Genomic DNA, 144179 nt, shown 5'->3' on the forward strand with positions numbered 1-144179 from the left:
ATCTCGATTTTATGTTTTTAACAGAAACTTGGATTGAACAAAATAACAGTGCAGCTGTTCTTATCGAATCAACCCCTCCCAACTTTAATTTTATGAGTCAGGAAAGAATGTATAAGAAAGGGGGTGGAGTTGCTATTCTGTTCAATGATTCCCTTCAATGCAGGAAGACATCTTATGGGAACTTTGATTCTTTTGAATATGTGGCCCTTCAGCTGAAATGCTCCTCTCGAGCTCTGTTCCTAAATATCTATAGACCACTGTGTACTGTGCAAGCTTTTTTGATGACTTTACTGAACTGCTGTCTATAGTGTGTATTGACTTTGACCGTCTAGTCATTGTTGGTGATTTTAACATCCATGTTGACAACCCCCAGGACAGAGGGGCTAAAGAACTGTTTTGTGTTCTTGATAGCTATGGACTGACTCAGCATGTGACGGAGCCCACGCACATTAAGGGGCACACTCTGGACTTAATTATCTCAAAGGGTCTGAATATCTCTAAGGTTGTGGTGACTGATGTTGCACTGTCTGACTATTCCTGTGTTTTCTTTGAGAGCTCTATTTCTGTTCACACAAATGTTCAAAAAGAGGTAACCACAAAGCGATATTTAACTGAAAATACTAGGGAAATGTTTACTCAGAATTTTTCTACCACACTTGCCCCTGCTAACACCTCAGTAAATGATCTAGTAGATCATTTTAATTCAAAAATTAAAAATGTTATAGATGCCATTGCTCCAATTAAGATAAAGGAAGTGACTGGGAAGAAAATATCTCCATGGAGAAAGGCCATGACCGTGAAAACAGAAAAAAGAGAATGTCGAAAAGCTGAATGCAGGTGGCGAAAAACAAATCTCCAGGTTCACTTTGACATTTATAAAGAGAGACTTGGCCTTTATAATTTGGAATTGAAAAACGCACGACAATCGTTCTTCTCTGACATCATTACCAAAAACAAAAACAACGCACGTGCCTTGTTTGCTACCGTCGACAGACTAACTAACCCCCCAGTGTCAGTAGCCTCTGAATTTCTATCCACCAGGGCGTGCAATGATTTTGCCTCCTTTTTCAATGACAAAATTCAGAAAATCAGACAAGCAGTCAGTGCCTCTGCATCAGGAACAGCAAATGTGTTGTCTCTGTGTCACTTAACATCACTTAACATCAATTCAAACACCATGACACAATTCCATCAGATTAATGATCAAAACCTATAGGACATTATGCAACTTCTGAAGTCCTCCTCCTGCTGCCTTGATATTATTCCAACAGGATTTTTCAAAGATGTTTTGCCTTGCATGGCCTCAGAACTACTTCATATAGTAAACAAATCTCTTCACTCAGGTATTTCTCCACAGGCCCTGAAAACTGCAGTCATTAAACCGCTCTTAAAAAAGAATAATCTAGATGCTTCAGTAATGAACAATTACAGGCCCATATCAAACCTCCCATTTCTAGGTAAAATCATTGAAAAAGTTGTTTTTCAACAGTTGAGTAATTTCTTGCATTTAAATAACTGTTTCGATGTGTTCCAGTCAGGCTTTCGTCCAAACCACAGCACTGAGACTGCTCTTGTAAAGGTCTTTAATGACATCCACTTAAACACAGACAGTGGCAGAACTTCAGTGTTAGTATTATTAGATCTCAGTGCTGCGTTTGACACTGTTGACCACAGCATATTACTAGACCGACTGGAAAACTGGGTGGGACTTTCGGAAACAGTTCTAAATTGGTTTTAATCCTACTTAAAGGACAGAAACAACTTTGTTTCTATAGGTAAATACACATCTGAGTTGACAAATATGACATGTGGGATTCCTCAAGCCTCCATCTTGGGGCCTCTTCTCTTTAACATCTACATGCTACCACTGGCTCAGATAATGAAGAACAACAAAATAAGTTACCATAGCTATGCAGATGACACACAAATCTACGTAACAATTTCACCAGGAGACTATGCTCCAATTCAAACACTGAGTAAGTGCATTGAACAAATCAATGACTGGATGTGTCAGAACTTTCTCCAATTAAACAAAGATAAAACTGAGGTAATGGTTTTTGGAACCAAGTCAGAACGTATAAAAGTTAGCGCTAAGCTTCAGTGTGCAATGTTCAAAACAACAGATAAAGCCAGAAATCTAGGTGTAGTCATGGACTCTGACCTGAGTTTCAACAGTCACATTAAAACAGTTACTAAATCAGCCTACTATCACCTAAAGAATATATCTAGGATTAAAAGACTAATGTCACAGCAGGATTTGGAAAAACTTGTCCATGCCTTTATCTTCAGTAGACTCGACTACTGCAATGGTGTCTTCACAGGTCTCACTAAAAAATCTATTAGAAAGCTGCAGCTGATTCAGAACGCCGCTGCTCGAGTCCTCACTAACACTAAGAAAGTGGATCACATCACTCCTGTTCTGAAGTCTTTACACTGGCTTCCTGTGTGTCAAAGAATATATTTCAAAATATTGCTGCTGGTTTATAAAGCACTGAATGCCCAAAATACATTACTGACCTCCTGCTAAATTATGAACCATCCAGATCTCTCAGGTCTTCAGGGACTGGTCAGCTTTCTGTCCCCAGAGTCAGAACTAAACATGGTAAAGCAACATTCAGTTATTATGCTCCAAATATCTGGAACAAACTCCCAGAAACCTGCAGGTCTGCTGCAACTCTTACTACTTTTAAATCCAGGCTGAAGACTTTTCTTTTTGTCGCTGCTTTTAATTGAACTATTCATATCTTAAACTGCACTGTAACTTTTATCCATGTATTTTTCCTTTTAATGTTTATTTTATTAGCTTTTCTTTTTTAATGCTTAATGTCTTTCATTTTTTGTAAAGCACTTTTAATTGCCTTGTGTTGAAAAGTGCTATATAAATAAACTTGCCTTGCCTTGCCTAATCAAATGTAGGATCACCGATAGTCGTTTTCTCTTCTCATTAAGAATTGTCCTCATTTTTCAGCATTGAAAATTGGATCATGAACTGGATTGTGATTGCAGCTCCTTTGATCAACAAGCCAACAGCTGACATCAGAAGACAGAAGGATGAAATAGTGAGCGCGACCAATATCCACACAGTGTACACATAAACAAAAACCCATACACACACCAACGCTTTGTCCAAGGATGTTGACATGTTGCTTATTTTCAGCTAACACCAAGGCCCTTTCTCATTTCATCAAATCCCCCTCCTCGACTCCTCGACTCCTCGGTCCTCCGGTAGTGACCGGAGAAATGAATTTTAGCGCGCCATGTTGAAGGACATCTCATTTCTCTAAATGCACTTCGAGGACCAAGGACCGAGCATCGAGGAGGCTCTCTGGAGGAGCTATAACCGAGGATACACTGATGGGTCCTCCACGGTCCTCCACGGCTCCTTCATGGATGCATTTCCAGGAACAGAGATGTTTCAAAGAGTCGTGACACACGGCCGGACTTATCTCAGCCAATGACAGCTCTGCATGCATCCCCTGGATATTATTTTATTAACTGCTTTCATCGCGACGCGATGTTTACAGTGAGAACAGCTGTGAGGTCAGTGCAGAAAGCAGAGCAGTGTGTATAATATATATCACTCAGTATAACAGGCCTACATTACTCTCTGTATTTGCTGTAGTTTAGTAGATATCTACAAACAAAGAGTCGATATTTTTCTAAAACCATTTAGTGCTTCACAATAGGAGCTGTATGTGCGTGTGTGGTGTAGGTGTGTGTGGTACAGTGTGTGCATAGATGCAGCGGACAGACAGGTCTCAGTTGGTTTGGTGTCCTCTGCTTACTTTTCATACTTGTAAATACAACTTTTGGCCCGTAATTTATTTTCCTCATTGTAGCGACCAAAGGGGAGAGGGGGGGATATATCCAGTCTCTGATAGTGTTACGTTATTATGAATGCTCTGTTTGATTCTGAAATTGTATATATTTATATAAATATATACATATATATGTGTGTGTGCGTGTCCGCATCTGTAGCCTGTTATTGTCTCATTATACCGCACTGTGAATGAATCAAAGTAAATATATAAGTCATCATGAACACATCTGTCCATCAGACAGAGGGCTGCTGTGCCTTCTGTCATCATTAATGGACGTCTCTTTAAAATGACCGCTCAGAGGAGAGGAGTTCTCATTTCTCTAACCGCCTGCTGCTTCCCCTCCTCTCTCCTCGGTTCCCCTCCTCGGCTCCTCCGCTCGCATCTCCTGTGGGCGGGACTAAGTATCGAGGATAGGAGTCGAGGAGAGGAGTCGAGGAGGGGAGTTCGAGAAATGAGAAAGGGCCCAAGACATCCATCTGTGATGACATGGCAATAACACATCATATGTCAGCTATTTTCCAGCGTGTGTCACATGTTCTGTAATAGTTTTCAGTCAAGGTAAAAAGAGGGCAAAAGGCCACGCCAGCTTGATTGAGTCCAGGCTCAGCTGACTTTCCACACATGGATCTTACATTCAAATTAAGCTACTTTTCAAACCGGCTGCTCAAAGCCAGAAAACTACTCCTTGCTTTAATGTAGTGATCAAGAGAAAGCTTAATTCCATACATTTGAATATACCATAACATTGATTAATTACAGCAACATTTAAATCTTATGAGAAAAATGCGTGGTTGAAAAAGAATGCAGGTTTCCACATGCTGAGTCTTTTTGAAAGAAGTGGGTCACATGCTGGAAAAAGTTAGACTTCATTCTAGAGAGCTGAAATCATCGCACACAGAATCAGTTGAAGGTTGAAGAGGGAAAAGTACAAGAGAGTGGAAAAAGGGTGAGAAGCAGACACTCAAAATTAAGAATTTAACAAGCAACGTCATGTTTTATTTCCGTTCTTTATGTGCAGAACTTAGATAAGCTTAAGTTTAGATAAGATAAGCTATGTGATGCTTAACAGATGGGGAAAGTGTTTTCTTTCTATTTATCTATTTTAACAATACTGTAATTCAAACCATGAGGGATAGTGCAAAACAATTAATTTCTTTGTCGTATTGGGAAAACGTTTTAGTTAAAAGAGTCCAATTTCTAGTCTGTTTTGTTTGAAATAAATCTGACTTTTTTTGGTTTAAGAAAATACTAATCGTGATAGACAAGAAGATCGTAAGGCCCCTAGATGATACAGTTTAATCTGTGTAATAATAGTTTAAACAATATTACATGTATTGGAAGAGAAATCATACCGGCAAGAGAGAGGATGTGCAGAGAGTCCAGGGGGAATATTGAGTATCGGTCACAATGACAGGAGCCATAAACAACAGAGACCGAAAACAGCTTGTCCCTCTGAACAAGCTTTTCATGAAAAAAAAAAAAAGTGGAATTAAATTAAATGGAAATTACAGATCTGGGATTTCCTAATTGCTCAGAGACATAATATTTACTGAACTCCCAAGATTACATAACAGGCCGGCTGCAGTGACAGAGACTCAGATCACCGGTTTCCTTTTTTTGGATGAAAGTCAGGGCTCTGTTTTGATCGCTACTCTGAGCTCATTGTAACAATCAGTAATGAACTCAGCCTCTGTAGCCTTGCAATTATATCATGCTTTAGGCATGCCCATAGGTCACGCATTAACCTAAGGAACTCTGCAGGGGGATTTAAAATGTGAGCATAGAGGAGTCAAAGACCTCACTGTATCATTTCCTATCGTGATATATTTCAGAGGTAATTACATTATATGGTGACAGGGAGTTTAGAGATATAGTTTCAAGTTGTTTTACATATATATATACAGTGAAGCAGTCGTTGGAAGTGAATTTCATAGATCCATCCAACAATGCTTTACAGTTTTTCTCGATTGCTAACACACGTTTTTTTTAAATTGCTCAGTTTCTCAGAACACTAAACACAATTCACAAAACTACACACCCAAAGTGCAAAACTCCTAATTTCTCCTGCTAAATGAAGAACTGCACTCAAAACTACATAAACATTTACCAAATGCAAACTTTAGCACCAAATATAACACACTTCATTCATAATACTAAATTGTTTGACCACCCAGCTACACACTGCTGAGCATAATCTAAAGCACGTTCATCTGTTATGGGCTGTGCTCTGTACATAGAGGTTTCTGCAGAGAAAGATTGCTTGAGTTTACAGAAATACAGTAAATGAAGAAATACAAATGAGTTGTTGAAAAAAATCACATTTTATTCAAAAATAAGATTGTGCAGCATGCATCTCAGCACATAGCTACACTTGTTTCGGATCTCTCTAAGTGTGATGCATTGTTTGTCAAAACCCAGTTTGTAACTGCTGCTTCCTGTGCCTCATTGGAAATCCTTGGCCTTCCACCTGCACCTCTTTGTTTCTCAGTCCTTCAGATAAACAACAAAGATATAGTGGTTGGTCAGTGTCTGTGTTGCATAAAAGAAAGTTTACCACAGTACATTGTGCAGGATTGTTGAACAGTTATAGTATGCAACATGCTAACAATTCAATTACAGTAGTGAAGTAAATACGTTTCACACAACAGATATAAGCACTGGTATATTATGAATTATGCAGAGCTACAAACTGGTAACTAACCTGTTTTCAAGTCTAAGTGTCCGGATTGCAGAGGCAACAGTAAATCGGCTTAGATTAGGCTGAACCCTCCGTCCAGCCTCTCTCATCGTCAAACCATGGTTGATAACAGAGTATTCTTCTTTGTCCAAGTCCTCTCCCTCCACCTCTACCTCTACCTCTCATTCTTCCTCCTCTCACTCTCACCCACCTCTTCCTCCTCCTCCTCCTCTCACTCTCAGCCCACCTCTTCCTCTGGCTCTTGCTTCCATGTTGGCTTCCATGTTGTTGCTGTAAGAAAGTACTCACCTGTGGTCTTTTCATAGTGCTAACATCCTGATTGATGAGCGTTTGTCAGGCGTTTGTTCAGGTGGAACGTGGTTCTTGATCATTGGCCCATGTGTGAGGCAATTTGAATATCAGTGTTTTAAACCTGCTAACACGTGACTTTATGTCAGATTCTTGTGTCTTACGAGAAACGTGTGCAGTGGTTTGCAAAAAGTGCCATGTTGATTTGCAAATTGTGTGAAAAGCTGAAAACGTGTTTAGAGTTTTGGAGATTTGAGCCGATGTTTTGCTCTTTGAGTGTCAGTTAAAATAATTGTGCTTTATGTATCATTTTAGTGTGTTAGCAATCGATAAAAACTGTAATACAGGCCTATGTGTAAAAAAGGAAAATAAAATAAGTAAAAGCTAATACATGAGATTATAAGACATAAAATAGAGAAAGTTAAAATATATGGCTGAAATAAAACAGAAACTAAATAGAAATTGAAGCAAGTAATATAAGTTTGTAGCAGATGGTACTTCAAGTGGAATACAAACAGGAATCTAGAAAGTGTAAAAGCATAATGAGAATACATGTGTACAATGAGAAAAACAGTAGGCCTATCTATTAAATACACATAAATGTCATTCATTTAAATTCAGCTCCTATTAACCAGGAAATGTTGCCAATATTCATTCAACTTTAAACAGTCATGTCGTATAATGTTTTCGTTGTTAGACCTAAATCTTAGACACTAATTTCATGGTAATCAGGTCAGGAAAAGTCCTGCGGCAGTTCTGTCATCAGCTAAATTAATTGAATGAACTGGATGTTAAAATGACTTCATGTGATGGAAACAAACCTGGAAAAACAGAGAGGATTTTCTCGGGGGGAGCAGGGTTTCACTTTCACTTAAGCATTGACGTTAATTGCTTCTGACCTTCCTCTGTGACTGTGTGTGGGGTCTGAGGTGCATTAACATGTCCCTGGTGTCATTATATGCATTGACACGTATGCACGCTGCTCATAAACTGCACTTGTGTCAATACATGTAGCACACTTCATGACACTTTAGTTTACTCGATTACAGGAGTAAATCTTTACTCAACCAGCAGCTTTTAGAGAATATTCTCTTTTATTGGCTCATAATCCACAAAGATAGGGAGATAGGATTATTGTTCCCATGGCTTTTGTTGGCTTAGCTAACTAAAACATTGTGTCCATACATGATTGGCTTAAATAGATCTGATACAAAGGCTGAGAAAGAGCTGTGGTGTTTTTAAAGTCTCTGTTTCACTCCTAATGAAGTCGATGTTAGACACTGTGATCGATTAATGAGGCTCCAAACCTCCTGACTGCCAGGATTTAGAGAGAGGCCCTAAAGATCTATTTAGTTTCTTCTGTCTTGGACTCTTTGGGAAGCCTCAGAAGAATGATGCCGTTTTACCACAGGATTTGTTCCCTTACTTTGAGCGGACGATGACAGAGTTAACGTCTTGTAAATAAATCTGTGAGCTGACGTATTGAGAAGCTGACTGAAAGGGAAACATTGTTTAGTCTTCAGGAGGCGAGTAATTAAAAGAAGGGATACAGAACTGAAGCTCTGAGAAATGGAAGTTTAACAGGCAGACTCTTTGTAAAGTAGAATATTAAGAGCTTGATGCCTTGAAAGTCCCGATGGCTGTCTTTCAACAAATTACGTCACATTCAATTAAAGACATTATAGCAGATATATTTCACTTTGATACAACTTATACTGTCTTGTTTTTGGAATCATGTCATCTCCTTAAAATGGAGTCCTGGGATCATGTCTTACAACGTGAGAAACACAAGCAGTCAGAAGTTCAGACAGTTTGAAACAAAGCCCCACATTAACCAAAATTATGCTGGAGAGAAAACACAGTTCACATTGTGCAATCTTTATCCAAACTATCTGTTGTAAACATCCATCACAGTTTACAGAAACACTTCCCTGGTACAAATTGGTCTTTATGTTCATAAAGCAGTTACTCTGTTATCACAGCGGATACAAATGAAAATAATAAGATCTATAGCCTATATTATGTGCTATATACTGTATATTGTACTAATCCAGAATTTAGTTTAATCAGAATTATCTGGAAAGGATAAGGAAATATGTGCAATCACTGATTTAAAAATGTTATCTTACATAGTATTTAACAATATGTCTTTTTTTAAATGTATATAATTGTTTTATACTTTTTCTGTCAGGCTTGGTTTTATGGATAATGAACTGAAGAATACTTTGCTCGGTTTTAAAAGAATTACATGAAAACAGTGACATTTTGGGGGATACGCAATACCCTTTTTTTGCCAAGCATTTATATTGATATCCCTCTTGATATCTGTCAAATATAAAGCTTAAATTACCTTGAAGATAAATAAATACTGGAAGAAGGGGAAAACAGCTAGCCTGACTGTCGAACCTGACCAGACCTTCTAAAGCTTATTGGATTAAAATAATTTAAATTGTATTTGTTTAACTGGTTCTACAAAATACAACTTACATCTAAAGTATAGTCTATATAAACCATTCCTTAAAAATGTGTATCATGCTTTTAAATGCTAAACAGCGGGGTTTAAAGTAAATTGTTACCCCTAAGGCTAAACATTTATTTAGTATGTTTTTTGATAAAAGCTAACTAACATTACAATATCCTGCTTTCTGATAATGAGCTCATCTCATGTTGTGTGAACTGCGGGCTTAGTTACACTTCACATTAAGGCTCACTAAATTACCTCCACTGCTCTTGTCAAATGCCAGGTTGCTCAAATGTTCTATTACTTCATTATTATCCTCCAACTCAGCGGCAGATATAAATACGTCATCTGAAAAGTCCATGCCAGTGGCGGCCAAGGCCAGGGGGCCGCTTTTCTTGATAATCAAAACACAACGTTGGCAGGGGTATCCACTTCAGACAGGTTTATTGTTATGGACGTCATTATTTCTCTATGTTATCTTTCCAATACGATAGCCCCTATTGTTGAGTTCAAAAATATGATTTCATCATCAGTGAGGGTAGTTTAATATTAACAATGCTCTAAATGGACTATAATCACCCCCAAACACTCACAAACATCCCATTAGGAGTGCGCCATATAGAGGCAAGTGCACATCTGGCACGGAAATTTGTTGTAGCTGAATTTAATTTGTTACTCATGTGTTTCTCATCTCACATTTACACTTTCACACCGCAGAGTCGTTCAACTTTAAAGAAATAGTTCAACTTTTTGGGGAAATATGCTCATTTGCTTTAAAGATTAGATTAGAAGATCGATACCACTATATCAAAATATATGATATAGTATTAGAGCCTGGAGAGGTCAGCGTAGCTTAATGTAACATAACGTTTAGTGAGCAGAGCAGAACTGTGACCGCCTAACTGTTAACATGCTTTTACACATCTGTTTTATACCAATTAAACAAACAATATCGAAGCTAAGCTAAGCGTTAAGCTAGTAGCATCCTGATGACTACAGCTCAATTTTCGTTTTATAAAATAAAATATTCCCAATCATCAAAAGCAATGAGAAGTTATTTATTGTTACTAAAGAGGAACCTGTTAGCGTTATGTGAAATGAATCTGAGGTCAATGGTGCAAACAGCCAGGTATGCTGTGTTGGTGTGTTGCCATCGTTACCTAATGAGAAGATAAAATATGAACCAGTACATTTAGTTTGAAAAGTGATCAAACTCAAGATACTGCATAGTGATCTATACTCCTGTGAAGCAAGATTTGGCTTTTCTGGAAAGTTATCAAGGCATAAATCATTTCTCCTCTGTCTGGAGACCAACACAGAGCTCTCATTGACTTAAATGAGGAGGTTGGCTTTTTTAAAGCAGCATTAATGACTCATGTCTAAGCCAAAGCCTGTAATACACTGTTAATTTGCTACTAAAACATTTATAACATTAGGTAATTTGATGGGATGTTACATCAAATATCGTGCATTCAGTAAAACAGCGTGAAGTAATCCGAAAAGTTTAAATTGTAAACACACAATAAAAGAAGGACAGGCTTGATGTGTAATGTAAAGCAGACATGTCTCTGCATGTGAGTATGGAAAGTGTTTTGGTTTATTATGCCTCTCTCTCCTTTTCCTTTATTGACCTGAGAAAAGCTGACAAGATGACTTATTCCTCTTCGCCATGTGTTGGAATTTACCTCCATATGTCTCCGGGCTATTGAATCAGTCTTCAAGCTGCTGTGGTCCCTCAAAGTCAATCAGCCTTGGCCTGACGTTTGAGTGGGGGGGGGGGGGGGAAATAATTATTAGCATTTGTTTAAACCTGTGAGAGCTCCACATACTTAAACCAGGATCACTGAGATGGTGTCGGCAGGTCGACAGCCAAAACGCGTGCTAAATCGATGTTTTCATGCCACATTGTATTGTCCTCCATGTCAAAACTCATCTGGTGCTCCACACAAGTTTCAACAAATGAGAAGAATTGTTTGCAAACACTGCTTGACCACCGCTAGCCTTAGGCTCTGTGACTGAAACATTTTTACTCTCATTTTTCTTTGAGGTTTGCCTCCTTTTCCATGAGTCTTTTGTACTCACTCCAGCCCTGTATGACTTTTCGGGGTCGTACATATTACACGCTTGTGCCAGTGGCTGAGGAGACAGAGAAACGGAGAGCACAACAACACAAAACATCTGGATTCACAGTCGGTAGCTTTTAAAGACGTAAGCAGTCTGGTCCTTGTGCTTATGATAGACGTTGTTACTTATAATTTTATTGTCATTTGAAAGCTCTTTCGGGACAAGATTTATTTATGCATAGAGGGAGAGTAACAGATGTGGAAACAAAAGAAACACAAGTACTTCCATGTGTGCAGGCATACGCTGCAAACAGATGCGACACAAACACAATTGACAAAAAAACAAAACACAAGCACATTCAATCATGATTGAAGTCGACTCAAGGAATGGAAATGATGCTTGGTGAAGACATCAGTCGCCTGATGTCTTTTTAAATATGTAACTGGGATTAAAGATATGAACTGCTTTGCTCCCTTCTTGTTTAAGGCGCCAAACACATGTCCCCTTTTCCCCCTGAAATCCAGCTAAGGTGACCCGACCTGACACCCAAATCTGACTGCGATAAACAGTGGCCAACGCATGTCATGTGACAAGGAACAGCCAATCAAAGTTGTTCGATATATTTCTTTCTTCTGTAAATATCAGTCTAATGGTGGAAAAGTTGATTTAGTGCAGGGATACCCAGAGCTTTACAAACAATGTTTTTATACAGAGTTAAAAAAAAAAACACCTTAAAGAAAATGTGCTCTAAACTTGCGTTTTATGGTAAGTAGGTTATAAAAGCATGGCCTCAATGATACGATTGGTTGGTTGTGGTTGCATTGCAACAGGCATTTGGCCCAATCTTGAAAATAAGGAGCTGGAAACCTAAAGTCACCCCTTGCATATTACAGGCGTTAAAAGACACAGCATGTGTCCCAGAACCAGATCATTTTACCACTAAATCTGTGGCTTTTTAAAATAAATAAATGACATCACATCTTGAAAAGGCATCTCATATGAGAGAGAAGTCATACATGGAAACTTTAGAGTGCAGTTTCCCAAAGAGCTTCCAAGGCAATATTTTTGACTTATTGTTAATCACTACACAAAAAAAAGGACTTCCTTGACAGTGGAGTCAGGAGATGTTGTGAACGAGCAGGCCCCGCTCTTCTCAGGCTGATTGGCTAAGTCCCACCACTCTGGATGGAAAAGTCGCATCACAACAGGAGCTGGCTGGCTGCAGACAGGAGACTCCAACAACAGAAGCTCATGGGAGGGACAAAAGTGGAACGACAGGACGCTTATGGAGGTTGTCGGTCTTACTGTATAGTGGCTAGGTTTTGTTCTGCATGTTTGAATGTATGTATTGTAACTGTCAGCCGGGAAACTAACAATGTGAGTGCTGATTAATAACAATCTGCACTTATCAATATTTTTAGTAGCAATGGCGCAATGTGTCACATGACAAGTGTTGCGTGTAGTTACAAACAAAGGGGGAATAATAAAACCAACTGCCCCAAGGTCTATCTTCTGCTTCTAGTTAGGAAAAGAAAAGCTGATGAAATGTTGAAAACAATTGAAAATCCACTGTCAATATGAAATGATTTACACGTGTGTGTGTGTGTGTGTGTGTGTGTGTGTGTGTGTGTGTGTGTGTGTGTGTGTGTGTGTGTGTGTGTGTGTGTGTGTGTGTGTGTGTGTGTGTGTGTGTGTGTGTGTGTGTGTGTGTGTGTGTGTGTGTGTGTGTGTGTGTGTGTGTGTGTGTGTGTGTGTGTGTGTGTGTGTGTGTGTGTGTGTGTGTGTTGCTTGCAGATTGATGCCACTGCTGTGTGAAACTAGGAACATTTAGTACTCTTCTCTCTGAATGGACTATTATGTGAACACATGTGTTAATTCATTAATCAAAAGTGTGTGTTTTCACGTGTTGACCATGACCCCTGCAGAGGGCTGGGGCTCTCCATGGTGCCCTGGTTGGTAAAACACTGCGGCAGATGTGTGAGGATGAGGTCACTCACGTGCCGCTTTAAAGACGTACACTGATGCTGAATCACCTCACATGGACAGAGAGAGGGAGGGAGGGAGGAAACGTTGGATCCAGACAGAACATTAGGAAAGAAGCAATAATGAATCACTTGCTAGGTAAATCTGTCCTGAATTAATGAAACAATGACATGAAAATTGAAGATTTCAGCTTACAGGAAACAAGTCTCTTAAGTACAGACATTAATCAGTGATGTTTGTTATGAAATGAGGAAGAAGAAGTTTAATCCAGAAATGAAAAAGTGAAGGGAGGAGAAACAGGGAGTTAAATATTGCTGTGGGAGTAAGATGAACAAGCAGAATCAGTGTATTTTAGGAGGCTGCATCAGAAGAAGAAACAGCAGTGAGAAAGAGAGAGTGTGAAATTAGCTGGGACAGAGGGAATATGGCTTTGAGGGAATATTTGTCTAAATCTACCGACGACTGGTCCGACTGCCAATAATGCATCTGTTTCTAAATACAGCAGTGACTACGGAAAATCCCCTGGCAGTGAGAATCTCCATCACACACACAGATACACACAAACAACAATATTAAACCTGCATTAATTTCACCTCTCCCACCCAAGGTTAGCAACTTCATGTCACTTGAGATCTCCTCTCCTGCCACATCCTCTCTGGCCTCACATGCTTTTCTTCTTCCATCCCCACGAGCAGCCAACACTTTATGCCACATTCAAGGGTTTAAAATTGAACCAAATTCAAAGGCTGGTTCTTGTTACAGAGCTGCATTTGAGACTTTCTCTCTTATTTTGGACAATAGTTTTCTTTGTTGTTAGTCGCCATTTTAAACATGATTCCAACCTGCACAGACCTATGGCGGGTGAAATAACACAAGGAGGAAATAAAATAAATAAGAAAACAATAACAGCAAATCCTTAGATTGAAAACGTCTTTAGATGTGGTCAAGGGAAACTTATCATTTTCTAATGTTTTTTTCTCAAAATCTGTCGGACAGGAGGTGAAAAATCTACCGTTGGGAAATTTGATGTGACTTTTAACCTCAAGTTTTATTTTTCATTCTCGTCTTTTCAAATTACCTTCTGTCATTTTTTCCATTCTGGTTTTTGCTCCTAGCTTTCCATGTGGAGATGTGTTTAGACGGACAATGAAATATAACAGGCCCCAATGATGAATGGATACTGATGGTTTCTTGCAAAAAAACAGACAGCCGCCTCAGCTGTGCAGCATGATGAGTATGGTAGACCGTACGTCAATGAGTTAACTCTTTTCTATGAAGATTTTGAGACATCCAGGACATTGGACATCCTGTTTGATCTGGTAGTGACATTTTTTTTAGCAACTTTCCAGGAAACTTCACATCAAATTACATCATCAAGTCGGTACTTAAAACTAATTAGTTTGTATGACGTGTCCTTACACTGTAAAAGGCAAAAGAGAGGCTAGACACGTTGAATTGTGCACATGGGAATAACAGTGCAATCTTGTGGGCAAACTATTCCTAGAGACTTTAATGGAGTAGCAATGAAAGTGGAAGCTTGCCAGTCAATGGCTATGTGAGGTGCATATTTATTGTCGGATTTTCACTTTAGGAAAGTTTAAAATGTCAAATTCAAATGTAAGAAAGGTGTATTATGCCTTTGAATGAGGAAATATTGAATAACATAATGAAAAAATTCCCGTGTACCATAAGGACAAAAACATGTGTGATTCTATTTTCAGTTTCGCTTATTTTAGTCTTATTTCTCCCGCGTGCACAATCTGCCAAAGGGCCTGTTCTCCAGCCAATGTGCTATAAGGAGATCCATCAGTTCACCTTCCCAGAAAACTGCTGCTGCTAGCAAAGCCAGCTTTCCACAGTGCATTGGTAAAGGTTAAGAGGGACATTTTGCAGACATAGCTCAATGCATTGGCAAATAAGGAACAGCTAATAGCACCTTGTTTGACTTCACATAATACTTGGATCAAATGCCATTGGTCGGGTTCATAGCTGAAATGTCGCGCTGTTTAATCTTAGCAGTTAGATTTCACATACATATATGTTACAAAATTGAAAAGAAATGTCCCGAATGAGCTAACAATTGACCCATTTTTTTTAATTTAGATTTTCTTATGCATCTTATTTATCAGCTCAAAGAAGATTATGTTTTTTATTTGGTTTGTCTGTTTTTAATGTTTTACAAAACGTTGTGGAAGGGTTTAGCATGGACAAAGGAAGAACCCATGCAATTTTGGAGCAGATCTGAATCCTTGGAGGGGAGACACACATTATTGTATAGGCTTTATGAAAAGCCTTTTCAGCTTGAATATATAACCTTTCTGCTAATACTCTTGGGTATACATTGCAGCCAGCACAGGATGTTGTGTGAGTGTATCATTGCAAATAACGCTCTTGGCTAGAACTAGTTTGCAGACTTCATAAACGTGTCTTTCTTTTATAGCTATATTTTGTGTGAATTAGGAGACATGTCACACGTTGGTTAGGCCCTGCTCAAAGGCTGGGGGGTCCTTTGTGATCTATGATCTGTCCTCTTTAGCACTGATGTCTGTTGAGTTGTTTAATTTTTTAGCGTAGGAATTCAGTTAAGTGACATTTCACGTCTCCAACACATTTAGGCTTATTTTCAATCAGATCAGTCTTCTATAATCTGGAGAGTCTTGTCCACACAAAGTCAAATCTGATACCCATCTGATAATCATTCCATACGGTCTTAAGTTCTTTCATCTTGCGGCTTTCTTGTGGGTATCAAAGATTTTATAAACATCAGATCATTTCTTAGTGTTCATTAATGTGCACTGTCCCTGTTAAATAAATGAATACATAAAATAAAGAGAGCTACATGTGCATCTAAGTGATATATATAAATGCTATTGGGGCCAAAACCATGTCTGGGAAGATCTTTACATAGTCCCAGAAACAGATGTACTATAAACACACACTGTACAGAGCCAAAGAGGAGGTACATGAACAAATAAACTCAATCAGGTCTTTAAATATACTCTTTGCTATAACCAACCAGGCCTGTGAACAGAAGTTCAGACATTTTATTTTCCAAACACTTGCTGCATCGTCCTAGAACAGATTGAAATGTACCTGCCATTTAAGAATAATCTCAAATTTGAAGGCACTACGAGCCAGATTTTCTTAAAAAACAATGCATAGACTGACTCACGCAATACTAATCCGTCACTCATCACTTAGGACTCACTGGGAGTGTGTGTATCTGCAGAGAACCTGCCCTCGGCCTGGATTTCTTCTGTTTCTGAGCGTCAATCTTTATAAACCATAGCAACTGCGTGCTAAACCATAAGCACAAATAAACAAGCGGACTGACAGTGGAAAAAATATCAATGAAAATATAGTGAGGCCAAAATCCAAGTGAACAGCGCTCGTTCCAAACCAGTAATATGGGGAACTAAATAAAGGGTTGGCTTCCACCTCGCAGTGAAAACTGAAACCCTTGTTGAGCCACAGAGGAGGAGCCAACTTTAGATGTTAAGTTAACAAGGCGCATCTGACTAATCCTACTCTTGGTGGCATAAATGTGGGTCCATGTTTTAGTAAATGCTTCAGGCACATGGTAATAAATGGCAAGTTTAGTCTAATGTTTTATGACATTCCTATATAAGAAACCAAAGCCCCTCTTGTTACAATCTGTCTGTCACCTTCTGCCACTTCAGTTGATACCTGGAAATAAAGGACAGAGGTTGTGTGTTTTATGCTTATTGAAGATGTTTCTGTCCTAAGATTCCACCTGTGTGATTTTGAATAAGACAACTTGTTTTTTCACGTCAATACGGTGAACACAACATGGAGCAGGGACTTCTCCAGTCTAGCCAGGAAGTCAATTGTGTGTCAATTGTGCCTTGAAAGTTCAAGGCACCTTATTGAATTATAATACTTTCTAGTATTTGGGTATCCTTCAGATTCTTTTTTCTCTCTGACATCCTGTGAGCCAAAGAGGATTTGCATCATGCTGACTCTCAGCAAAAGATGAGAAAAGATGGCCAAATTCTGAGAAAACGTATCTGCTTCCTTGATTGAATCCAACAGGATTTTTGAATTGGAATCCAACAGTATTTGCCAAGATGAATAATACAGAAATGGAGAAGGCAGCTTCAGACAGTATGGATATGGAAAGGGAAAGTATCGTCAAAGGAAAAACACTCAAACAACTGAAAACGTGTCTGGGTCTTTAAAGCTTCTCACTTCGAAGCTTTAAAGATTTAGCTCCAGTTTCACTGCTTTGGAAGTCTGTGAAAGGATCCACAAACTAGCGCAGAAATTAGGCTTATTGAGTATGAATGAGCAATTATTGTTCATTTTATGGATGCAAGGATCTTAGGGTAACAGTTTGTGTCCTTGTATGAGCTACATTTGGCAGTGAGGAGATTATTTAGAGAAAGTCAGTGATCTCCTCGTGGATTTTCCAACCTTGGATCAATCCCACATAAACCTGAATGACCTCGAGCTTGCAGTGATTTATCACACTCTGTTGCCTGCACGATGTCCTCAAGCCTTTCGACTCACTGATGCAAGAGACTGTTACATAACTGAGAAGAATTAACCAGACACAGTCCCGCCTTCTTGCCAAAACAATCCTTTCCTCTCCTTTCTTTACAGTAAGCTGATTTTCAGGTAGAAATGTCAACACTCGGATGAAAACAGAGACAGAAGTCATACAGAGTTGATGAAATGTCCTGTATCCACCTTTACTTTATTCTTGCCCTCGAGGATGCTTCTCTGTCTGTCTGGTGTTTTGAGCAGCCGTGATGAATCAATCACCCTGTCAGGCTGAGGTATCAAAAGCTTCCCACAAACCCCTGCTGCCTCTTCCCCAATGAAACATCTGGTTCCTGGCTCTCAGTGCCTGGTGCACAGCTCCCTCTCCAAAGCACTCAGACTCGGGCTCAGACCCAAACGGGTGCCCTGAATTTAGCTCCATCGCCCTCTCTGCCAGGAACAACGGACTCAAATACTGGAAAATGTTACCTCCTTAATGTTGACACTTCACTTTTTATAATGGCTTTCCAGTCCAAATGGGACAATGACAGCTTGTGTAGGCACACAGCACGAGGAGTTCACATCAGGGAACAATGAGGGACAGATTTGCAAGGCGGAGGATCGTCAGGAGCCTGGAAATGTGATGACAAAGCTGCAAGGGCTGGAGACTGAAGACTTCCCTTCAAGAAGTCATATGACAAGTATGCAGAGCTGGGATATCAGATTTGCTTTGAGGATAATTACAAGTAATCTTTCTCTGCAAGTTTGAATTCAGTATAGTACGTCATTCCAATCCTAACCCATCGCTTCACAGAAATGTTCATTTTGTTTTCAGTTTGGCCTGTTTGTTTGTTTGCAGGATAACGGAAAAACAACTGGCCCAATCTGCATGAAGTTTGGTGGAAGGGTGTGGCATGCGTTAAGGGAGAAACCATTACATTTTGGATAGGGAACACAAACAATTTCAAATGTTCCAAACAATGTGAAATAGGGCGTTTGCCTATTCAGCCTAACTCAGCTCATTGAGTGCCCTTCAGATTTAAATGGATTTAAACTCGATACTATTTAAAAAAAAAAAATGGTCATACAAAATTGGATTTGTGACCATAACCGTTCATCAAATTGAACGTTCAATATTTGTGTTGGTTTGGTTTCGCTTGCATTAATACTACTGCGACTTGACTGGACTTTTAAACCATTTATTGATTAGCTAGCTTACTATTTGAGCTGTGTATGCATTACTTTAAGTCATTTATTGGAATCTCTGTTAGTTTAAGCATATTTTTTATATTTCTCCACTCGCTTACATAACATTTCAAGCACTCAATCGCAACATAACATTTTTAGGTGTTATGAGTGACAGTAACTATCCGGGTTGATAATTTTTACAAGAGAATTGTTTGTTTTTTTCAAATAAATTGAAATATTCCATAATCCCTGTTCCTCTTGAAACTTCATATCTCCTGGCGTACTGACTGTTAATCTGCTGTAGATGTATTACATCTGTCCAGTCCATCACCTGAAGGCTTCCATCTGACCGTCAGAATATTAACATGGTTTCTCGGTACAAAAACCCAACAAATAGCTAGAGACATAGATATTTGAAACTAGTGTGAATAAACGATGTGAACGTTTCTTTATGTCTTTTGTAGGACAATATTAACTTGTAAAATAAAAGCCTCTGTGTGTTGTAATTCAGTTCATAAATGTTATCAGGAAAAATGCACACTATTCCTGTCAATAAAAGGAGGATGTGAAACAAGTCTCACTGTACGCTTCTGTGCGCCGACCGAGGAAACCGCACCAACAGCGGAGCTCTGGTTTCCCAAAGTGTGTGAAACTATGTTGGAAGAGAGCTAAACAAAACACTCTTCTTCTTTGCACATGAAAATCTTTCTAACGTTGATCAACAATGTTTTCCTTTCTTCCCTTCCAGAGGTTAAAGAAAAAGAGTGAGTTCCATCGCTTTTACGAGTTGTGGAAGAGGGAAATAATTGTTGGCACGCCCAAAGTCTTACAGAGCAAAAAGTAGGCCACATTTAAACAAACCGTCGTCTTAGAAAAGGGGAGACTTCTGTTTTTAAAGGCTGGCAACGTGTCCCAAATGAGAGTACTAGGGTATGTCTACTTCTATTTATGGCTCTGATCAATCTTTTTAGTCATGCTTCCCAAAGCAGTCTGAAGTCAGACAGGCTCTTCTGCGGCAGATGCTCTCTGCCACATCGGTACTATTTTGATATGGAAGTCCCAGAAAGGCCTTCTGTAGGTCAGATTTAGCAATCACTACCGTGTAACAAAGAGCCAAACTAGGCCAATATGTAACAATTCCTCGAGGCATTATAGTCTAAATAAGAACCGTTTAAATCGTATTCAGTTTGACAATCCTACGTAATTGACAACATAAAGGGAGTCCGATCACCATGTGTTCGTCCACTGATCACCAGTTCACCCTCACACCACAAGGGAGAATGTGAGGAATGTGAAACTGGTAAGTCTCAATCACTGACAGGAAGAGCTTCAATTCAGACGCTTCAATCACAGGAGATCAAGCAGCTAGAAACTATTTGTAGAGTAAAAGCAACATTTTAAAACATAAAACACTATGTAAAGCTAATCCATTTGAAATGTACTGTGCGCCGTATGGATAAAGAGGCGGTGATCTTTTTAAAGTGTGTCTGAATCAATACCATGAACATATCACTTTCATAATATAAATGCACTCAATATTAAAGCAGAATGTGTGTGCATTTAACTAACGATGGATGGATGGATGGATGGATGGATGGATGGATGGTCATAGCAGCTGTAACCTTGGGAAACACTGCCCTCTTTTGGTGACATTGCATAGAAGCAAAGTACATCAGAAGTAAACGGTCTACTGTGTGACCAGAACGTTTGTTTTGATTCTGATGGTTCATGAGTTTTTAATGATACTGGTCATAAATGATATGTCATTCAAAATAATGTAAACCCTGTAACTAGAAAGGACTTTGTCAGCAGGGCTGTGGTTTCTCAGCAAGCTGCTTTTCCAGACAAAATATTTGGATTGGAATGAAGCCAACTTGGGCTATGCTTTAAGGAAAACATAAAGTAGTGGGAAAAGAATGTGTTGATAGCCATTGTGTAGCACCTGATAGTCACAGCCAGGAAGCGCTCTTTGGAGTGGACTGGTCACTAATCATCCTGTATGCCTCACCAAATGTTGCGCAAGCCCCCAAGGACTATAGTGCTGTTTTTGTTTGGTTTTCCCTAACTTAAGCTCTACAACATTTGCTTTTTAGTGGATTATCTATCACAGAACATGACAAAAGAAGAGCGCAACACCAACCATCACTTTTGTACAATTGAAATATAACTTTATTATTATAATACATCAAAATCATGGATTGCAATAACGTTGTCTGATTAAGTTTGACTTATTCTGACAGAGCTCACTGAATATGCACTCCGGTTACCTGACGCCTAGTTTACATGTATATCAGCCAATATTTCAGCATGATTAACAATAGCCAGCTTTGATGAGAAAGAAGGCTAATTTGTGCACTTATGAAAAAGGTATGGAGGTTGGGAACAGACATAAATCATTTCTTTTAATTTGCTTCAGCCTGTATGCAAGCAGGGTGGTGTGTTTTCCAAGGAGGCAACATAATCTACACCAATTTAGGACATTTATTTTAAATAAACTTTGGTGCAGCTGATCATGTGAAAGTCAAAAATATAGTTAACCTGGATACCAAGAACGCCACTTTCTCATTGGTACTCAATGCACGGTCAAACTGAACAATGGTCAACACTTCTATATGACCCAGTCAAGGATTATTATTGAGGATATTTAAAGATTACGTTCTACTTTTTGGCATTCTGGAGACGCTCGCTCACATTTTCCCAGTTAATGACATTCCAGATAGCCTTAACATAATCCGGCCGCACATTTTTGTACTGAAGGTAGTAGGCATGCTCCCAAACATCGATACCCAGCAGGGGGATGAGACCTGAGGGTCAGAGAGAGGAAACAATTACTCTGAGGGCTCTCTGTCATACGGTCTTTAGTCTTACAAGGTATATTGATACTGAAAAGAGCCATCACACTACCCTGCCATTACACATATACATTTCAACATTCAAGTATTAGCAATAATTGAACAGTGCTCTAATAAAAAGCATATGTATGAGTTGTGGCAATGTGCAACAGCAGGGCAGTGTGTATGTGCAGCGCTCTACTCTCACTCCATGCAGGCATAATGGACATGTTTTTCTCTCATCTGCTCCTAGCTACTGTCCAAAGCTTGCCAACAAAGCCGGCCCACATAGCAAAATATGGTACTATAGTGCTGTATCCAAGCCAAGGATTATGAGTTATGAAGGCAATACAATAATATTACAGAGGCTCCAAAGTCTGAGCCAAGACGGCAAACTCTTTATTGCCCCCACATTTTCTACGGCAGCGCATTATAGCCTCTTTGTCCATTTCTACCTTTCAGAATAAAAGCCCTAGACATGAACATAGCATCACTGCTTATGAGAGAGAACTTATATTCACACAGAGCATTTTGCTGAGAGGCAACTCAACTACAAAAAAGCATTCAGTACTGATTGCAATTATCGCTGCAAGGATTTAACCCGTTATTAGCAGCCATGTGTGAAGGTGGAGAGATGTGAACATGTAAAGCACTACTGTTATTTTAAAGTGTTCTAGTCTTGGTTGGACATTAAACGCATGAACACACTATAGTACAATTATTAATTTCACATCCTCCACTGTCAAAATATTGTCTGATTTATATATATATTATAAGAAAACTAAGAATCTTAGGTTTCATCATCTGTCCTCTATTATTTCCTACATTTCTTGGATGATTTAGGTATCGTTTCATAATTTGTATTTCACTACCTCTACTTCAAAGCATTGTTTAACTGACCTGTAGTTCCATGCAGGGGATCCTGGTTAGCACAGGCAGCTATACGAAGGCTTCCACTCTCCTTGTCGAGGCCCAGCCAGCCCCAGCCTGACCCCTGCACGGCCACTGTCGCCGCAGACATCCTCTCCTTCATCTTCTGGAAGGAGCCAAAGTCCCGCTTAATGGCCTCCATCAGCTCCCCTACAACAAGGGACACAGACAGGTGCTATTTCAAAGCAATGCTTAACATTGGGATCATATAAATAATTTTCAATATACTTAATTTAACATAGTATATATTTTCTATATAATCCAAATTATTTTAGCACAAATCATATAATACTTTGCCTACTAATTAATGTCCCCATTTGACCCGTCTAAGTAGCATCTTTGACCAGTAGGGGGCAGAATGCCAAAGGAAAACAAAGTGAAGTGAGCCCAGCTTCACAGGTTGATCAGTCATGTTCCTGCCAACCTGATGAATGTATGTTAAGCCAATAGTCATTTAAATGTCAACTCTGGTTAAGTCTGCAGAATTCTCAAACACATCTTGGACTGGACATCTTTCACAAGCCACATATTTACTTTATTTATAAGTTTCTGCTGCTTTATTTTGGGACGATAGTGTATTTTAAAACTTGTATGCGCTAGTTCACTATTGAGTGCTTGAATGGGTGGTTAGACTAAAAAAAGACAGTCTTTGTAAAGGATTATCCAAAAACAATGAGCGTTAAGCTGCAAAGAACTGCAGAGTTGGCTGTTCCCTTGCAGCAGGTTTAGCAATAATTGCAACCCTTTAACTTTACAGATTCATGTGTTTATTAGTGCAGATATAGGTTAACTAGTAAGCAGTGTAAGGTAAATAGGAGAGCTGTTTAAGATATTGGATGAGTTTCTGCCTTACCCTGTGGCTCTCCTCCCCCATTAGGAGAGAGGTTTGTCCAGAAGATAGAGTGGTTAATGTGGCCGCCTCCATTAAACTTCAGAGCGGGCTGGAGGGCCACCTGTGCCGTCACATCTCCTAAAATACAAGCCAAACACATGCAGAAGGTGAATATGAGTAAACGTTTTGAATATATGAATTTATTTTAGGAAACGTGCAGATGTTTCAATCACAGTACACATTTAGATTACAGTTATCCTGCTATTTAATATACAGGAGTTTGTGTTTCTTTGTACCCTTTGCTAGTGCCTCCTGATATTTCTCCTCTGTAAAATTGAGGTTGTTCACATATGTGACATGGTGCTTGCTGTGGTGCAGCTGCATGATCTCTGCGTTGATGCTGGGCTCCAGGGCTCCATAGTCGTAGGTCAGGTCAGGGAGAGTGTGCTTCTGCCTCGATGCAGCCACCAGGTTTAAAGTTTGGCTGAGGCTGGCTGCACACCTGGAACAAAGCAGAGCAAAAACGTCCCAAACCATTAGCATTGGATTTAAAATACAGCGTTAAGTGTAGTGGAGTAGGCAACATGAATAGTACTAGCCCAAGAGAGCCTGACACAGGGAGGTTCAATCGTTTGATAACACTTTTGCAACAAGGTTGAAATGACCTAAATATATGCTGTTTATTGTGGAATAACGTTACAGTAAATTCATCAGGTGTTTAAATATAAACTGAATGAGCTGGTGACACCGAGTTAGCTAAGTATGAATATGTGTGTCTGAACATAAAAGCATTCAATTAACAATTCACAACGAAGGCAATGCGAGCAGGACGACGCTATAGTTTTACACAATTCTTCTTTACACAATTCTTCTTTATCTGCGCCACAAGCTAGCCTTGCAGTGCTGCTAAACTAAGTTAGCCTCCTGGCTAGCTGAATGTTAGCTCTGAACACAACAACTGTCCCAAGTTCATGAGCATTCAATGCTAGCAGGAGTTAGCTATCCTAACAGCCCCTTGGGCTCTTTGAGCATGGCAGTATTGGCACTAAAAGGTAAGTTGATATCTGTTTTACCTGCGTATCTGTCCAACTCTGCACAGCATGTTCACAGTGGTGCTCGCAGGATAAACAGGACCAAGTAGTCTCACTGGTTACCGGTAACTGTCCTTGAAGTGTGCGATTTCAACTTGACAGCAGCCGACTGTACCATTATCGCACTGTGGGGGTGTTGACGAGAGTGTACAGGAATGAAATAACCCTCAACTGAGATAATTTCATGCCACTTTTTAGATATATTATAGGTTATTCACTGTGTGATGACATGGGTCATGAAAACGTGGTACATCTAAATATCTGGTTAACATTTTAGAAAATGTACGTTATCCCCGTTATCCCTTCCTCTTTTTATAGATTGATCAACTCCCTGGTGCACTTTTTGTTATAAAAAAGAGCCAGCTCAAGTCTATTCAATATGTTTTGAAACATTATATGCCCTAGTAATTCAATTATACATAATACAATGAATAATAAACGTGGTAATTGTACCAGTAGGCTGAACAATTTAAAACTATCAGCAAACGTGAACGTTTCTTCTACCCACTTCTACAAATGGATCGATCAATATCCAAGATCGTCTATATTGAGGAAAATGATTTACTCAGAAATAAAAAATAATCGACACTTCAGTGTATGTGATTGTAAGGTACAACCATAAAGACGAATAAAGAGAGCTTACGCTTGCAATTCATCTGGACTACGTTATCAAATATAATAATAACAGAATAAGCATACTTTTCCATCATTCTCAATTGAGTGGCATGTGCCCAGGAAGAGCAACAGGGGGAACTGAGAAAACATCCCGATATACAATATTTTATAAAATCTAACGGGGTAGAAAGTTACATAGCATGGCACTGCCAACATATGTAACTTAGCTTCCCTTTGTATATTAACTTTACAACAGAGACATTCATTTTTTGTTTTAAGTTAATAAAATAACTGCAGTAGGAAATACCATATTCCAAATCTTAAAAATAACCAACGACAAGTACATGTGAATAACTTCAAATAGCACTCAAGTAATAAATGGCCGAGGAGCATATCCCTTAATATCTATGCGTCGCAGCCACGTTTTAGATTCCTGAAACCTCTGCGGAGTGAGAGGTCTGTCTCTATCCTTCTTTCTGGCTCACTCTGCAGCAGCAGCAGCAGAGCAGAGCCATTCTGTCCGACCGTCAGTGACGAAGATGATGGTGATTACGCCGAAGCGAGTCAACTACACATAAATCCACTGCCAATTTTAACGTAGTTGCAATCTTCCGTCTTGTTGAGAATCGGTGAAACCGTGAGGATCCAGAAACATCGAGATAAACTCGTCTGGTGAGTGTTTGGATGGCTGAAGGCCCGAAATCTGCAGCCAAGAGCCCGCTAGTTTCAGGAAAAGGAGCGCAAGGGAGGGAGTCATTTCCTTCACCGCCATTTTGTGATAACAAGGAGCCGAAAACAGCCAAGAATTTCATGCTGCCAGGCTGAACATAAATCAATTATTGTAGCTTCACACTGTAGTTTCATAACCAATGTTTAATTCACTAGCGGATGCTAAATGTTATTAGCACTCTGTAGTTAACCTTGTTAGCTTATTCTATTCCTTCTCATCGCTGCCCTGCCACACCAGCTAACATTAGGCTCGACAGCCCTTACTGACTGGTAATGTTCACTTGTATATGGTCGACCATGTGGTTAGCTTGCCCTTCACACACATAACGCATCCGTTTTTAGTCGGAAACCACAACACTTGTAGCAAATAGACAACTTGTCATTCATGACATATTTTTAGTGCGTGCACAGGCTCCGAGTTGCAGCTAAAGATGATGCAGCCATCAACACTCGACACGAGCTGTATTTAATGCTGATTTTTCTTCTATTTTCATTTCTAGATTTCAAAATGACCAACGAGGAGCCTCTCCCCAAGAAGGTGAGCGTGTTTTCTAGTTTATTTACCATGTGTCACGACTTCCTCCATGTCAAAATATGGGCTTTAATAATGGATAAGCTTCTTCATCTAACCAGTTCTTGTGTTTGCTCTCTACAGGTTCGCCTCAGCGAGTCTGACATGAAGACCCTGACCAGAGAGGAGCTGTGTACCAGGTAGGTTACAGCTCTACTATAGAAAATTAGTTATGCTGTGGGGAAACTTGATCTGTTTACGAGCTGCTGATGTTTACACATGTTCTGCTCCTCTCAGGTGGAAACAACATGAAGCATATGTCCAGGTCCTGGAGGCTAAATATACAGAGCTATGTTGTAAGTGAACCAGCTGCATCCACCACAACATGTGTCCTCTGACAGCTATAACCAATATATCTGGTTGCTTGTGAAGGGATGTTTCTCCTGATGCCTTTTCTCTTCTTCCTGTCTTCGCTGTCTTAGCCAATGATGTGCCAGGGCTGAAGGAGTCTGAGGAGAAGCTGAAGCAGCAGCAGCAGGAGTCAGCACGGAGGGAGAACATCTTGGTGATGCGGCTTGCTACGAAAGAGCAGGAAATGCAAGAGTGCACAGTACGTATATATATATTCCTCCACCTTACTAAAGCTGTTGTTTTGATTATGGGGAGCTTGCTTTTTAGCAAGATAGAACACTTGATGATCTCTTTAGATTGGCGACTAGCTGTAGTCCAATAAACATAATAACTGAGCTATATTTACTTAACTTAAATAAAAGTAGGTACTCTTAGGCTGCAGCTAACTTTTAATTATTGATTGATTATTCGATCTTCTAAAATAAAGTGTTGTTAGGTTGGCTAAACCTCTGCTATTGACTAATGCTCATTACAACTCACTTAGTCTTTTACTTGCTTGTTAAGTTTAATCATTAAGCATAAAGAACACTGTATAAGATTGCAAATATCAAGACAAACAAACTCCAGTCAGCAGCACATGTATTGTTCATTTTCACTTGAAAAACTGAACCTATAATATCTCAGCTAATCTATTAATGGACATCATTTCAGCACTACACTTTAAATTGTATTCAATGATTATTAACGCTATGTAGGCTAAAGTAAAATTGTGTGGAGGAGGGCTCCCCTGTTTCTTATCTGACTGACATCTCAGTAGATCACTGGGTGGCTTTGTGGCAACACATGCCATTCTTCCAGGGCAGCTGAGGTGAACACACACACACACACACACACACACACACACACACAGAGGTTATAAAGGTTTTAGACTTGGGACCTTGATGTTGCCTGCCTTTTTAACCGTTAGTTCAAGCTTTGGAGCATATTGGTTACACCCTTGCCTCATCTAAATATATGCAAATAATTTCCATGGAAGTTTGATGTGATGTTAGCTGTGAGTTTAGCAGGTGAGATTTTGTTTGTTTTGAACTTGGTTTGTCTGCCTGGAATGAAAATGATTTGCTGTATGTGACTAGGACAGCAACTCATATCTAACAATAGCTTTTGATATAGACTTCACATGGTGTTGATGTAATATGATATGATGAGGATTTATAATCCAACCACATTTTTGTTTGCCTTAATATAAATCTAGATGCTGTTCAGAGCTGAAAGATTATACTATTTTAAAAGTAACATGCAGAGTCCCCATCTTTAATAATCTGACCCAATTCTGCTCTTGAGGCTCTATTGATTTTAGAACCAGAATATTGATTTGATTTTGGGGGAACTTGCTGATGTAGCTTTATCGACTGAATAAAAAGTACATGCTACCCTTTACTGGTCAGTAACACCTGTTTGTTTTATCCTGCAGACCCAGATCCAGTACCTCAAGCAAGTCCAGCAGCCGAGTGCGGCCCAACTGCGGTCATCCATGGTGGACCCGGCCATCAACTTGTTTTTCCTCAAAATGAAGGCTGAACTAGAACAGACTAAAGACAAACTGGAGCAGGCCCAAAATGAACTGAGTGCCTGGAAATTTACACCTGATAGGTAAAGACAATCAAAATAACCCCACCCTCCCAAAAAACAGTCAAGACTTCCTCATGCCCCCCACCCTCACTCTCGCTGCAGGCATGCAGGATCAAAGGTGGGGGGGAAGGCTGACAAATGCTGTACTCACCACGAGACTCAGACTTTACAGAAAGCCAGTCACTGCAAAACAAAACTGTTTTTGTACTCTCGCACTGTGCCAGCTACATATCACATAACCTAAAGCGAAAAGACAGTATGGTCAGGTGACACTTGTGTTTCAGCTCTCTCCCCTCACCGTCCAAGGGCCTGAAGGAGTCCGGACTGTTCCTGAAGAGGTGGTCACTCACTCCCCGACACGGATAAGCCCTCCCCGGCCCCTCAGCTCAAAGCAGACAGTTCAAATATTAAATAGGGGGGTTATGGTGGAGGTGAGTCAGGCAGGGAACATCCCTAGCCTAAAACAGCAATTGAACCTTTTAAAGACAATTCCCCTACTTGGTTTAAAAAGACATTTAACTGTGGATTACACCACACATACCCTGTAGTCTGCCTGAGAAACGTAAAGACTTGTTGGACAGTCTAGATTCACTGCAGTAACATGAGGAAAGTTTCTAGGATTAAAAGTAAGACTGTGGGGGGAAGAGCCGCTAGCAATGATGTTAAGACTGAGCGGAGCCAGATCCTGGCCCACAGAGCGCTGAGGGTCCAGTCGCCTGTGTCTCTGAACATGGGCCCACTCACGGTAGAGTGTATTTACATGTTTTATTTTGTGACTTGTTTCTTTTAACTGCCATTTCATTTGATCTTTCTCTTGTTTCTCTGAAACAAACACTTACTGCAGTGTGTGTTAACCAAGACGCATGATTGGCTTTTGATTGTTTAAACTTGTGTTCATATTTGCACTTTTATGATGCATTGAGCCTAGCTTAATTCTTCAGGTTCAAACTGAAACACACTGCTGTGGGAGTCCTGTTTTCAAGTTGTGAATGCAAATGTCTTTAACAATTCATGTTATGAGTTGATAAGAATGTATTTATTGTATTTCTGTGTATTGTGATTGACCTTACAATCTTTCCCTCAGCCAGTTACTCTAATAGCTCATTGGATTATTTTCTCACATCTGTGGCACAGATCCTTAGCCACTGTTTCAGAATGGGAGGCACCAATCTTTTGTGTTGTTTTAAAAACTAATTTATACTCTGGTCTCTCACACTGATGTGAGATTACCAGCTGGTGGTGCATAAACAGCCTTTAAAAGCACATTTATTGACATTCCTTATGGTTAAAACTATCATTTCAGAGAAAATGCAGTTAAATTGCATCTCAAGTTAAAAAACAAACAAACATGTATTTAATTAGCTTTCTGAGCTGTTACCACTCTAATGCCTGCTGTGATCGGCTACAGATGCCACGACTGTTATGTTAACATTTCCCTTTCCTCTGGCAAGATGACTTCCATAGGCATAACATACATTATAGTAGAGAGATTAGTTATGGTTTGAACTGACGTGTAAACTTGTCATTTACTGCAAATTTGGCTTCTTGATTAGGGCTTATGTAAAACACAGCCACAAACTGCTTTTACTGTGTGTTTAAATTGATGACCATGCAAAACCAGTGCCTGGTTCTGCAAAGCATCTTTCCTTTTAATGCTGCTCATAGTTAAGGGTTGATATTTAAATGCAGGGTTTCTTGTAGTGTGTCATTCAAATGTTACTGTTACATTTTTCATTCTATTTTTTCTCACACTCTGAGCTACTGTTGTAGCGAGTTGTAGACTTTGAGAGTTTGGTGGCGACAGAATTGCTGCTGTGGTTTTTAAAGTGCTCGTTTCTTTAATATGCAGCATGGTTAAAGTGTACAAATGGTTCGATAGCAATGTGGGACCAGTAAGCTGCTTTTGGGTTTACTTATATAGTAAGTGTTTAAATGTCAGTTTGAACTTTGGGGCTTTTACAAGAAAATAATTAACTTTTTGGGTAGAACACAGATTTATATCAATAATTGTATCATTGATTTTAGTACAATGAAAATCCGTTTGTGGCTAGAGTAAATTAGGAATGGCTAGGTTGCAGCTTTAATGTTAAACTCTAGCTTGTTGGAACGGATCACCTGCACCTCGTTGCCTGTTGTGTTTGTCTCCTGGTTCACTGCGTGATGTGAGACTTGTTTCCCTTACAGCCAAACGGGGAAGAAACTGATGGCCAAGTGTAGAATGCTGATTCAGGAAAACCAGGAGTTGGGTAGACAGATGTCCCAGGGACGCATCGCCCAGCTGGAGGCGGAGCTGGCGCTGCAGAAGAAGTACAGCGAGGAGCTCAAGAGCAGCCAGGACGGTGAGAACACAACCAGCATCCACATCTCACAGCCAGTTTTACTTTATCATATGTACATCTTTTCTGTCCATGTTGTTTTTTGACTTTCTTTGTCTGTTCCTCTTCATATCTCTCCTAGAGTTGAATGACTTCATCATCCAGCTGGACGAGGAGGTGGAGGGAATGCAGAGCACCATCCTCGTGCTGCAGCAGCAGTTAAAGGACTCCCGTCAGCAGCTGTCTCAGAATCAGGGGCCGTTGGACGGAGCGGGCCCCAGCAGGACTTCACCTTCTGCGTCCTGCTCGTCCGCTGAGCCCTCCGCCCAGCCCGAGCCGCCCAGCGCATCCTCTGAACCGGCAGGCAAAGACTACGGGAGGGTCTCCAACGGACCGAGCAACGGCAACTCATCCCAGAGGAGCGAGACGGCCACGCCCAGCCTGTACCGGGAGGTCAGCAGCACTGAGGAAGACTTTCCCATGTCCCCCATGGTCTCCAGCCCCGGAGAGACCGAGACCAAACTGTCCAACCACTCGGAGGAGACGTCAGGGAGTCAGACGGCAGCGGGGAGGGTCGCAGGACCCTCAGGCTTCGGGAGCCAGCTGAGCGCAGGGTACGAAAGCGTGGACTCTCCAACAGGCAGCGAGACGTCATTGACTCAGCACTCGAATGACACAGACTCCATCACCGACCCCCATGAGGACAAGGCTGCCATGGTGACCAAGGGCACCAGGACTGCGGGGTCACGGCACGCTCAGAACGGCCTAGACTCTGGCAGTGCGGTTTTGTAATGTACTTTGACATGTACTTTCTTTTTTTATACAATATACAAGGCAACAAATGCATAGTCTGTAACACGGTGCAGCTGTCCAAGACATTTTGTTTTCACCCTGCTCTCCTTGCCTCTCGTGATGCCTCTGTCACATTTGTGTTGCTAAACAGGGATTTAACAGGTATGGGTTAATGTTAGATTTGAATTGAGTGGATGTATGATTAAAACTAGTACGTTTCATTCTGCTGTTTTCTTTGAGCATGTCTATGCTGTTCTGTTTGAGCTCTTGACACTGAAATCAGGCATCTGGTGTTGTAACTCATCGTCAAAGTCAGTAAAATCACTGAATTACCGTAGCTTCACAATATTCAAGGTCATTTTTTAGATGTTGGCCTGTGTTTTTTTTTTTTTAATGCAGTTTTAATTTTTCATGACAAATTCTGTTCAAAAGACTCTGTTGAATTGTGAGTAGTTTATATGCGATGTTCATATTATTCTGACTTCAGTCCTTTTCATGTACTGACCAAATACCAATAAAGATTTGTAATACTATAGAGTGAAACCCCATTATTACTCCCCATCAATGCAATGATAGGAAAACTCATCACTTTTATAGCACATTGAAAGCATACATATTTAATAAACCCTAAAGTATAAAACAGTTTTTTGAGTAGGTTTAAGAAAATGAAAGTATTTCAATGTTAAGATAATGAACTCATGGGAATGATCAAATGTTTTTCACCTTTCTCAATTAAATGTTACAAATTATACCAATAAAGCATTACGGTAGCACAATGAGGCTAAAAAAGGTTGACCTTTAGAGATAAGTAGAAAAATACATTATAGTAGGAGTATTGATTGAATGTGGGTCTGATTATGTCCTCCTCCCACACACGTGGTGGCGTTGTTTCTTTTCACCTCCATTTACACTTCCTACTCGGTGCAGCTCTGACAGACGGGCATTGTCAACAGAGCCCTGCACAGAGTAGACATTCAGGAATAACCACTCCAGCCAAGCAGCCGTCTATCAAAATGAACACCGAGTCTGTTGTCATCGTGTCTGCTGCAAGGACGCCCATTGGTGAGGTTTAATATCCCTTTAACTGCCATACAAATTCATTTTAAACACTTTTCTAACATTGCTACTTTGCTGTTGCTACATTCTGACTCGTTGCGATGGTCGAATAAGGTTTTTGGATTTATTTTGAATGAATCATGTTTTTCTACATTTACGTGTCACCATGACCTTCTTTAAAGCGTATATATTAGCGTAGTTTAATTAGGTAAAGTGGTTGATGTCGTTCAATAAAACACGCCGAGTCTTTGCGAAGCTGTGATTGGTTGGCTCATGTGTCCGGAGTGTTCTATGGCCTCTGATTGGTTGCTGGTCATAGTCCCACAGAGCACGAGCGCTCTCTCATTGGTTATCACTGCAATATGTCCACCGTGTCAGGTCAAGCTGGGCGTGTTCTCCTCCCCAAGATGTGAAACATTTAATTTGACAGCAAGGCCACTGTGTACTCAGAAAAGTCAACAAATTGATAGTATGATATCCCATAAAGAATCTGCCTCTAAGATATGCATGAGTAAAGTTTATGTTATTATGTAATGCACTATATAGCATTACAGGCACATTTGTTGGTCAGAGTTCAAAAGTTGTTAGAAAAAGATTAAAAGGTGAACATGTTGGTCTTGACCTTTTTTAAATTATGTTTCTGCTGCCACCAAAGCTTAAAATAATTCACATAATAAATGTTTTTAGACATTTTGGAATTGTAATAATTGTACCTCGTACACAGTTGGATTTTGGACCACATTTAATATTGTGGACACCTGTTTATCTACTTTTCTTTATTTAGCGAAGTTGAATAGATGTAAGGTATCTCCCTGATTATGTGCTCATTGTTCAATATTTGTCCCTCTTTTTAAAAAGGGTCCTTGAACGGTGCTCTGTCTACTGTGAAGCTGCCTGAGCTGTGTTCCCTGGTGATCAAGGACGTTCTGAAGCGGGCCGAGGTGAAGCCAGAGGAGGTCTCTGAAGTTATCATGGGACACGTTCTAACAGCAGGTGAAAGCTCAGGAAATCACTGTGATAAAGAGTGCCATAGGTTGCCGTATCTCATATAATGTGTGGTGTGCTAACAATGATTGGGTAACTGATTGATCCCCTATCTGTCTTGTGAAAAAACGTTGTTAATGGAGTATCCAGCAAGAGTCACATTGATGTTCACCTCTATTGTGTTGTATCCCTTTCTGCCTTATTAATAGACCGTGTGTGTTTCTGTCCGTCAGGTCAGGGGCAGAACCCGGCGCGGCAGGCCAGTGTAGCGGCAGGCATCCCGTACCCCGTCCCGGCCTGGAGCTGTCAGATGGTGTGTGGCTCTGGGCTGAAGGCTGTGTGTCTGGGAGCTCAGTCCATCCTGACCGGAGAGTCCACTGTGGTGGTGGCAGGGGGCATGGAGAGCATGAGCCAGGTAGGGTATGGGACAAGAAGCATCAGAGAGGAATAGGAAACTTTATTTGACCAGATGGAAATGAATAATGTGTGTGGGTCTCTTCTTTAAGAGCCTACTTACATGTATATTACTTGATTAAAGGGGACCTATCATGCAAAATGCACGTCTTTTATACATAAATATGTGTGTGTCAGGGAACTCACAAAGTGTCAGAAAACAAGACCCTCTCTCTTTTCCTCCGTACCCAAATCTCTAAAAAAGGGGTTACAATGGAGCTGCCACATGTTTTTATATATCTGAGACCCATAATATATGCCTAAAATTGCCTAATAGGAGACCTTTAAGCCAATTGGGGTATTTTTTACTTGCTTTGTCTGTGTGTAAAACATTTAATATTTGGAACTATAGGTCTTGAAGTAAACTGAAAAATTGCTTTGTAGGCACTTTTCAAATTATGGTGTAAAATATTTTCAAATTTCGGTATCTAAATGTTTTCTTGTATGTACATTTGGTCAGGATGTTAAGATGTTATAACCGTTGTTTTCTGGTTCCACCAAAGGCTCCTCACACTCTGAGAATGAGAGAAGGGGTGAAGATGGGCGATGCCTCCCTGCAGGACTCCATGGTGGCCGACGGCCTGACAGACGCCTTCCATGGCTACCACATGGGCCTCACAGGTGAGCATGGCTGAACATATACATTGTGTCACATCCTTATGTATATTTTCTGTTGTGATAAATTAAAATACTTTTTATCAGCGGAGAATGTGGCAGAGCAGTGGAAAGTCAGTCGAGAGGAGCAGGACCAGTTTGCTGTCCGGTCCCAGAACAAGACAGAGGCTGCGCAGAAAGCAGGACACTTCGATCAAGAGATTGTTCCAGTGACAGTGTCGTCCAGAAAAGGTGAGGAGCTGCTCTGTGATTTATGATCAGGAAATGTTCTCTTCTCTCTTTTACATGCACTGTAACATTTGTCTGTCATCTTCAGGCCCGGTGGAGGTGAAGGTGGATGAGTTTCCTCGCCACGGCAGCAGCACAGAGAGCATGGCTAAACTCAGACCCTGCTTCATTAAGGGCAGCGGCACCGTCACCGCTGGCAACTCCTCAGGTTGATGCTCCTTTCTTTTTTGAGACGATGTCATTGAGGTTTATCTCGTTAGAAGTTATGTAATCTAAATGCATGTTTTTCCTACTGTAGGTATTAATGATGGAGCAGCAGCAACCGTCCTAATGAGCCAATCAGAGGCTGCGAAACGTGGCCTTAAACCGATGGCCAGAATTGTAACGTGGGCTCAAGCTGGCCTTGACCCATCTATCATGGGAACGGGACCAATACCAGCCATCAGGAAGGCCGTGAGTAATCAAAAGCAACGAAATGTAACCATATCTGAAAAAATAAATCTTCTTTGGTTTTATTTCATTATTATTCTGTCGTTCTTGTCCTCTGGTAGGTTGAGAAAGCAGGCTGGCAGCTGGACCAGGTCGACTTGTTTGAGATCAATGAAGCCTTTTCTGCCCAGTCTGTTGCTGTGGTGAAAGAGCTTGGACTAAATGCAGACAAGGTAATGTTTCAGCCCAGCCTCACTGACAATACATCTTGTATTTTTGTCTGTCCATTAACCCACTTTCAATATGAATATCTTTTCATACTTAGGGTATCCTAGACCTAAAATATCAATACAATCATACTAGTGCAACCTCATGCTTACTCTAGTAAAACAATTACTCTTTAAGAGGAACATTACATTACAATCTTTTAGAAACTGTCTGTCAGCTTTAGGTGATGTTTTCAGTAGGGTTGCTCAATTAATCATTTTAATCGCAATTACGATTTTGGCTTGCAACGATTACGAAAACGTAATCGAAATAAAACGATTTTTTTTTTTAAAAAGTTGAATTATACTTAAAGTTCAGGGTAATCAACTGTTAAAAACATACTGTTCAAATGTCTTTTCAATAAATGGATAATCGTTTTTAATAATCGTGATTATGATTTGCCATAATCGAGCGCCCTAGTTTTTAGGCATTTCTCCTTTTTATACAGTTCACCACTTTATAGAAAAGCGTACATTTCCCTCTAGAATGGAACAGCATGGTAACCTGTGCTTTTCGCCTCTCCTCAGGTGAATGTGAGTGGGGGGGCCATCTCTCTGGGCCATCCCATTGGCATGTCTGGCTGCAGGGTGCTGGTCACCTTGCTGCACGCCCTTCAGAGGACTGGAGGCAGTAAGGGCGTGGCGTCGCTCTGCATCGGAGGAGGGATGGGCATCGCCATGTGCGTGGAGAGGGTTTGAGACGGAAACTTAATGCTGCCTCACAGATTGCACTCAATCTTAAATGATAAAGGGATAGTTGTTGTTTACACTGCAAGGAGTTTAGGCGGTTGAATCTTATCCAATATTAGCATGCCAGTCTCACTGTGAACATCAAACCCCTCCCTCAGGTTATAGCTGTGTAACATGCGACTTAAGGATTTAATACTAGATAATGTAATTGTAGTGTGTATCGACTATTAGACGACATATGCACCATACTGCAGTTAGTAGCTCTTAATAAATCAAAGTATTGGATGTCTTCTCCAAGATGACCTGCACTCCTGACAAGTGAAACAAACTGCAAATGCAAGGCTTTAATGCTTAATGTGTGCCCGGTACAGACAGGCTACCTTTTCTGTAGTTTTTTTACTTTGTGTAATTTAATGATTTCGTACTTAGTTTGCTGTACAAAGACATTCCACTTTCTCTAATCAATGTAGCAGACATGAGCCTTGAAATGCAAGTGCCATAAGGATAAGGTTACATACGCTAACCTTCTCTAACAGAGTACTTCCTGTACACAGCATGACGCAAATGTTTCCTGCAGCTCTTTTGCATATCAATAAAGAATCATCAGCCATCGAGTCAAAAACGTCTTCGAAACTCGTTTATGAAAGCTTGCACAATAACCACATCAATGAAAATCGGAATTAACTAATCAAGTCATGTACATGTACATTGGAGCTTTATTAAGTGTCCAAACAAAATATCACTTACAGTTCCTCTGGAGGCGAGGGAGTGAATGAACAGTAAACAGGCAAAGTGCACGGCCTATACTAGAGCATCAGCCATGAAGAGCTCCTTACGTATAAATACAGATGATGAACCCATCAGGACCAATCACAGCCTTTAACCCAGAGATCCAGACTGCACTGCATCCTGGTACGATGGCCCGCCCTCCTTCTGCTCTGGGAACAGTTTGATGAGGTCGTCGATACGAAGGATGGTGATCGCAGCCTCCGTGGCGAACTTGAGGCTCTTTGTCTTCACCATGGTGGGCTCGTACACGCCCGCCTGACGGTTGTCTCTAGGTTTGCCGTTGAGCAGGTCAAGACCAATCCTACCAGACAGAGAGAGTGGTCAAATACTGAATCTTCGACAGAACAGTTCCCAAAGCACTTTCCCTGAGCAGAATAGGAATTATGGCAATAGCTTATTTTACTCAACCAAAAAAAAAGATTTTAATATGATAGAACAAATCTGAAGCAAGATAAAAAATGCATCTGATCATTCCAGAGTGAACACCTAAACCTATCGTGCCACTTAACGTAAACTAGGGCTGCTCAATTAATCGTATTTTAAATCGCAATTACGATTATGAAAACATCTAAATAAAACGTTTTTTTTTAAAAAAATTGGTTTTTCAGTTGAATTATACTTAAAGTTCAGGGTAATCAACTGTTAAAAACATACTGTTCACATTTTTTCACAAGTAAATGGATAATCGTTTTTAATAATCGTGATATCAATTATTGACCCAAATCATCGAGATTATGATTTGCCATAATCGAGCAGCCCTAACGTAAACATATGACAGTGTTGTGACTGGTGCAGCAGTCAGGAGAGACTCACCATTTGAGGTTCTTGCGTTCAGGATTAACCTGAGCCTCATTGTGGAAGGCCCGAAGCTTTGCCACCAGATCTGTGGAGTCCTGAGCTGCGTTGACAGCCAGCGTCTTCGGGATGACGAGGAGAGAACGAGCAAACTCGGCAATAGCCAGCTGCTCCCGGGAACCCTAAAACAATGAATCATAGACGAGTAAATTCTCTGTATCGGGAAACCTGGGTAAAACACGACTCCAGATTCGCTACAGCTCAGATAGAAAGGTTTTCAGAGTGTGCTCACCATGCTTGTGGCATAATTCTCCAGGTAGATGGACAGAGCTGCCTCCACAGCGCCGCCTCCTGGCACCACAGACTTTGACTCCAGCACCCTCTTGACCACACAGAGAGCGTCATGCAGAGAGCGCTCCATCTCGTCACACATGAAGTCGTTGGCCCCGCGCAGAATGATGGATGCTGATGTGCGTGCTTTGGTACTGAGGAGATTCAAGGGAGGAGAAGTTAGAACCAATACAGCTTATTTATGTCAGACTGTTAGAACAGTATATGCAGGCAGACCTATGAGGGTTTTCTGGCCTCTACAGATCATACAAACTCTTTTTCAGAGTTAATCAAAACACGTTGCCAGAACTATAGACGATGCACTGAAATGTTCTGATCCTACAGTTGGTGCAGACATCCACGAAGTACCAACAATCTGATTTGCATTAGAAAACATTGATTTATATAGTTGCAGTTCTTACTTCTTGACCATGATGAGCTCGTCGTCACAGATGCGATCTTGCACAACCTCCTCAGCCTGGCCGAGCATAGTCGGCTCGAATGTCTCCTCTCCCTCCAGATTGGTCAAAGAAGGGCAGACGGTGGCTGAAATAGGACATATACAACCAGCGTCACCATGATTCAGTACTTTCAAACCACTAAATATAAGGGTTTGACTTTAAAACAAAAGTGTACACAGATGTTTAGACAAGCTGCAGCAAGAGGTACCTTAAATTCCACAAGATGTATACATAAGCACAAACTGACCAAGTCTTCTGATTCAAACTTAGAATACTTTGTTACAACTTTAATAAAATGTTTAAAAAAGATATCATGCATTTCATTTTGTACCATCATTTCATTAGAGGTGGCAGAAATGTGGCTGCTCAACCTCTTCAGACTTTGACGGAGTGTTTCTCTCTCCTGTTAGCATAGCCATACATCTGTATTAAAAGGCAGATCTGGTACTATAACAGGATTTTTTCCAACAGACTGGGGAAGTGCAGTTAGTAGTTAGCAGTATACGTATTCTATACAATCCACTTGTTTATGAACAGATGTTAAGAGCAGGAACACACAGACACCATCTTCAGTGAACTTCCACCCTACCTCCTGTTGACTTGGCAATGCGCTTGAGGTCCTTCTTGAGAACCCTCCTCACTGCCATGGCTCCGACATCCACAAAGTACTTCAGACACATGTCATCAATGCCACCGGTGGTCAGGATAACGTTTGCGCCTGAGGCCAGAATCTTTTGGATCCTCTCCTTGGTGATATCAGACTCCCTGTAGCAAGGAAATCAAAAGTTAATTTAGTTTCTCCAGTTTTATTTGGATGCAATATAAATGCAATACAAAAATTCTCCAGCCCACAATACTGGTACATCAGCTCAGAGAAACTGCTGCTTCATATCGGGGCCATTATATATTCTCCCCCGCGTATCACTGTGTAAACTATTGATTCACCATCACAGCAAATTGAAATGGGAATATTCTTAAGGATGAGTGCAGGGAGAAGAACCGTGTGTACCTTTGTCTGATCTGGTCCAGCTTCTCTGGGTCGCTGATCAGGACTTGGACTCCCATCTTCATCTTGGTCTTCTGCAGACTGAAGTCCAGGCAGGCAATCTTGGCGTTGAGGATACGCTTCACCATCACTTGAGAAAACAGAATGGCATGTTTAACATTGCTACTCCACATTACGAAGACAAACAAATGAAAAGACATTTGTTGTTATTACATTGTCTGGCTAAAAGGCTGTGACGCTGTTACTGAACGTTGTCTAAATAGCTTTCTAGAAAGTTTTATGTCTCCCACACAAATCACTGCTTACACCATGAGATGAGGTATGCAGCACATTTAAATTGGAGTTTAATCAGCTGTAGTTGTAATGTATGATGCATTACACAATGTTGTTCATTTTCATTTTGGAATATCGTGAAACAAACTTACTTTGTGACCCAACAGTGCAGTTCACTGCGTATCCATTAACCAAGAAGCTCTCCTTCTGGCTGCGGCCGTGAGCTTTCAGCACATTCACAGAGTTGATGGGATATTTGGCCACCCCCTTGACGTCCACAAACTTCACAGCAAGAGCAGCATCCACCACCATGTTAGCAAAGAAATCTGCATCACTGAGGGTTCCAGGTTAAGGCAGATAAGGGGTTTCATTGCATTAACAATAAGTCTGCAAAGTCCTGGCATACAAAGGCCAGCGATTAAGTGGGTTTGATCCACACGTGCACCGTGTAGGAAAAAGGATACCTTCCAATGATTTTGGAGGACATGGAGGTCTTGGCTGCATTGATTAAGCACTCTCTGCCCAGTTCCTCTGTTCCAATAGTGAGATTCTCATTAATGTAGCGAACTGCTTCCCTGGAAGATAAAAAGAAACGTTTGCATCAATAAACATCTCATTAGATCTGAAGCACCCAGGGATAGTCAGCGTCAGTGTAGAAAAACTTCTGAACAGTAAAGAGCAGTCCTCCATGTTAGCATCTTACTTGCAAGCCAGACGATATCCACTGATGACTGACGTGGGGTGAATCCTCTGCTTCACCAGCTCATCTGCACTTTTGAGCAATTCTGCAGCAAGAATTACCTGAAAGAATGTCACATTGAATAGATAAGTAAATTGCAAACTGAGAATAGCCTTGTTACACTTTCAGCAAAAGAGTATATGAGAAAGTACAAGTTTCATTTTGTACCGTCGTTTCATTAGAGGTGGCAGAAATATGGCTGCTCAACCTCTTCAGACTGTGACGGAGTGTTTCTCTGTCCTATTAGCATAGCCATACATCCATATTGAAAGGTAGATGTAGGTACTATAACAGGACTGTCATTGCAACCAATTTGTTCATTATTAAATAGTTTATAGAGCACAAAAGTGATAAAACAGCCCACTAATCTTTAAAAACATCGTAATAAAAATGCTTTTTTATAGAGAACGGGGATATTAACATGCATTCCCTTCATCTCATTTGTATTCACTAAAATGTAGACAAAAAAATGCATTTTATATTTCTTCATCCTAGTATCCAACACACACATTGTCTCTTTACCAGTAGACTCCTAAATGTGCCACCCTATTGGAGCAGCTGAGGACCACACTCACCACAGACGTGGTCCCGTCCCCGACCTCCTTATCCTGCAGGTCAGCCAGCTCACACAGGACCTTGGCCGCTGGGTGCTCCACCTCCAGCAGCTTCAGGATGGTCGCTCCATCGTTGGTGATAGTCACGTCCTGTCAATCAATAAAATAAGACAGATGAGCAAGGCATATCATTTAGTAAAAATCAGATAATAGGAAATAGATGATAACAGGGGCGTCACTTTGTTAGAAAAAGTGTGGGGGAGACTTTTTTCATATTAAAAAAACAAACACTACTGCTTTCCCCTACAAACAATAGATACGCTTAAAATACTTTTATGAAAGTTAGTGCAGTAATAGCTATGCTAAGCTGCTGCATGGCGGGTTCAACAATTGCCTCATTATTCTCGATAGAATTACAATTAATATTATTAACCGGGTCGCAGGTCCAAATTACACCACTTATGTTACCGAAGTGTGAACTATTTTCGAGATTGAACATGTTCTCTTGTACAAATAATCTCAAAGATTACAATCCTTTGTGCACTTTTTATTTTGCAAATTATCCTAATGCAAATTACGCCTGTGGATATTAATGATTGAGACACATACCCCAATTTCGTCCACCAACATCTTGTCCAGGCCAACAGGTCCCAGGGAGCTCTTGACGATGTTAGCGATGGCTGATGCGGCCATGACTGCAGACAAAAAGAAAGCTGCTCTTAGCAAAAATCCCTAAATAACATTTTCTTCCCATTTAAAAGTCAGCCGATTAATCATTTACTATATCTGCTTAAACGTATATTCATTTATCTGTGACTGATATATCCTGTCAAACTATTTGATGGGGTGCACAGTTAGCTAGCCACACCTTCAGACCATGACAGTGTTTTTCTATCCCATTAGCATAGCCGTCCATTCATGGTGATGCGAGTGGAAGGTACTGAAATGGGATTACAACATTATACTCTGTTTGCGTAAATAGCACAGCGTGTAAAATTGCATGAATGTTCTGTGCTATTCAGATTTTCACAGAAGAGGAAGCAGAGGCTTATAGTGACAAAAGTTAGCTAGCATTAGCATTAGCCACGTGTGGTGCACGCAGTAAATTCAATCTGTTCTCCCGTCTACCATTCGTAATGCACTTTAAATATATGAAGCTTCTTTAAAACACCAAGTATAAGAGCAACATTACTCACCATTTTGAGTACGAACAGACTCGCCAGTTGTCCTCTGGCCGAGCACGTTCAACGGACCATCTAAGAGGGACATTTTGGACAACCACACAACTGAGAAGAAAGGGAGAACCGCAGTGCACTATGGGTAACCCGGTATTAAGGAGAAGATTCGAGAAGAAAATGTCCACTAAAAAAAGTAATTGCGGAACTAAAGCTTTTTAATTATGTTAAAGATATCAACTTTGGAATTGTAATGAAGTTCCACGTTAACCAGTTCCATTATTAAATTAGAAAAGTACACTTTGTCCCGTTATTTCTTATAAACTATATTACCCAGCATGCATCTGATGTTCTTCCTGTTTTAATCTATTGTTTTAATATTAGTAATGGTGGTGACCTCTGCTGGTTAGTCTGGTTATCACTTAAATTACAAAATGCATGTCGCACCTGATGTGAAGCTAAACGTATAGAGCAGGGGTGTCAAACTCAAATACACAGTGGGCCAACATTAAAAAAAAATGGGTACTAGTCGAGGGCCAGACTGGTTCTGTGTATTGCAAAACGTATTGAAATGAACTCATTGCACATATTAAACCTGGAACTAACAAAGCTTAAATTATTGCCTATAAAAACAACATTAAATAATCATTTGCATTCATTTCTTATGACTCTATCTGCAGATTTTCTGGAGTCATTTCTTATGATTACATTTTTCTACAGGCCAACAACAGCTTCAAAAAAACGATTTCCCTCAAAGAAAAAACCAAACATTCCCTGTTGCAAAAAAGTGCAGAAGGAAACATCCATTAAACTCAGTGTGCTAGTTGAAGCCAGATACTTGGCATCTCATCTTGGGTGCATGTTCATCAATGTTTGGGGTCAGGCTCTGAGCGGAGGAAATCCTCAGGATTGAGTGAAGGTGTGCGTGCAATATACCGGCGGGCCAGATCTAATAGTAATTAAAAATGATCCTGCGGGCCGAAATTAAATCCACCACGGGCCTGATTTGGCCCCTGGGCCTTGAGTTTGACACATGTGGTGTAGAGGGTTTCCCCCTTTTTTTACATTACATTATATAGATGTGTTTCTGTTCCTTTATTCATTTTTTTCTTTTCTTTTTTCTTGAATTTCGCCATCATACTCTTAGTTTTGTTTTGGAGGAATTGTATTATGTTTAATATTCATCACCTGATAAATTGGCAAAACTATTTATTGTCAAACTTTGCTAGAAGAAATTGCAGTGCAAAAATGTCAATTATATGTTTGGGACAATGTAGAAACTCTGTCACCATTAAATTGTATGTCAACCTCTGTGTTGCTCTGAGAAGTTTATTTTGTATCCTTCAAATGTCTGCAGGAAATCTCTTGGTCAGAATATGAAGAACATATTTAAATTGTAAATTTAATTAAATGTTCTCAATTTTAGTTATTGATTTTGGGCTCAAAAATATATTACTGGTTGGGCTTCAGGCCTACTTTTCATCATTGAGCATTTTGTCTTTTGTAGAGTAATTCTAGATGTTGACACAATTCCCCTATTTCTTTACATGGGCCTAGCTACCATAATGTAATAACCAATTGATTACCAAGCATGATGTTTCAACACCAAGGTAGGCTGGTATATGCATGATATATTTGTTATATAACCTGATATACCTTTTATATTATAAAACTAAAGGCACTACATGCTACTAAATCAATGGGGAAGTAATTACTTTTATCCCCAAGCCAAGGCTAATCCTTACAAAATGTATGTCATCTCAATTGTTGTCATATTTCTGCTGCTCTCCTTGTATTTGTTCTTATTGTGTTCTTGAAGGAATAAGCAAGGAATACTGTTGAAAATAACCTCAGATTTAAAATATGCTGTCATACCATTCATGTTTATTCAGTGATAACCACACAAACACAGAGATTAGTTTAATTTGAATTTATTACCTCCAATACATTGTTGAGCAATGACGACTAGGCAGTTAAAAAAATACAGTACACTTAACTTAAACATTAAAGCATTATAAAGCATACCTAATGTATACAAGAATAACTTTCCTAAAATGTACATCTTTACAAAGTGTTTACAAATAAAATGTAAAAAAAGACCGAAAGTGCAAAAAAGACTCAATGAAGACAGACAATCCCCACCCGTGAAACAGAGGACATAAATGTACAATGAAAAAAGAACATACTTCATATTCCTAACTTGCTTATGATACATATTTCCTGGTTTAAACAGTAGGCCATGATATTGTGCTTTTCAATTTTTCACGTGTTTGGATTTGGAACTTGTGTTAAGCAGTGCGTGAAAGGAACTTCTAAACAAATATTCACAGTATTTAATTCCAATTTAGTTTGCGCCCCTAAAATCAGAATAAAACCTCTTTTAATAAATAATGTATTTTATAACTTGTCTGTGGCTTAAGGTCAACGTGAAACAGACCAATAACCAGGGATGCTTGCAAACAGTAGGACAACTTTGGTGATTTTTATTAAGACTGTGTGATAAATACTGGGTGTGCTTTGAGGGAAGAGAAACAATTGTGTTGTATGAACCTTATTAAAGTGACTGACAACTATCCGACTGTGAATTTCTTTCTGTGAAGTGATATCAGTAGTGTGACAGAGTGTTCCATAATATAAACAAAGTAGACAGACTATCCATGTGAGAGGGAAAACAAATACACCAAATAATACAGTACTGTAGTCTTTCAACCAACTCCCCTAATGCTCTCCTTCGTGGTCCCTCTTAAAGGTTAAAATGAATATGATAAGAAACATCCACTTGTTGAGATGCACATTTCACTGTATACATGATGGATGCCCCCAGACTTTGACATGAAAAACCATCTCTGATTTACTCAGATTCAAAATAAATATGAAGCCCTATGGTTTCTTAATTGTCTAAAATATCAGCATCTTCTCTCGATTTTTAAAGCGTGTTTTACCCTATTGATGACAAAGGTTGCAGATAGAGTGAAACACAATAACCTCAAATAGACTCAAAGGTCTAAATGTACTTATACTTAACTTATTGGATCTTAGTCAACATGTTTTCTTTACAGCGGCATCATTACTTATTACAATTATTGCTAAAAAGCTGTTAAAAGTGTCAATCTAGCCTCAAGATGCAAATTTGAAAAAAGTTGCATGTTCAGATCTGTTTAATAGTGTAAGCACAATTAAAAACACTCACACTCCTTAATAGGAGATTAACTAGTGCTGAACATGCTGTAAGATAAGCTTTGTGGCAAATAAAAAGAGCTTGAAACGTCAGTTGTGTGGTGAATCATCAGATATTTCATGCTTTTACTACTGTTTGAGACATTGGGCACGGACAAGATTTCTTAAAATCAGTAACAGGTATCCTGAACTTTTACTGTAACTGTACAACAGTTTAATGGCATCAAGTCCTCCAGCAGAACCAATTCATATGACTCCAATTACATCTACAAGGCTCACATGTAAAGCGATAAAATTGTTAAAATTCCTCTGAATATTAAAACCCGTTCAGTCACACTGAATGCCTTTACGAGACAATCTTTGCTTTCACCGATTACTTTTCACCACCAGATCTGTTTGAAGCCTACACAATAAGACTGTTTGGAAGTGCTAAGGCGGCACACACTGAGGCTATTAATATTAATTATTTATTTTTACATTAAAGCCCTGTCACAGAGAGTTGCAAATATCGCTGCAATCAAAGAAATTGCTTCTGCTCCATGCTGAGAGATGTGTCATTGTTTGTGGACTATAATGTTGAAATCTGGATGGCAAAGCAGCAGTGTCCCTTTTGTTGCTATATGCTGTATGTTTATTTATATTTGGCTTTGTATTTGTCATAAAGACTCAGGCGAAGCTACTGGAGCTCAGACAATGAAACTTCTCCCTCAGAGATTGGACGATTTTGGGTTGGCTCTGCTGCGGCTCGCTCCACAGGTACTTCTCCAGCTGCTCACGGTCCAGAGCCCTCTGCTGATCGCAGGAGTGCAGCGGGCTGCACGGGAGACTCTGGGAGTGGACCAGACCCCGGTTCTGGTTGTGAAGGACTGCCGAGCAGCCGTTTTGCCGCGCCAACCTGTCCTGCTCCTGCTCGCTCTCGTCCTCCGAGCGGATCTCTACGTAGTCGTCATCGTCTTCCTCATCGTCCTTAAAGTTAGCCATGTAGTTCTGAGTGGCATTGAGGATGCTCAGTGCAGAAGCCCGGTTCAGGACGACCACCTGTTGACCGTCGTGTAAAGTCATGTCTGACTGTCCGTGGGTCGAGCGCTCTGGGAGACTACTCTGCCGACCGGTGTGACCCAGACTGGGGCCGCGGAGTCTGTCCGAGGGGCCGTTACATTTGAGTTCAGTCTTCTCCTGGCTGCCCAGAGAGCCGAGTGACTGACAGTGACTCGACGGGGAAGACTCTGACGAGGGTGAAGAAGGAGCGTTGAAGGAAGGATGTCTTTTAATGGAACTGTACACGTGCTCCTCCTGTTCGCTCGGTGGAGACATGCAGGAGCTCCATCTCTGGGATGGTGGTGTGGTAGGAGAGGTCTTTAGGGAAGGGATAGAGCAGGCAGAGGTGAGTCTGCGCTGAAGGGAAGAGGACGCCCGACCATCGTTTAAGTCACTGGACGAGGAGACGAAGCTGGCCAGCTCTCCATTGCTGTAAGTGGAGTCGAGCCAGTCCTCCTCCAGGGAGGTCTCAGGCATGGAGGGAGACGACGGCAGCCCCGGGTGGGAGTGATGCGAGGGGTCTTTGAACATTACCTGGTCGTAAAGCTGAGAGTACTCTGCTATCTTTGCACCTGAAGGGGAAACACAGAGGATGCAAAGAAGGTGTGAGTAGGTTTTTTTATGATGTAAATATAACGAGCACAAGGCTAAAAAGAACAAAGACTTTATAGCCTATATTTTTAATATTGCCTTGAATTATAGTTGTAGTGTGTATATTTGTGTTTATCAGGATACATGGGTGCAGGTTCTTTGGTCTGTTGAATGTGAGATTTTGGAATTGTGTGAGTTGATTGGGTTTTTTTCTTGGTATGTTTTTGATAATTAAAAAATATTTCAAATGACTTGCAAAAGAGGGATCCCAATTAGTTACTGTATATTAAATTGGGTTTTTAGATTTAAAACGTTTTCAAAAAAGGTAACTCTCTGTGGCAAAACGGTCAAGTTTAGCCAGATCAGTGCATTCTAAGTTTTGACAAGTAACAAAAACCTTTCTCCAAGAGTTCAATGATTTTGTGTTACCTATGGCAGAGCCCCCTTGCTTCTTTTCTTCCAAGATGGCTGCCAGGTCTTTCTGCTTCTTCTCAGCTCTGCTCCGCCCACAGGCGTCTCCAGGGTCCATGCTCCTCATGCGCAGCAGCTGGTTGGCTTTCTTGATTTTCTGACTGTACTGCCGTGCCATCAGGAACACTCGGTTCTTGGATTTCTCCATCTCCAGGTCCACAGACTCCCCCAGCAGGAGGGAGGAGGAGGCCAGAGGGGAGGCCAGAGGGGAGGCCAGAGGGGAGGCCAGGCCTGCCAGCTCCCCTGGAAACAAACTATGGAGGTCCTTGAGGGGAATATCCCTCTGAAGGATGTTTCTTGGAGGAAGCTCCACCAGGTCGTCGTCCTCCATGCGGAAGCTGCCACTACTGAGGCGAGCCAGTCTGTTCCTGATGCTCTTCACCGTGCCTGCGAGGGGCTCGGGGGTGATGGGCGGGGGAGGAAGGGGGCGTGAGCTCAAAGACGGGCTGTAGCTTTCTTCTGCAGCAAGGCATTCACTTTGCAGGTCAGGGAGGTTGATGACTGGGATTGTGAATGACTGCGTGGAGGTAACAGGTGGGGGTTTAGGCTGGTGTGTTGGGGGACTCTTGGTGGGATTGCTGGCTGCTTGGGGACTAATTACAAGAGGAATCTTTGTGGGGCTGTTTTTGACCGATGGTGCTTTCTTAGGCGACTCACGGGCACTAACAGGGAAGGCAGCAGGAAGTCTATCGGCTTTCTTCTCATTGATCTTGATGTAGTTTTCCAGATCGTTCCAGATCTCGTCGACTTGCTCCGACATCTTGTCCCCTTTCTGCGGGCGCTGCGAGAAAGTCTCAGAGGCAGACGAGGAGGAATAGTCTGGCTCAGAGGAACATGGGACAGGGTGCAAGGCTTCATCTTCTCCAAAGTGGAGGCTCTCCTCGGACACAAACCCTCCAAGGCTTCGAGTCAGATCTGGTTCTAAGGCCAGCAGACTGTCTCTCTCCTGTTGTAGTTTGTTCCCTTCATTCACCCCTTGAAACTCTGTCGTAGGGGGATCCCTGAAGCAGATGGTGTCATAGATGTTTTCTTCTACTATCTTCAGCTCACATGACCCGAATGGCCTCCCCTCCTGTATGGGTGACGGTTTTCTCTCAGAAGGAATGTCTTGTTGGATCACAGGCTCTGGGACCACAGGAGTCTCTGGAGCAGTCGGTACCTTTGCTGCCTGGTCCTGGGAACCCTGTGCATCTGAGGGGGTTTCTTTCCGTGACTGGCTCTCCTCGGGGTCTCTTCTAACAAGGCCCATGCTCTTCAGATCCTCGTAGCTGATGTTGTCATACACATTTTCTACATCGTCTAACGTCAGCTGCTCGGCTGATGATGACCCAGATATGTCATTGCTGGAGGATTCAGTGTGGATCACCTCCAGGTTGCTGTTACCGGCCTGGTCGTCATCAGGACTCTGGAGCCCCTCTGAAGCCTTCTCCCCCGCGCTGCTCGCCCTCCGCAGGACCCTGCTACCATCAGAGGGGGGGTCAACATGCACAGTGGGCACCTGTTCCACGTGCCAGCTGCAGGGCCGAGCCGTCCTGGGCGACGAGGGGGCTTCTGACCTCTCCGAGTGCACCTCTGGTTCTGGTGCGCTCTGCTCCGTCGGGACAAACATCTGGTAGATGTCCTCGTCCTCGTCTTCCGGCTGCATGGTTCGCTGGCGGGTTGGGAACATGGCCCTGCGAGCACGGTGGTCTGCCCAGATGTTCCTCACAGATTGGTCGCTTTCTGTGACTACTACAGCTGGGACGGGGGTGTCTGGAGGCTCCTCCATCACGGCAGGGGTCCTGAGAAGCGGAGGGTGGTGACTTGCTTCCCTCACTAGGGATTCTCTGGCTCTCTGTGGGGAAGGAGAGCAGAAGCTGTTGTTATAAACGTAGTTAAGATCTAAAAATATCTAAATAGAAGTAGATAACATGTTTAGATTATATTTGAGAGGCAGACATCTCTACAGCTGATATCTCCAACACTTAGCAACTCACACCAAGACAATCTAGATGGATAAATAGCAGCTAAGAATTTCGGACTTGGGCGTACTGTCCCTTTAAATTGGTTACATTTGATTTATACCTGTAGGTCTGAAGTGCTCATGTTGAAGGTTTTCCACTGTTCTATACTGTCGACAGACGCCTGAGGGTTCAGTCTCTTCCTACTGCTTTTACCAGGCACTCGCAGACGCTTTCCTCCCCCCTAATGGAGCAGATATTTAACATTAACAACATGTTGGAAGAGCGAGACATGAAAGTGGAATAGTACGAGTGATTGTTGGGCAGCTTGGAACTCACCAGGCCACTGTCATCTTCATCATCAGCATCTTGTTGATGAGGCTCCTCTTCTCTGTCACTGTGGTCGTAGTGATCGCCGGGGTCCAGAGACTCCTGTGATTGGTTGATGAGGCTGCGGCTTCGACCAATGGTGCCCAAAGCCAGCTGGGACATTGGCGAGAGCAGAGTGGCGCCCAGACTTATCCGCTGAAGAGAGGATTTTTAAAATGATGATAAAAAAAACAGCGTGCTTATCAACCTACAACTTTTCATCATCTCTGGCTATCACTCACCTTTTCTCCGTCTGTGTTGGCAGCATTCTGCTTGGCATTTTTCAACAATTTGGATAGAGGTTCTGGGAAATCAAACAAATCATTGATTACATTTTTGAGTTCAGCCTCGCAAGGTCTACTTTTAAGATACAGTACTTCTCTTTAATTTATTACCTTTCCTGCGTCCTCTACGAGGGGTTGGACCCTCCTTGGTATGAGGGGAATCCTTCTTACCTCCATCGGGGCTGAAATGAAACCCAGGATGATCTGGAGAAATTAAAGAAAAGATGATTATTAAATAGAATGCATTGGATATGGCTAATACATGATAATTTTTATGTATTCTACATTCCTTATACATATATGAATTGGCACTTACGCATTGCATCCATCTCCAAAATTGCTTGCTTAGCCTAGAAATCAAGTGAGAACATATGAGGGTGAGTTCCACAGGTTATTGATAAACAGTAGCTCTGACACTAGGTGGCGCCACATAACAGTCCTCTCTTAATTATCCGCATGTTTGACACTTAACAAGCAGCCCCTTTATGTAATCAGCGACCTTTCACAGCGACCTTCACCCTTGGAGAGGAATCCTCAGTTTCCACTTGCACATGGCCAAATCAGAATTAGACACAGAAAAGGGATTGTGGTTGAATTTAAATAAATGAGAGGAAAAATCGGAGCACATAAAAAAAGTAAAGGGAGGAGATAAATCCGGGGGAAAGGCAGATGGAGATGAGGGAGAAAGGAAGAGGGAGCGACATTTCCCGAACATCCCACTCGAAATCTGTGTTTACGCCACAGTGAACAGAGAGGGAGCTGTCAGGAGGACGAGCCGCTCTTACCTTGGCAGGGATTTTGGCCGGATGGTTTTCAAGTATAAGTCTCTTGAGGTGTAAGATCCACAGGCGCTTGTCTTGCTGTGATTTGGCCTGAGGGTAGAGTGGAAAACATCAGAGAGAAGATTACATCAGACACAAAGCAGCAGGGAGGGTCGGGATAAACCCTTAAACATTTTTGAAACACGGCTTTCCAAATGTCACACTGATTATCTTTTATTTTTTCAGTGCTTATGCAACACACAGTGGTTAGGGGAACAACAATGGCCACCATTAGCCTCTTCAACGTGTCTGAGCAGCTCAGTGAGGTGGGCCCGGACACTTGCAAATGATCTTCACACTTTCTGATTGCACGCTTGCTCAAACGTGTAATTACATTCACTTTGACTTCATGTTATGATGCAGGCTCTATTGTGCAATGTTTCTGTACCTGGACCGTGTGCTGGAGTTTGGGGTTCTTGTAGTGAAACACACTGAAACTCAGCGGTTCTTTAGGGATAACTTCCACCAGCATCAGGTTACAGCACTGCAGAAAACACAGGTAGGTAGGACATTGTGTTAGAAATGCTGTTGCTGAACAGAGACGTTATTATTGTGTTGTGTCTCTTCTGGATGTGACTGACCAGTATGTGAGCCTTGTACGTGTACGTTTCTTCTCGTTTCTTGGTAATGAGCAGAAGCTTGTCAAACAGGAAGAGGGTTCTCTCGTTTTTAGCTCGCTGTAGACGAAACGTTCCTTCGAGGACCAACTCTCCGTAGCCAATCAGATCAGGGCCTTTCCAGTTGGTCAGCAGGCTCTGGATTTCCTGCAGAATGCATAGAAATACAGAGGGTTAGGGGAGGGAAACCATAACGAATCGTGCAGAAAAAACAACGACACATTAAAAAAGCTAAATTGGAAACATGGCATATAATTGGGAAAAAACACAAACAAATATTGTTCATAAACACAACATGTTAACAGATTCAAGTTTAAGCAAATAAATAGTAAAGCAACCAATGATTGAAAAGAACATTATAAAAAGGCGGGGTTTCATGTATAGTGTGAAGGAGGAGGATAAAGGATGTCTTTTGTGCGACTGAATGGAGGGCGAACCTGACTATAGCAAACAGGAAAGAAGAGGAAAAAAGGAGAGATAATAAGAGAGCAAAACAACAGAACTGAAGAATTCTATAGAGCCAATCCTTTCTCCGATGCTTCCCCACACATTCCTGCATTCATCTGGCCCTTCTGGCTCCCAGCTGATAAAAGAAACAAGCTTCCCTTTTATGTGCCCTCCTTATGCAAGGCCATCATTAGTCCAGTGGAAAACTCAGTCACTTGCATAAGACGTGGGGAGGATCAGAGCGCTGGCTGAATCAAAGCTAGACTTCACATAACTGTTCTGCAGAACAATAAAAGAATTGGCTCCTTGAGAAGCCTCTCTGTGTCTGTTTTAGTTATAGGAATAATGAAAAGCGTGGAAAGTGTGGAGAACACATCTTGGAGGAGATCACACACTCCACATATGATGGATTCAGCAGAGTGCTTGAAGATTTGTTTTGCTTCTTTCTCATTGTATAATTGTGTCGTCTTACCTGCAACCTAACAGCATGCTCGTGTTTCCTCTTCATGTCGTTGATGTGCCAGGCCACTCTCTGCATGGTGTCTATGGCTTCCTGCACCACCTCGTACGTCTCCGTGTCCTTCTCCATGTGGTTGGCTATCTCCTGCAAACACACAACGCTAAGAGTCAGCACACGCACATACCGTATGCACATGCACAGGGATGCACTCACACAGGCTCCCGTGTGTGTGTTTCTGCACATAAACACACACTCATGCTTGCACTCTAATGCATGCACAGGAACATACATACTGAGCAGCATATGTCGGAAACATTTGGCTTCTCCAGTGGAGATTGTCATTGGAGCCGTGTCAGAAAGGCTGTTATTCAGCCCATTTGTATTGGTATAACACAGAACATTAGTGTGTCCTGGAATGACTTGTGTGAGCCTGGGCTTGCATTTCTGTGGGTAGCGAGTAATTGTTTTTGTGTAAGTGTGTTTTGGAGCGGGGCAGACAGACGTACGTGTAGCAGGAGGTGGTACTTGAGGATCCTCTGCACTGGCTTGAGCAGGTAGGAGCCCAGAGGCAAGGAGTGCCGCAGAGATTCCTGGCGCTCACGGAAGAACTTGGCCAACGCCTTGTTCCTCATGCACTCTGTTAGCACAGCCACCGACCTGCGGAGGCAAAACACAGCGAAAAAGATTTCAGAGATGTGCAGGATCCTCTTTTGCAGGTCACCATTGAAAAAGAGGTCTTTTGATCTCAAGGGGCTTTCACCTGGTTACAAAAAGGCTACAAACAGTAAACCCTAGTTGGACTGTGATGACAAGATAGAGGTGTAATGTATATCATGACAGCCAATATAATAAAGATTTTAGTATTTTATCATATTTATATAACAAGGGAGTTAATCATAATACAGATCTATATCGCAAATTGCATTTAGTTCCTTAATAGTTTTCCCATGCAGCCTTTATTGCTTTTTGGTACATATATACCTAACAGCACCATAAACAGAAGCACTGTTAAACCTTATTAGACCTGAATGTACCGCTTACTGGAGCTGTGTGTTGTTTGACCTCCCAGGAAAGAAGAAGCTTTTTTATAAGTAATGAAGTGGAAAACGATGGAAAACAGCTGTGGACTAACCAAAACGTTCTTTCTGTCTTGTGTGTGTGTTTATGTGTGCGTGTGTGTCCGAGCGTGCATGCAAGTGCATGTCGAAATTCCAGTAAAGCTCCACACAGGCCTCACATTGTCCTGGAGGAAACCCGACCTAGGAGCGCAGTACGACCATGATACATCTGCATCCTCTGTGTGTGTGTGTGTGTGTGTGTGTGTGTGTGTGTGTGTGTGTGTGTGTGTATGTGTGTGTGCTTGAGTGTCTTCCATGTGTGTGCACGTCTGTCGTGTGTGACCTTGGTTGGGGTCACCAGCTGTGGTGTGGATGTGGGAGACGGTCTATCTCATACAGCTGACAAAAGCCCCTTCACACACGGTGTCACACACACACACACACGGTGTCACACACACACACACACACACACACACACACACACACACACACACACACACACACACACACACACACACACACACACACACACACACACACACACACACACACACACACACACACACACACACACACACACACACACACACACACACACACACACACACACACACACACACACACACACACACACACACACACACACACACACCACACACACACACACACACACACACACACACACACACACACACACACACACACACACACACACACACACACACACACACACACACAATTAGTCATAATTAGCTGGTAAATAGTTTCTTCCCCCACGTGCACTTGTGATGAAACACTTAAAGAAAAAAGGTAGCCAAAGGGGAAAGGTGTGTTTGGTAGGTGCAGTGTATATTGTCGTAAGGAATAGCCTCATGTTTCAAATACAGTGACACAATAAACGTCTCCCATAGGAACAGACTCACACCAAGCTTACTAAAACATTAACGGCGTTAGGTATGATAAGGTGACAACTATAATACCCCATCTGTCAGTGTGGGAGCTGTAACTCTGTCAATAGGCAGCAAATAAAAGAATAAAGGGAAAAAAAGGGGAGGGAGGGAGGGAGAAACAGAGCCTGAGGCACAACTGAAGGTAGACACTTTGACTCCTGCTGAGCTGACGTCTATGGAGTGTGTCAGTTTGTCAGGGAGGGGATAAAGGTAACGCATTGATCGACACACACAATGGAGCTACGTGAGACGCTGGGAAGACAGTGTGCGGAGGTGAGATTAAGATAGGATGACATCAAGAATGTTTGTACAGTAGGACGGTTGATAAGCAGACACTGAGAAGCAAACCGGTTTAGTGCTGTCTTACCGTGGGTAGTTGGTGCAGTACTGAGTGTAAATGTGGAACTCTTCACTCTGTAAAACACAACAAGCACACATTAGATGGTGCCGTTAAATGACAGGAAAAAACGAAACAGTCAAGAGAAGAATCGATGATGTCATGTAATGTTAAAGAGTATTCACAAGCTCAAAGTCAAATAGCTAATGTTCACCATGTTCATAAAAATGCATTTCTGACAGCATTTTCTGGTGATTTATTTTTCTTTTTCGGACAGAACAACTACAGCAAAACAACTTGTTAAAGAACCATGAAGTATGTCTGCAAATTCTAGCTAGTTTCTTGTTCAACCACAAACTAAGAAATCGTTTACTTCATCATGAGAGGTACGGCACCTCAACTCTCGAACAAACTGTAAAATGAGCCCGGTTTTGTAAATCAGTATCCTCTTCGAATTCACTTCCTGGTTAAGTATTTATATCCTGAAGCCTCATCACAATTTGTTGGTAGATGTGTATTTATGCGTGTATGCAGGTACATGTTTTTTTGGTGTACATTAATGTATGTGCTTTAACACCTTGTTTTGATAAGTGCTATATGAGTTGTTTGTTTTCCTACATTTTGAACAACCATTCATTTCCATCATGTCAGCAGTCTAAAAGCTGATTAAGCGTTTCCAAACTCCGCTAATAAATCTTCATGGCTAAATGTTTTGCAAAAAATGAATGCCTGGAGCAAATGCATTTGGTCTGAATTTCTAAAAAACACGGCAGCACAGATTGCAAATGATTAGTTGTAATATAAGGTTTATGTACGTAGTGATGGGCTACAACACTGGTACCGAATGATGTTTTTCTCAGGTAATGTGTACTGTCCCGTTTGCCTCACTGTTTGTGATGTTTCTGCAGTGATCCGGTGCAGATTTGATGACTGGCCTGGTTATTTCATGTTTACATCCCTACACACTCTCAGCCCTCAGACAAGGCCTCTTCTCTCCTCCGTTCACTGCTACTAATTGAAAGTCAACCCTGTAGCTTATGATTAGCCTGCGTCCTGGCCTTTGAGTCTCTGTTGATCCAAACGGCAGTGAGCGCTCAGATAATATATCCCCTCATACTGCATCGCCGGCCCTATAATTGAGACTCTTCCCACCTTGCATGCATCCCTGAACATCAAAGACATCAGAGACGGGATGACTTATCAAAGCTAGAATTAACCTCTCTCTGCTGCTCCCAGGAACTCTGCTTCATATCGTTCAGTCTTTCACCTGATTTCCATGTTATCTCTTCATTGATGTTTTACGGATATTCTTCAGTGTTTCATAATCTTACATTCCTTCTTGTTTCTTTACGCTTTTTCTGTCAATCTTCCCCCTCTCATTTCGTTATGCTGGAGTCCTGGAGATGAACCCTCTTTCTGTTGCATAACGTGACAGTCTAATTGAAAACTATTTGTGTCCATAAACACTGGGGGGGGGGGGGTCGCAGGATGTGGACAGCCACCAGGAAGCAGCATCATAAACACAAACGGTTGTTCTGGTTCATTGTGTCCAAACACACACAGGAATGTGGACATTTACACATATTTCCTAAAATGCGATTCATAGTTACTTACAGTGTGCATTGACAGGGTGTGATTGGATGTTATGTTCCTTGCTTGGGATACATATACATTCCTATTCAAGCTACCTACACAGAGACAAACAGTGCATCCCACCTAAATAAACTGAGAATAGGAACACACACACGATTTGTTAGCCTGAGGTGCTCCGTGGGAAACTTCCTAAATTGAAGAGCAGAGCTCTCTTCCCTGTCTCCAGTCTGCCGCCACAGACCAGGCTTAAACACAACCAGATGTGCCACCGTCGATTTCTGATGACACACACCAACACACACTCCTAATACACACTCTTAATATGCCTCTGAACCTTGGACACAAGACCACAAGATACATAAACGTTTCTATGGAGTACAGAATTGTGCAGAGCATGCACATCTGCACACACACTTTGTCATTAAAGCTGACATGTCTGCACACACTCTTTGATCTCAACCAGGAAAACCCTGAAATTGCTCAGATCTATAATGTACTTCCCTTTTAGAAATATATACAAGTTTAATCATATAATCATCATGCTGCATGTGAGAGCATTGGCTCCTTTATATGATAAACATGATCCTTTTTCCAGAGTATCAAGATACAGATTATAGAGGACTTGTACTTGCTTTGCCACTAATAACTGCTCAGTCCAACAAGGAAGGTCGAGTTGTATCAGCACCCACTGATCCGTTTTAAGGAGAACGCCATAAAGTGTTTGTCTTTTTCTCGAGAACGGACTAGTCACAGTGAGTCATCATTTGGGAACTGAGCACGGCAAAAATCACTAGGGGCTCAAATAAAGAAGAAGCTTAAGATCTTATTGTAATTGTGCTTCAGTCAGCATGTAGCAACCCATACAACGCGTTAAAGGCTTACTCATCACATTGCACTTTTAGGGCTGAGGCGAACAGAGAGGAACATGAGGATGGATCGGTAATTATCTGAGAGAGAGGCGGAGATTTACAACCAGACCCGTCTCTTCTTCAAACACTGTGCTGGGTTGTGATTTGTGGGTAGAAAAGTTATAGCTGCAAGAGTGTGTGTGTGTGTGTGTGTGTGTGTGTGTGTGTGTGTGTGTGTGTGTGTGTGTGTGTGTGTGTGTGTGTGTGTGTATTTCACAGCTGATCGTGAAAGAGAGGTTTTGTGGTCTTAGCAACCATGACTAACCTTCAGAAATACAAGAGAACTGTGGTCATAATTCTGGTTACAACCCTTTTACCAGAAGTCAGCCTGTGCGCGCACGCACACACACACACACACACACACACACACACACACACACACACACACACACACACACACACACACACACACACACACACACACACACACACACACACACACACACACACACACACACACACACACACACACACACACACACACACACACACACACACACACACACACACACACACACACACACACACACACACACACACCATCGTAGAGTGAGCGTGATGACCAGGCAATAGTATTTAGTATTCATTTACTTTCAAACCTATAGAAGCCTTAAGACTGCTTTCATCATCCATAGCTATTGTATGTTCATCCTCGTTTATTTACAATATGAATGTAAATATATAGTATTGAGTATATAACAGCTGTTCTTGAGCTTGCTTGATCGTCCTTAGCAAATTAAGTTTACCCATCGACTGTATGCGTTTACCCAGTTGTCGTACAGTTGTAGATTTCTAGAACATTTAAAGGACTTGCAAACTCATTGAAACATGTTTTCATTGGTCAACCGTGGGCCGTGGTTCAATATAATCTCTATGGACTATAATAGTCTGTTTAGGTTACATTTGACACAAAGCATTTATCCACCAGATTGAACTTTCTACTGTAGTTAAATTGTTTTTATGGGTACCATCATTTACGCCTGGAAGCAAGCTGTGTATATGTTTTCGACAGGGACCTGGAGCAGCAAGTCAGGAGCTCTTCCAGTAAAACAAACGATAACAAACTTTAATGGCTTTAATGTTTCTCATGAGAGAAGTTATCAGAGACAGGAGGCTCCTGGCAGCATGTTTTCTGGACCTCAGGAAGTGGAGCGTTGTTTTCAGCTGGCATTGACCCAATTTACTCCGGGCTATAAGGATGTTATACTGTTTTTATAGCGACTGCTGCACTGACTGCAGAACAGAAGTCAACTTTAGGTTGACCCCCATTCCAGATCAGGGGATTATCCAAGATGGGTTCATCATGCTGTAACATTTATCAGTCGGTTACAAGATGTCATCATGCTGGTTTGTGTGTGCATCTCAGCTAATTACGCAGAGTGTTGCTGTGGGCTGCAATAAAACTGCTTCGTATAAACAACAGCTGCTGTATTTGGGAGTCTGTGACGCTGACTGCGACTTGTTTTTTGTATATATGGTCAGACAGTTGCTCTGTGGTATTGGGTGTAATTGCAGTGGGGTAGGGAGGGAATGCAAAATGTTTTAGAGGAAGTACAGGAATGCAGAACACAGAATCACGGGACGTTATCATGCAATCTTCTTTTTTTAGTGTACGGACAGGGCGAGGAGTAGGAGTGGAATTAAAAGCTGAAACACACAAACAGAGGATCCAGTGATAGAGTTGCTGATTCTGCTTTTTCTTGATAAAGCACTGCTATTATCCCTCTAGTAAAAAAAACAAGGTGATTACATATTTGGACGGTCCTTAAAATTCCTCTGGAGCTGTCCTTCCTCCCGGCCCTCCCGTGGCACTTAAACTAATGCTACTGACCTTAAACATACCTTACTGACTTAATAAGCCTGGCGTCTTCAGCGGGTTTGGGTCAATTTATCTCTTATAATAACTGTTTCTCATTTTCTGTCCTATATATTTGTGTGTGTGTGTGTGTTCATGTGTGTGTCTGACCAGCTGTTTGGACAGGTTTCAACGAGCAGAGGAGTGTGTATTTATAGGCAGAGTGACTCTGAAGTACCACAACATGTATTACTCTGATACAAGTAAATGTCCTGTGTTCATAATGTTTTTTAAGTAAAATTACAAAAAAACTATTAGTATAAGTATCAAAAGTCAAAGTATTTACTATACAGAAAATCACTGCCATTAGATCTTTGAATACCGATGCAATAATGTATAAAATAATACAAAAATGCTCTAAAAATGTTTGGGAGATATCCTCTAATCTTGTACAATGTATTGTAGTCTTCCCTCTTTGGGCATCAACCTGTTATTTATCTAAAAAGTAAGTAAAGCTGTTATATGTTTTCTTCTGTACTAGAACAGAAGTGGAAATCAACAAATAGTGGAAGTCTTAAAACATCTGCTCAATTGCTCATTTAAGTTGATATTCAGGTACTTTCCACCAATGGAAACAGAGAGAGGGACTGTGCAGGAGAAGGTGAGTAAAAAGGGGGCAGAGTAGCGACCATCTTTACCTTGGATACGAAGCACTCTGCGATGGCCACAGGGTCAGCGTTGCACTTCTCAAGATCATGCAGAAGGTCCCTGAAACAAACACGGCACTCAAAGAAATCAGTTATTGATGAAAGAAACCATAACTTCCTACTTCTCCAATACACAGGAATATAAACTCCCATGATTCATTGTTCCAAGTAAGAGCAAGAGTCAGCCTAGGTACAGAAATTAGGGCTTAGGGCATTTGGCTCTGAACAGATGAGAAGCTTCCATGAATTCAAACGGGCATTGTGTGTGTGTGTGTGTGTGTGTGTGTGTGTGTGTGTGTGTGTGTGTGTGTGTGTGTGTGTGTGTGTGTGTGTATAACTGTGTATGTGTGTATGAGAGCACATTGTGTAAAAGAATGTAAGTGCACAGTTGGGAGTGATTGTTTCGTGGCTGAAGCATGAGGTCATTGTGACCGCTTTAAACTGCTTTTATGATTGCTTTTACTGGCCAGTGTCTGCGCGGGACAGCTGAGAAATGAATAGGTGTGGAGGAAGAGCGTGTATGTGTGTGTGTGTGTCTGCAGACCACCATGTTTGATGCTCAACTAGCCATCTCGTCTGAATACACACACACATCACAAACACAAGGTTTAGAGTGGTGCCGGATGAGACAAATATGCAGACGTGGAATTATTAAACACACAGACGCACGCACACCTGACTGGCACAACAACAACGCCCTTCCCAGAAATGAACAGGTGCCGTTTCAGCAATGCAGGACATCGTCTGTGTGGCCTGAGAGAGACAACTGTCTGTCTCCCAGAGCTGTTTAGAGTTCAGTCTCCAGTGTTGTTAAGCAAATTGATGGTCATAATCACTTTTTAATTTGGTCATTTACTGACTTTAGCAATGCTGAGTCCTTTAAATGATAAAGATTAATTATGAAATAGTAAAGGTATGAGACAATGTTAGATCTCCTTGTTGCCATCTTGTTTATCATCTGTTGTTAAATGATTATAACAAAAAAGGTCAAGACTATTTTTTCCTTCAAAACTGATTTGGAAACCTTTTTTGGAAGCTTTCAACTGACCATGTGATTCATATTATGCCATAAGGTGATTAAGCTCAATACAAATGTGAGGATAACGTTGTATTGTTATCAAAGCACAGTATTTTGAATCCACAATAAACATGGGCATCTTTCTCATCTCTACCATCAAGCATTAAATCACAAGTCCAAGTCCTATCTGCACAGCTCTGTGTGTGTGTGTGTGTGTGTGTGTGTGTGTGTGTGTGTGTGTGTGTGTGTGTGTGTGTGTGTGTGTGTGTGTGTGTGTGTGTGTGTGTGTGTGTGTGTGTGTGTGTGTTGTACCTGTTAAAGTGGTAGATGTCCTGGATGTTGCCGAATAGAGAGCCTTTATCCTCAGAGCTCAAGGCCAGCCGAGACTGATTACTGATGCTCTCCAAGTAGTCCTGCAGAGAGAAAGAGAGAACACAGGCCTGTTAGATCTCTATGGCTGACAGTTTGATTGTCACCAGCTTTGACCTACACACACACACACACACTTTATTTTGTCAGAACACTCAAACTGTGACTTCTACAGATTTCACTTAAGTGGTTTTCAAAGCCCATTATTTGTATTAATATGATTCACTTTAGCACCCAGATAGCATTGTGACAAAGACTGTGACATTCTGCCATAATTATGCACATTGAGTCATCTGCATGATAACGTATGACTAGTTAAGCTTTTTGAACTGCTTAAGTACAATTTGATAGCAGTAAAGTATTGGAAGTAAGATTTCAATCTGGCCAACAAATGGTTTCCTCACGCAGGTGTAAATCGAGGCCGATTGTTAATATAATTAGTTTATGTTTGTTCTTGCCTGGGAAACAAATCTGCAGGCTTCATTATTTCAGTTTGAATTAGACTTAAAGCGGGAGAGATACAACTAAAAGTCACACACTGCATGATCCCTGTATGTATGTTTAGTGTAAACAGCGTCATAAGGAAACGGCACAGGTCATCAGGTTGAGTGTAAATGAATCCTGGAGGCAGTATTGTTGACAAACAGGTTTACGTCTATTCGTCAATCTTATCACTGACTCGATCACTGCCGTTAGTGAGGAGCCTCAGGTCTCAGAAAAAGCGAGAGGTGTGGAGAGAAAGACAGATAGACCTGTAGCCATTAGACACTGACACAGACGGTGATTGTGAAATGACATATTCTGCTGCAGGCTAGAAGTACTTTCTGTACTTAATTTCTTCCAAGTTGAATCACTTTGTCATTACTGTGGAGTGTATGTTGTTTGCACTTAATACCATGTCATTAAGGTCTCAAACCAGTAAATCAGACAGCACGGTTGCATAGAAAGAACACTTAAAATGTGCATACAAATTCACAAATTTGCAGCTTCATATAAATGTTAAACCAGGAGCAGGTGTGGACAGGGGTTAAGGAAGAGGAGGATGAGGAGGAGGAAGCTTCATGGTGGCAGCCCAGAAACAGTTTTCAAACCAGACCACAGTCTGCAACTGGGCAGGATAGACATTACACCACTGAGAAAAGTACCAGCCTGCCCCTGAACACCACACACCCACATGATCCTTTTAGCACTGTGTGAGACCAAAGAGGACATAGGGACTCTCCCCGCTCGCTGCCTTCACTCAGTTTGACTTATTTACAGTCGGCTGCGGTAGTTTCTGGTAATGTTTAATGTGTTTAGACTTCATTATTATTATTATTATTATTATTATAGCTGAGCCAGATTAGTATATGTTGTTTTTGTTAGGGATGTAAAAAGAGAAAGAGACAAGTTATCTAAAAAGGAGCCCGGACAGGGACAGACGGCAGCCATGTTGGATGCTTTGGGTTTAAAGGTTATACAAGCTTTAGGCTCTTTTGTTGTGGATTTGAGTTACAGAATAAGACTAAGGGGCATGTTGGTGGTTTTGTTGGGGGTCTTGTCAGAAGGTCATGTTTGGCTTCAGTTGACTATCGGGGTGTAATGTGATGCTCTTATTAGCCGCAGGGTCATGGATTTGACTCAGCCTGATCCATTCACTCATCACACTCAGCAAAAGCCTGACTTAGCTCAACAATGGCCAACACACACACACACACACACACACACACACACACACACACACACACACACACACACACACACACACACACACACACACACACACACACACACACACACACACACACACACACACACACACACACACACACACACACACACACACACACACACACACACACACACACACACACACACACACACACACACACACACACACACACACACACACCCACACACACACACACACACACACACACACACACACACACACACACACACACACACACACACACACACACACACACACACACACACACACACACACACACGCCAAGCATCAGACATAACATGTACGGACTTGATATTTTCTTGTGTTAACCATTAACCTCCTCAAGTACACACTCTTTTCCTACAAACCAAACATGTCCCTCTCTTTGCGACGCAGTAGGAAGTCATTCCTCCAGACAAAGGGGAGTGTAAACATCCAAATCTCATTACTTTCAATGTTTCTGCAAGTCAGGATTATTTCCAAATTCCTGGTTAGGTTGAAAAGGCCTGGCGAGGCGTTTCAGGTCTCGGAGCAGAAGGAGGGAGAAAGAGAGGGAGAAAGAGAGGGAGAAATAGAGGGAGAAGGAGGGACAGAAAGATCAGAGCTTTGTCTCTCAGGTTGTTTGTGTACGACACGGATTTGCCTCATTACACACACTGATCGGACCGAGGAGCGGTGATCACGCAGAACTAACAAACACCAACAAACAATGTTCACACACAGAAGTGTACGGTGACCAACACAAGAAGAGCTCAACACACAGCGACTCGAGGAAAGACATGCAAAAAGACAAAACAAAAGCAAATGACGAAAACATTTCACCAAAACCCACAAACCCAGCAGAGTGACACAACCAAATATAGGAAAAATAACCAAAACACAAAAAGGCTGCCAGTTGCACTGAACACAACAGAAATAAGTTACAAAACAACACGTTTCCTGGTATTTTGAAACACATTTCCATTGTGTTCGGTGTGACTTGCAGCATTTATTTCTTTCCATGTGATTTGTGTTGTGTTTCCTGTTTTTGCAACATGTTTCTGTATTGTGTTGTTTTTCAGAATTTGGTTGTGTTTTCCATATTTGCAGCACAGTTCTATATTTTTGTATTGTTCATCTTGACTATTCTAAAGTATTTTTGCTGGATTTGGCGAGGCTATTTCCTTCACCTTCTTGCCTTTTGTCTATTTGCAAGTGTTGCAATATTTAGAGCTTTCCGGGCCCCTGCAGAAACACATTAGTTCTTCCAGCAACCAGTAAACTATGCATTACTTCAACATCCACAAATACAGCTCACACACAGAGTATGAGAGCCTGTGTGTGGACCATAACACCGCTGACAGATGAAACACAGGTGATCCGTGGGGAGTCTGGGTAAATATTTGCATAAAGGCTGTCACACCCTCTTCCACTGCAGGAAGCAGCATGGGCGAAGGGATTATTGGAGCAATGGTTCAGGCTCACATATGAGGGTGAAAATAACAGATGGGACGGTGCTGCCCTGTCTTTTCCTCAGTATAGGTAAACTGTCATGTTAAAAGCTCTTTTCACACAGATACAATCAGTGCAATCCATCTTCTGTGCGCTCACTGGAACCGTCATTAAAGGAGTGAAGAAAGGCTAAATGCACGCGTCTCTTTCCAAAGTACTGGTGAAGAATTAGCTGTCCATGTAAGTGAGGTCTTCCAGGGCTGGGTGGTCTGCTTCTCTAATGGCAATAGCGGGTCTGCAGAGTCAAGGCAGTAGAAGGTTATTAAGTACAGCTCCTAAGCTCTGTTCAGTGTTTTTCTAACCTACTTTTGACATTCTTATCTCAGAGCTAAATCTCCCTACCTTTCTCTCTCTCCCCCTCTCCCTGCGGAGGAAAGGAAGATCAGGAAAGGGTGGGACATCGATCAGGGGTGACAGGCCAAAACCTCAAAATCTAAACCACACACACACACACACACACACACACACACACACACACACACACACACACACACACACACACACACACACACACACACACACACACACACACACACACACACACACACACACACACACACACACACACACACACACACACACACACACACACACACACACACACACACACACAGCACACACACACACACACACACACACACACACACACACACACACACACACACACACACACACACACACACACACACACACACACACACACACACACACACACACACACACACACACACACACACCAAGGAATCTGGGTGTGACCCTAGATAACAACCTGTCCTTCACTGCACACATCGCTGCTACAACCCGCTGCTGCAGATACACGCTTTACATCAGGAGGATACGTCCCCAGCTGACCCAGAAAGCGACGCAGGTTCTGGTCCAGGCTCTCGTCAGCTCACGCCTAGACTACTGCCACTCCCTCCTGGCTGGTCTACCTGCATGTGCCATCAGACCTCTGCAGCTCATCCAGAATGCAGCGGCTCGCCTGGTCTTCAACCTTCCTAAATTCTCCCACACCACTCCGCTCCTCCGCTCCCTCCACTGGCTTCCGGTAACTGCTAGAATCCACTTCAAGACACTGGTACTTGCATACCATGCTGCGAATGGATCTGGCCCTTCCTACATCCTGGACATGGTTAAACCATACACCCCAGCACGTACACTCCGCTCTGCATCAACCAAACGGCTCGCTGCACCCTCGCTGCGAAGGGGACCCAAGTTCCCATCAGCAAAAACACGTGGGTTTGCTATCCTGGCTCCAAAATGGTGGAATGAGCTCCCCATTGACATCAGGACAGCAGATAGCTTACACACCTTCCGGCTCAGACTGAAAACTCATCTCTTTCGACTCCACTTCGAGCGATAGAACTATTAACAAAGCACTTATATACTAATACAGGACTGGCTTACCTAAAGCCAGTTGAGTAGCACTTGAAATGTTTTGGCTCTATGAAACCTGATGTACTTATATGATTCGGTTTTCTTCAGGTTTTTATTTTGTTGGTCGAACGCACTTATTGTACGTCGCTTTGGATAAAAGCGTCAGCTAAATGCAATGTAATGTAATAGCCTACAGTGGGGGAGGAAGCACTGTTAAGAGGGAGGATATGGGAAAAGGTCCAACACACTCATGCTCCCATATCCACATGCACAAAAAAAACAATCTGAACACAAATGTTTGGTGATTTTACACCAAATCAATAAAAATTAAGCTGCAGAATGCACATGCAAAACACACATCACATGTGCGCACCACATTTGAGCAGAGAGGATTTGAATTTTCGGTTTCACATAGAAACAAAAAGAGCAGAGCACAGGAACAAAGGGGAGGGGAAGAGAAAGGAGAGCAACCTTTGATACAAACCACTACACCCAATCTTCAACAAAGCCACTAAAGCACTGGCTTCAGGCTATGTGTATCCTTGCAGTTCAAAGCCAAACTCACAAAAAGAGCGTATTTATCTGAGTGTGTGCATACAGTATTGTGTGTGTGCTTTTGAATGTGTGCTTTTGAATGTGTGCTTTTGAATGTGTGCCTGTGCCTGCAGCACAAAGGCAGCGGTGTCGTGTAACCCGGCCAAACCCCGCCTGCGAGCGCAGGTGACCTTATTGTATTTGGAGGTTCCCAGCAGGCAACGGGCTGTGTGTGTCACGTGTGTGAGGAAAACCACAAACACACAAAGGATGCGTGTTATCTGGTGATTTAAAGCCCCATATGGCTCCTGCGGGCCCAAACTGGGTCAGCATAGGGAATCACTTTAGATCAAAAGCAGAACTTCAAAAGTTGTATGGCCCCTATATCAATGTCTGCCTCCATTTAACATATTATTATTATTGTGTTGGAGTATCCCTCACCTCTACAATGCTTCGCAGGTCCTGGACGTAGGTTTTCTCAGTGTACAGAATTTCCTGCACCACCCGGTCCACATACGTCCTGGGTCCCTGCACCTGACCTTTCCCCTCTCCTCCATCGGGGCTGACCTCCGGCTCTGAATGTTCTGTCAGAGTCTGTCCACCGCACTGCCCCCTCCCCGTGTCCACCCTTCCATCATTTCTGTATTCTTCCTCCTGGCATCCCAGCTGCCGGGCCGGGACCAGTTCTAACCGGATCGCCCCGGAGTCCCGGTCGGAGGTCGCCGGGTTACAGTGAGGGGCAGGGACGAGGGTGGAGCGGCTGCCCAGCGAGCAGTGACTGTCCCGGGAGGAAGCGGACGAAGAGGTGGAGCTGTAGCTGATCGGCCTCTCTGCGCTGTCCAGAGAGGAGTCCATGCTGAGGGCGGAGCAGTAGCGCAGCGAGGCGTGGCGGAAGGCCGGGTTGCCGAGGCAACGGGCCGGAATGCTCAGGGCTGAGCCGGAGTCCGGAACTTCAGGAAGAGGAGGCAGCACATCAGGCAGGTAGTTATAATCATCTAGAGAGGAACACAAGAGAAAGGAAGGGATGCTCGTTAATCAACTTCCTTTCAAACATGTCAATAGCCTTTGGTGTGTCTTAGATTTCAGATTTTAGTTCATGCTTGATGATAAGGGCTATTTCATATCAATGGCACACCCTAGCTTCCTCATTTAATATCACTTGTTAGGCTGGACAGGGCTCTAGCTCAGGTTGTAAATGGTTGCATACGGCAATGCAAATATCAAGGGCATTGGCCAAATCAATGGAATGTCTAGTGGTATTTACCTTGTAGCAATGGTCTAATTTACTGGTTACTTTTCAAGCATTCAGATGAAGGAGAAAAAGATTTGTTTGTTGCCTTGAGAACATTCCACAGTTGCTCAATCCAGACACAATGTTGCTTCACAATGGGTGTCTTGGTTTGTATTTCCCTTTCTGTCTGTGCTAACCAGTGGCAACACACCCACACCAATGCAGACCCTTGAGTTGTTGTGTTGCTATTGTTAGTCGGATTGTCCCTTACACGATGGCGCTGCCTTTCACATTTTTAAATACATGGTTGTCATATTCATCATGACGCCTGGGTATGATTACTGCAAAAAATAAGACCACGGTCTAGACAATCGCCATCTAATACATGCCAACAGAATTGCTAGTGGTGCTAAATAAATGGTTGCATACAGAAACATGTTGTTGGTTGTCACAATGTTGTTGGACCTTTCCCATCTACCTTTGCAAGACACTGAGTCTTTGATATTTAGGCTTTAATAGCTGACGCTACTTTTTGTATTTTCCTTCTTGCTATAGAGATAAATACATAAACTTGCACAAATGGCACCATTTATGCATAGACTCTCAATTTGGATTAAAAGAAAAGTAAGAACAAAATTCAGACAAGCATTAGTTGCCATAAATCGAAGAAAGCAGAAGCACTGTAATTGACGAAGACAATAATTGACGAAGACAATAATTACATATAAAGTGTAATTGCTTTAAGAATTTCAGGGAAAGTCTGAAATCTAAATTTGATTACAGTAATTATTTGACTGAATGTCCTTTTGATTTTCTGATGCTGGTCACACGCAGAGCCGTTCAAATTCAAATTCAATTCACACATTCACATTTGACAGGCACTGACCTTGTATTTCCACAACTCACACTAAGTGCTAAAAAGATGTAAAAAAATATAAAAATATGTAACTTCTTACAGTTACAATACTGTTTTCATATTCTCACAGTCTCTATCTGTTTAGCCTCCCAATTCCTGACATTCCGGCTGACCACAGCCTGCCTGACCACCCGCCATACAACAACCACTAGCCCTCCATGATTTATCCTCAGTTCCACCCAAAAACACATTTCAAATACAAACACAACATACACGTCTGAATAATGTATTAATGTGAGTAAATGTAAATGTCTGAGAGAATTTATGCAGCAAGACAGAAAAAAGATTGAGTTTAATTACAAGATTAGGAGTGTAATCCTGAGAAGCCTCCACTCCTAGGCAATGAATGAAAGCCCTATTTCCATGGAGGAGAGACAGGTTTGTGTGTGTGCAAGTACAGTGGTCCATTTTGCGTCAGGCCGGTGCCAAACTGGCTCACAACCTTGTCTCTGTGAAGAGATCCGTTAAGATACGATTACTGGCTCCCAAGACCCCACAGCTAGGCCAGCCGAAGTGGAACCACACATGCAGAGTATCAGACAGAAGCCTTCCAAATTTCCCCTTAACTTTTTCCAAGGTCTCGCTCCACAGAAAGGCCAGCTTTTTGACGGGAAAAACATGATGCAAATAAATGGAGCAGACAAGCAAGAGAAGGATGACATTAAAGGGCCTCATACCAGCTCAGTGGGCGTTTGACACTAGTCTTTATCATCAAAGCTTGATACACCGGTGACCCGGCAGCTCTGGTGTTGTGGCAACATTGAGATCCAATGCCCTATAGGACAGCGTCTCTCTCTCTCTCTGCCAGCAGCACCGGTTCAGCCTTAACCCACCTCACTTCAAAGCATCGAAGATCACAGACTCGAAAACATGAAACGTGAAACTTAGAACAAGCTCAAAGAATCTCGCTCTCTCTCTCTCACCTTTCAAATAGGTACCTTGGAGGTCTTTTTGGTATGGTGACACCTCTTTTGAGAGCACTTTAGCAGAAGGCTCGCTTGTTAGACTGGTCTGTGATGGAAAGATAACAGGTTTGATTCTGGCAAACATGACTGTACTGTTCCCAAGTTAAGAAAATAAACCTGCTTATTCCTGTTCTGGCTGGAACTTTATTTATCCAAGTTTTTGCTTTGGCTACTTCGGGAAGTACAAGCTTAAAACAAAACATCTGACACATGTCAATGATTGTATTGGCACATGGAGCTTTAGAGTTAGCAATTGTTTGTAGTTATGTTTCGGACTCACTGATAACTCTAAAAGGGGGAAATTATACTTGTTTTCTTACTTGCGGGTTTGACGAGAAGTTTGCAACCACTGTTGTGTGTGTTTAGCATAGAGCTAGCCACAGGAGGCTTAGCTTAGCATGAAGACTGGACAAGCCATTATGTACAGGAAGTTAGCCTTAATGCTGGTAATATTTCCTAGGTATCCATTGAGCTGTAGAGGTTATGGTAGTAATATTTTTAAACTTTGGTTTGGAGGAAGAGCTGTTTCTCTCTGCTTTCTGTCTCTAGGCTTAAGCTAGACTTAGCATCGAGGCACTTATCTCATCACATGTGAACGGGAATATTTTCCAACATGTTGAATTATTCTTCAGAGTATAACATTCACTCCCCTTTGTAGTTTTGTATTACTCCCAGGGCCGCCCCTGGACAACTTGGGGCCCCAAGCGACAGTGTGAGATGAGGCCCCCCCCCCCCAACCGACAGGAGTGAACACATTTTTTTGGAAACAAAGTAGGCTACTTTGCAAATATAATTCCTGTTTATTATTATTATTATTATCAACACAGTTACTTTTTTATACAGTGAGGTAAATGGTAAATGTGCATGTCGTTCAGTATGCGTTTACAGGTGAATACGTCTGCATTTCCTGCCAAATACTAGCCTCAAAAAGATTAAAATATAATTAATGCAAATAAACTACTTCTACTACTAATAATAGTAATAATCATAATCAATTCAATAATATAAATACTATATTATTTTATTATAATATAGTTGTAATATAGTCAAGACAAAACATGCTTATGACATGCTCAAAAACTGACATTTCTTAAATCTGTATTCAAATGTAGTTCCCTCTGTCAGCAATGTATCAACAACGACACACACATTCCTATCAGTATTTCTCTGTGTTGCGGTTGACATGATGATGTCTGTTAGGAGTAAAAGTTTACCTTGCCTTGCCTTGCCTTAAGGGGAGAGGCTGAGCATCACCATGAAATGTGCAAATTGACATAAAAATGAATAAAAGAGGAAAAAATGCTCCATGTTTTTTAAGCTGTAAACTTTAACTGTTATGTAAGCCAACTAGACTCTTCCTCCTGAAAATTAGCAGATAAAAGGCATCACATACTTGAATGAATGGTAAATAAAGAATGCTGGAAATAACTGCATCTCCATTAGCCTATATGCTCTGCAGAGACTGCCTTCTTCATGTCGTGAATTGCAGCTGATGTTTTTGGGCAATTGGCAATTTGACTTATACAACATTCGCAAGTTGTACATTTGACTCATACAATAACCCACCTTCGAGTGATGCTCTATAGTTTCTTCATGTTTTGTTTTTTTCCCCTCTTGCTTGCCCCGGACTGAAACTGTCTTTTCACCAACATCTCTTCACCTGCACTAGTGGCCGTATCAAAGCCGTGATTGGTCAGATGTCGATTCATTGTAACGGTGTCGGGTTACAGACGTGCTCCCCTTGTCACCTCTCACTCTCGCGTGTCAGCGGGGGGTGTGCGGAGAACCGTTCACAGCAGCTGAGGCCCTCTGGGCGGGGCCCCCTGCGCAAGGCGGGGCCCCCTGGGCAAAGCGGGGCCCCATGCAGCCTGCGTGATTGGCCTGTAGGGAGGGGCGGCCCTGATTACTCCCATACCAATTCCCGAAGAAAAGACCTGGTTTTCTAGCAGCTAAACGCTACATTTCCTTCACTAGCTAGTTGCTAATACTGTCTGTTTGCTGTTTGATGCTGGCAGGTGGCAAACACTTGGTTTATCAGAGCTTTACTGGTGAAAGCAAGGTTGATAAGAGGGTATAGGCAAACAAAAACAACTAGCGAAATAAGCAAAACAAGATCTGTTAAGCTGCAAGTTTGGTGACAATATTTTGTGGTTTGTCCCTAAAACTGGTACACTTAACAAAGACAGTAATTTGATCCATAGCTAAACATTGATTAATGCAACTTTTATTCCAAAAAGCAAACATAGCAGGTCGCCGTAATGTCTGTTACTCTAAACTGAACCATTGCATACATGTTTTTAGCAGAAATATAAAATGTAATTCCTTGTTACATAGTTAGTAGAAGGAAACTGAAGTGTTTTTAAATCTACGTCTCAAAAGCAAGAAAAAAGGTCAGAGTCTGATGTGCTGAATCATAGCTTTCTGTAGTTTAATTTTGATCAAACACCGTTCCAAGAAAAGCAAGGAGGAATTGGAGGGTCTAAAAACTGAAGTAATGAAACTGTACTTTCCCTAGAGACGTTTGGAACGGATTCAACGGGCATGTGTCCATCTCAATGTGTCTGACCCACTTAACAATAATTAGAGATCAGAAATAAGGAGCAATCGACAGACACCAAGCCTTGGCTTTTGGATAAGCAACACACTCCTTTCAAGTTACCGTACACAACACAAAGCACAAAGGGTTATATTGCACACCATGACATTAATAGGTAACTGACCATTTGCGTTGCCCTTTGACAAATCAATAATATATCTTCCTTATCACCCTAAGCGATATATATAAATCTATACCATGTGTATGTTTCTCACCAAATGCATTAGGTTTATCACTCTGGAGATAACGCTAACTCAGCTAATAACTTAATGGTCCCCACAACAGATTGGCCACGAAATGGGCGGAAACAAGTGAGCACACTTGTAACGTACACACACACACACACACTTAGAAGGAAAGCAAATACAGAGGAACCGTGTTTCTGTTTGATGAGAAACCCAAACAGCACAGAGAGAGATTTCCCCATCTTGTGTTTTCCCGGCCCCTCCTTCCCACCTTCATGTTTGGGGCACACCCTGGCCGTTTCCTGGGTATACACACACACACACACACACACACACACACACACACACACACACACACACACACACACACACACACACACACACACACACACACACACACACACACACACACACACACACACACACACACACACACACACACACACACACACACACACACACACACACACACACACACACACACACACACACACACACACACACACACACACACACACACACACACACACACACACACACACACACACACACACACACACACACACACACACACACACACACACACACACACACACACACACACACACACACACACACACACACACACACACAAGCTTTAGTTACCTCCTGTCCAGATTGTGTTCAACCTGATCCTTGTAAGTGATCTCTAATTATGCTCCTGAGCATGCAAGTTGGGACTGTTTCACTTCTGTGTGTTTGTGTGTGTCCGTGCATGCAGGGATTACGAGTGTGTGTGTGAGCGCTTTTTCCTGCCAGGCTAGAGAGAGTGAATCAGCAACAACCTGGCTTCAATCTGTGGTTTTCATTTAAATTGAAAAAAGACAAAGAGCTGGGGCGCTTTATTATTCAGCCAAAGTTTAATAAGCTGAACTTCAGGCCCGTCTGAAAGGCAAACAGCGAGGAACCAGACTGAAGACAGAACATGTACACAGAGGGTATTAAACACTGTCACATGCAGTCTTTAGGTTACAAAGAAACACAACGCTTCTTATTCATTTTCAGATCAACATGTTCCTGTTAGTGTTACTGTTTTTATGTCTGTTTCTATATAACATGAGTCTGGGGAGAAATTAGACTGCCACCTTAAATAAAATAGCTTGAATACTCAAATACTTTAACATTCAGCAGCTCATGTGGTTTTCATCAAATGTATTCTCTTTTTCTTTCCATTTCCGGAAGCATTTTTAGAGATGAGGACAACTGTGTCTAGTATAATGCAGTGATGTTGCAACAGGAAACAAAACAGATTATCGGATGCATAAGAACATAAAATAACGTAAAAGTGAAAGTGAAAGTCGAAAGTTCTTGACCTTGAAAATATAATACATGACCAAATAATCCCACAAAAGCTCAAAGGCCTTGTAAAAGAACTAACTACAAAAAAGTACTACATGTGGGCGTTTTTAAATATCGTACCCTTCTTAACTAAGGTCGTCAATATTAAATGGAAAGGGCACTGGGACTGTTATTAAACTTTAATTTTGAGTCATTCTTACGAAGATACCAATAAATCCAACAATGAATCAATGTCTGTTCATTGCTACACAAGCGTGTATTTGACAATGTGCCTCAACTGATAACTTGTCTTCATTGATGCAGACAGTCCTCACTACCAGTCCAGTCAGGTTTAACGACTCATGCTACACTTAACCCGACCACTTCAGTCGCACTCTTATGGTCACCTGAAGTGCCCTTTATGCTGGAGTGGTCAGCAAACAGCTGTGAGCACCCTCACCTCTTTACAGCCCTGATGACCCTCACAAGTAGATCAAACAGCTCTGTGAATGTGGCTGGTTATGTGAACATCCCATGTGGCTGGTTAAAGCACAAACTAGTCCAAATTATGTTTTAAAGGATTTCGTCATATAGAGCGGCAAAAACATTCCTTTTGTTTATTTTTGATTGTGCGGTATCCTAAATCATTGGGTTGGACAATGTGTAAGCCAGTTTGATCATTAAAGACTATATACAATTTAAAGAAAGTCTCCCCCAGCAATAAAACATAGTCCAAGGAAAATTAAAGAGGGGTTTTGGTACTAAAAGGTCTAACTTTGGAAAATACCCACTTGGTTTGGTTAGCTTTTCGAGCGTACATTAGATTTGGCTGAACCTTCGAAGGCATTTTTGCACTGAGTGAGGACTGAGTCGTGCAAGGAAAGAATAGTTCAGGGTCCGTTTGGAGAGGAGGAGTGATTACATTGACCACTGAAGGGGCAAATACACTTCAGATTAGGCAACGCAGACCACATCGACCACGGACTTGCATGCAGTTCTTCATTCCCTATCGTGGTTGTCTGCCTTTGGGTGTCGGCATGCACAGTCCTTGACACTGTTGACATTGAACAAATCTAAAGATCCGGAGAGTCCAAAAGGAGGAAGCCATCATTCAAGCTGTATTAACCCTTCCAATGTTATAGAACTATATTGGTGCATGAGAATGAATGCCACTAGAGCTTTCGTCTTCATACCTTCTGCACAATCCACAAATGGCCACCACAATACCTAAAACCTAATAACTTTTTGCACAAATTATATTCACTGTATTTATGGTGTGTGCAGCCAGAAAGAGAGAGTAGGTGCATTTAGAGAATTAGAGATATGAACATAATCATTTACAACTTGACCGTCATGAGGAGAGCAGGACAAACGTCGATGTCAGTATCTTAAGACCGTCCCCTTTCTCACACATGCAGTTCTTCTCATAAATTACAGTAAAATTGCGACTTGATTTCAATTGTATTCCTACCTTCCTGACATTCCTTTGTTTTCTTTTCCTATTATACATTCAAACTGAGAATATGTTCTGACAGGACATCGACTAACACCAAGTTTGTCTGTCATACGAGCTCCACAGGACATTCCTATGGGCTCAGACCATGCCTCTCCAAGCATATACTTTACTATGTAAAAATACACATTGACCAGCAGCCTGTGTGTATATGGCTGGAGACCACCAGCGCTCATTTTTGCATTTGGAGCATAAAATGTTTATAGAACTCCCTTTTCACACTCAAATGACTGAGTGTCATTTGAAGGCACAATCAAAGAAGATAACATGAAGGGCGTTGTGTCTCATTACCTTTAGATTACTGGGAAAGCTTACCCTTTAAACTGCCTCAATTGTAAACTGAATGCATCATTTTTTTCATCTCAATTCAGGAAGCACGCAGGAAAGCCAACTCGTGACTTTTTCCGGATATTCAAATTGTGATTCAAGCAAATGTGAAACATGAAAGAGAAAAGAATAGATGTTGTCTCTTGAAGTACAATGATAGACATTTTGCATGTAGGTACATTGTGGTATATGCTCTGTGACAAATGTGTACTCCCAAAAGTACAATACACAGTACACAGCAGCTCTCACGAGGGCACTAAGACCTATACAACATCCACAGGTACCCAGTTCGATTCATTTAGAAATGAACGGTTTAGTTAAATAACTAAAGCATTTGTCCCATAAAGGAGTCAGTAACTAGGCAGGACTTGACCGCACGGCTCGTACAGCTCATGGAACCTTTAATCGACCTTGTTTATCTTTGTGTGTTCTTGTTTATGTTGCGACAGGCCTTCCAGATGGCAAGAGAGTTCAATGCCAAGCAGCTTACAGTCCTACAATTTGACTAAATATTATTTTATGCAAGTACAAGTTGGAAGTTGCCCAGTTGTTTTTGTCTTCACTTTGGAAACCTTTTGGTAACACTTAAAGCTGCACATTTAACTTAAGGGGGAAACATAATGGAAAGAGGACATGTGAGAGAGTGAGAAATGAGGAGGAGAGGAACCCAGAGGAATGAAAGTAGGATGAATAGATGAGAAGAAAGGCCGGAGGTCAAACACCACCCGCCCTTTTTTCTCTTTTCCCACTCAATCCATCTCATTTTGAATTCTGTCTTTTGTAGTACTTTAACCCTTAACAGTTTTCTCTATCTCAAACCCATTTATGTATTTCTCGCATCTTCAAAGCATCAAATGCAAGAGAGTTTGAATTCCCTGCGGGCTCATCGGAGACACAGCAGCACAAAGAAGCACCTTACTTTGTGTTTAGTTATGGCCTCATATCTTCTGTCAGGTCCACTTAAAAGTCAGTGACCGCTTCTGATAGAGACGCAGGCCTGATCTCAACTGACGCTAAGGACCTTAAAATGTCACTCAGGATTTCACACCACAGCCGAACGACTGCAGAGGGGCCGAGAGCCGGAGCAGAGAGAGGGCAGAGGTGGGAGAGACGGAGAGAGAGGCGAACGATGGGATTGGAGACGGGAGGCGTTTTCCACTGAGCAACTTATCACTGGAATAACAAAGAGCAGCTCTGGCGTGGACAGATATTATATTGCAGATGTCTCGGACGAGAGCGAAAGACGAAGAGAACATTCCTTCTTCACTGTGTTGGCGCAGAACAAGCTCCCACCATCTCAACGCAGAATTTCAAACATCTCGACGCACGTCATGACTGGTAAAGACAGGAGTTTAAACTCGAGGTGTGACTTAATAGACTCCTGTGGCTTTCATTGCCTCACAAAACGCGGTTAAAGCAAACACACACACAGCTGGGAGGCTAATTAGTAACAAATGGCTTTTTTCTCATGATAAAGTAAACAATTAAACAACCGCCAAGCACGGCTTCATAAACCCAACCCTTATCTTCAGGTTGGGGTTATGAGAGGCTGGTGGAGTTTCTCTGTTTGTCATCGACACTGCAGACATCAGCGAGGAATGTGCAGCACAGTTTCATCTGACAGCACCGGTGTTTAGCCTCTGTGGGAAAAAATGTCCACCTGCAAACTTACACCCCCTATTTCCAGACCCTCACACCAAACCCTTGGGACACCACTGCGGATCTGGCTGCACTGCGCACACACCCTTGCCCTCCCTCGGAGTCTGACACACTAGCCTCATTCTCTGACCCCTTTGGATTGCAGCCCAGAGGAATCTGCATCCACTTCAGTCCCTTTCTGTGAAGTCCTGCAACGACACACACTTTTGTTGACACTAAAGCACCAGATTGGAAAACTATTGATTGCTTTTCCATATTAGACTACTCCAAAAAGGGACCCGACCCCCCACTCTGCACCCTGCAGCTCGTTGCACGGGGGGCAGATGTCCTCTCGGAGGACTGGGCTACCAGGGTGGGAGGAGGACGGAGGGGTCTATTGTCTCTGGCACCTCTAAACCAAAGAGTTTGCTCTAAGCAGTAATTATTCCCCCCTCCTCTTCACTCTTCTACTCTCCGCTATCCCCATTTGTTGCTACCCCCCCCCCCCCCCCAACTGCTGCCCTCAAGGTTCTAATTTGGGTCACAGGCTTTAGAATGGCATCTCAACACTCAGTCAAACCTACACCAGCAAGGGGCAACTGACACATGCACTGACAGAGAAATTAGTCTCTGAAAGGCTATTTTATTGTTTATTTGTCAACGTGCCACACACATTAGATGCTTTTTGTCACATGTAACTAGATTCCTGAAATGCATGCATTTAAATGACATCTGCAAGTACCAACTAAGTACTTTTTAAACCACCAGGATTGTGAAAGAACAGCAGAAATCAGTGTGCACCTTCCTCTCGGCATCATTAAGAATCTGCCCCGCGAGAAAGCAAACATGCTTCATTCAACACAAGGGGTGAGAAAACCACCAGAAGACGCTGTTCATACAACTGTACTGCAGAGGGACGGACGCTGCAAAGACACTTCACACAGCGCTGTCAGATGAGGGAAGAAATATCACACACAACGCACAAAAGAGCCACTAAGGCAAACAGCCAAACCATCAATGGCCAGTAACCGGACCTTGTGTTTATAAGTTACTGTCTGTAGTTTGACCAGATGTCACTGGAAAGATCCACTTTCTTATGCCAATGCCACATATGATGTCTTATTTTCATCATCATTAGCTGCTTCCTTATTAGACCAAAGATAAAAGTGAAAGAATATGTCATTCTACATTAATTGTATTCGGTTTATAGACGTGCAAAACCTTGGACTGCAAAATCTCGTCCCACCACATCAAAGAATCTCTCCACCTCCGGAGAAAAATCATGCTGGGAAACATCTTTGAGCATATCTGGAGAAAAGGAAAACTGCTTACCGGTAGGCATTGTTGATTGGTCCCAATTCAACAGTGTGAATTACTTTTTTAAACTGAGGTGAAGGTTTAAGGACAAAAAGGTTTCCCACGTAGGTCACATATCCAGAGTATTCCAATCAGTATTCCCAACACAAGTTTGAAAAAAGTTCCCTTAGATTTCCAAAGTCATTTTGAATCCTTCTTTCCTTGGAGCAAACGTGCAGTCTGCTCCTCAAAAGTATACACAGGAGCATACACTCACTTTTTGTGCTGGACACACACACTCCAACACACTCCTCTGGCTGATGGCTATTCTTTCTCTCACTTTAGTTTGCTACGGATCTCCTCCGTCTGAACGCCTCTCTCCCTCCCTCTCTCTCTCTCCTGTGGCAACACATCCACTGCCTGCATTTGTGCGTCTAAAAGTGTTCATGTGTGTGTTTGCAAGGGAGTGTGTGTGTGTGTGTTTCAGAGTGAATGGCCTCTGCTCTCTGCTGCTCCCTCCCTGCTGGGTATTCCCCTCCCCTTGACTCCTCCTCCCTCTCTCCCACAGCAAATTACAAGGAGCTGGGAGTTCTTCCTCTCCTTTTTTCCTATCTTTCCTTCCCTTCTTTTATCTTTTCCTCCTCCATTTCTGCCTCTTCCTCTCTCTTTCCAAATTAAAACTTTTTTACACCATTTGTGTGTGTGCGTCTGCTGCACGCTCAGCAGGCAGCTGAACTGCTGCTGTTATCGTACGGCTCCAGAGATCACACACATACACACACTTTACAAGGAGGAGAGGGGGGGGGGGGGGGGCTACGGCTGATCAATAGGGCTGGGAGCCAGCTCAAACAAAAGCTCCTCGTCCGCTGCGAGACACTGCACCGCTCATTGTGTCCCAGATCAGAGAATGGCTGGTCCGAAAGAGTGCACACAATGTCAGAAGTGGGATTCAAGATGTACCATCGGTGGAAATGGAAACAGATAAACTAACATAGTGGTTCCTTTTCAGCTTGTAAACCCTTCAATTATTATTTTATTATTTTTCAATTCATTCAGCTTTGTTGTCCCTCACTAATTTGGCCAGTGAAGCCGATTGGGATCCTTCTCTTAGGACCTTTCAGATTCATCTTGGGACCCCCTATGGGTGTTGTGATCCCCATGTTAGGAACCTCTGCTCTGAAGGTGTATGATTTATGAAAGCAGTTATAGTTCAGGTCTCGTGTCCCATAAGGAAGACACACGGGAGACAATGGGCCCTCAGTCTCACACACTAAAGTAAATGTCGACTATTTGTCGTCCCCATTTAAAAGACAGGGACTGGTCCCAGCAGCATGGGGTCCTGCTGACACCACCCCCTTCTCCTCAGCAATACAATAATAGAGACCCCCTGGACTACACACACACACACACACACACACACACACACACACACACACACACACACACACACACACACACACACACACACACACACACACACACACACACACACACACACACACACACACACACACACACACACACACACACACACACACACACACACACACACACACACACACACACACACACACACACACACACACACACACACACACACACACACACGACCCCTCTCTCTAATGGTCTGAGGGTCCGTTGACCCACGAAGCCCCTAAAGCTCCACTCCCAATCCAAATACCATCCACCTCCCCCTGCCATCTCCAACACTGACATGCACACACACACCTCACACACACACACACACACACACCCCCCCCCCCCCCCATCCATAATGAGCACCTCTAGCTTGGCAAACACAGAGGCAGCGTCTAAACTCCTGGGCTCAGCCAAGCACGACCTGTTGATGACAGAAACCTACAGCAGCAGTCCGGCTTATCTGATGCCCCCCCGTATGCCTCCCTGCTGGAGATCGACCTGAGAAACAATACTGTTCCTCTTTCACTGGATATTATAATCACTCCACGAGCTGTGCAACACATGTAGACACGGTGTTTTAAAGACAAAGGGGATGAAAAGGGAGACAGTGAGGCTTAGGAGTTTGATATCTACGCTGTAGATTCGATACAGCAGAGACAAAGATTGATTGAAAATGAAAGATTGTAGCAACTTATGGTAAGCGCTCCAAACATTAATTTTCATTGTCGATATAATCCGCTGATACCTTTTTTATGACACTGGCTTTGGCAAGATGATGCATGTCGCAATTTCCCAGAGCCCAAGGTCAAGCCTTCCTTGGTTTTGGCTGGGTGTCTTAAAAATATGTTTATTAAAATGGGCTGATTCACCTTCCTTTCAAGAGTTAGATGGTAGGAGGTTAGCCTAGCTTAGCATAAAGACTTGAAACAGGTGGAAAAAGCTAGCCTACCTCTTTCCAATTTTAAAATATCTGCCAACCATTCTCTCTTTAACTCACATTGTATCTCATTTGTTTGAACCGCACACAACCGAATGTAAAAATAACAATGCTACTGAGTTGCATTGTGGGAAATGTAGGATCCACTGTTTTTTAAGCTTGATCCACTTTAGGGACAAACATGAATGAAATCTCCACCTCTACAGCCTCAATTTGAAAACTTGTTTTAATCTGAAAATCCCCCTAGTGCCTCAAATGCTCCATACCTAACTCCTTCTCAACAGCACTGCCCTCATTCGGCTTTGTTCCAAAGAAATGTCCCCTTCAAATCTCATCCCTCCTCACTCTGAGAGCATTACCAAACAGACCTCCCTCCCTTTCAGGGCTCACAACAAGCTACACTGAGAAAAACACCCTCCATGCACACAGAGTCAGAATTGATGGTTTGGGAGTTTGCGATGTTGCCAAGATGATCGGGAGCCATAGCGGTTGTGGTGGTTACTAGGACGACAGCGAGGCATTCATCTCCAAGGCAGAGTGGCAAGTGGAGAGAGAGAGAGAGAGAGGGGGAGATGGCGGGAGAAAATGCTTATTGTCAATAAACCACTCCATTCCTCAAAACACTCGGGCAGTGCAAACAGTGAGGCGGGGCACAGGGTTCATACATACTCTATTCAACTTGTACTGGTGCACACACACACTATCATGTGTTTTCAAACAGCATTGTAAACTCAGACTTAAAAGACCAGAGGCTCTTGATAATGTTTAAGTGTGTGTGTTTCATCAGAAATAAAAACTGTCCCCATCCACTTAAGCATGTCCGGAGGAGGCCTGAAGGCAGAGGACTTATTTGACGGTAGTTATTTTGGTGGGTATTGTGTGTGTGTGTGTGTGTGTGTGTGTGTGTGTGTGTGTGTGTGTGTGTGTGTGTGTGTGTGTGTGTGTGTGTGTGTGTGTGTGTGTGTGTGTGTGTTTGAGATCAGGTCCAATCTCTTACTCAGACGGCCTGACAGCTTCTTCATTTTCTCAGCTGTCCACGGTTTAAAGTGAAGGCTGTTTCCGTGGTAACGTATACAGCGCTTTGGAGGACTGAAGTGAGAGAAGAAGAGGGAAATACATTCAGACTGAGGGAGGCTGTGACTAATGACAGGAGTTTGTGGATGGAGGGGTCATTCATATACAGTTTCCTCCTCCCTCTGTGACCCTGTCTGTCTTTGTCACCGGCGAGATGGATCATCTGCAGACACACTCTCTTTCTCTCTCTCTCAAGCACACACACAGATTCTTAAAGTGTCACAACTCTTAAAGCTTTTGTTCGTGCCGCCTGAGCTCTTCATTAACCCCTTAACACTCAGTTTAGTCCCCCTTGTTCGCCCCTTAAGGAACTTTAAGGTTGGAAGATCTTTCCTAAGTGTCTGATAGTATTACATGTTCCATGTGCAAGTCTTTCAAAGGGAATTGAAACATATATATATCCACCTATTGGCAGGACAACATCAGTACCTGGACCTTTCTATTGTGGTCATGCGTAAAAGAACACCGAGTGAAGTCAAAAATGATTGAAGACATAATTGGGAACTGTTCGGATGGAGGGAGGCCCTTTCAAAAACAATTGGAAGGTAATTGGGCGACACATCTGTCAATCAATCTCCTGTCAATGCCAGTCAGTAGAAGAGTAATTACATCTTTTAATTGACAAAAGCCATCTGTACAGTTTATTTTTCTTACCGTAAAGGAATGCTTTTTAGTTCTGTTATAACTTAAGGATCCCCAATTTCAGTTTTGACAGTCGCATCTGCATGCTGCGTCACACACACCTAAACCACGGCTGTAGCTGCCAGTGGCTCCTCACGGGATGCTAATATGTTTACACCACTGTGGTTCAAACACAAGCGCATTACTTAAAGATTGAAAGGTGGATTTTTGTTGGATCTCATAATCCTGTGATCCTTGTTGTATATGACATCATTCAAGGATAAAAAGTAATCTGACATTTTGAGAAATACAATTAATCCCTTTGCAGCAAAGAAAAATACTAGCTGAAATGAAAAGATCAATACCCTAATACTGTTATATATGAAGCTACAGCCAGCAGCTGTTGACGACGTCACTTTCAAAAAGTAACATTTGAGGTGTAAGAGGTTTGTATCCCCATGTTTAGTGGCACCTCTGATTTCAGACTTCCTGTTGAGCTCATTATAGAAAGCAATCTAGGTTGTCCAGCTAGTGTTGCATTGCAGCACACTTAACAGCCCATTTGTCTGATTCAATCATCAGAGTCTATGAATCAGGAGCCCGATTTTAGCCAACAACAACCAGTGAGAAACTATTAACATGTTCTGTGCCATGGTTATTTTCATTGGTGTAAAATCTACAATCCTGATTCACTCTGTAATATCCTGCATTTTCCCTATCCCAGATATATGAGTTTCCCAGATTCCTGGATGGTATTCCCTCGAGCTGCAGCAGTCTCCGATCAGTGCCAGGACAAGTCCAGGAATTTCTGACTCTTGTCGGCCAAAAACTGACCAAATCACTGGTTTCAGCTTCTATAAGAAAAGGAATTCCTCAAAATGTGTCCGGAGGAACAGCCATGAAAACAAGGAGCGTCTTCGCCATTCCAGCAGACTAAACAACAGCGACACAGGAATAACTACAGCTGCTACGTCAACAACAACAAGGTCAACAGCCGCAGCTAATGATAGAGCAGGGTGGCACCACGGCCATAGCAGAACCCAGAGAAAAGTATTTACGACGGGAGATAATGCCAGTATTCAACTATGCAGCGGGTTGATATTCACATTAACAGATCCAGATAAATGACGAAAAGGAAAATGACCGGGACGAGGAGAGGAGAAAAACAGGTGGTTTACAGGAACCATAACTTTCTATACTATAATAAGATAATAGTTTTTGGCTGTGGGGATTGAAGATGTATTTACACTTCAACACTTCATGAAGCAATACATTGTTGATGTGTTCTATCTTTTTTTATATTGTATTGTTTTTGAGTATCGTATTTCGCAAAGTTATATTTTTTGTTCTAAGATATAAGAAGAGTTGAGTGTGACTGAAAAGAAAGTGCTTCATTTATTCCTGGTTACGTGTGTGTGTGTGTGTGTGTGTGTGTGTGTGTGTGTGTGTGTGTGTGTGTGTGTGTGTGTGTGTGTGTGTGTGTGTGTGTGTGTGTGTGTGTCTACGTCTGTTTCCGGTTATTTTTATTGTTAAATTCAGTTCCTGACGAACGCCAAAAAAGACCGAGATTATGGAATTAAACCAATAAATAAAAGCAAGGATAATTGTGTGTTATTGGTGAGTAAATAACAGTGTGTTATTTTTGAAAAGAATAATAAATTAGAAGGAAAAAAAGATTTTAAAAATACGAGGCTCTGAGCCCCGTGTATTTTCCTCACAGACGTAAGGTAATCTTCGTCATAACTAGCAAACTAAACATCATGTACATGTACTGGACAAATAATCAGAAATAAAAACTCATTACTCGCATACAATGACATCAAAACGCATTTTAATGGCCAAATGAACCTTAAAATAGGCATTTTCACCGAGAATAACACGAAGGACAGCCATTGTTGTTGATCACGTGGTCTGGGAGCTGTTGCAGCGTCCATAGCAACCACCTTAGCAACCATGAATGTGTACACATTCATGAAGTAATCTTCGTCATAACTAGCAAACTAAACATCATGTACATGTACTGCACAAATAATCAGAAATAAAAACTCATTACTCGCATAAAATGAGATCAAAACGCATTTTAATGGCCAAATGAACCTTAAAATAGGCATTATGAAGGTCTATGGGACGCCCTGCCCGTAGAAGCCTGACGGGCAAGGGGTCCGCTGTGTCCGCAATGAAGGTCTATGGGATGCCCTGCCCGTAGAAAATGACGGGAAAGGGGTACCCTGTACGTAATATAGCGACGGGGAGGGGCCCTGACCGTCCGTCAATAGGTGACGGGATGGGAGTGAGAACGTGTGTGTGTGTGTGTGTGTGTGTGTGTGTGTGTGTGTGTGTGTGTGTGTGTGTGTGTGTGTGTGTGTGTGTGTGTGTGTGTGTGTGTGTGTGTGTGTGTGTGTGTGTGTGTGTGTGTGTGTGTGTGTGTGTGTGTGTGTGTGTGTGTGCGCACAGAGCTATTGTGTGCTCAGTGAGTATGTGAGCATGTGTGGCGGATATACGGAGGAAGCTGTGTTTGGCCTCAGATTAAAATGCAGGACGAGGGTCCCGCTCCAGGAAAGGAGACCAGCAGAGCCCAGACATAGGGACTTTTGTCCCATTAGGGAAACACATGACACCATCTAAAATAATAAAGTACACATATGGTACTTAAACTATAGTGACAAACTACAATACAAATATTTAAGATGCACACTCATTTCATGGTCTTCTTAAGAGCAAAACAAAACATGATATAGTAATTTTCATCATTAAAAGTAAACTGTCATGTATAAAAACAGTTAGAATATATATCAATGAATGTTACTTACCACTAAATGTGAGGCCTTATCATCAGGTAATTATGGAAATTAATAATCTCAGACTATTTTACAGTTATAAACAAACGAAGATGATCCAAATGCAAGCCTCTGATACAAGGAAAACTTCCGACCACAAATATATGAAGTCTCATCTGACATGCCACCAGCATTAACAAACCAGAAACACAGTAAAAGTCAGTTTACCAACAATGATGCTACAAAACCATACATCTCAGTTTTTTAAAAAGATTTATGGCATGACAACAAATGGGTCCATCCCATTTTGTCTATAAATCAGTGTCCCTCAGAAGCTGGGTGCTCCAGTTAAAGCTCCCAGAATGAGGACACACCACAAAGGACATCACACGTGCACATACACACACACAACCAAGACACACGCACCACACTAAATGTTTCAGGTAAAATCTGAAGAGTAAGAGTTATGTTAAATCCAATGTTCATCGTCACACTTTCCCTATGGAGATACGGCCGTTCTTCTAACACTTAAGCTATTTCTTAAGTATTTTTTTCCGAGTTACAGTAGAACTGCACTCAGAAATACACATAGGTGAAAGTATTACTATTTCTCTACCCGGCATCCACTAAGCTTACATCCAAACAGGTAGCCACAGTCTGACATGGCTCCGTATCACAAAAGTGGGCAAAGGTGCCATTAGAGTCGTGCTAAATTTAGACTCTGGACCGAGTAATTGGAGGTCAGACTGGGTTTGTTGGAATCCACCTCTGTAATTATGATTAAATAAAAAGCTGGGCTGTTAAGAAAGGACTCCAACTCTGCACTGTCATCAGAGCCTGTTGGGAGAACTATTTACAGTCAATTAAACCAGAAACTGAGGCCAGTTTACAGCGCCACACAAAGACAATGACAGCTCACCTCAGAGAGACCATTCCCACGATTATCCTTTCCTCAGCCGCTGGTATCCCAGTATCCTGTCATAGGTTAGATCCATGTCCAGGCATGCGAAAAGTTTCACACTACATGTATAGTCTTAAAAAAGCCTCACAGAGGAAGGTGCGGGGCTCGTGTCAAAGCGGCCCGGTCCGTGGTCCACCCCTCTATGAGGTCAGTTCAGATAAAGAGAGACACTGAGAGGAAAGAGGGAGAGAGAGAGACGGGGGAACAGATGGAAGCAAAAACGCAACTGACTGCCCACTGCGAGGGGAGGGGGAGAGAGAGAAGAGCTCGCACATCCAAGCAGCCAACTTCCTGACCAATTACTGCAGCAAGACTAGTCTCTCTGCCTCTATCAAACCGGGCCCTTGCTCCCTCCTCTCTCTCTCTCTCTGTGGTGTGGGATCCCCGCAAGAACTGGAGAGCGTCCAGCGCTGCAGGCGACAAGTGACAGAAAAAAGCGAGGGCAAGCTGTTGAAACTGTCACTAGAAGGGTCGTAATCAAGAATTTATGTGAGGTAATGGTGATTAGCAGCAGACGGGTGTGGGCGGGTGGGTGAGACAGAAAGCTGCATGTAGAAGAGGAGAGGAAAAGAGGGCAGAGCAAGGACAAGATGTCTCATGCTAACCCCAAAAATAACCAAAAGTGGGGCACACTGCATCAGTTTAGAAACTCTAGTTCTGCAACTTTCATGACTTTGACTTCCCAGTGTCTGGTTGAATAGACAACCCAAAAATCCACCACTGGTGCAACCTGCTGTAAGCTGGTCTATGAGCACATACTGAAAATATCCAAGCCAGTGGTCATTGTGTGTGTGAGTAATTTGGTCATTGTTCTGCATCCTAACTGAGCAGGACAGAGGAAAGTCCCCTCTCTCAGAGCCAGTGGCTGTTGTTCCTGCCTCCTAGCAAGGCTTCCTGAGATTGATAAAGCAGCTCCTAACTCTGTCAGCCCACACACTTTCTCACTTCCATGTTTTCATGCAAGTTTTTCCAAGGAATAACAAATTGCACGTGGTTACAGTGCAAACAACATTGAACTTAGGTAAGAAAACAACCTAAATTCACTTCACTATATCACTCAAAAACGAAATAAATGACATAGATCTTCATTAATTCAAACATGAGGTGTGCACATACACAATAGGTCTTGCATTGACTTCTAGCATACGTCAATCAACTTGAGGAACTTTTGTAACCCCGCTGTCTGTGACCTGGTGACCAGTGACCATACAGTACAAACAGAGCTGATGTGGGTCAGCGACTTGCTGCAATTATCCCAGCCTGGATAAACACACACACACAGTGCCGAGCCTTTGTAACCAAACACTACACCTTGCACTTTAAAACACACAGGGACAATTACAGACCATATCACCGTGTCGGAGGGAAAACAAGCCGAGAGCCCGCTGAGAGCTGGCCCTTCTTACCGTGGCTTTTATTCTGCTTCGAGGACAAGACGGGTGGAGTTTAGTAAAAGTGCCAGGTAGCTGTCAAACAAAGGAAATTATAGTAAATAGATTTTTCAACGGTTTCCTGAGATTGTTCTCAAATCTGATCGTATACCATAAGACAAAACTTTTTTGCTGAGGTATTCCTTTAAGTCTTGATTATTCTGAGACTGATTTACACACAGTAAGATAATGATAACTTGATGAACAGCATATAGGAAGATGTTGCAGTCTGGACACAATTAAAACTGGATATGAACACTATTCTAGACACATTTAAAGGTGACCTATCATGCAAAATGCTCTTTTGTACATCTTTTATACATGAATATGTGTCCCCGGTGTGTCAGGGAACTCACCAAGTGTCAGAAAACACAACCCTCTCTCTTTTCCTCCATACCCAAATCTCTAAAAACGGGGCTGCAACGGAGTTGATTATTATTTGAATTTTTTTGACGTCAGAAAAGGGGTGCTGAGAGACCGCTCGAACGCACTGGAGACGCTGTAGTACATATGCCAGGCCTGTAAGTGGCGCTGTATTCTGCCACAAAAGCAGCGAAGAAGACTTCCCGCGCATGGTTGCCATGGTTGCCCTTCTGTTTATTCTCCGCTGTGGACGCTCAGGCTCTTTTTCTCCCTCCCCGAGGCAAGCGTTTGCTCTTGCTGCTGTAATTCTCTCCGGTAGTCCACCAGCAGATCACAAACACCCACCTCTCCGCCTCTTCCAAGGGACGAGGGGACCGTGCAGCAGAGTTTCAGTTAGATTTTTGTTCGCCGGTCAACATGTCCGTTAAAGTTGAAATCTTCCAGACAAAATTAGAAAAGTGCCGGTCAAAGGTCTTCTTTGTTATTTATTGAGCTTTAAAACAAATTGATAACGACTCGATATAATCATATAAGAATAAAACGCGGAGGACGGAGCCTCTCTTTTCCTCCCCCTCTTCTGAGAGCCCAGCAGCTGATCTCTGAGCACGCTCCCCTCTCCTGCAGGGGGGCGTGGTCAGCTGCAGCTCATTTGCATTAAAGCTACGTCACAAAATCAGTCCTTGCAAAAACAGGGCTGGAAAAGAGCAATTAGAGTGAAATGAGGCATGGCTCAAATGCATGATCTGTTTGGTATTTTGAAAAAAAAACTTCACAGACATATTTTGTATAGGTATGGCCCTACAATATATTTTTCAAATATAACATGATAGGTCCACTTTAAGGTCAGTACTTTTAAAAATGTTCAAGTGGCAGTCAAGTGGCATTGGGTCAGTAATAATGACCCTTGACGACCATGTTTCACTATTCTCTGACTAATCTATGAGTCAATTAAATGAGAAAATAATATGAACCTTGATTGCTAATGATTTTGTTAGTTTCAGTCTTACAAAATCCAACTACAATGTAGTCATACGTTAAATTCAACAGTGTGATTATTAAGAGGAAACCGGTCATTTCCTCATTCCAGATAAGCGGGAGTTTCCTCCCCACAGATGAACATGAAAAGTAAATTTAGAGTAGAATGATGAGATGGAAAAATGAACAAGGTCAATTTATTTTTGTATGAAGCTTCTGTTGATGACACCATGGCATCATTGGAGTGATAACAGACATGTTTTAGCAACAGGATATCATGGGAAATTAGAGAGAAAGGAGCAACCCAACTAAGAGCAGAAGGAACTCCGCCCCCCCCCCCCCCCTTCTTCCTCACTACCGTTTCCTGCCTGTTTTCAGCTACGTGTTTACAGACTCAAACAGGAAGTGACATCATTAGCCAGGTGAATCACACTCATGTGATTGCTTCGTCATTCCAGCGTCACCAAATATCTCGCTTTGATCGCCTCCACCCAAGGTTTCCGTGTGGCATTAGATTGACAACACAGGAAATGTGCAACTTATTTCAAGTTTGTTTATTCTCTTTGCTTTTCTGATGTCATTACGGTTCAACTCATACTGCTAATCGATCACTCATAACACGACCCATTGAAAAAGTGTTCCACTATACCCTTATCAACCGAGGATTAACTGGTGACATTACATCCACAACTCTAAAGCTTCCACCTTCACCTGCTTCACATACATTTTTATATTAGGAGAAAGAAAGAGAAACGAATATATTTGAATTTTTGTGAATGGAAACAAAGTATTTTTCATTTCAAACACACGTCTCACCCACAATATTGCTCCCACCCGCACCCAACGATCAAATTATGTTGTATATCATGGGAAATAAGAAAGAATTGGGTACTTCCTACACCGAGCTAACACTTCCTAGGAAAGAAATTGATTTAAACCCTCAATCATTTAGTTGACAGCAAACACGTTGTACCCCATATTGTCACAAAGCGAAACAGAGATTAGAAACAGTGATGTAATTACTAAATCTCAAATTGTAATCTCTTTAAATGCTTGTTCCTGAAATAAGTTATAAATAAATTGACTTTTGACAAAGCTGTGTTTTTGACAAAGCTGTGTTACGGTGTGTGAAAGCCTCGACATCAGCACCATCTTGAATGAGTCATCACTACTTCATGTAGGCAGCTCTGAAACCCAAACACACTTATATTAGAATAATGTTTCTTCGCGTGGTATTTAAAAGGGGTAACTGATACCTCCACCACTGCTATGAATATGAAGGGGGTATCTCAGTGAGTGCATGTGGTTGGCATTAAGATTAAAAGCTCTACATTATAGTTAGAAACAGAGAAGAGGCCACAACTCAACCGCTGGGCTGCCGTTGGAAGCAGGAGCCAAAACACATTATTGCTCAGACTAAGATAAAGTGAAGTGCTGATGTGTGTGTGTGTGTTTGTCTGTGTGTGCGCCTGCATGTCTGCTTATGTGGGTTTGAGTGGGATAAAGAGACAGGAGTGTGTGTTGGCAGGTTCCCTTTGACCTGTGGAGGCTTTATTTTCTCTCATATTTATATTGGACTAATGCTCTGCCTTTCCCATGCCAGTGAAAACCCTGGAAGCTGAGCCCTCTCCCGTCTTTAGGGAACCTAAGATGTCACTGCACACAAAAGGAGCCGTGAAAGCCGTCCAACTCAAGCAGGGACTATTATTTACAGTACCAAAAGAAAATCGCTGTTCTCCCGACAGTTACCCCCACCCTCCGAGCGTCAGACGTCTGTCTCCTTGTAATGCTTCCCCTATTTTGCCTTTTTCCAATCCCTTCCTTTCATTAATCTAACTTTCTTTCCTTTACAGCTCTACTTTCCTCCAATGGTCTCTCTCTCTCCCTCTCTTTCTAACCCCCACCATAATAAAGTAAATAGTGGGTTTTGTAACAAGTAAGCCCAAAATTAGGAGTAAGCCCCAAATTGTGGCTTTGCCGATCTTCATTGAGCCATTCGAAACAGGCAGAAAAATCCACTCTGATCATATAAGTCCCTCCGAGAGGAGAAACTCCATTTGTTAAAGCTTTACACAACAGCCTCATTATTTCTTCTGTCAGGGGAATTCATATTTGCACACAAAAACATGGTCTTAAAACCTTAACAAAGTAAAGATGTGGACATGATACAGCACAGATGTGGCTGTAAACGGGCAGATTAGGCTGATTAAAAACTACAAAGGTAATCTCTTCTATCTGAAAGTTTCCATAGAGTAACAATGCAGGTGTTGCATGCATTGGATTTGCCTTAGCCAGAAATCTAAAGCAAATGTTGCATTGTCCGTAAAATCTTTGAAGTTTGTTATGAATACATATTATTAATGAATCAAATGTACAAGTACATTTGTGTTGAAAGATGACAATTGATATAATACGTCTTGGCCTAATTAACACAGTTTCTAGGGCTGCTCGATTATGGCAAAAATCATAATCTCGATTATTTGGGTCAATAATTGTAATTGCGATTATTAAATGCGATTATTCATTGACTTTGAAAACATCCATTTATTGAAAAAAAAAAAAATGTGAACAGTATGTTTTTAACAGTTGATTACCCTGAACTTTAAGTATAATTCAACTGAAAACCCCCCAAAAAAAAAAGTATTAAAAAAAAAAAGTAATAATAATAATTAAAAAAATCATCGTTTTATTTCGATTACGTTGTTTTCGTAATCGTTGCAAGCCATAATCGTAATCGCGATTAAAATCCCTAACAGTTTCACAGATGAAGCTTTGTTTATTCATGTAGAGATGAAACCTGTGGAGTGAGATTCATTTCAGGTATCAGCATAACAGGTTTTTAATAGTCGCTTAGCAACGTGCTCCGTGAGCCAGGGTTTCTTTCCAGAATCAGCTGCCTCTCGATTACAGGCTACTGTATACACAGAAGTCCAAACTGTGGCCCAGCTGACAGGGAGAAGGATGAGGTCACATGCTGTAATAACAGCTGGACAAGGCTAGGAATATGTCTAAAGTACATCTAAATAAAGTTGTTACTGCGAAACTGGAAAAAGTTCATAGTGGTTACGGTAAATACAGATGTTAGTGACGGACAGGTCTTAACTCGACCCAGATGTGACGAAGAGGAAGAAGGGCCCCATAAACACTTCAACAGACACCCTGGTAGCACTTTCTACAAAATAGAGATAATGTGCATTCACACAGTATGACCTAACTTGCTGAACAATATGGAGGTAAACAACACTGAGATGTTTGAGCATCATAACTGTTAATCGAGACACTCTTAAAGAACTATACTAATGTGGGGTTGTTTTTTGTATTTGAAAAGGAAGGGAGGGCACACAGAACATTTGAAGCACAATTAGTGCACAACTGACCACATGTCAGTGGTTTACAATTAAAGTGGCACCTTTGTTTACTTTCATAACATGTCATCACAATGTAACACTCGCGGTTCTATTGGCTAGCGCTCCAATACATTGTACGTGATAGTCTAAGGGGCGGTACATCTCTAAGCGGTTGACCAATCACAACAGAGTCGGCCAGCTAACCAATCAGAGCAGACTGGGCTGCAGTACAGGCAGTATGAGAAAATACAAATATATAAATCTGAAAATCTGCACATGTCCTTCTTTAAATGTAAGAAGACACACGCATTGGCTTCAGCTGATATTTAAATGCATTTATCTTAACTATCCCCCTTATTTAAAGCAGTATTTCGTACCCTACTCGTCAAATCATCAAGTTAGACATTCTGTTTTTTATTTCTGTCCCCTCTGCAAAAAAATGTATTGGCAGAAGAGCGTTCATTTTCAAAGCCCCAACAGACTGGAATACTTTACCTGCTGCTATTAGATCTCTTGCATCATTGGGTATGTTTAAAAATGCATTGTTATCTCACTTTCAACTGGTCTGTACTTGTTATTAATGAAACTGATATTGATGAAACTGATTTGCTCGACTGTCTCTCAAATTGTAATGATTGTATGCATTGCTTGAATTGTACTTAACAGACTGTATGTGGTTTGTCTTGTGTGTCATGTTTTGCATTTTGTCTTTTTGTTTATGTATGTCTGTAAGTTGTTGCTATTGTCGGGACCCCCTTGAAAACGAGATGGTGCATCTCAAGTGGTTTATCCCAATGAATAAAAATGTCTATATATAAAGGCAAGAACAACAACAACAACTTTTAATCATTGGTCAATCAATTTGTCCACAAAATGACATTCCTTAGATCTTCATCAAGTAAATCTTTGAAGGACCGAAAAATTATTATTTTGTAACATTATTATTATATTAGTGGCATGAAATGACATTAACACCATTTGTCGCAATCATTTCTGGGAGTGAATATTCTATCAAAAGTTAGTTACTGCCAGGCTAAATAAACTGCGGTATTACAGTGGCTGCTGGGGTCATGGGGATGTTATCCTGAGGTCAGAAACAGCAGCTGAAGCTAATCTACAACTGTTCTCTTTGAGCTGACACAGTTGTCATTGATACGTTTGTGATGGACTTAAAGCTAAGACTGATCGGCATCATTACTCAACATATGTGAAAGATCTTTGAAAAGTCCCACCGGCCCACGTTTCACATTTATAAACGGAGCCTGAGATACTGACATATTTTTCTCTCCACTGTAACTCTACCTCTCTTTATCTCGCCCCCTGTCTTTCTGTTGTTATCCGTCTTTAGGTTCTCCGCAGTGTTCCCCTCCTGTATTATGTTTCAGCTGAAGTGTGCGGCTAATATAGGCCATCAATGACTTTAGTGACAACACCCAAACCGGACCCCAGCCTGACACACACACAGATTCACACACATCCCTATGGATCTTTATCACTCAGGATATAGGATGAGAGAGAGAAGGTGGTTTAAAATGAAAAACATCCAAGTCTGCAATATTTTAGCTTAATATACTCAACTACGATGGATATTTACAACAAAAACCCGCAACTAAATATACTTAACTGTACTTAAAACTATAAGGCTTAACAATGACCTTTCTATATATTATGGATTATACTTGAAATGAGGGCTTCAACTGAATATTTTCATTTCTGGATAGTTTTTTATTTAATCCATAAATCATTAAGACTTTAAAATTACCCATCAGAAGGTCTCAGAGCTAGAGGAAACTTGTAGTTGATATTGCCTGACCCACCGCACAAAGCCCAGATATACAGTAGATCATTTACAATTAAATAAAATAGACTAAATAGGCCATATTTAGCAGTTTAGCTTGATATATTACTTAATAATTTATTAAAACTAAATGGCTTTGATTAATTAACTGTTCATTCATATTCTTTAAATGAACTATCTAATACTTACTTATCCTGTCTTGAATTGTTTTGATTTGACATGTTTGCAGTGATCGTTAAATCACATTTCACATAGCGGTCAGCCAGTCATGTAATCCATTGTAAAGCACACAGTGGACCTTAAAAAACAGTTTAAGGAAAAGGGATGGAGGAAGGAAAGAAAGGCTGTTTGAACATGTGTGTATACTTGTGTGATGTGCGCTGATGAGAATGGACGGCCCGGCTCTATATGTGGGCTCGATACACAAGAGCCGAGGAGAGATCTGGATGGGGGAGGGGTTTTATTTTAAGCATTGCTCCCCTGCGCACTTATCACCAAGATGTGAGTTAGAGACAAGTTTCGGTACCACTTTACAATAAGACCTTATAAAAGGGTTTACGAATAGTTTGTAATTAATTTATTAATTAGGTTGTGAACACTTTATAAACCATTAATAAGCTTTTATAAGACATGAGATAAACAGGGCAACTGTGACCGGTTGCTTGCCAAATAGTGAGCCCATATGTATCTGTACTGCTAAGCCTTATGGTAGTAACTCATAAATAAATGGTGATTTGCAGTTATAAATGTTAATAACTCGTAAATAAATGGTCATAAGAGATGCCAAGAAACATCAAGATGGATGGGGGGGGGATCAACTCGGTGAACAACAGATACCAAGGATGTTGGCTGATGTTGTTCACTGAGTTGATTCTCACTAAGTAGCCAATATAAGGCTTAGTCATCTTGCCAAATAGTGAGCCTGTGTTGATGTATGAAAACTATGTTAGAACTGGTCTATAAATGGTTCTTAATGATTTCATAAAGTGTTTACAACCTAATTAATAACCTAATTATAGACCCTTTACGAATCCTTTATAAGGGTAGTCTTATTGTAAAGTGGTAACCAAGTTTCTAACTGAGCTTCACTGCTCATAAAAGTCCTGCCGTGTGGCTTACAACACACCGTTACATTTTCAAACTGCATTGCTGAAAGATGGGGATAGAAATTCTAAACTATGTGAAATATGGCTTTGGTGGGTATTTGCAACTGTTTGATAATTGAGAAAACTGCACCAGTGGAAGTACAATTCATTCACATCAAACAGGAACACACACACATTACAAGAACTCCACTCATGCAGACGTAAGGGGCTATTTATACTCCACTTCCTTTTATTTACCCTGCTCATTGTTCAGAGCACATCTGCTGAGGGCCAAGGGCACAATGGCCAGTCCATATAGCTGACCATATAGCTGACCACACACCCACACACACCTTTTGTTCTGGGTCAGAGTGACAAACTCTAAAAGTTCATACCACCTGTTACACAGCCACACACACACACACACACACACACACACACACACACACACACACACACACACACACACACACACACACACACACACACACACACACACACACACACACACACACACACACACACACACACACACACACACACACACACACACACACACACACACACACACACACACACACACACACACACACACACACACACACACACACACACACACACACACACACACACACTATGTTAGCTCTATTGGAAGAGTCGGACATTTGGCTGAGTGCTGGAGATGACAGCTCATTACAGCCTGTCTGTTTCACGTCAGCTCCAATACAACAGGAAGTAGAGTGAGGGGCTTTTATAGAGCCACCGGACAGCTCCAAGCTCCATGGCCAGGAGGCTGTCAGCTCACAGTGACTAGTCTGAATAGTCGTGCACAGCAGAAACATGTCACATATACAACAAGCAACAAATCTGTTAGCTGCATACATCTTGTAGGATGGACTCATGGACTTCATAGTAAACAAACGCACACAGACATGCACTGACCTCAAATTCCCATAACTCGAGAAGTTTGTAGTCGCTTTCAGCCATTTATTCTATTTCCTATGAGGACGGGAGCTGCCCAAATGGCCCCTAAGCGGTAAACAGCTCAGATCGTTATCCTCCCAACTACCTCTACCAGCAGGCCACAGGGGTACAGTGGTGGGGCAGACTGGAGGTACAGGAAACCACCATGGTTTCGTTTTCAAACCACTAACCCAACCATCCCACCAAAGGATATCCCTAAATCATATCTAGGTACACAGTAAGAGGTTGTAAAAGCCTGCAATTTAAGGTAGCGTATACCCTCTTTGAGTGGCATTACTTCAACTTTAAGCACTTTACTTTAAGCTTTTTCTTAAATGGTTGGGATAAAAAAAAATCTGAAAGTTAGAATAAGTTCAACAATGTAAAAAAAAAGGCACAAATAACCCAGTAACTTGCACTATAAGTGAGTATCATCTCAGCAAAATACCTGTTGATACTGACATTTAATAATACCAAAACAAATAACCCACTAGTGAGCTAAAAGGGGATCAACAACAGCAAAGATGTAAGGTAAAAACAATCTACAGTGCAGTGAACATAACATTTCCTCAGTAAACACACTTTCACAAAAACACACCCCGGGGCTCTTCCTATCTCCCCTCGGACCACATTCATGCTGATTGGCGATTAGAGGATAAACACACATCCTCCTTGTTTTTGAGACAATGCTGTACTTTGTGGCTGTATTGCAGGAATACAGGCTGCTCCTGAGTCTACATATTTTCTCCTCTGTACAGGAAACAGTCGTTTGTCAACACTACTAATAAATGATGTTTACGTCCCGTCTCTAGTTTGGGGTTTTGCGGCCCATTTGGCAGCAGCATGACAGATCCTGGAGCTGACATGCGATACATGTTTTTCTAAGTTGAGCAAAATGTAAAAATATGGGTTGGGGTGGAACATTCAAGACAAATTAACGGGTGATAATTACATGAATGGGATTTCTTTTTTAAAAATACAAAAACAACTTTGTCTGAGTATTAATGATGTGTGAAAGACAGACTAAACATTAAACATGTTTTGACACAGTTTGACAAATTAACTTGACTATAGTTTTAATACAAGCACAATATTCAAACTCAACACCAAATAGTGTTTCCAATTGACTTTATTATCTGAAACAGGTGTTAAAAGTGCTTGTGAGTGTGGAGAGTGAAAACAAACAGCTTAAACAACGTTATGAAGCTCATTTAGAAAGCACATGTCCAACCGCCTCTCCTAATTCTATCTGGGCATCCAAACTGCTACACAGCAGCGTTCAGAGGGGGTCGGACCCCTGCCCCACTCCAGACGGGGGTTTCCCTGCCGAACGCTACACAACAATAAAACAAAGCCACACTAGGGCCAGCGGGGGGGGGGAGCATGCAGGGGTGCAGAGTGGGGTTCGGAGGGAGGGCGGAAAGTGAGGAACAGCTGCTGAGTGGGAGAGTTGGATGAGGGGGGAGGACACGGGAGAAAAAGGAAAGCCGGAGGAAGGAGGGGGGGGGCGTCTTTTCTCTTTCAGTGAAATAAATTACTTTTATGTTTGCGGCCTGTTTAGGCTCTGCTATCGTTAGGGTGGGAACCCCCCTGTGGTCTCTTTAGGCATACACAAATTGACAAGCGCACAAAGAACACAGCTTATAGATATACTGTTCTCCAGACAATATTGGCTCAGTGTGGAGACTTCGGCAAAAATTTCCCCGAAAAAAAAAGCGATTTACCACACGGGGATCTTGGAATTCTAACGTGTGCACACCACACCACACCACACACACACACACACACGCATACCATGTATACATCACTTCAGGAGACGTTACATTGACTCGCATGCATTTCCTGGAGACTTATCCTAACCTTAACCATAACCAACCCTTACCCTAACCAAGTCTTCACCCTAAAATTAATGATTCCCCTCATGGGGACCTCCAATTTGTCCCCATAAGGGAGGCGAGTCCCCACGCGGGACTGTGTAAACAGATTTAGGTCCCCACAAGTATAGTAATGCTAGCTAGCCACACACACACACACACACACACACACACACACACACACACACACACACACACACACACACACACACACACACACACACACACACACACACACACACACACACACACACACACACACACACACACACACACACACACACACACACACACACACACACACACACACACACACACACACACACACACACACACACACACACACACACACACACACACACACACACACACACACACACACACACACAATCTCTGAGGTATTCTCTTTATTAGATTCAGTGGCCTAACTTGCAGAGTGCTGACAGACTTGCTAAACACAGAGATGGAGATGACAACTATGGAGCTGCTGTTAAATTAAGAGCTAGAACCTGGCCAGGTGTGTGTGTTAAAACTAAGACATACTTTCCAGGTCCGAGGACAGCTGCGCTCATACTACAGATGAGGGTCAGAGTTGGAGTGGCGTTCAAATAATACACATTTTACCATTTGAACTCCATTCCAGTTGGTGATTGCGAGTTTATGACATTTGGCTGCTTTTATATTCCCTTACAGACAAACCATATAACAACACTTACAGCAGTAGAGGTTCTCTTCAACAACTTCTCTTCAAACAATGTTTTCTTTGTTATCTTCTTCTCGGCAAACAAGCTAGAGGTGCATGTGCCACCAAGAGAGAGCACGGATACAACATTTGGGCAGCGTGTAGACACTTAAGGTCTTGGGTGGATGACGACATTTGTATCATGAAGATTAAAGTGAGGCCTTAAAGTACCTCTTTAAGGATACTGACAGTATGAATTAGCCTTTATTGTGTGACAAGCCTATTCAGGTTGGACTTTGACATGTACCCCTTTGTTAAACTGGAGCCAATTAAAAAAGGTGCCTTGTGGAGTTTTTAACCTCTAGCACACAATGCCTGGGGTTTTAACTTATCTATAGGTAATTAAATACATTTACCTTTATCTCAGTGTTTTTATTAAACTAAATAACACTATTATTGCTGTGCAGTCATAAAGGAAAGCTGTAAAATGTATTCTGCTGAGCATAACAATTGTTCATACATTGGTGCTTAAGGCTACTTGTGACCTCATACATTTACCACATTATCATCATTATGGGTTTAGTGCTTCTGGATATTAAACAAGTGATAAAACAACACATCTTCCATTCATCGCCCCAATAAATGTTGCGACACCTTTGATAACCTGCTGTTGGTTACCGGCTGTTTCTAAGAAACAATGGAATGACGTACAAGTATGCAAGCATGGGGGTACACAGCAAGACACACTTTATACCCCCCCCTGCACGGACAGTTGGTCTGAGTGCGAGTTAGTACAGCCCGAACACAGCTGCTCCCTCCACTCAGCCTGTTGCTCTTTAAAACACCACTCTGCAGAGGAAAAGAGTGGAAACAGATTTGCAACTGGAGGACCAAAACAAAATTTATTCGGGATATTTTTGGTCCCATAAGGCAAGCTGGTTCATCTCTATTTTAATATATGAGCTAAAAAAAGGTTTGTTAGTAGCAATTTGGCAACTTCCTCACCACAGCTTTTTATTTAACATTTAATAGGCTGCCTGACTCTCATCCGCTCTTCTCCTTTCCTATAGCCTCTTTCATTGCGCAGCGCCTTTCAAGAGTACATTAAAATGAATGGAAGACAGAAATAGTGCAGTATATAGGGGGGGGGGAGGGGGGGGGAGACTGTAGACATAACAAAATCAGGGAGGAAAGAAGCCAGCCTCATATACCGGGCCTTGGGGAGCACAGTGGAGGAAGGAGAGCGGCACCGAGGCCAACAATGGCACACATTCACTTTCTGGTTCAACCTCATTATTTCACAGACTTGGTGCAGTGAATATGAAAAACTCTCTCCCCGAATAAACACCATAAACAGCAGATATAGGTGACTGATTGAAGGTGAAGTATAATTTACTGACCATTGTTGAGTTGTATACCTCGTTGAAATTATCGAAATGATTCACTGGTTATCTGTCATGGTATTTATATGAATGATTGGGTAAAAGAAAAACTGTACCCAATGTATTTCTTTGCAAATAGTGAGGGTTCTCTCAAGATCTAAAGCAAAGAACATAACCAAAATCAGGGTTTTGTCTAAACCTGTTAACAGTGGTGCTGCGCCCAAAATGCACATTGTCCACGTGACATTTTAAAGTGATGCCAGAAAACAATATTTCTTAGTCAAACATTTTATAATTACTCCAAAAATATGAAAATCGTGTCAAATAGACCGGCAGACGGCATGAACAGCTTTGTTTTTACGGAACTCCGACATCGCGTTGTTGTTTACATCCGCAGCGCCATCTTGTTTACGGGCAAAAATGTATATATCTTACAAGATCAGCGCCCTCGTACTATATTTTTCTAGAGAAACCCATGCAAATGATGTTGCATCAGTCTTTGTCAAAGAAACAGAAAGTATAATCTCCCAACTAAATCCCCCACTCCCATAGCTTCATCCTCAGTCATCAGACTTTAATCTGTCTTATTTATACTTGATGACATCTCATGTTTGAGGTTAACCAGTGACTGACCCGCCCTGAAAGACAGGAACACAAGGGGATTTCATAAATTATTTGATAGTTTAAAAATAAATCAGGGAATAGAAGGAGCAAGTAAGATATTGAATACATAAAAATGGGAACTACATTAAAAGTATTAAACATTTGAATGAAGGGACTTAAGAGACTATCCACCCATCTCAAGGAGTCACTCTTTCATAACCTCCTTCCCTATGTGGGTTATTTGTATTTAGCCCCAAGCTACATCTAGATCAAGCCTCTCCCTATAAACAGATTCCCACTGAAATGTAGGACTGATCTAAATAAAACTACATGGATTTTTTCTCCACCGCAACATTAAACTCCACATAGTTTCCCACCTCACCACCTTGATAAACTTAGCAAGGAATCTTAGCGACTGGCATAAAAATGCCACTGGTTGTCAAGGGACATTTTCTGTCTATAGCTGGTGACCCCTGACCCATCGCGGCACGCTCCTTCCTCTGCTTCTTCTTCTCTTTCCTCCCAGTAGGACATATCCGACGAATCGTGAAAGGACTGTTTCACCAAGTGACATGATGAAGTGAGTTACAGTAGCCCCATGAGGGTTCTTTCTCAATATGTAGCTTGGGAACTTGGCCTACAGAACAGCTTTTGCATTTTAATGATCAACTTTGTCAGAAATGTTGGTGGTGGATTAAAATAAGTAAGAGAAGGGTAAAGCCATCCATCCATCCCATTAAACATATATATTTCCATCTAGATTTGCCTTTATTTAAGAAGAAAACTTCTACTTTCTCCAACAATCAACTTAACGCTGCAACAAGAACCACATTTTGCTTTCAGATGTAATCTTGGAAGCAAAGGACATCCACTAAAGGGTTTCCAGAATAAAAACGTAACATTGCTTGCATCCTTCAAAAGTCAAAATCATCACAGCATTACGATATGACGCATCTTAGAACATGCAGTATACAGTACGTGAGTGTGGAAAATACATGTTTAATGTTGATTTCATCTGAGGCTTGATAAGACTGCTATCTACGTGCGTTGATTGATTAGAAGGAACTGTGAGCGATCAGCATTCAGACGGCAGACAACACACACACACACACACACACACACACACACACACACACACACACACACACACACACACACACACACACACACACACACACACACACACACACACACACACACACACACACACACACACACACACACACACACACACACACACACACACACACACACACACACACACACACACACACACACACACACACACACACACACACACACACACACACACACACACACACACACACACACACACACACACACACACTTTACAGACTCTTACTGCAGAGTGTCTACAGCCACTGGAAGACCTGTCCACTGACCTGCCCGGCCATATATAGCCACTACTATTAGGATTCCTTTCATGCTTTCTGGAATTAGCACGCTGCCTTGAGAGTCGGAGTATTTCAGTCTAACCCTGGCCCTGACCTCCGACCTTTTAGCCTTTGGTTTATACGGCTACAACCTGTACGGAGCATGGAGCTGGAGGAGGCACGTGCACAGCCTGTGTACTGAATACCAAAAGCATGGAACATGACCATGTTCAATAAAGAAAAAAATATCTTAACAACATGTGCTTTCAGTGTTAAAAATAATTGTAAAAAGGGTGCATCAGAACCAGAGATATCCTCTTATTTGTATTCCACACATTCTTCTTCCTTGTCAAAACCTGGTGCCTAAATTACCCACAATGCAACGATACAGCTGTTGTTTAACACTTGTGGTGGATGGTGGTTAATGAGCGTACAATTGCAGTTTCCCTTTAACAGCAGAAAACGTAAGTACTGAGAGGTGTCATGATTTTAATAATAACATTTTAAAATATTACAAATTGAAAAATACAATGCAGCGAGAGGAATTTCATGCAGTCTGTGCGTTTTGACAGACTTACATTACATTAAATGTTACTTGTTAGGCGCTTTTATCCACTGCGCCACATGCCTCCCATGCTTAAGTGTTAAGAAGCGTCTGCCCTATGAGCATAGTCATTTATACAAGAATAAATCTTTGCTAAGTGGCACTTAAACTAATCCAAATCTAAGTAACTCTACAATCTTGGTATTCTTTCTCTTAAGAACAACTCTTGTTCCACCAAGTGGGTATTAAAATCTATTCTGAAAGCATGCATTATAATATTTTCTAAGGTTACCTTTCTAAATGTTTAAGTCAGCAATGGGCCAGACTTTCCCTGTCGTCGTCACAAACCTTGTAATTACGCAAAACATGTTTTTACAGCAGATCTCTAAAGTACTGTAAGTGGTGGTTAGAAGTATAGAAGAAGCCTGAGAACACACATGCACTTAAATCACAGCCTATAGGTATCTCTGCTAGCATGTTTTTTCCTGCTGAACAAACACAGACAGGATGGTGTTATCAGACACACAGGAGGGGGCATGACATACAGTACATAATGCGCATAAGTATGCCCGCACACGCTTCATTAAACATCCGAAGTAGGTGTGTGATGTGTGTATGTAATCATCAGCATGTTTTATGTTTCATGCTTCTTTGAAAGCTCAGGTCAACTCCATTGTGCCCTTAGTAATCCAAATGTCTCAAATCATCTGAGGCAAACCAGACACACACATACCTACACACACACGCATACCAGCAGACCTAACAACCTGGGATGACCAAAGTCATTTCTTCACTGAGGCAGAAAATTACATCAAATTTAAATGCTACCATCTTGGCGCACCATCAGCTCCACGTAGCTGTCTAAATGTAAACGACTTAAAAGAGTTTAAAAAATATTTTCTTAATATATACAGATGGTTAATGATCAAAAAAGTCATTGTTGACTTCAAAAGAAAGTAGATGATGTCAATAAGTACTTGTTAAAGCAAAGGGACAGTAGGAGAAACTTAAGTGAACAAGTAGTTCCCATTTTAGAGAGCAATACGTCAGACCAAAAGACCCAACTCAAACTAACAGCATGACATGGAAAAAGATTAATTTATATGCACACCGATCTTTGCATGCAACATTAGTTCATAATGAATAGATAGAAGATAAGAACATTTAAAATGATGCTTATGGAAAGATGGTCACTTCAGGATATGCCCGCCGTGTGTGCGTGTGTATAGGACATTTCAGGTCAAGGTTCCCTATGTGGGTTATTTGTATTTAGCCCCAAGTTACATCTAGATCAAGTCTTGACAGACAAGAGTCCTTTTTCATTTCTATTGAATCGCTCATCCTCTAACCTCCAGGCTGCATTGAACTATTTGCTTGCAGGTGTTTATTATAACAACCTAGTTGTTTTGTAACTGCTGACGTGCATTTTCATAATGCTTTATAGCATTAGAAACAATTAATTGAAAGTTGACCACCTGTTGCTTTGTAGAAATCCACCATGAATAACCTGGAAAAACATGGGTTTCAGAAAAGCAAGTTCCTCCTATAGCTACAGTCATACAATAGTCCAAAAATATCGCAGTGCAACACGGAGCAGGTCTTTGCGTGTCCTTATGTGTCTGGGCCACGGAAATATGGGCTGGACCTGGAGACACAACCACAAACCTGCATGCGTGCATTCACGCTCAGCATAAAACAGGAAACACATGGTAATATCAACGGTGATATCTTTTGTTCTCTGACATGCACGCTCAAACACCTACACACAACACGAGGGGGGCAAACTGTGAATTTTGGAGATGATAACAGGAAGCTGCAGTGGATACCTCGTCCATTAAAGCATCAATATTAAACATAACATGTAGGTATGATGTGAACAACCTTGCATGCTGTTGGTGCTCAACTAAAAAGCTTTTCATTTGGATGATATTTTCCACGTTATTGAATTGAACCATAATGATGAGGAAGCACTACATGTCCTCAGCTTTACAATTGTTCTTATGATGCCAGGCTGCATTTTGCATGTGAAAGGGCATGCTTTGCATGTCAGAGCACATTGGCGAAATCGTTTGCATATCCACTCGGAGCAAGTAGTGATAATGACAGGTGTTTAAATCTCAGATAAATGCAGTCTGTCTTAATGCTGATATTTCTGTCTAGCTGAGATGAAAGCTTTAATTGAAGGCTTTTAAAGGTTAACAACGACAACTTTTACGCAGGGTGTGCGGCTTAAATGCATAGAGCTAAATAAAGCTGGATGCCCTGTTTGTTAGCACAGCTCACTTCCTTTTCCTGTATGAAGAGCAGGAAAACTCATTCAGCGATGCAGCTAAAACAAGGGCTGTCTGAGTGATACAAAGCTCAGCGATGATCGATGTGCAATAATAATGAGGCACATCTTTAAGAAGGCATGACCATCTCATTTCTGCCTGTCCTACTAGTATTACATCATTGTTTATGACCCAGCATGCACTCATACATTATTGCTTTCAGTTGTTTGCACCAAAAGCTCAAGTTTCCAAAGTGTTGGAGATAGAACAGCACAGAAATAATAAGTCTGTTTCCATTAACTTATCCTTCTGTCATCTACTCATCGCTCCATCTCTTCCCATCCTCCTTTGCTGGCCCTCTCTTGTCAACTCCTTCACGCCTCAGCTCCTACATGTGACCTCCTAGCAGGGGGGACGGCCAGCAGCAGGTGAAAGATCATGACCCCCCCATAGAAAGACTCACTGCCCTCCTCCTGCAGGTCGAGAGAGCTCAGCTCCAGCCTCAAGCAGAGCTTAGGAAAACAGGAGGATATCGCATCTCTTGACACCAACAGCTTACCAGGGAGGGATTTAAAAACACTATCAAAAGGTAGCCCTCAGTACAAAACAAGGGTTCGGCAAATCCCATCATCAGACTGCCTTGATATTGTGACAAGAAAATAGTTGTTTCCAGTTTGTCTCTAACCATTCAATATGTTCTGGTGAACTCTCCTTCTAATCTGTTGTTATTAAAACTCTCAAAAAGTTATGCAACTGCTGTAGTCATCCAATATGCTCCAGTATCATGCCATAAACACAGTTGGGTTTCTTCCGCATGCAGTGCGTTTGAACTCTGCGTGCTATCTGGAACTGTTTTAGGCAGAGATAAAATTGTTTAATGACACTGAACATAAGGATATATATTCAGGTATATATTCATCAAACGCAGGCATTTACTGTATAAACATAAACACACTTAACCATTTTCCCTATAAACCATTGCTATCAAACACACGAGTGAGGTACAGTTACACACACGCCACCTGGACCTCAACTCCACATACACAGCCGTTTGTGGAGCGATAATCTTCAAGGGAAAGAAATGTGATATAGTGCGGGACATCCTGTGGAGCCATCCATCGGAAAAACATCCAGTAAAAACATCAATCAGGAGCGAGCGAGAGGAAAGAAAGTGACCTGACAGCTGCAGCTCATCATAAACTTGACCAGACGTCACTACTTCGATTTTTTTTTCCTGGTGACAAAGATGTTTACACTACGCCAACTAATGGTTGTTTGATAAGCAAGGAAATATTTCACCTCTGTGCTCGCCCACAACTGATATCCTTATTATATTTAAAGATCTGATAAGAAGATATGTTGATGTATTTAACTGACTCTTTTGTATTCCTTTGATGTCACACAATTCAAAGAGTCTACAGCCATTAGACTGAGTTTGTGCGGAATAGTTCTACTAATGTCAGCATGATAATATGCTTATGTTTTGAAGGTCATAATGTTTACTATGTTCACTATCGGTTTAGTGTGGCTGCTAACAGGCAGGTGGGGATTTTACTAGTTTGGAAGATATTTGATCATACACCAAACAGTTGGATATGTAATGAATGTGTGTACCAAATGTCATGGCAACTCATTTATTAGTTATTGAAACATTTCATTGGACTTAAAAATGGCACTAGAGATCAACACAACCATTAGGATGCATACGCTAAGGGACATAAATGGCTGTAGAAATTCCAATGCCAATCATAAAATAGTTGTTCAGGTATTTTAGTCTCGACTGACGTTGTGCACCAACCGAATGACAGGCCGACCAGCATTGCCATACCTAGACCCAGGCTGCTCACGTGTTTGAAAATAATCTCTGAGAACTCCATGCTCTCTGAGTGCAGATCCACAATGTCATGAGAAGACAAGCGGAAGACATTAAATCACTAAGACCAAAGTACTGACAGACAGGACATGGGAGGAGAATCTGGTCTCTCCTGGGTTTTACATTACAGGGTGGCACACCGGGGGGGAAGAAGGTGCTAAAGTCGTCACATCTCAGATTACGTGGGAAAACACCTGCTGTCCTTCTCTAACTATAAGGAAGGGTACTATCCAAGTTACTTCTGCTATCTAATCAGGGATTAAGCAAAGTAAACATTAAAGCCAAATACTTAGAGACCTATTAATTTTTTATATAACTCAATAGAACAAATAACTGAACTCTAATCTTAGTCTTGAAGGACTAGTTTCACAATTTTCTGAATATGTTTATTCACTTTCTTGATAAGATTTAAATGAGAAGATTGGCATCACTGTGCAAGGAACATTTGAAACTACAGCGAGCAGCCTTTTAGTTTAGCTTAATTTAGCATTAAGCCTTGAAACATGGGGAAATAGTGAGTCCAGCAATACATAAGTAACAACATGCCATCACCAGCATCTCTAAAGCAACAAAGAAGTGTAAAGAAAACAATAACTAAATGTTTTACAGGGGGTTACGTGTCCAGAACAAGCAACTTCCTGGAGTCTAGGATAATCTGCTGAAGGCTGGTTGTTTTACCCTGTGTCCAGTCTTAATGCTAAGCTAAAATAGTTATAGTGAATACTGGTAGGCGGATATCCAAAATGTCAATCCACTTGTTTGCGACAGCACAGCAGTAGAGGACAACACGAAGGTCAAAAGAGCCTTGTCATTCAAAGACCCAAACTTGGTTTCATGGTGATGTTGTGCATTAATTATCAGTTGCGAAGACTGAAGTGTGAAAGCCATCTGTGAATCCCAAACAAACTGTTCACTTCCACCTCATTTCCCCATCTGGTGCTGTTGCGTAACAGCCTGAAGTCTGTCCATGTAAAAAAACAAAAGGAAGTATGATTTGAGACTGTCAAACTTATCAAAAATCAATCGTTGGGCAAAACAGGTCTTTCGTCAAAAATGATGCTGCAGTTAAGTAAAATGGTCGTCATTATGTATCCCTTATGAAACCTGTTTCACCATCAATCTCCCCATTATCTTTTTTATCAGCGCTCATCCGGGTCTGCTGTCAGGCCTGAGGGCACACACACACATCTGTTGCACTGAAAACACGGGGATGCACGAGGAGATGTATTCCGCACAGAGAAGGGGCTCGAGGTAAACCTGTTTACTCACCCTTTCTCTTCGGAGTTGTCTTTGCAGAGAACACGTAAATAAATATTCGTCTCCGTGCTGCTACTGCTGGAGACAAGTCTTTCTTCATTGGAAGCGGCTAAAAATGTTCCTTTACACTTAAATCTTCCTTCACGTTGACCAACTTGGGAAGTTCGCCAGCTCTCACACGGTGTCCTCGTTGGTCCGGTGGTAAAAACGCAATCACATGGCACAGGTTGCTGTCATCGTCACATGCATCTGATGTGCGTGGGGAGATAGCAATTTAACTTCGAGATACTTCCAGTGGTTCAAATTTGCCTTTAATAACACAACATTTTTTTAATTAGAAATATATATCTACGAAAAACTTTCATTACAGACCCTATTTCTAACTCAATGTTATTTTTATTTTCAGTGATGATGAGAGACAGTGGTGGAAAAGGTACTCTTATAACTTTTGATTAATGTAAAAAGTAATACCATAGTCTAACATTCTCCCTTCAAAATCTTACTGAAGTAAAAGATCAAATGTATAATCATCAAAATATAGCCTACTTATTAGACAGATTGTCCCATTTCAAAATAATATAGGTTATATTGTGTTACTGAATTAATGAGATTTGGAGATATGGTAGCTTTCTGGCATTTATCCCTACATCCAATGCAGAAAATACCATAAGAATCTTATATCTAGGCAATAGGATCATATCATGCTTTGTCTTTTGTCTGGTTACTTCAATTGAGTAGCTACAACATTACAGTAGTTTTTTACAATAGCAAATGTTTATATAATAGTTCTTACAATGCATTGTTATTCACCCAACTACTGAAGAGGACTTAAGTTTGTGGTGAAAAACAAGTCCAAACACAAGCAAAGTCTAAAAAATACTGGTATGAGTGGAATTCCCTCTTCAAAAATGCACATCACAATGTTTTCAGCAGCCTGAAAATTACTCTGAAAGGGGCCTTAGCCTAAAAAAAACCCTGTTTAATATACAGTCTCCAAGCTGCGCCCATATTATGGTGTTTTATGTGTTCAACTTCACAGTTTAATGTTCTCTCTGACATTTGGCTTCAGGGGTCTCAGTGTGGAAATGAGTCGTCCCTGAAGGTCCGTGTAGGATTTACAGACAGTAGTTTTAGGTTTGACCTCAAAGGAAACATACGGGGCAAGGCAGATATTTTCCATTAATGTTAAAAGAGTAATGGTGACAAATAGTGACTGTGATCTGTGTACTTATATCTTTATCCCCCCTTCTTCTAAAGTTTTATTTTACTGATCTCTTTTCATTGATGGGTCGATTCGTGTGACCTCCCTGCACGCCAACATAATGTCAAGGAGACCAAAGTGAGTCCTTTGCTCTTTATTATTAGCCTCATCAGGCCATCATTAGGGCACAAAAACACAGCTTAGGCAGTAGGGGCAGGACGTGAATGGAAATTGGGTCATTATGAGGAGCCCAGGGGGGTGGAGAGCATATTTCTACACCTATTCCTCCCTCCTTCCTATTACCTTCACTCAAATCTTATTTTCTTGACAAAACTGATATGTGTGCAGCTCATGTATGTATTGTCCAACTAACAGAAGCACATCATGTTATCTGAACAGAACTAATAATAAAAACCCTTTCTTTTACATTTTTACTTTTCAGTCTCAAGGTTTCTGCCGAAAAGTGACATCAATACCTTAGGCACTGGAGAGGTTGCCGTCTATATAATTGTCCCACGGGGAATAGGCTTGGGCCGGGCAGCCTTTCCGTACAATATCATCTTTCTCACAGCAAGATGACTTCATTGTCAACTGAAACCAGTGATATCCTGAAAGTGATAACGATTCCCCCTCAGGTAGAAGCTGAACAGACAAACAATGCCACAGATGTCTGTTAACGTGTCCTCTCAACATGTCAGGGTCTAGTTTTCCAGCAAAATAAATTATAGTCAGCTAATAACTGTTTTTCCACATACATGTGTGGGCATGCCCGGCCATTTGCAGTTAAGTGGGAGTCCCATAGTCCAAATAGTTTTAAGTTCAAGTGAGAAGTTTGCAGTCATGAACCTTTGGTGTCCTGAAAACAATTTCCGCTATACTGGTGGTGACTTTACTGACATTTATTTAGTCGTTATCAGATAAAAAAGCATAGAAAATCCATTATGATTGCTGTTAGATGAGGATGCAGATTTCATATAATCATTTGATAATGAACTTCACCTTTTAGCCTCCTGTGTTTTCTGTGTTGTTTTTCAAAAATAAAGCATGTTAGAGAACATTAGTTTCATTTGGTTGTCTCTTTACAACGTCTTAGTTCCCTTTACTATATATATGTGGTGCTCTGCAACGTCAGGAAATGATGTGTTGTTCAAAACAAGCATTTATCTCAGATGACTTGGGCCGTGAGACACACAAAATGACTTCCTGACCTCAAGATAGATATTTCCTGCATTTAACGATGTTTATGTACGTCTGATAATGTGCGAACATGAGTGGCTGTGTCATTTCCAGCCATAGTTGTCCATTTGTACTCACTGTTTTTTACAGGACTGCTATTTCACCATAACATTTGGATTTCTTCAGATAGCTTGGATTGTTTTAAGTCAACCTCGATTGTATGAGGTACAGCCAGTGTATAATTTACAGTAGATGGGAGTCAGCACACCCCTAGTTTAGAGACTCAAGCAGGAACATTTGGCTTGTAAACAAAAGCAATGTACTTCTGTAGACGGGGGCATACGATTTTCTTTTGACACCTGAAAGAAAGGCCTATACCTACAAGTGTGAGCTATATTTAGAATATTTTCTTCACCTTGGCAGCCCTTTTCTTACAGAGAGCTGAAGACCTTATCTATGCTCTTTCCAAAGCCACCTGACTCCATTTACACAATATTTACTTACCACATTACATCATATTGCTAAACTGGAACGAAACTGGCCAGGTTGGCACTCGTCAAAACATTTGTACTGTTCATTGATATGCAAAAAACAATTAAAACAGGATCTTCTGTTTTATTTTGAGCAGTTATTGAAGAGCGGCATAAGTAATCCGTGTTTAAACATCTAAATCCCTGCAGTTTATACCCATCATAAATAACTGCTGGTTTTCCTTGAGAGAGAGAGATGTTTGGGCATGGCTTTTTGAGTTTCGATCGTTATATTTGTGTGTGTGACTCAGCTGACCCGTGTGATACTGTGTGAGCAGCTTAAGGAATGAGCTTATCTAAGGTAGACTTAGAAAGAGACATGGCAACGACTGCTATTTAATTGAGTCATAGTAGAGATAAACAATGTCTAGTGTTTATGGTGTCAAAGGGCATTTTGACGGATTAGAAGCCAAAAATAGGAAAAGAGATATTAGTCTCGCACAAACAAAGGCTGTGACTGAAGAAAAGATGAGGGAAGCCATAATAAAAAGCAATATAGACTTGACTGATCATTGCGTGCTAGATATGATTAGATGACACACAATGTTGGTTTTGAAAATCTCTTCAACACATCATTGCAGGCTAAACAATACAGAAAAATGCACTGCAGGTTCAAACACCTTGCTTCCATGTCTTTAACGTCAATACATCCGTTTAAATTAGCACTCGTTGACACATATTTTGTACAGCTTGACATTTGTTTCACTATTTCCCAGACAGTCTTCCCCTGTAGGCTATACAGTACATGGCAGATTTCTGTGTTGCTTCTCATGCATGCACTCACAAGAATCTGTACATGTTCACCTAGAATCATGAGACAGCTTATCTCCTCCATCGGCTGTGAAATACTGGGAGCCCCGGTCCGCTGCTTTCAGTTCAGAGTGACGACTGTGTGAGAGAGCCTTTGTGATATCAGAGCCTGAGACAGAAAGCGCTGTCGAGAGTTTTCCAGGATTAAATGGACATTAGCACATGAAGTCCTGAAGAAAGCAGGAAACGCCACAGGAAATGCCTCAGTGGGTGTGTAATGCTATCTCTGATCGCTGCCCATGTGGCACCCCCTATTATGTATGCTGATGCGGTGGGAAAATAGTGGGGCTTTTGTACGTTTGGCACACAAATGAGATGCTAAATATACTGAGATATTTGAGAACCAGGGGATTTGTCTCTGTCATAAGACTTCAAATATTTGTTAGATTTTTTATATTGTACACCTAACTATATTAATTCAATAATTAGCAATCTATTTATTTTCAATACACTGGTTTTTCATAAATAATCGTTATGCAAAAGTGTGCAAATGCTTACGTTTTGGTCAAAAATTATTGAATTTTAAAAGTAAAACGAAAAACAAAAGAGAGTCTTTTCCTATCTTTTCCTAACCCAAATATATGATTTGTTTTGTTCAGCTTATCTCTGCAACAAGTCTTCCTTCTGTCTAAATAAGAGCCTCATAAAAAGCATTTATTAAAATGTACCTCTGACAGAAATCAATTTACTATTTTATATGATTTGTGTATTGTTATTTGCAATGTCTTGAGTTATTTGTACACTAGACTTAGACACTATTCAATCCATGTTACAAAAGTTGTTATATCTCAGGGGCCCTGAGCAGTCTCGCCCTGTCAGAGACAGCGTTGGTATCTAATCAGCGCAGGAAGAAACTGTCATCACTGTCATCGGCTCATACAACATCCTCGGGAAACATTAGTTCACACTTTGTTATTCTCCTGAGTTCACTGATTAACAATATTACTATTTTCTTTGTGGCTCAGCAGTCGTGAAAGAATCACAATGATGACACAGAAGCAGCTGGTTGGCAGGTGGCAGCATAAACTGCATTCGCTGATAAAACCAGTGTTATGGTATCAGGAGGGCGATCAGATAATCTTCAGGACATATTTTATAAATACACTTTGGACAGTTTTTCCTTCTTTATGGGCCAGTAACGCCCACATGTACGTTATGTATAGTCAACAATGGCAGGAGATTGGAAGATTAAATACAAATTCCCATGAAGAAGTATGTCATGAGGTGTTATGTAAGAGACATCAGTGTAAAAGTCACACAATCCATTAGTGTTTGACCTCAAAAGCACTTTTTTTTCATCATGGCTGTTTTTTTCTTCTATTTTTGACATGTTATATGTTACAGTATACCTGGTGTCATGTTATCTGGGTGGCTGCACATCCCTGGTTCTCATGCCCAAATGACACTAAAACGTGTTGTCAAATCAGCTCATCGAGTGAAATAATGATCAAAGAATAAATAGGTTCTACCTATAATGATGAGTGATAAGATCCTATCTGAAACTAGTTTTACCTGTAGATATGTCCGCGAAGAACCAAAACCATGACTCATTTTATCCCAGATTTCATCACAACAAACCTTTTGGGACAAAATACCTTTCTTTTCTCAGTTTACTTCGTCTCACAGCCATTTATGAATAGTTAGCATTGGCTTTATTTTCTTACTGTAAGAGGTCCTACAGGCTCAAACTGCTTTAAATGTTATAACGATAATACATTTGGCAACCAATGCAACCTAATTTACAGTAAATAGAGAAGTGTTGAAGTAGTCATCCTTTATTTTGCTCATAACTGGGCTTTCACATCCCATGAAGGTAAGAAAACACGGAAACAAATTAAATATCATGGTTATAATTTCTCTCCTTTCCTAACTGTACAGCAGCAGTCAGCCACAGCCTGACCTCTGATCTCACATTAATACCTTTCAAGAGCATTTGAATTTGCACCTGGTATGGATATTTCTAAACCAGGTGCCACATCATCTCTTGTGACTGATTCGTTTACATGTTCACTTTAACAAGTAAGTTAGACATGAAGTCCCACTGTGCTTATTCTCCTCTGTATCGACCCCCTGCTCAACCCACAGCTCAGTTTCACAGAAACCTGATCTACTGCTACCTACAAACCTTGACTTTAAATCCATCGCTCATAACCTTGCTCCGTCTTTCATCCATTGCATGTTGGTTGCATTACAGATCATATTTGAGTATCATCCACACCCCCAACCTAAACTTCAGGAAGGTGATATCATGTGGGGGATCTGAAGGAAGTGGGCGTCTGTTTTCTTCAACAGTGAGAGTCCAGGTCATTAAACCTCTGGTTCACCTCAGACAGGTTTCATCTCTCACAAAGGAAGCTTTGTTTAAAGCTTGAAACAAGGGACATTATTATCAAGCTGTGGAAGTGTGTGAAATCTTTCAATCTAGAGACTTGGTGAAAGAGCATACAATGTTTTTATATGATTGTAAAAAAGTAGCAATTGCCATGTGTGTTACACGACACAAAGTTAGAAGGTAATACTACAAATATTATAAAACAACTGAGCCTTGGCATGATTTTGAGAGCAGATCTTCAGAATCACACATTTTTTTGGGAGAAATGCTTCTCTCAAAACAAGAAAGAAAACATCTGTTAGCTGTATAGAGACTATTTTCCTAGAAAGAAGTTCCAAATAAATTATCAGAGATATACTTTGACACATAAACCCACAATGTCTTGCATTGCTTCCCACTAAATGGTAAGTTAGAAGATTCCACTTTTGTAATATGGACAGACCCCTTCAGGTGTCACACAATTAAACTGTCACACTACGTACAGTAAGACTAGATGCTTTAAAGCAAATGTCAAGCTGTAACCAGAAAGCAATTAACTTAGTTTAGCATAAAGGTGGACATAAAATAAGGGGGAAAGCGTTTTTTGGATGGGAGCAATGACTTAAAGGTGGGGTAGGTAATTCACTTCAGAAACACTTTTTGTTATATTCCATGGAATGCTCTTAACATCCCAATAGCAATGAATACATTAAATGCTTTGACAATAAATACATAACAAAATGTCATCTGTGGAAGCCGTGGCGCTGTAAAAAGCATGACCAATTCGTCCTCATGATGTTGACATATAGCCGGATACCTGTTTGTCCCTGCTTTTAGGCTTTATGCTAAGCTAGGGAGAAATTAAACAAGCTTATTTCCCAAAATGACGGCGTCTTTCATACATTAGACACTGATGGATCTGACACTGATGGATGCCCAGAGCAGCTGCTCTAATGTTTCAAATGGATTGAGTTTGTTCATTTTCCATATTTGGAGACTTAATGTTTAGTCTCAGAAAACTAAGCATGATTTAATTTAATTGCCAAAGGTCTAAGTCTCTTTTAGTGTATTTCCGAACTATCAAACGATCATTTGAACCAGACTGGACCAGCTTACAGGGTCGAGTTCTCGAATATTCCAAAAGGAGCCAGGATGTCACCAGAAGGCTCCGCTCCGTCTCTCTTTATAGATAGCGGACAGATGGAAGTAGGCTGCTCTGCTAAAGTTAGCAGTGCAATTAGTTCACACACTAATTAGCTGAGCGCGGAGCAGAGGCGCATCAGATTTCCCAGGTGTCGAAAACCCGTTTCCCAGCCATGAATAACAGTAAATGAGGTCCTGGCAGTAGCAGCAGGAAATATCCAAAAAAGAAAAACATGGCAGCTCCTGTGATACATCATTTTTCACCCAACAGTTGATTTAAGTGTGGTTTAGTTATGGGGAATGGGAATGGACATTTTCAAGGACAAATGTTTAACATAATTCAACTAAAAGAGCTTCAGAACGTCTTTCTATCCCTTGAGGCAATTTATCATCATTCTGACTTACAGCTTTTTGTCACACATGCAGTATAAAAACCTGTAAACAAGTTATCATGTGTTAAATGAGTGCAGTTTCCTTCTGGATCAAATATATTTTGGAAACAGCTGTGAAGAGCAAAAGGTTTATTACAAATGGTTTATCTCAAACTACCGTATATAAACCCGAAATACATCCACAGTACATAATGTATTGCTTTGTAGAATACTTATTCTGGTAAATGGGGATATTGATTTAATTCTACTGCCTGCCTCTCATATTGAACTCAGCTCTGCTTGGTGTGGTTTCACTTTAAGAGCAGCGATTCCTGAAAAGGCCACATTCCCACATGCTTGTATTTGTTGGTACTGCTAGCCAAGCATAGCACGTCATCGGAAAGTGAAAATAATGTCTGATGAGTGTTACTTTAATCTGTGTGTAGGAACGTGTGTGTGTGTGTGTGTGTGTGTGTGAGGAAGGGATATAAAACAATTAAAGCTCTGTTAAGTAAGTGCGGCGCTGACAGACAGGTGCAACAGAAACCCAACAATGGAGTGTGAAGGGCTGGTGAGCAGATCAATGTGATACGTGACGTTTATCATGAACGTTGCCAAATACTTTACTTGACTGGACACATTTAACATTTATAATAGACGCATGTCATAATAGGGTACATTTGATACTTCTCTGAAAAGCATACTTCTGCTTATCTTAGGATCACTACTGATTTTTTTTGGCATCGTCTAATGATTAGGTGGGACAGTTTTATAGGATCGACTAACGTTAAAGCATCCAATAATACATGCAAAACTGAACCAGCAAGTTGAGTCCTTTAGAGTATCTTTCAGCAAGTGCCACAGGAACATAAATCACATGTTTTCCACGATATTGGCCTGTTCTTTGAGGCGAATCTGGAGGAAAATATTTAAACTTCCCCTCTGACTCAGACAACAGTTTTGTAAGAATTGGGTTTCTGCACATTGTTATTCGTCCAACAGTGGAGAAGAAATGCTCTGGCACCAAATGAAAGGGGGGGAGGTCTCGTTGGAACATTAGCTATTCATGCACTTGTATTCCCCTGGAGGGACGGGATCAGGAATCCCACCCATTTACGAGAAACGCAACGTCTTAAGGAAACTGATCCAGATCTGAGAGATCAGGGTGGAGCGCTGCTTGGCTGTTTTTTCTTCACTCTCAATAACAAAATGTTCCTTTTCACTTTCTGAAAAGGCATTATCTGTCTTTTGAGGAGATTTAACTGTCACTCTTTTACAGAATGACTGACATTTGAAAGAAACTGCAAGGGGCTATTTGAAATACCTCTCAAATCTTGAGGGTAAAAAGGGCCCCCTTCTGAAGGTCAACCTGTCTTTGCTCCATCACTTTCATCCACAAAGCATTTCTCAAATTGCTTCTCACGGCATATTCCACATATTATAGACTATATACCAGCAACAATACTTGATCCAGAACCAGAATCCAAACAGAGTAGAGCCTGGACTCACAAACATCACATCATGTGTTTCTGATCAGGAATCTTAACATCTAGATACAGATGTTGTCCCTTTACTAAAAAGTGATGCATTGTGGTGAAGATGGATGATGTTCTTTAGTATAATGCTGAACTCCTCTGGTCCTTTTTCCCTATGATTTTTTTCTTTTTTAATATTTTGAAATGTTTTGCCTCTGGTGTATGTGGAGTTTGTTCAATTTCCACGTCTTTAAGGTACACAGGAGTATTTACACAATATTACTATATGGGTGTTATTAACACGATGGCAATATTTAATTCACAGTAAATGTAAATACATGTTTTTTTTCTTGCTTTTAACAGCTTAACTTCACATCCATAAATGCACTCTTTATTACCCACCATCCAATCCCCAGTCAAAGCACCCATAAACCACACACTGATCCCCACAATTTCAGCCATAAACCTCCCACCAGAAAGACTCCATCTTTAACTCCATGTCCAGATCAACAACAACAATGCCCCCGCAGCATCAGATGGACAGCCATAAATCACAACCCCATACACACCCAGGAGAGTCCATAAATAGTGTTACAGTTATGAGGGTAAATACATGGTGGTGAGCCCCCGGTCCCCCCGAGGGTCCTGCAGGCTGAGGCAGCATGCGAGCCACCGTCCCATAACTCTCCCATTCTTCCAGTGACAGAAAGACTTTTCATGCTCTCATTTACTTGTGCATAAATCATAGAGGGAAAACACTGCCATGCTCTTATTCTTCGTTTTCCACCAGCAATGATGGAGGGTTGTCTGGAAGCGTTCTGCAGAGAAGAACCAGATGTTTGGGTGGAGACTGTGTGAGACAAAGAGAGACAGATATAAGGAAAAAGACAGGGACAGGGAGGTTGAGACTATTTCCAAGTTACCCATATGATGGTTTTTACCAAAATAAGAGGGCAAATTATGACAGACAGTATGATGGTATAAGGACCTGAAAGTATCAAGGTTAATGAAACGAGAACCAACTAATTAAAGTCTTTCAAGTGCATGGTGAAACTAAACACAATACTCATTCTTGAAGGTGGGGTAGGTAATTTTGGAGAAACCAGCTCGAGTGCGCTAGAATCTGAAAATACACAACCGAAAAAAATCTGCCACTTCCTTACAGAGCCCCTCCTCCAACACACACAAACGCACACGTGACCAATGAGGGCACGAGATAAGTTTGTGCACAGATGGAAGACTGCAGGCAGGTAGGCCATCCAGTTATTTTAGCCGGGCCGGCTGGTCGTGCTTTTTACGCACTACAGCTTCCACAGATTACATTTTTTTATGTATTTATTTTCAAAGCATTTAATATATTCATTGCTATTGCTATTAAGAGAATTCCATGGAATATAACAAAAAGTGTTACTGAAATAAATCACATACCCCATCTTTAAGTGCGATTTTTAAGGTACTTCACGAATATTTCCATTTGCTGCTCTACTTTATACTTTTACTCGACATTTTACAAGCAATTTTTGTAATTTTTACCCCATCAAATGTATGTGACAACATGTGTTACTAGTAGTTACTTTCAAGATTCAGATTATAACTGTGTATACAATTATAAACTATGACTTTGAAGAACTAACGCTGATGCACTTTTTGATTAAGCTACCAAGCAGTTATGAAAGTTATTGACATTAGTCTAACCCTAACATCTGCAACATTATCCGAATGCATGCATCTATAATTATAATACAGTGATATAGATATAATTCTGACGTAGACCATTGTGCATAACGAGTGCTTTTATTATTTTTACGAAAATGTTTGAATGTAGGACCTATACTCATATTGTTTGTTTGATACACTAGTATTAGTACATCTTCAGTAAGAGAGTAACATCAAGATTTGTTATCATCTTCAGAATATGAGTAACACCTTGGTTAGACAAATTATATGTGATGTGATGCGTTTGTAAATAGAAACAACCCCCTGGATTTCCCTTTAAAGTTTAATTTCACACCAGACTAAATACACTTTTCAAACATTTTCATGTCCTTCTCCTTCAACACTTCCTTGCTAATCAGCGCACTGTATCGCCAATCAGTTACAGCCATCTTTAACCACACAGATGCCAGACCATGAGAATTGATACATTTAATCCCCTCACTTTTATAAAGGGGGTTTAAGCATGGCCATCGTCTGAGGGGTCGGGCGGTTGTTGCAAGTGTGTTTCTGTTAAACCCCCATGACTGAATCTATTTTCTGAGGCACCTATGACACTCATCTGGACCACAACAATGCCCCCTTTCTCCTCTCCGCCTCACGCTTGGCTGGCTTCTCTGAATACAACCCAGGGCCAAATAATCCATACCCCTGAACCCCCACACAGCACTCACATACGTAGAAACACACATGAATACACATGTTGGCACTTAAATGGTCGCATGTGTTTTGTCTCACTGGAAATGTAAGTGTCACTTCTTGTAGGATCTACCAACACACCCCTAAAAGTTTTAGCTTAAAGTGGACCTATCATGCTATATTGGGGAAATATATTGTAGGGCCTTACCTATACAAAACATGTCTGCGAAGTTTTTTGCTTAAAATACCAAACAGATCACCCATTGTAGCCATGGCTCATATTGCTCAAACACCTCTTTTGCAGTATCTGTTAGAGAAACGCGGAATCTGGGTCCTTAGCTTAAAAAAAAAAGTGGAGGAGGCGGAGCTAATGCCTGATCAGAATTCTACCGGAGATAAAGTTAAATTCTGCTGTGATAAAACGCCATCCTGTTCAAAACCACATCAAGGATTATTTCTGAAACAGTATGGAGCTTTTTCTCTTGCGGGTTTATCACAAGGTGAGTTCCTTTTTTTTCTTTTCTGCTTTTTAAACACATGTGATCTTCAGTACAGGTTAGCTCTGAGTGTTAGCGAGGCTTGCTAATGTAAACAAAGACTAGATTCCCCAAAACACGTCAGGCATTGTTTCTGATGGCAACTTTCTGTGAGTCCACCGCCGATATTACGTCATATCTGCAGCAAATCTGTATCCGCTCGTTGTACCCCCGTTTTTAAAAGATTTGGTTACGGAGGAAAAGAGAAAGGGTTTTATTTTCTGATGCTGCGTGAGTTCCCTGACACACCGGGCGGGGACACATATTTATGTATAAAAGACCTCAAAAAGTGCGTTTTGCATGATAGGTCCTCTTTAAGTAAACACCTACACATGATCAACTTGTATTCACTCAGCACTAAATAAAACAGGCACACTATACTAATGCTGGAACACTTGAACATCCACAAGAGAGCAAATCAGAATCAGAAAACTCAGAAATACAACACTGCCCTCATGTGGAGTGATTGAAGAAATACTTTTATTTTAATTTCCTCTTCAATATAAATTAAAAAGAAATATCAAAACAGTGTCCACTCTTGGGTTTATCAGTCTTATTTTGATCAAAGTTGATCCACATTTGGATATACAACTCTTTAAACTGAGGACAGGAAATCAATCTAACTCTAAATAATGTGAACAATTGTCCACTGTATTAAACTGTAAACAGATACTTCCTATGGGTTTTCTCTTAACTTAACCTTTCACTTGGAACAGTTATGCTATTATTATGCATAATACTGAGTTGTGTTACAACACAAACCCTTTTATTTCATATAATTTCTTACAATCCATTTGGCTTGAATACATACAGTACAACACAAAAGTATTACAAACTATAGCCCATTCATTCACAGGCACCCAGTGTACAAGGACTATAAGAGCAGCTGTAAAACAAACTTTAAACTTACAAGACTAAAAATAAGGACATCGTTGAGAGAGTAAACAATGGTATTTTCCAGGTTTTTATTATATATTTAAAAAATAAAAACAAGAAAAATAATATCATTGGATAAAAAGTGAATCATTGAATGTTTAGATATGTCACATCCTGGCCCTGGCTGATCGCCTCACTCCCTCACCTGTGTATTTTCGCTCCCTGTTAATCACCTGCCTGGTCTCAATGAGCCTCAGCTGTCCATAATGATCACTCCTCACCTGTGTATTTAGTCTGTGCTGTTTCCTTGGTCAGTGCCAGTTCGTCTTGTCTGTATAGCAGAAAGTGCTCCATGTTTCTCTTCTGACGTAAGCTATTGTTCTAGCTGCTTAGCATTTGTACCAACCTAGTTGGTTGTTTTTTTGTTGCTTCTCTAGTAGTTTTCCGCCAACTGAGTAGGTTGTTTTTCGTTACTTCAAGTCAGTACATTTTTTGATCATTGCCCGTTTTATTTTTACCTTTTGGATTAAACGCTTGACTAAAGACCTTATTGCCTGGTTGTGCTCTTGAGTCTTATTTTTTGCTCGTGCCCGTACTTGTCCTCGTGCCGTAGTGTGTGTGGTCGTGTGTGTGTTTTCCTCTCTCCCCCTCTGATTGTCCCCAGGTGCAGCCTCCCCCCAGGTGATCCGAATTAACAATCAGGACTTCCATATAGGACCGGAGGAGGACAGCAGTGAGAGCCTTCTTTCTCTCCTTCTCGTCTGGCTGCATGTGTGCAGCCTGTCTCTGTGTGAGACCCAGCATAGTTGTGTTGTTTGTTGTACGTTTGTGTTGTACTTTGGCTGGTGAGCCGCCTTACTTATTGACGCATTAAAACCTCACTTAAACTCCTTCGGCATTCCGTTTCCTCTCCTTTTTCTCTCGTCCGGCTGTCTGGTGTGTCGCTACTTCCCTTGGTACCCCTAGCTCTACAAGGGAACGTAACATGGGGGCTCGTCCGGGATCTTTGAGACAAAGAGTGAGTATTTGGTTGTTGGTTAGTGTTGATATTGTGTGTGGTGGTGAGCAGTAGTGTATATAGGTGTAGAATTGGCTGTGAAATGATTTACTGTTGAACAGCTTCCTCAGTTTAGACAGGGGAGTGTCTAGCTGGACTGAATCAGTCCTTCCTTCAGGCACTCATTTTTTATTTTGCCTTTTTTATTTTCGGGGTAATCCTGGGTGGGGATTCATTCCTTGTTGGGGGCAGGCGATTCAGGGTTTCGGCCGCTGATGGTTGCCTTTAAAGTCGCCTCGAGCCCGGCACGCTCCAGAAGATAGGTAGGTAAAGTTTGGTAGGCAGGATCTGGGGAAGTTTGTAAATAAATAATAATATTTGTAAGTAGCCGTTGCTATGGGGTCTAAATTAGATGCCAGGGTAAAAGTGCGTATGGTTCGTCTCCAGTGTGAGAGGGAGGAGCGTGAGCGTGAGCGAGAGTTTCAGCTCAGGAGGGAGCTGGAGAGCAGGAAGCAGGAGCGGGAGATCAGGAAGCATGAGCTGGAGATCAGGAAGTTGGAGGCAGACACTGCTGTCCGGATGCGTAAGCTAGAGCTCCAAGCAGCTGTGGTGGGTAATTCTGCCGTTACACCTTCAGGTTCTGCTGCTGCTTTTGATGTTGGTAGCAACATTCAGCTAGTCCCTGTCTTCCTTGAGTCGGAAGTGGAGATGTTCTTTGGTGCATTTGAGCGCATTGCTGCTGCCCTGCGCTGGCCAGAAGACGTGTGGGCCATACTTGTACAGTGCAAGCTAGTCGGCAAGGCTCAGGAGGCTTGCTCTTCTCTTTCTGTTGAGGATAGTTTGGAGTATGACAAGGTGAAAGGTGCTATTCTCAGGGCATATGAGCTTGTGCCTGAGGCCTACAGGCAGCGTTTTCGCGGCATGAAGAAAGCTTCTGGCCAAACATACGTGGACTTCGCGAGGGAGAAGAAAGTCCTCTTTGACAGGTGGTGTAGAGCATGTACAGCGGATGACATAGCTTCAGTATGTGAGCTGATGCTGTTGGAGGAGTTCAAAAACTGTGTACCGGAGCGTACGGTAGTCTACCTGAATGAGCAGAGAGTGTCTACCCTTCAGCAGGCTGCCACTCTGGCAGATGAGAGTGCGCTGATACACAGGAGCGTTTTGTTTCAGCAGGACCCTCCTCAGCGGGACACTTATCGGAGAGCTCCTGATAATGATGTTCCCTGTGCCAGTGTTCCATTGTTAGGTCCCAGGATAGACAGAGCGTGTTTTTTTTGTCTTGACCCAGGTCACATGATAGCAGACTGTGCAGCTTGGAAGCGAAAGCAGGCCACCACTATGGCGGATGAGGAAGGGCTTGAGCTATCACACAGTGGTGTTTTGGCTCAGATCGATTCTCCTCATCGTGATGGTTTCCGGAAAGCTCGTAACAGGCGTGCCACACATGCTCATTCTGTCTCTCTTCCAGGACCCAAGAAAAAGAGTGTTTCTTTTGTCTTGATCCTGGTCATCTAGAGGCAGAGTGTGTAGCTCAGAAGGAGCAGGTGGCAGCGGCTCTGGAAAAGCCAAAAGACCGGCACCCGGTTGCGATGCGACAGAGTGGTGAGTTGCAGTTGAGTTCTGCATCCGTCTGTGACGGTGCTGTGGGTGTGGGTGTTTCCGTCTCTGAAGCGGTTGGTGTGGACCTAGCTCAGAGCGATGTGGATCTGTGTTCAGTGAGTGGTGTGTGTTCCATGTGTTGCTCCGGTGTTGGCTGCTGGTGAGCAGTATAAGGTGTGTTTTATGGGGGGAAGTGTTACGTGCCGTAGTGTGTGTGTGTGTTTTCCTCTCTCTCCCTCTGATTGTCCCCAGGTGATCCGAATTAACAATCAGGACTTCCATATAGGACCGGAGGAGGACGGCAGTGAGGGCCTTCTTTCTCTCCTTCTCGTCTGGCTGCATGTGTGCAGCCTGTCTCTGTGTGAGACCCAGCATAGTTGTGTTGTTTGTTGTACGTTTGTGTTGTACTTTGGCTGGTGAGCCGCCTTACTTATTGACGCATTAAAACCTCACTTAAACTCCTTCGGCATTCCGTTTCCTCTCCTTTTTCTCTCGTCCGGCTGTCTGGTGTGTCGCTACTTCCCTTGGTACCCCTAGCTCTACAAGGGAACGTAACACCGAGAGACAGGAGTCTGTTTTGTCGTCTTTTGGTGGGCAAGTCTGTTATTTGGTCGAAAATATCCAAAAACTATTACTCCAGCCAAGTCCTCCAGCTCCCCCATTGCCTGTTTTCCCAGTGGATCCTACTCCAGTCCAGTCTTCAACTCCGACCCTGTCCCCTCACCTCTCCCGACCAGATCGGTTTTCTGGGGATTCCGGTGATTGTCGGGCTTTCCTGGCTCAGTGCGGCCTCCACTTTGAGCTCCAGGCTGCATGCTACCCATCTGAGCGCTCAAGGATGGCATACATTGTCTCCCACCTTTCTGGCCGAGCTGAGGCTTGGGCGACGACAGAGTGGGTGCGAAAGTCTGCTGTTTGTGACTCCCTCGATCTCTTCTCTGAGACCTTCACCAAGATCTTCCAGCACATCCCACCAGGGCGGGAGGCAGCCAGAGCACTCGTTGGATTGCGCCAGGGTAAGCAAAGGGTTTCTGACTATGCTATAAAGTTCCGTACCCTGGCAGCGGATAGTGACTGGAACCAATCAGCATTGTTTGATACTTTCCTTTATGGATTGTCCGGCACATTAAAGGATCAGTTAGCTCCCCTTGAGCTTCCAGCTGATTTGGACTCCCTAATTTCATTGACTATTAAGATTGACAAGCGACTGATAGAGAGGGAGCGAGAGAGAGAGACACTGCGATTCCATATTTCTCCCACAAGAGGCAGTCTCCGCCCAGCTCTTCGTCCTCATGGAATCACCCCAGGCCCTGGCTTCTGTCTACTGGGCCTCTGTTGCCCCCTGCTGTTCCGGAGGAGCCCATGCAGCTCGGCAGGACCAAGCTGACTCCCGAGGAGTGACAGCGCCGCCTGCGGGAGGGCAGGTGCTTCTACTGTGGTGAACGGGGACACTCAGTCGCCAACTGTCGCCTACTAAAAGATCTGGCTCGCCAGTAAAGAAGAGGGCACTGGTGAGCCGCACCACACTTAATGTTAGTCCCTCACGTTGTCTCCCAAATGTCACTCTGTCTTCGTCTTCTGTGGTTCTTAGGCATCCTGTTTTGGTAGACTCTGGCTCAGATTCCAGTTTTATAGACTGAGTTGGCTAAGAAGCTGAACCTTGAGACCTTTCCTCTTCCAAGACCAATGGAAGCAAGTGCCTTGGATGGCCATCTTCTCTGTAGGGTAACTCACCACACCCAACATCTTCGGCTAAGTTTCCAGGACGGTCACACTGAGCTTCTCGTTTTTCAGTCCCCGGAACACCCAATCATTTTGGGGTACCCCTGGCTTACCCTACACAACCCCCACATAGACTGGTCCACTGGCAAGATTATTGCTTGGTGTAAGGGATGTTTAAGTACCTGTTTTCCGTCCAAATGTTCCCTGACTGCTCCTCCAGCTGTCCCTGTAATTCAAGACATGTCCGATACTGATTACCCTGACATTTCCAAGGTCCCTCAGTGTTACCATGACCTTAAGGAGGTTTTTAACGAGGCCCTCATCGTGTGTACGATTGTGCTATAGACTTGTTACCAGGCTCTTCACCACCCAGGGCTCTGCTCCAGAGACACGGGCGATGAAGGGATATGTACAGTCTTCACTTTCCGCTGGATTAATTAGACCTTCTTCCTCTCCCGCTGGAGCCGGATTTTTCTTTGTGGCAAAGAAGGACAAGTCACTTCGCCCCTGCATTGACTATCGAGGTTTGAACGACATTACCATCAAGAACAGGTATCCCCTTCCTCTTATGTCATAAGCTTTCGACCAGTTACAAGGTGCTAAGATCTTTACCAAGTTAGATCTTAGAAATGCTTATCATCTGGTGAGAATAAGGGAGGGGGATGAATGGAAAACTGCTTTTAACACCCCAAGTGGGCATTACTAGTATCTAGGGTTGGGTATCGTTTGAATTTCCACGATTCCGATTCCGATTCTACTTTTCGATTCCGGTTCTCAATTCCGATTCTTTGAGGGGCAGGGTAAAAAAATTATACATGCTTCTTCCACCAAAAAAATTAAATTTATTCGAGAAACTTTTACACAGGTTAGTTTAAAGTAATATTCACATTAATCAGTCTGTTTATATTCACTGCTATGTAACTTTAACCTGAGAACCACTGAAGCTACAACAGTGCAACAGTCCAACTTTTAAAAACAGTTCTTGTTGAGAAAAACAAGCATATCTGCCTCTCAGGCATACCGGGAAGAAATGTTTGAACATTTTGAAGTAAAATGCTTCAATCTGGTGCACACGCAGAATTACTAGAGACTAGATCTTGGGGGTATAACTCTAAACACCCATATGAAAAAGATCGGTTTACATTTTAATAATTAAATAACAAATAGCCTACATGTAACGCATTTTATTTTTGTTGTTCATTCATATCTTATTTTACTATTTTATTTATGCATATTTTTTTATCTCCAGTTTAAAACGATATGTCTGGTTTACTGTCCTATAGTATAGGCCTACATTGGAATGATTTCAAACCTGTTTTATCCCAATAATTATAAAGGAGTGCCTTGGAAATATGTGTTTACATAAATTGTGACCAAAACGTTTGAGACCCACTGAGATAACTTAGACTAAAGTGAACTATCTAAACACTCAGAGTCCTTTACCTCACTGGGCTGAAGTTATCAGCCTCTCAGTCTGACTGGAGAGGACTCTCCCTCCACATCATTGTAGAAACATCATCTTCTTCCGTGAGAGCAGCTAGCACCAGATGCTAATAACAACAGCGCCCTCCCTTTCTCCCTCGCTCACTCGCACTTTGGCTGTGAGCTGCGGTTGCCAGATAAGCCAACATCCCCCATTTTCATCACTTGCAGCGCCCATCGTACAGGGCAAATGAAAAGTGTAACCGGGATGAGAAGGGTGTTACATTTACTTAATTATGAATGTTGTTACATCAAGGCCAACAATTAGGATGAGCACCAACGGTCAAAACATTTTTTTTTTCTCCCAGAGCTGTCAGCGCAGCGCCTCCACAGATCTGGCGCTCTCGGCGAACATTTATAATGCCAGTGCGACGGGCCGGCCCTGGTCTCAGGTTACACTGTAGGAAATGTAGATACAACGCTACATTGTCCGCACCGCCGCAGTCATACAGTAGGCTACGGAGAGCGTCGAGAAACATTTCCTCAGGAATCGAAAAGCGGAACCGAAATTCACATTTCTAAATGATGCCGTTGGAATTGAAATGTTGGAACCGGTTCCGAACCGGAACCGGTTCTCGGTACCCAACCCTACTAGTATCTCATAATGCCCTTTGGCCTCACAAATGCCCCAGCTGTTTTTCAGACTTTGATCAATGATGTACTTCGAGACATGCTTAACATCTTCGTTTTCGTGTACCTGGATGACATCCTCATCTTCTCCCCTGACAAAACGACCCACAGAGATCATGTACGCCGTGTCCTACAGCGTCTCCTGGACTACCATCTCTTTGTCAAGGCCGAGAAGTGTGAGTTTGATGTTTCCACTGTTTCATTTTTGGGCTTTATTGTGTCAGTGGGCAATGTTTTGATGGATCCGGCAAAGGTTAATGATGTCTCTGAATGGCCTGTCCCTGCAAACCACAAGCAAGTGCAGCGTTTTTTAGGGTTCGCCAACTTCTATAGGCGATTCATAAGAAACTTTAGCACTGTTGCTGCTTTATTTCATGCACTAACATCCCCAAACACAAGGTTTCAGTGGACCTCTCAGTCGGACCAAGCCTTCCAGAGGCTCAAGAAGGCCTTCACCACAGCCCCTATACTGACCCTCCCGGACCCACGTCCGCAGTTTGTGGTGGAGGTGGATGCTTCAGACGTGGGGGTTTGTGCTGTGCTCTCCCAGCGCTCCAATAGAGTACAACAAGGTTCACCCATGTGCTTTCCTCTCCCGGAAGCTTTCTCCTGCTGAGAGGAATTACGATGTGGGGAATCGAGAGCTGTTGGATGTTAAGGTGGCACTGGAGGAGTGGCGTCACTGGTTAGAGGGAGCTGAAGTGCCATTTATTGTGTGGACCGATCACAAGAACCTGGACTTGAGTACCTGCGCACAGCGAAGAGACTCAACCCTCGTCAAGCCAGGTGGGCTCTTTGTTTTAATCGGTTCAACTTTTCACTGTCTTATCGTCCTGGTTCTAAAAACACTAAGCCTGATGCTCTCTCCCGTCTCTTTGATACGGGCTCTGACCATTCTTCCCCCGCTACCATCCTGCCTCCCTCATGTATGGTGGGTGCTGTTACCTGGGCTATTGAGGAGAGGGTCAGAGAAGCAAATGTTGGTAACCCAGGGCCGAATGGTTGCCCTCAGAACAGGTTGTTTGTGCCCTCTCCTCTTCGCTCTCAGGTCATCCACTGGGCTCATGCGTCCCTTCTCTCCTGCCATCCGGGGATCAAACGGACCATGTTTGTGGTCAAGCAACGCTTGTTGCTGCCTGCCCGGTGTGTGCTCGGAACAAAGTTTCTCGTCGGCCTTCCCCTGGTCTCCTACGTCCCCTTCCTGTACCTACTCGCCCTTGGTCGGTCGTCTCTCTGGACTTTGTAACGGGTCTTCCCCTGTCCCAAGGTAACACAACCATTTTGACAATTGTCGACAGATTCTCAAAGTTGGTGCATTTTGTTCCTCTGCCCAAGTTACCCTCTGCCAAGGAAACGGCGGAGGTTGTCCTGTCCAATGTTTTCCGGTTACATGGCTTCCCTAAAGATGTTGTGTCGGATCGGGGTCCCCAGTTCGTCTCCAAGTTTTGGAAGGAGTTCTGCGCTCTCCTAGGTGCCACCGTTAGCCTCTCCTCCGGCCATCACCCTCAGTCCAACGGACAGACCGAGCGGCTCAACCAGGAGTTAGAGACCGTTCTGCGCTGTCTCGTCTCTCAGAACCCCACTACTTGGAGTAAGAATCTTATCTGGGTTGAGTATGCGCACAACACATTGCCTTGCTCTTCTACTGGTCTATCCCCATTTCAGTGTGCTTATGGCTACCAACCGCCCCTGTTTCCGTCCCTGGAGGGAGAGGTCAGGGTTCCTTCTGCCTTGGCACTGATTCGGAGGTGCCGTCGCACCTGAACTGGGGCTAGACAAGTGCTGCTTAGGACGTCTGCTCGGTACAAGAGTGCAGCAGACGGATCCCTGCTCCCACCTATCGTGTCGGCCAGAGAGTATGGCTCTCCACTCAGGACCTTCCTCTTCGAGTCGAGTCCCGTAAATTGGCGCCTCACTTTGTTGGTCCCTTCCCTGTCTCAAAGATTATTAATCCTGTTGCTGTGCGACTCAAGCTTCCCAGGTCCATGAGGTCACACCCAACGTTCCATGTGGCTCGGATCAAGCCAGTCAAAGAGAGCCCTCTGGTTCCTGCCTCCAGACCCCCACCGCTCCCCAGGTTCATCGATGGAGGGCCAGTTTATTCTGTCGGGCGGCTCGCCGGCGGGGTCGTGGACGCCAGTATCTGGTGGATTGGGAGGGCTATGGTCTTGAGGAGACAGAATGGGTATCTTCAAAGAACATTGTCGACCCAGACCTCATCCGGGATTTCCACAGGCATCATCCAAACGAGCCTGGACCGTCCGGTGCCGGTCGTTGAGGGGGGGGGGGATTTTCGTCATCGCTTTCTCAATTCACCATAGACTGTATATATAAAGGTTGTGACTGAAGTTTTTGAAAATGTTGTTGGATTTTAAGTAATCAAATAAAGACGTTTCTTAAATTCAGTCAGAAGAGCCTAAGTAACTTTAAGGCACTCTTGGCATATCTCATTCAAGTAACTGTAAAATATTTCTTCCGAACACTTGCTTTTTACAAAGGGTTGATTTTTGGTTAATTTACACACTTTGACTAACTAGCACTTATTTCACTTTGATTTTAAATGTAATGTTATATTTTATTCCCTTCTATTTCAATGTAAATACTGCTTTATTATATTTGTCTTATTTATTTTGTTATGTTATTATAGTGTTCTTAAAATAGCTATCTGTGTTTTTAAATGTTTGTATTACTTTTATGTATACACCACGACACCAAGTCAAATTCCTCATAGCTGTCAACCTACCTGGTGATAAACCCGTTTCTGATTCTGATACACCACATATTTGCTTAGCTCTTACATTGGCTAAACGACTTTATTTTAACTTCAGTCCATTGCAAAAAAGATAGATAAAACGCACACAGACAGACACACTCACACATTTAAAAACATTTATATCAGGAAATACTACTTCACTTCTTCTGAGTGCGGCATCATTTACCAAAATGTGCCATCAGAGGGCGACATCTCACAATCTTCTTTCTCACATCCATGCCAGAGAAAAGATCTAAATAGAACCATTGTCTGCAGTACATTATTAACTTTTACATAGTGGACCTTTTTCTAAACTGGGGTTTTGATGGAATACTGTATACACAGCAGGACTGTGGATTAGTTATATTAATTGTTTACTACAAGTTAGTGATAGATCTGTTTCATTGCGGCTGTGCTTTCCTTTAGCGTTGTGTCTCCCTGTCTGACACCAACTAATTATAATGCAACACTCAAACCATTCACAGGAGTTTGGCCAAAACATACAGTGAGTTGTTCATTTTTGGAGAAAAACATGAGAGAAAGGGATACAGAAAGACATTAGGGTGACACAGTATTGAAAAAAGCCCACAAATAATTTCACCATAATCTGCCTCCTCAGACATGGCAGGGAGCAGGCTGTGAGGAGGGAAAACCTCGTAATCTGTCCCGCCTGCCGCTCACTGCAGCCAGCAGTGAAGGGTGATGCTCAGGATAGCTTCCCTATTAGGGTTACATGATAGCACATGTCAGTGAAAGGGCACCTGGATAGACAAACATCTAAACACACTCTACACCACAATAGTAGTCAGGGTGCATTTTTCACCCCCGTGCTAGGAGTTAAAGGTCCCCTATTATACTATTTTTCATCAATATATTATAGGTCTCAGATATATACAAAACATGTCTCTGAAGTGTTTGGCTCGAAATACCAAACAGATGCATGCATTGTAGCAACCTATAAACCCCTCTGTTTCAGCCCTGTTTCAAAAGTGCTGATTCTGTGTCTGTTACTTTAGATGACAGACACAGACCCTCTGAGAGATATGTGGTTCAAATAAAACAGAAAGGTGCTCTCGGAGGAGATTCAGGTGATAAGGTGGGGGGGGGAGTACCTTGGTTGGTGATTGGCTAATGGTTACACAAGCCAAAAAAACATTATGACATCACAAAGTGGCCAACATCTGATCAGCTCATTTTCAGACAGGATTTTATATAAATGGATCAGGACAAAAAGAGAGAGAATCTTTGTCCCTGAAACTTTCAGAATCTCTTTACACGGAGGGGACACATGTTGATAAAATACATGAAAAAGTGGATTTTGCACCATAGCTGACCTTTAAAGTCATTAATGCTGAGAGAGTTGACTAGAAATTGTACATTGGCTATAGCTTAAGGATTCCCTTTTCTTCCAGATATCACTGAAGTCCTGTTTGAGTATCTGGTGCCTGAGAGGATTGAGCCAGAGGCAGAGCGGGAGTCTGAGTTCTGGGTTCCAGACAACAGCCAGGCTGGGCCTTCCTCTCCAGACTCCTCTGGGATCGAGGGAACCGTCGACCGGCTGCAGGAGATGATGAACGGCATGGAGACGCTGCTGACAGACATGGAGGAGTTACGGAGCGACTGCAGCCAACAGACTGCTGAGCTGATTCGTTTTCAGTTCAGTAAATATATCACAGTGCATACAACTTTAAGAAAAACAACCATAAAATGGAATGAATACCTCTCTGTCGTATACTTTTAATAAAACCTCATGAGCTTTACAAGGGTACAATTTGTTGCATAGCTTACTTTCTAGATTGCCACGTGCCACTGACTTTAACACAAGCGAGACCATAATCCTGTGCTGCATGTGAACACATGATTTATATGCCACCCAGAAACAAACACACACTTCACAGCTATCATTTCCCAGTACCAAGGTATTTTATGTTGACAGATATGATTTAAGTATGTTACTCTCTTCAGCCTGGATGGCTCCTCCAGCTTCTTCTTTGATGAATTTCTGGCACAGGAATGCTTCTCTTCTTTTGGTACATCTTCTACATTCTCTTCCCATCCAAGCTCCACTGTGGTTTCGCTCTAAAATAACCCTAAATGTGATGTGTACTTCCCACCAGCACCCCTGCTGCTACCCACTGGTCTGTATTTAGTGGTCAGGGGATGTGTAAAGGGGACAATCAGTGGCCAAGGACCTTCAAGATCCCTCCACCTTAAATTTCATTTTAGTGGGTTCTTATGTCATGTACACAGGTTATGCAACCACTTAATTATGTGTACCAAAATATTCTCTTCCTCTTCTGTGTTGGAACAAACTTAATGCAAATGTTACGCAAACGCCCATATTTGTTTTCTAAATGTCTCAAAGTAAAACATATGGCTGGTATTGAAAACACTTGATATAAATATCATCATGAGTAGACCCACAGCCTGAGGGTCTTAAAAAGAAATTATAGCTTATGTTAAACGTTAAAAAAAGAAGTACGAAACCTGACACTATATAGGCTGAGGGCTTGGTGAGCAGAGAGGGTGAGGAGAAGCTGTGCAGCCGTGCCTACCTTCATCACTACTGAGGTGTTCATCTCTCTGCTGCTCACAACCAGCCGGAGTCACTTCAAGAAGGTAAGACATGATCTGATGGCATTCACGGTTTCATTTATCCAGGTTTAAACTTTTTGCACATTCATGTCTAAGATATTAGCAAATTAATCTCTAGAGACATCAAGAAATGTCGCTTTCATCCCAATTATCATTTATATTGAGTATTACAATTTAAGGTGTTTTCAGTGGTGGCATGTAACAAAGGTCATTACGTTTGGATATGAGTATTTTCCTTCCATGCCACTTTACATTTCTGCTCTTCCACATATGGGAAGAGTGGGGAAATATTGTATTTTCTACCCTACAGTGACCCTACAATCTGACAACTTTAGAAGTGGGTATTTTTACACACAAAACATATAATGCTTTAAAACAGGATGTTTTGTTGTAAATTGAAATGCCCAACATTTTCTTTAAATACAGCTTGAATGTTAACTCAATTAATAATGATTTGTAAAAAATGTATTGGAAACTGTTTTCTTTAATCTATTGACATTCTTTATGTGAAAACATGAAATGGTTCCAGCTGCGTTCTTAAAAAAAAAAGTCATTTTCACATTTGTATTCAACAATCAAGCCTTTCATCATTGTTTGCTGTTTGACACAACAAGCATTGTGATGATGAATGCATGTGCAATTATACATTAACATAATAGTGTAGTTAATTTTCCTGATTATACTGATGATAGAACTGTAACTTCGTACACTTTGGTATGAGAAAAATATCTGAATACTACTCCACCATTGTTTTTCTTCTCATTGCTATTCTCACCAACAGTTCTGTAGAAGCTTCTAGTGAAAATGAATATTGTACAAGTCCTGGGTCTCCTACAGCTGCTGGCTGTACCTGCTTTCACTGTAAGTCTCAGTATTATCATATATCTATAATATTGTTCCAATTGCATGTCCATAACAAGTGATTTAATACAGATATAAATAGCAAAGAACACTTTGTACAGTACGTCCAAAATCTCAACAGGCAAAGGCACACTATGTTATTTCTGACATATGTGGTGTTTATGTGCCACAAAGAGAGTTTATGCAAGAGTTGGGGATGGTTTGTGGCTAAATGTTCCAGTTTCTATTTCAGTGTCTCCAGGATGCTCATAGTGTGTGTTAGTGGTTGGTGGTGTGGGATATGGTGATGTGTGAGAGCATGTATGTGTTCCAGAGGCTGGAGGAGTGACTAGTGTTTTTCTTTTTTCAGCTGATACCGCCAAGCCATGACTACTGGGGAGAGTTTACAGCCTACGGGCCCTGCAGCCGCACCTGTGGCACAGGCGTGGCAATGAGAACCAGGAAATGTGTCACCTCCAGGTTAGAAATAGAGTGACAGGATGGAACATATACTGTACTAAAGATTACTTAAAAGTAGGACAGTAATTATTTGTTTGAAATCCTCTTTTTAAAAATGTTGCACTGTCTTTTTTTTTCTCCAGTTACTACTATATTCTATATAAATGATCATAATCATATTATTGAAGTGCACCTGATCTGCATGACCAATAAAGCCAAATACATTTAACAATAAAGAGAGTTATCTGGCTTTTATGTTATTAATATTATTTTTCTTTTCTCTTATAGGACTGATGGAGGGCATAATTGCCTAGGATCCTCTAAGTCCTTCCAAACCTGCAACACGCAGGTCATTTGAGGCCTCTTTATTAATGAGATCCACAACCTTCATTAATGTATCCTAAAACATGCCAATACTCCAACATTGTGTCACAACAGGCATGTGCAGTTGGAACCAGGGACTACAGGCAGGAGCAGTGCTCCCAGTTTGACAGAACGGACTTTCAGAGCAAACACCATACATGGGTGCCTTTTTATGGATGTATGTAAAAGACATGTACATGTTCTTAAGTGTTTATGATTTATTATGAGATGTATTTAACATTATTGGATTACCAGAGGTGTTGGTGTTGATTAAGTCCTCACTGACACCCTGGCAAACGATCTAAAAGTTAGTGTTGCTGTTTGATGTATTTACCGATCTATTATTTGTTCTGTAGCGGCCAATCCATGTGAGCTGAGCTGTGTCCCAAGAGGGCAGAACTTCTTCTACAGACACAGGCCATCAGTGGTTGATGGGACACCGTGCTATGTGGGCCGCACTGATATCTGTGTGGATGGAGTCTGCAGGGTGGGAACAATAATTAGATCCATAATGCAATGACAGATTTTCAGTGCTTCATAATGTACTGTTTATCTATAGAATATCATTGCCTATTCTCCTAAATAAGTAGCTTTTATTTGCGTTTACAAGTGCACAAGCACAGTGGTGTAATTTAAAAAATGTGTCTTTTCAGGTTCTGGTCCATGGAGAGTTTATGGGCTTGGATGAAGACACTAATTCTGTTCACTCTGCTAACATCGTTACTACTCGCCCAAGGGAGACACTTACATACCACTACAAAACTGGTGTATATGGCCAGTGCTCTGCCTCTTGCAATGGAGGCATGCAGTACCGCAGTGTGAAATGCTGGGTTCAGGACACAGCAAACCCCCGTGTGGTGGAGGAGTCTCACTGCATCAACCAGCGCCTGCAGAGGCCACAGAGCCAGCAGGCCTGCAACATGCATCCCTGTGCCGAGTACAGCGTCTCCAGCTTCAGCGTGGTGTGTACCTCACAGAGAACTTTATAGTTATATATATAACAGACAGGCAATGGCATATTGTTGCTTGCAATTAAATGAAAATAAGTTAAAGCCTTAATGAGAATAGAAAGATAGAATCCAATACTTACACCGTACAGAATGTAAAGCAAAGTGGCTAAGAGTACCATTTCATTATCACTTTTCCTATGTTTTGCACAGTCCAAGGGTGGAAAGACACATCTTTGTCATTGGAAACATTGAGATTTAAGTTAAATGTGATACCAATTTAAAATAATTGTATATGATATAGAGCCGATCAACTGTCTTGATTATAGTCTCATATATTGTAATTTTCCTGAGGTTAGTCAAGTCAGGTCACTTTTATTTGTAGCCCAAACAATATCACACATTTCTCAATTCTAGATCCAGAATAAGTTAAACTTACCACCATCAAGGGATATATTTTTATATAGAAAAACCCTTAGGAAAATGAAAATACAAGGACAATAAAGACAATCCTGGAAACAAAATGATATGCACCATGATTTATTTGGTAATGATGGTTTGCTGTGGGACTGACATTTTAAACTATCTTGTCATATATGATGCTCAGTGTTCGGTGACTTGTGCGGAAGGCCAGCAGACGAGGGAGGTGTTCTGCGTGGGGCCGGGAGGTGAACGCCTGGCTGACCACGCCTGCAACGGACTGGCAAGACCCTCTTCTGTCCAGGCCTGTCGTAGACCCGCCTGTTACACACACATCACCTGGCATGTGACCGACTACGGCCTGGTAGGTAACATGCAGAGTGTTGTGGACTGGGAAGGAACCTTTGCCTCTCCCCGGCCCACATTATTCACCCTCTCCTCTCCTGTCTCTGCAGTGCACCATGAGCTGTGGTGGTGGTGTGAGGGAGAGGAGAGTGGGCTGTTTTGATACAGATTTGAACCCCTACCCAGAGGCCCGGTGCGGAACAGCTAGCAGACCCGTCTCTGTGGAAACATGCAACTCACAGCCATGCCACGCAGCACAAAGTGAGCCAAATCTGAACCAGTCAAACTCTTTTGGTTTTATTGTCTTTGCATGTTTGTATTTAACTAATGTACCTTATCTTTAGTGGTCCCAAGTGTGCAGGACCCAAGGGCACATGAAACCACCACAAGAGGATTTGTGCCCCATGTTCCAGAAGACCCTTCAGGTATGTACAGCATGTGGAGGATGTTTTATTAAAATGTTATTCTCTTTCTACGCATTTAAAATGAAATTACTTTTGAATGTGTAGATTAAGCAGTGGTTAAGAAAATGTGGTAATACATATTTTATATGACACACGACAAGTTATTTTATCACAGGCATTACTCAGATTATTTTCAAGTCAATTCCTCCTCAGGCTATAAAGAAATGTTGCACTTATGTTGTCATTTTTAAAAGTCAAACTTACATCACTTTTGACAATTTCTTTAATGGGTTTTTAAAATAACCCCTGGGCAATTATGCAATCATGTACAGCAATATAATCACATAGATGGCAGATCAGCCCATCCCTTCCTCCACCACCACACTCACCCCCAATTACCACATCCGAGCCACACACTCTACATATATATAAAACATATCCAGCTGAACATAACTTCTACTAAATAAAATCCCAACCCTTCAAAAAGACATATATAAACACATATTTACAGGTCTATGGCATGTACAGTATGCTTATTTGACCATGTCTGCGTCTGTGTTTACTTGTGATAGCTTCCAGGCCACAAACAAACAGTGTCTACCCTCCTGTGACTGGTCCTCAATGCGCACAGTCACACTATGGCTGCTGTCCTGACGGCCATACCTCCGCCGCCGGGCCCAAGAATGAGGGCTGCTCCCTAAATGACTGTATTCACACCAGGTAACACTGCTCCCTTAACCCATTAAATCACATACATCTGTTAATAAATAGCATATTATATAAAATCGAAGAACTTCTAATAATCTCTTTTCTGCAGATTTGGCTGTTGTTTGGATGGAGTGACTCCAGCTCAAGGATTTGCAAGGGCTGGATGTCCTGAATACCGGAGAGCTGTGGTAAGAATAACATCTGTTTCTCCTTTTGATTCAATAAACAGCATACTGAGGTTACTCAAAATGTATTTATTCTTTATGGAATGTGCCATATATATATGTATAAGTATAGGGTCTTTTTGGCTCTTGCGAAGCTTTGGCAAGTCTGAGAAAATAATCATAAGGATGTTTGTAGTAATAGGTTGTCTATTTTACCACAAAATGGGTATTCCCCAATTTAAAAAAAAAGATTGACCCATTTTACCAACTAAATTGTTTATGAACATCCTCTAACTAAACCCTGCTATATATATGTTCTAGATGTACTGGCTATCAGGGACAATTGACCATCTTTCTTTTGTCTTTCTTTTTTTCTAAGCAACACACACCACCTCCTACTGCCCCTCCAGCCAGTGGCAATGTGTGCTTCATGCCTCGCGATGAAGGCTCCTGCGACAGATGGGCGGTGCGCTTCTTCTTTGACTCTGGCACTAGCAGATGTACTGAGTTCTGGTATGGAAGCTGCCAGGGCAATGCCAATAACTTTATGTCCCTGGGAGCATGCCAGAGAGAGTGTGGTGGTGTAGTGATGAGGGATCCCCCAACTACACCTCGCAGAGGGACCCCAAGGAGAGGATCCCCCAGCGGGGCATAACCATCCACACAATTAATACCTCATAATCAGTACTGTCAACACAGCGTTTATTTTAACATCAGACTTTGGATTATAAATTATTTAGATCACATTATAACTGACACAATCCCAGCTCAGGGTTCTGATTGTGTTTGCAGTTTGATCTTTGGTTGTGATGTTCAAAATATTCACTTTCACACATTTTGCCTTTTAGATCATATACAATTCAATGATGTCAATGTGATAACCCAAGATAAATCATTAACCAAATCAATAAATGTTCAAATATCCGGTAATAAAACCCGAGTGTGGTCTATTTTTGCAATGTTTCCAATACCGTTTTATTTTATTCCTCAATTTTATTTTATTCCTCAATTTTTCGGTTTTTACAAAACAAAATACAGTGGTGTAATATCAAATTCTACATTTACTGAGATAGTAAAATATGGTTTATTTACTTTTACTATGGATTCCTATTTTCTAAATGATGTATGGCCTAGATTTCAGGAGCAAAACACTGTGGCTTCCTAGTTTTGTTGGCAAGTTAGAGTTTAAAAACATGTGTCAATGTTAGCATAAAACATTATTAGCCAGATTTTGATTAGGAAAAAATACTGACTCACCACAGAACAAAAATTATGTTTAGAAAATACTGATCTTGTATTTTCACGACCAGACTTTTACTTTGAAACATATTTTTATATTTTGAAGGGACCTCACTTTACAACCGGAAATAAACGCATTTCATTTCCTCTGAGTATTTTTCTGCAAACAGCTGGCTACATTCATCGCACGGGGAATTGAAAAGCAATAAACACCGAGTTATTTTTGTCAGTTTTTCTTTCCTAACAATCAGACAGTGTCTGCAGTCAGCATAACCATGGTAAGAGTGTTTGGTTTTACGTTTTGATATGTTAAAACGCACACAGTATCAGCTATATTAGCTCCTGTTAATCCATCACAGCTAAAGCTAAGCTAACAAGCTACGATGCTAATATTTCTCTGTCAATGGTGTCTTTTCCAGTTTCTTCGTTTGCTATGAACATCTCACGATAAAATGTAATAATTAACTCATCTTTATTTGACTTCTTAATGTGGAATCAGTTACTTATGTGGGACCTATTGTAAAATAGTAATACGTTAAAGCCACAGTAAGTCATTTGATTAAAAAATAATGTGCATTTATCTCGTGTGATTCCTGGAGAAATGTACTCTAAATGCTTGGTTTTTCACAGTAACAGATACAACTGGGCATTAATGTGATGTGATGTGATTTAACGTAATGTGATTGCATTAATTTGTGTATTTAATATTATAAATCATCTTTACAGTCGCACACAATTTTGCTTGTTCAACCAACCAAGAGACCAGAGGGCCGCACATATGCTGACTATGAGTCAGTGAATGAATGTATGGAGGGTAAGTCTTCTTCAGCTGTTTTTTTAATAGTTATCTTAACCCATACTCTGGAACTAGCAACATTACATTTTTAATTAAACAACATTCCTCACCATTGTAATAATTATTAATTTGAACATATCAGCATCAGAAACATATTTATTGCCAAGTAGGATAACGCATACTAGGAATTGTTCCTAGTGTATATGATGCTTACATAAACAGAGTCAAAGAAGATAAGTTGTAAGAAAAGGACCAACAAATAAAACTATAATAACATTAAAATATAGAGCAATATTTACATGAAATATAGATATACCAAAACAAATATGTACAGAATAATATGACTAAATAGTCATATGGAAAAAAAATGTGCAGTTTTGGTTGGAAAGGTGGAAAGCTGTGCAGATATTAGATGTATTTGATATTATTTAGGGCTATCTGTGCCATTTAAGCTAAGGTGTCCATGGGTGCTTTGAAAGGCGCCTCTAAATAGAATGAATTATTATTGATATTTTGATGATGTTTATTAAACACAAATAGTTTTGTTATTATTCAGTATGTCCTGCACCCTTCTTCCAGGTGTTTGTAAAATGTATGAAGAGCATCTTAAGAGGATGAATCCAAGCAGTCCCTCCATAACATACGACATAAGTCAGTTGTTTGACTTCATTGACGACTTGGCAGACCTGAGCTGTCTGGTGTAAGTATGATCTGCCTATCCATTTGAGTCAAAATCAACCTTGCATAAAAAGTGTTGGTCACTTCCATTGAAAGTATAATTTGTTTTGCATACAGATACAGAGCGGACACTCAAACATACCAACCATACAACAAAGACTGGATCAAGGAGAAGATATATGTCCTGCTGCGGCGTCAGGCTCAGCAGGCAGCAAAGTGAACACATCAGTAAGGAGTTGTCCTGCTAAACACTTGGAAGGAGTTTATGCTGCACTATTTTTCTACAGTGTCTTGAAGATCTGTGTATAAGGACAACATTGTCAGTTTGACAAAGGGAAGGGTTTACATACTACACCATACATTGGGAAAGGAACGGGTTTGAAAACTGGGGACATTTCCAAAATGTGGGGCTTTATATAGAAAGGGAGTCGTGCTCTGCCGCCTACGTATGTTTGTTATTAGTTACACTAAGGTCTTGGTGGGGAGAATGACTGCCACGCACAGATCACACTCCATCAATACGTATTGATGGAGTGTGATCTGTGCTTGGAGAAATGTTCCTGGACTAGGTAAAAACTGTTTTTTTTGTTTTAGTAGTGTTTTTGTTTCCCTAGAAGTGGTTACATTTTCTTATACATTTACTGAGCAGTTGGATTTCGACGTTCTTTTCACTGTGAATGCCGGTTATTTTACTTTTAAATAAAATAAATAATCTGCATAACTGACTCCATAAGATTTACTTTACATATTCCATCTATGATTTCTGTCACTGTATCCTACCATCATGGGGGAAATATTTGTGTTGTTGTAAACATGTTGATTTATAATAGCGCAGTTTGAGTTTTCTTTCTTTAAACAAAAATAAAGTATTGTTTTCTGACTGGTCTCCAACTCGCTACTATACAACAGATATCACAATGAAGAAAAAACATTTCCTGTTCAATCAGAATCTCAGCATAGAAATTGCTGGTTGACAAGGATCTACATATGGATTTGTGTATGTGTTTAATGGTTGGATTATCTTTTTAATTAAATGCAGAATTGCTGGATGATAAAAGAAAGAATGGAAACATTATTTATTGTGATCTTGAACTGAGCTGCTATGTCACTGTTTCTTTAAATGTGGCGGCTGCCCTGTTGTTGCTGTGCTGGAAACCCCGTACCTACTCTGAAGGGACCCAAGATGGCTGATTACTCACGGGGGGGGGCAGTTAGCAATTATCTGAACAAAAACGTCGGGAATGAATGGCAAATAGCCTTGTAATGTAAAGCGCAACATTTCAGTAATTATACGACTACAGTTGGTTGGTTTGCAAATGTTTTGGGACGCATGAATACCAGTAAGGGGAGGGTGGTCTCTCCGCGGCCCCGAGCCAGAACATGGCGGAACACTTGGGGAAGAAATAGCAGCTAACGCTAGCTAGCTGGCGCAATATTCAGACACAATTAGAAACATTGATCCAGGGTAAACACGTCTGCGGTCGACAAGTGTCAAATAATGTTATCGGTGTTCCGTTTTTGTTATTTTGCTTCAAATGGTTGTTTAATATGTGTAGCGTAGGCTGTTAGCGTACTAGCTAGTTAACTCGTTCGGTTTTCTAGCTAACAGGCTAACGTACACACTGTACTAACAAACAGGCGGATTGTTTTGGGACCAGAGGTCGTAACGGTGGGGCTTATTCTACGTTTCCTCTGTGTGGTCGGACTTTCAAATATTTATCAGGGCTTGTTTTTGTGAATTAACACGTTCGCTAACGCCAATGTCCTCCGCACTGTAAATTAGATTGTCGTTAGCTTGACACAATGGCTGTTTTTATATGGCGCTACAACACTGGTGATATAAGTTTGAAGGCAGCTCGTTAAAATAATCAGATATTGTAGTTTGAATCGTCGTCTTCCTGGATAGTAGTATCATTCAAATAGCTGTCAGCCCGGTTGACCCCTGACACTAGTTAAGTTAGTCCTGGATTGTAGAAGTGATCGGGTCTAAAATAAGTGAATTAAAGTTGTGGCGTTACTAGGTGAAGCAGACACCCTGTAAAGTCAAAGAAGGTCCGGAAGGGGGAAACCGGTCACAACTACCTGCCAGGATGACGGACACTCGTCGACGAGTCAAAGTCTATACCCTGAATGAGGACAGACAGTGGGATGACCGTGGGACTGGACACGTCTCCTCGGGATATGTGGAGCGTTTGAAAGGCACGTCGCTGCTGGTGCGAGCAGAGAGTGATGGTAAGCAAAATAAAATATACAATGCCTGTGTGTAGTGGCCACATCAGGACATGAGAATGACATCAAGGGCAATACATGTGGTTTAATGTTTTCTATACACAATCTTGGATTTTTTGTGAATGCTTCTCCAATTGTCTTTTCACATTATGCTTGAGTTAACTAAAAGTTCTGCTTAGCCATCATAGCATTAAGTCAAGCAAAAACAATGCTTTCTGATTACATTTTGACAAGTAACAACGAACATAGAGCCAACCCACACAATCTGTTACACAGGCATGAATATGTAAGTCAGTGGTACCTTAAAACAACGGGAGATGTGTAGTACATAACTCTCAAAATTGATCGAGAGCCTTAATTGATGTGGGATCTGGATCAGAATTTGCAAGGGGCCTGATTTGGCCGCTGGGTCTTGAGCCAACTGAGAGATCACTTGCTGTCTATTAGCCACTGTTTTAGTTGCTCTATATGTAAACAATACTATTCACCACGATTTTTGACCAGCTGTGTCAACTGTAACCATGCATGTAAGCCCACATGTATGTAGCCAGTATTCCTTACCTAACTTCCTTTGATGACAATAATGGGCTGACTTAGTTTTTAACCTCACAGGTTCCCTTCTGCTGGAGTCCAAAATCAATCCAAATACAGCCTACCAGAAACAACAGGTCAGTATATAGCATGGGGCAGTTATCTCATCTATAATATGGATTTTCTATCTCTGTGCACTGATTTGTATATTGCATTGTTTTTCTTTTGGAAAGGACACATTGATAGTATGGTCAGAGGCGGAGAATTATGATCTGGCGCTCAGCTTTCAAGAGAAGGCTGGCTGTGATGAAATCTGGGAGAAAATATGCCAGGTAACTACACTTAGCTTTGTGTGGGTGTGTGTTGTCTGCTCCGATTGTGTATTCATTTAATAGCAAGTGTGTTTGGGTGTTCCTTATGTGACTGTTACATCTCACACCTTTCCTCTGCTTGTGTCATTGTTTAGGTGCAGGGAAAGGACCCATCAGTTGACATCACCCAGGATGTGGTGGACGAGTCTGAGGAGGAACGCTTCGACGACATGTCTTCGCCGGGTCTGGAGTTACCTCCATGTGAACTGAACCGCTTGGAGGACCTGGCCGAGCTGGTGGCATCCTCACTCCCGTCACCACTGCGGCGCGAGAAACTGGCACTGGCTGTGGAGAACGAGGGCTACATCCGCAAGCTCCTGGAAATGTTCCGTGTGTGTGAGGATTTGGAGAACAGAGAGGGACTGCACCACCTGTACGAAATCATAAAAGGCATCTTCCTGCTCAATCGTACTGCACTCTTTGAGGTTATGTTCTCTGAAGAGTGCATCATGGACGTTATTGGTTGTTTGGAGTTTGATCCAGCGCTCTCGCAGCCACGGCGGCATCGGGAGTTTCTGACTAAGACAGCCCGTTTTAAGGAGGTGATCCCCATCTCTGATCCTGAACTGCGTCAGAAAATACACCAGACTTACCGGGTGCAGTACATTCAGGATATGGTTCTACCAACGCCCTCTGTTTTTGAGGAAAACATGCTGTCCACCCTGCACTCCTTCATCTTCTTCAACAAGGTGGAGATCGTGGGCATGCTACAGGTGAGATGGGTAGTCACTTATAAGGTTTGCCAGTGAAAGATATCCGTTTTAACTTTCAAATAAGATGTGTTTGTGCACCATATTTTCACTTTTAAAATGTTCTCATTGCTAAAGCTGATGATACTCATGTATATTCTGTACACTCTTTACATAAAGACATCCTGCTTTCACCTCAAAAGGCACACATAAGATCATTTCTTTGAAATAGTGTTTATATCGTGAGGACTGGAAATTACAATAATTGTAGGATTGTGCAA

General features: G+C 41.7%; 8 protein-coding genes and 2 non-coding genes across 16 annotated transcripts in view; 5 read left to right on the top strand and 5 right to left on the bottom strand.

The window, feature by feature from the left end:
* Window positions 1–21148: 21148 nt before the first annotated feature.
* sod2 (superoxide dismutase 2, mitochondrial) lies at window positions 21149–24789 on the bottom strand. The gene is made up of 5 exons (XM_034076606.2): window positions 24673–24789; window positions 23896–24101; window positions 23621–23737; window positions 22738–22917; window positions 21149–21810 (listed from the first exon to the last, which is right to left on the bottom strand). The coding sequence occupies exons 1-5, from the start codon at window positions 24699–24701 to the stop codon at window positions 21665–21667; spliced, it is 678 nt and encodes a 225-aa protein (XP_033932497.1). The 5' UTR covers window positions 24702–24789; the 3' UTR covers window positions 21149–21664.
* A 980-nt stretch (window positions 24790–25769) lies between these two features.
* Window positions 25770–32168, top strand: wtap (WT1 associated protein). Of its 2 annotated transcripts, XM_034075826.2 has the most exons (8): window positions 25775–25977; window positions 26535–26572; window positions 26690–26745; window positions 26843–26901; window positions 27028–27155; window positions 28371–28549; window positions 30713–30867; window positions 30986–32168. In XM_034075826.2, exons 2-8 carry the CDS (start codon window positions 26543–26545, stop codon window positions 31633–31635), a joined length of 1257 nt encoding a protein of 418 aa, XP_033931717.1. In that variant the 5' UTR covers window positions 25775–25977; window positions 26535–26542; the 3' UTR covers window positions 31636–32168. The 2 variants fall into 2 exon arrangements, 1 of the variants encoding a protein (XP_033931717.1); XR_004551189.2 differs by lacking the exon at window positions 30986–32168 and having other exon boundaries at window positions 25770–25977; window positions 28371–29273; window positions 30713–30803.
* A 390-nt stretch (window positions 32169–32558) lies between these two features.
* On the top strand, window positions 32559–36982 carry acat2 (acetyl-CoA acetyltransferase 2). Its single transcript, XM_034075837.2, has 9 exons — window positions 32559–32697; window positions 33550–33684; window positions 33909–34090; window positions 34632–34749; window positions 34831–34974; window positions 35060–35179; window positions 35270–35424; window positions 35523–35633; window positions 36195–36982. The coding sequence occupies exons 1-9, from the start codon at window positions 32649–32651 to the stop codon at window positions 36363–36365; spliced, it is 1185 nt and encodes a 394-aa protein (XP_033931728.1). The 5' UTR covers window positions 32559–32648; the 3' UTR covers window positions 36366–36982.
* tcp1 (t-complex 1) lies at window positions 36979–42619 on the bottom strand. Its single transcript, XM_034075836.2, has 12 exons — window positions 42500–42619; window positions 41913–41998; window positions 41325–41453; window positions 40714–40811; window positions 40475–40585; window positions 40163–40344; window positions 39741–39867; window positions 39321–39496; window positions 38693–38816; window positions 38233–38425; window positions 37959–38122; window positions 36979–37446 (listed from the first exon to the last, which is right to left on the bottom strand). Exons 1-12 carry the CDS (start codon window positions 42570–42572, stop codon window positions 37236–37238), a joined length of 1674 nt encoding a protein of 557 aa, XP_033931727.1. The 5' UTR covers window positions 42573–42619; the 3' UTR covers window positions 36979–37235.
* On the bottom strand, window positions 39051–39191 carry LOC117440411 (small nucleolar RNA SNORA29). The gene has a single exon (XR_004551270.1). It is a non-coding gene; the product is annotated as a small nucleolar RNA SNORA29 (small nucleolar RNA).
* On the bottom strand, window positions 42119–42256 carry LOC117440412 (small nucleolar RNA SNORA29). Its single transcript, XR_004551271.1, has one exon. It is a non-coding gene; the product is annotated as a small nucleolar RNA SNORA29 (small nucleolar RNA).
* A 1774-nt stretch (window positions 42620–44393) lies between the features above and the next one.
* On the bottom strand, window positions 44394–108381 carry LOC117439739 (pleckstrin homology domain-containing family G member 1). Of its 3 annotated transcripts, none has more exons than XM_034075772.1 (17): window positions 108167–108381; window positions 66983–67536; window positions 61372–61472; window positions 60033–60102; window positions 55069–55115; window positions 53200–53350; window positions 52706–52837; window positions 51751–51933; window positions 51558–51653; window positions 51134–51220; window positions 50665–50698; window positions 50460–50552; window positions 50307–50368; window positions 50035–50220; window positions 49820–49939; window positions 47714–49589; window positions 44394–47265 (listed from the first exon to the last, which is right to left on the bottom strand). In XM_034075772.1, exons 1-17 carry the CDS (start codon window positions 108252–108254, stop codon window positions 46322–46324), a joined length of 4824 nt encoding a protein of 1607 aa, XP_033931663.1. In that variant the 5' UTR covers window positions 108255–108381; the 3' UTR covers window positions 44394–46321. The 3 variants fall into 3 exon arrangements, with proteins under 3 accessions (XP_033931663.1, XP_033931665.1, XP_033931664.1); XM_034075774.2 differs by lacking the exon at window positions 108167–108381 and adding an exon at window positions 86273–86575; XM_034075773.2 differs by lacking the exon at window positions 108167–108381 and adding an exon at window positions 78562–79003.
* A 25138-nt stretch (window positions 108382–133519) lies between these two features.
* Window positions 133520–138251, top strand: paplnb (papilin b, proteoglycan-like sulfated glycoprotein). The gene is made up of 12 exons (XM_071201918.1): window positions 133520–133576; window positions 133926–134035; window positions 134303–134363; window positions 134453–134555; window positions 134734–134864; window positions 135031–135339; window positions 135932–136108; window positions 136200–136350; window positions 136434–136514; window positions 137066–137213; window positions 137311–137389; window positions 137745–138251. The coding sequence occupies exons 1-12, from the start codon at window positions 133520–133522 to the stop codon at window positions 138018–138020; spliced, it is 1683 nt and encodes a 560-aa protein (XP_071058019.1). The 3' UTR covers window positions 138021–138251.
* A 492-nt stretch (window positions 138252–138743) lies between these two features.
* On the top strand, window positions 138744–140958 carry LOC117439488 (enhancer of rudimentary homolog). The gene is made up of 4 exons (XM_034075381.1): window positions 138744–138882; window positions 139331–139418; window positions 139980–140100; window positions 140196–140958. The coding sequence occupies exons 1-4, from the start codon at window positions 138880–138882 to the stop codon at window positions 140296–140298; spliced, it is 315 nt and encodes a 104-aa protein (XP_033931272.1). The 5' UTR covers window positions 138744–138879; the 3' UTR covers window positions 140299–140958.
* A 281-nt stretch (window positions 140959–141239) lies between these two features.
* smek1 (SMEK homolog 1, suppressor of mek1 (Dictyostelium)) overlaps window positions 141240–144179 on the top strand; it is a 12179-nt gene continuing 9239 nt past the window's right edge. For all 4 annotated transcript variants that reach the window (XM_034075377.2, XM_034075378.2, XM_034075379.2 and 1 more), the window contains exons 1-4: window positions 141240–142310; window positions 142920–142975; window positions 143072–143170; window positions 143305–143922. In XM_034075377.2, coding sequence (XP_033931268.1) covers window positions 142169–142310; window positions 142920–142975; window positions 143072–143170; window positions 143305–143922 — 915 coding nt within the window. In that variant the 5' untranslated portion in view covers window positions 141240–142168. The remainder of the gene's footprint in view (window positions 142311–142919; window positions 142976–143071; window positions 143171–143304; window positions 143923–144179) is intronic.

This window comes from Pseudochaenichthys georgianus, chromosome 24, assembly GCF_902827115.2.
Source record: "Pseudochaenichthys georgianus chromosome 24, fPseGeo1.2, whole genome shotgun sequence".
Lineage (NCBI taxonomy): Eukaryota > Metazoa > Chordata > Actinopteri > Perciformes > Channichthyidae > Pseudochaenichthys > Pseudochaenichthys georgianus.

Bases quoted from the DNA above. Each gene is read 5' to 3' on its own strand.
- paplnb (XM_071201918.1), top strand. From the start codon at position 133,520: ATGAATATTGTACAAGTCCTGGGTCTCCTACAGCTGCTGGCTGTACCT. The intron at 133,577-133,925 runs GTAAGTCTCAGT...TTCTTTTTTCAG, and splicing joins TGGCTGTACCTGCTTTCACT to CTGATACCGCCAAGCCATGA. The intron at 137,390-137,744 runs GTAAGAATAACA...TTTTTTTCTAAG, and splicing joins CTGAATACCGGAGAGCTGTG to CAACACACACCACCTCCTAC.
- LOC117439739 (XM_034075772.1), bottom strand. From the start codon at position 108,254: ATGAAGAAAGACTTGTCTCCAGCAGTAGCAGCACGGAGACGAATATTT. The intron at 51,221-51,557 runs GTACAGAAACAT...CTCTACCCTCAG, and splicing joins AACTCCAGCACACGGTCCAG to GCCAAATCACAGCAAGACAA. The intron at 50,221-50,306 runs GTGAGTGATAGC...TCCTCTCTTCAG, and splicing joins CCAACACAGACGGAGAAAAG to CGGATAAGTCTGGGCGCCAC.
- wtap (XM_034075826.2), top strand. From the start codon at position 26,543: ATGACCAACGAGGAGCCTCTCCCCAAGAAG. The intron at 26,573-26,689 runs GTGAGCGTGTTT...TGCTCTCTACAG, and splicing joins AGGAGCCTCTCCCCAAGAAG to GTTCGCCTCAGCGAGTCTGA. The intron at 27,156-28,370 runs GTACGTATATAT...TTTATCCTGCAG, and splicing joins AGGAAATGCAAGAGTGCACA to ACCCAGATCCAGTACCTCAA.
- sod2 (XM_034076606.2), bottom strand. From the start codon at position 24,701: ATGCTGTGCAGAGTTGGACAGATACGCAG. The intron at 22,918-23,620 runs GTAAGGCAGAAA...CCCTTGTTGTAG, and splicing joins TGGGGGAGGAGAGCCACAGG to GGGAGCTGATGGAGGCCATT. The intron at 21,811-22,737 runs GTCAGTTAAACA...TCTGACCCTCAG, and splicing joins TCCCCTGCATGGAACTACAG to GTCTCATCCCCCTGCTGGGT.
- LOC117439488 (XM_034075381.1), top strand. The intron at 139,419-139,979 runs GTAAGTCTTCTT...CCCTTCTTCCAG, and splicing joins AGTGAATGAATGTATGGAGG to GTGTTTGTAAAATGTATGAA. The intron at 140,101-140,195 runs GTAAGTATGATC...TTTTGCATACAG, and splicing joins GCAGACCTGAGCTGTCTGGT to ATACAGAGCGGACACTCAAA.
- acat2 (XM_034075837.2), top strand. From the start codon at position 32,649: ATGAACACCGAGTCTGTTGTCATCGTGTCTGCTGCAAGGACGCCCATT. The intron at 33,685-33,908 runs GTGAAAGCTCAG...TCTGTCCGTCAG, and splicing joins GGGACACGTTCTAACAGCAG to GTCAGGGGCAGAACCCGGCG. The intron at 34,091-34,631 runs GTAGGGTATGGG...GTTCCACCAAAG, and splicing joins GCATGGAGAGCATGAGCCAG to GCTCCTCACACTCTGAGAAT.
- tcp1 (XM_034075836.2), bottom strand. From the start codon at position 42,572: ATGTCCCTCTTAGATGGTCCGTTGAACGTGCTCGGCCAGAGGACAACT. The intron at 41,454-41,912 runs GTATGTGTCTCA...ATTGATTGACAG, and splicing joins TGTTGGTGGACGAAATTGGG to GACGTGACTATCACCAACGA. The intron at 40,586-40,713 runs GTAAGATGCTAA...TTTATCTTCCAG, and splicing joins GGATATCGTCTGGCTTGCAA to GGAAGCAGTTCGCTACATTA.